This window comes from Pocillopora verrucosa, chromosome 1 (genome assembly GCF_036669915.1).
Source record: "Pocillopora verrucosa isolate sample1 chromosome 1, ASM3666991v2, whole genome shotgun sequence".
Taxonomy (NCBI): Eukaryota; Metazoa; Cnidaria; class Anthozoa; order Scleractinia; family Pocilloporidae; genus Pocillopora; species Pocillopora verrucosa.
The window spans coordinates 11,637,224-11,771,342 of record NC_089312.1 but is presented as its reverse complement, the minus strand read 5'-3'; the positions used below and the strand labels follow the sequence as shown (position 1 = coordinate 11,771,342).

The window sequence follows — 134,119 nt, the reverse complement described above, 5'->3', positions numbered from 1 at the left end:
GTAAAAGAATCTATATTGACAAGCGAGGTGATGTGCCAAATACCATAGCTTCAGTTTTGTAAACATTCAAAAACAAACTGTTCTTGACTCAATACACACACAGCGCCATGCTCAATTCTTTATTAAGTAACAACGCCACAGCCCACGTGCAACATAATGTATGCTAATTATGCTAGCTTAAACATGACATCTTCCTTTCCAACGAAAAAAAATAAGAATAAAAAAATTTTAAAAAAAACTAAACAAACAAACAACATAGGTGAACAATTTGCGTGACAACAATCTAGGAATATTACTAGAAATCAATGTCTGTTCCACACTGTTGTGACTTCCAAATGTACTTGAAAACCTGTCCATAACTAACTATAACATGGCCTCGTAGTAAGCAACTGTAAAAGGCCAACACAGTCAATACAGTCAAAACAACTCAATGCCTGGTTATTGAATATGAACAGTCAGTTCATAATATAGTCCTCCCTGAATCTTGCTGGTAGTCTGACAGTCCGGCCACTGGAAGTACACTTGGGGGGTGTTTGTTGAGGACTGCATTGGTTGGATAAGTCCAGGGAAGGCATGCCACCATCAGGTGGTGTAACACCAACCAGCAGGTCGGCCACTGCTAAGGGTGTGGCTGGCAGATCAATAGGTGGTCCCGCAATCACCGGGGGAGACTCATCTGTTGGGAGCAGGTGACGACGGTTTCGTCGGTAGGCAGTACCGTCAGGTGTTGTAACCATGAAGGACCTTGGGGCAGTATGCTGTGCAGTAACAATGGCAGGCTCCCAAGTCTTTCCTTTTCTTATTCTAGCTGTTTCGCCTTCCTTAATAATTGGCAACAGTTTTGGCATTCCGATCATAGTACATTTTCTGCTTATCACTCCGTTGTCGTAGCTTCTGCTGGGGGTTATCAACCACTTGAGGTTTCAAAAGAGACTCTACAGTAGGCAGTTTGGACTTCAACATGCGACTCATAAACAACTGAGCAGGCGACTCTTTCAGTCCAGAGATAGGTGTGTTTCTGTATCCTAAGAGAACTATGTAGGGGTCATTGCCATCTTCACAAGCCTTTCTAAGTAGGTTTTTGATGGTCTGAATTGCTCGCTCACTCATTCCATTAGACTGTGGGTATCTGGGACTAGATGTGGAGACTTCGAATTCCCACTCACTTGCAAAATTACGGAAGGCCTTGCTTTCGAAGGGCATATTGTCAGCAACAACTCCATCCGTAATACCATGTCGGGCATACATGGATTTCCTGCTAGTTATAACAGAGCTAGCTGTCTCGTCTTTCAAAAGACAAAGTTCAGGTTACTTAGAGTAGTAGTCAACCACAACTAAATAGGAGTTAGAGTTCAATTAAAAAATGTCTGTGCCAAGCTTCTGCCATGGTCTCTGAGGGACTTCATGAGGCAGGAGAGGCTCTTTCTGATTCTCCCTTTGATACTTGAGACATACTGGGCATTTGGCAACCATCCTCTCAATTGTAGTAGACATTCCTGGCCATTAGACTACAGCTCGGCCCTTGACTTGCATTTTTCAATACCAAGGTGACTCTCATGGATACAATTTAGGACATCTTGTCTCACCTCTAGTGGGATTATGAGCCTCTGGCCAAGGAACAACAGACCTCCTGCTTCATGAATCTCGCCACGAAGATTCCAGTAATGGGCAACTGATGTAGGTAATTGGCTTCTATGGAAAGGCCAACCACTCTTAACAACTTTACTTGACATCTGAAGGTCTTCATCTTGAGCTGTTGCAGACTTCATTTGTGCCAGTTTCTCTTGGGTCATGGGAAGATTTGTAATGAGGCTAAGGACCATCACCTCCATGTCATCGTTCAAATCAGTATCTGTATGCTGTTCATCCAGAAAGGCTCTTGAAAGGGTGTTGGCTACATACATGTACTTGCCAGGAACATAAGTGATGTTGACTTCATACTTCTGAAGTCTCAGAAGCAGGCGTTGAAGCCCTGGAGACGTACTAACAAGTGGCTTCTTTGAGATTTATACAAGTGGTTTGTGGTCTGACATAACATCTACTGGTCTACCATAAATGTAGTGATTGAATCTCTCGCAGCCAAATACCACTGCAAGAAGTTCCTTCTCTATTTGTGCATAATGCCCTTTTGCTTGGGTGAGAGATCTAACCAGATTTAATTTTTGGCAAGCTGAAAGTCCCAAAATTGGCGGTGACTTAACAGCGGCGACAAAAAATGACAGGTTTTCTTTCATACCACGAGCTTCACGGTTTAAGTTCAATGTTCCTTTAGGCTTCACCTTGAAGTCTCCATACGACGAGAGAACAACACTGGTCTCCAACAGCGGTGACTTGTTCATGAGTTTCGAATAAACACCGAGTGGCAATACATTCGCTTCGGCTCCTGTATCCAGTTTGAACTTGATTGGTGTTCCGCCGATACGTAGACTCGTAAACCAAGTCGACTCTTCGACTGGCGGTGCACGAGTCACTGTTCCAATAAATAATTCTTGGTCCCCATGATCTGACTGACCTTCGGGCTCGACTCCACCAATTGCGCCTTGATCGCTCGGAGTGACTGCGTGTGCGCAAGATTTCATCAGTTTAGCAAAGTGGTCCTTTCCTTTGCAGACGAAACAAAATCTTCCAAACGCAGGACAGGACTTTGGTTGGTGTTTAGTGCCACACTTCGAACAGTTGAACGAAAATTTTGAACGCGGCGGTTTTGGACGCTTTGAATTGAATTTGTTTCCGACTCACTGAACTGGAACGGTCTCGTCAGTATCTTCCAATTCCTTTATTTGAGTTGTACTTGCTTCACCCGTTCTGCAAATACTTGCTGCTTTTTCAAGTGTTAGCTCTGACGATTCACATAGCAGCCGTTCTTTCAGTCGGGTATCTCTCACGCCAAAAACAATTCGGTCTCGGATCATGCTGTCATGCTGCTCGCCAAATTCGCAGGATTTCGCACGTGTTTTCAGCTCGGTGATGAACTGGTCAATCGTCTCACCTTGCTGTTTGCACTCTCAAAATCGGTATCTTTCGAACACAGTGTTCTTTCTGGTGTTGACATAGCCCTCAAACTTCTTCTTTAGAACAGAAATCTTGTTTGGATCCTCACCAGTAGCGAATTTGAAGGTATTATAAATTTCCAGCGCTTCTTCACCGATCACGTGAAGAAGGATCGCGCACTGAACTTTTCATCCTCTTTAACGTTTCCATATGCCGTCAAATAAAGGTCGAACCGTTAAATCCATCTTCTCCAGTTTTCACTAGGGTTTCTTTGAAGCGACAAAGCTTCCGGGGGCTTGAACGAATCCATTTTTACTCCTGGTACCATGTAATGTTTGACTCAGTACACACACAGCGCCATGCTCAATTCTTTATTACGTAACAACGCCACAGCCCACATGCAACATAATGTATGCTAATTATGCTAGCTTAAACATGACAGTCCTGACGAAGCCAACATTCGATTGCTTTAAGTTCTTCGTTCAATCTTTCTTGTAATGCATCGACTTTGAAGGCGGCGTAAAACAAAACGGTGTCATCCGCATACATAAGCATACTGCAGCGATTCAAAACATTGGGAAGATCATTTACATGAAGTATGAATAGTAAAGGTCCCAAAATGGATCCTTGCAGGACTCCGATGGAAATGGGCTCTGGGTCAGATGATACACCCTGGAAGTCCAAAACCTGAGTTCGATGGTGGAGATAGTCTTTAAACCATGCAAGCTCTTTATCTAATACACTCATATAAAATAGCTTTTGTAGTAATAAGTCACGATTAACTGTATCGAAGGCTTTTCGAAAGTCAATGAAAACTGTACCCGTTAATATCCCTTGATCCATGTTCCTTCTTATGGTGTCTGCAAGTGAAAGAGCAGCAAATTCGGTGGAATGACATTTTCGAAAACCGCATTGAAATGGACTCAAAATATTATGTTCACGCAGATACTGATAAAGCTGATGATGAACAGCCCGCTCCAGTAATTTTGAGACAGTGGGTAGAATTGAGATGGGACGATAGTTATCCATTTCTACTACCTTGCCCTTCTTAAAGAGAGGAATAACTCTTGCGGACTTGAAATCCAATGGAACAAGTCCAGATTTTAAAGAACAATTAATTATCTCTGCCAAGGGTTTAGGCACATTATCAGCAGAACCAATCAAGAGACGAGCAGGAATATTGTCCAGTCCCATCGCTTTTCCTGTTTTCAAACCACGTAATTGAGCTTTGACAAAATCTTCCGAGACTATCAAATTTAAAAGCTGGATGCTGTACAATTATATGATGGATGTTTTGGGACCCAGTTGAAGACGAGGATGCAGATGGTAAGCATTCCAAGAGCCGAGTAGCTGCACCGACGAAAAACTTATTAAATGCTCTTGCAATAGTCCTTCTATCGGTGGTTATTGACTGTCCAGTGTTTATTTTTGGCGGAACAGCTGTTTTCTCGCCAGGTAATATTTTCTTCATTGTTTTCCAGAAAGCTTTATGATCTTTGCCACTGTCTTTAATAAGACGATGATTATATGAAGCTTTGGCTTTCCTTATACTGTTAGAAACTCCATTTCTGCAGCACCGGTAATTAGTCCAGTCCTCAGAGTTTATCGTCTTCCTTGCTTTCTTGAGAAGAAAATGACGTCGGCGCATGTTGATTTTAATGTTTTTATTTAGCCACGGACACACGTCTACACCTCGCACACGCTTATGAATGACTGAAGCATGCTTGTCGGCTGCAGATCTTTTAAAATGATTTTAATATGGTTATATCAGAAGAATAACTAAAAACGAAGCACATGATGTGAGATTTGTCGCTGCCAAATCGAGAGTGGCCCCTCTCAAGGAGCTCACAATCCCGCGGCTAGAACTACAATCTGCAGTTTTGGCTTCCAGATTTCAAGTCTAAATAAAGGAAGAGTGCCGTTTCTAGTTTGAAGAGACTTTCCTATTTACGGATAGTGCCATAAAGTTAGCGTGGATACGTAGTACAGCCAGACGGTATAAACCATTCGTGTCTAGTAGAGTGGGAGAAATCCAAAGCAACAGTGACCCGGCCCAATGGGAACATTCCTGGCGACCAAAACATGGCAGATGATGTTTCACAGGCCATAGCAGTTTAGAATTGTCAGGAAGATGGGTAACAGGACCAGAGTTCTTATGCTTGTCAAAAGAGCAGTGGCCCCAAACCAAACTAGAAGCAAACCAAGAAGAAGATGTAAGAGAGAGTAGGAGAACAAAAGAAGTAGGCGCAGTGGTAGTCACGCCGTGTCATTAACGTCGACGCGTATTCAAATTGGAAGAAGTTATTGCGCGTGATAGCATGGGTGCTCAGAGTGAAGAAAAGATTGCTTGCTAAAGGGAAACAGGAGGAGAATGAAGTCAAGGACTGCTCACAGATCAATGTCGCACAGAAGAGCCTGCATAGTTGCCTTAAGAAAGACGACTTCAAGATGCTGAGTCCTTTCATAGACGATGAGGGTATAATCCGAGTCGGAGGACGTATGGACAAGGCAATTGTGTTTTTCGAAACGAAGCATCCTGCCTTGCTACCACATGACCATAAGATATCCCGTCTAATCACACAGGAAGCCCATCAATGTGGACACTCAGGGGTGGCAACAACAGCAGCCAAAACGAGAACAAAGTACTGGATCTTGCAAGTTCATGACCTGGCCAAGACAGTTAAATTCAAGTGTGTCACTTGTAAAGAAATGGAGCCAAAGACAAAAACGTAGATTATGGCTGACTTACCTCATCACAGAACAGCACCAGATAGCCCGTCATTTTATTACACTTCGTGCGATTACTTTGGTGCTCTAACTGTGAAAGTTGGAAGAAATAAAACAACAAGTTAATTTTACTCGCCTGAAGACCAGAGTAGTGCATCTTGAAATAGCTACTGACTGCACCATGATGGAGTTCATTCAAACGCTGCGCAGATTCTTTTCCATTAGAGCGTACCCCGCTATGGGGATGAGCGACAATGGAACACAGATGATAGGCGCTCAAAGGGAATCACGCAAGATGATTGAAGGCTGGGACATCGAGAAACTTCGAGAGTACTGTGCTGATAAAGGCATGAAATGGAGATTCACAACCCCGGCAGCCCCACACCAGAATGGTTGTGCCGAAGCACTGGTGAAAAGCTGCAAGATCGTTCCTGAAAAGGCGACGAGAAATCACATCTTCACGCCGTTTGAATTGTACACATGCCTGTGGGAAATCGCTAATTTAGTCAATCAACTTTCAGTTGGTCATTTTCCAAATGATCCGGATGACGGAGCTTATCTGTGTCCTAATGATACGCTGTCGGGCAGAGCGTCCCTACAAGTTCCGCAAGGACCCTTTCGTGAGACTTCAAAAACTCATTAATAATTCATAAGCCCATTAACCTATCAAATGGTAGATAATACATCACGTGCAGTGACTTTATATCGATAAACCTCATCCTTATTAGTATGTGGTGTTTTATCAGATATAAAGACACTGCACGTGACTTATGAATATTAATTAATTATCAACACAGAAACTGACACAACAAATGGTGGGAACATATTTAATGTTCTTTCAACCAATTTCACACAGTAAATTTACTTTTGCACCAAATCAATAGTACAGTTGTGAAATACACATCTGGAAAAATTCTATATTCCATTAGTACAGTAATCTGGTAAAGGCATATTAGACAATACATCATCTGAAACTTCGAATTCGAGATCAGTTGGCAGAAGTGAATCCAACTCGTTTTCGCCAACCTCTAAAGTTTTTCTCGTATGCTAATTTCTTACGTTCACAAAAGCATAATTGTTATGAACTCTCTTGACACACGCTTTTCCAAGAATGTTTTTGAAGCCGTTCAAAAAACTCGCAGCACGTGTTTTATCGGGTCAAAAACCACTCGGCTACGCCTCGTGGTTTTAAACCCGATAAAACACTCCTGCCCGTTTTTTAAACATTACAAGAAACCCCAGGAGGAGAGTTAAATTTGTCAAGAGGATTGTAGATTTTTTTTGGACAAGAGACGTATTTCCGTTATTCGTACCACGTAAGAAGTGGAACACAAGCAGACGTAACATTCTAGTAGATGACTTCGTTATGGTAGCTGAACCAAATACAGTTAGAGGCGAATGGATCATCGGAAGAATAGTAGATGTGTACCCCGGACAGGATGGGACAGTGAGAAACGTGAAAGTAAAGACGCCTTCTGGCGAGTACTCAAAACCAATTACAAAGATTGCAGTGATACAGCCAGCCAAAGGCTTTGACCAGTAAAATGATGAAGAAACATAGTCCTTCATCGGGGCGGAGGAAATGTCACCGTGACAAAACATTGTTAATGATTGACAATGATCGCAAACAATTTGATTGACACTTTTAATTGTTTCGTAGATCAGATTCATAAGGTTTCAGTTCAGTTTTTACACGTGTTTCACTTGCCAACCAGTTTTTTAAGTTTTTAAGAGTTATATTAAGACCAGAGTCTAAAGTTAACGGGAAACCGGCTACAGCAGTAAGTCTTAATTAGTTTAGTTTGTACTGTTGGTTCATTACCCACTTTTTATAATCGGTGTTGTAAATACCCCAATTTTTCGTCGTTATATTGCATAATTGTGTTTCAGATCGAATAATTCCTTCAAATAAACTTGATGATTATACGATTGAAGGTTTCCCGGCGCTTCGTATTGTGTCAATTGTCCAACGGTCCATTTCGTTAGAGGGTTAGGTATTAACAAATACCATCTGATGAGATGATTTCCTCTTTGGTGATTGTAATACAATATAAACAGCTTCTTGTGCACTGATCTTTACATTGTCTAGAAATTTTTTACCTACAGTTCTGACTGATTGCTCAAGAGCAGCATCTTATTTTTCGGCTTCATTAGTAGTATAGTGGTTGTGGGTACAGGCTCAGTTCTTCAAACTGCACCCGAACCACGTAACTACTATTCTTCTGGCCCCATATAATATCCAAAAGTTTTGTAGTTATAGTGTAGCCAAGTTTTGATATGAGATATTGGATGAAGTCAGATTGTGTGAAGTCACATTTTGATGCTGGACATTGGATTAAGTCACATTATGTGAAGTCACGTTTTTGGATATAGTATGTCACCTTCTGGTTATAGCATACTAATTGCAACTTGTATTAAATTGCGCTCAGGTTTTTTTTTGTGGACATTTAAATTATATAATCCTACGTTATGAAGAATGGTTATGATTATACGGATCCTTTCATTGATAACTCAGAATTGAAAGATGCTGTAATGTTAGACCAATATATGAAGACACAAAACTAGAAGCTTGTGAATTATTTCAAGAAAGTTTAAAAGAATCGAGTAGACTGATTGGAAACTTGGTGAAAAAATTAAAAATAATACCTCGGTAATAATTATAGAATGGCTTGTGATTTTGAGAAATCATGACGCATTCAGAAATTTAGGAAATGTAGTTTGTTCTATTTGTGATAAGCAATTACAAGGACAAGTGGTGAAAAATGAACCATGTTATGTGATGATGGAAGAAGAAAATGTTGATGGTGCATATGTTTGTAAGAATTGTGGTAAGGATAATGGGTATGAAGTAGCAATTGAATTTGTTGATTATTATAATAATTGCTTTAGGATTGTACATAAATCAGTCTACCATAGAAGTTTTCATATTGACGATATCCTTATGGATTTGAGTTGCGAATTTAATATAAAAAATTAAAATTAAATCTGTTGACAATAAGAAAAAGATAATGAGAATTTTTGGTGAAAAAGAGTTTGTTATTCCTCAAATTTAGGACATTCCAGTAACTACATAAAAAAATCAGATTTTATAAACAATATTAGAATGAAATTAATTCAATAATTGGTGATAGAATAAAGGAGATCATTCAGAGATAAATTTCTGTGAATACTCCTTATCTCATTTTTCAACTAGAGGACACATATTGATGATGACATCATCAAGAACCCTCACCTGAGTTAAATAATCTTGATTGTCATGTGATTTGCCTCATAAAGGATCGCAAATCAACCAGTATTTTTAATATGATATAGAAGCAAAACGACATAGCTTGATTTTTTTCCTTATAATTTTTATTTCACTTTCAGTCTAGCTGTACACCTGATCTGGATATAGTCCCTAATACACTTGGATCGAGTGACAACCACCTGCTATAGTGCCTTATACAACAAGACATGCCGATGATAAGTTACATAATAAATTCAATTGTTTAAAATGTATGCTCTCCTGTATAGCCAAATTTTTTTATGATAAAATTGTTGTAAGGATTTGATTTCATCCATCTGATTTTATCAATACTGGGCCGATGGGTAATTGAAGTGCACGGTCGACAAGGCTTGGATTTTCAGTATTTATTAAGTGAATGTAATCTGTGGAAAAGCTGTAAATGTAAAGCTGTGGAAATTGTGAAATCACAAACATTACCTAGAGATCTTTCCGTGCAAATGACATATCTGGCAGTAAAACTTACATTCATCTAGCCTTGTGAGAACATAGAGTTATAAACTCGCCAGCAATAAAATATCCTTAGGCAAATCCTTGATCCTTAGACAAATCCTTTGTGAAAACATGCATTAAACATATTTTACTTTCGCTTGGTGCGACACGAGACAAAACTGCTGTTACATAATAACGAGACAGTCCATGAGGCCTTGCGGCCCTGAGATTAGTTTTAAGTCCAGTCCGTGCGGTTGAGGTAAAGCAACAAATACTGTTGTCTTTATGATTAAATTAAAAAATCGTTTTAGTTCCTTTCATACATATTTCTTTCGATTATTTTAATTGATCAGTTGAAAAACATAATTTTATAGTTTAATAATAAAAAATGATGAATATGTTCCTCTGTCTAGAATACCAGTGCTCTAAATCTAGTGTTATGGCTCCCTTTGGTCGACAACATGAGACGTAGATAATATCAATCCAATGACCCCATGTATTTCCAAAAGTAACAATTCTTGAAGGGTTTGTGTTATTTTGATTTGTTACCTTGGGATTTAAAGTAGTTGCAGATGACTTGAGGCAGTCTGAAAAAATCTGATAAAAACCTGTTTCTTGAATAATCAATTCACCTCCATTTTTAAACTGAAATGTGATGAATGCGACATTACTGTATTTGCATGGGATAAGTTTCTAAGTTTAACGGATTTTTCATTATTATGCTCAAGATTGTCATTTTATAGTATTTGTTACGATTTGTAATAGTTATTTAATCTATTTATGTCAATGTCATGTATCTTTTTAGACACAGGATTTTGATTATTGGCAGGATCAACTACATCCATTTTAACCTTCTCATTGAAATTGATGACACCATTCTTAACCGCGTATATCTTACCCTGAACACTTGTTGAGACATCATTGTGATACCCTATAACACCATAAACAACAACAAGTACCTGCAAATCTTGAGAATGCTATGTCGCACATGATGGTCTGCGGTTTTGTTACTATTATGCGCACGCATGCCATGTGCGCCTGTCGTTGAATGTAAACCGTCATGCTTGATTTAACCTTGTTGTGTTTTACTATGTTGATTCGACGAGGATTTAGATCCTACGCAGCAACCAGAGAAACTTCAAGCTTTCGCCACTATGCCGATTGGAAAGATTGAAACGTTTGACGAAACGAACGACGATTGGAACGCCTATGTGGAACGTATAAAGCAATACTTCATCGCCAACGAAATCAAGGACAACAAGCAAGTGGCCGTAATGCTAAGCTTAATGGGAAACAAAATGTATGGATTACTACGCAATTTGGCCGCCCCAGCCAAGCCATCCAGCCTGTCTTTCAAGACTATCGTAGAAACACTACAGAAGCATCTGTCACCGAGACCACTGCTCATAGCAGAATGATTCCGCTTTCAAATCAAAGTGCTCTGTGAGCAAACTCGTGAATTGACACATGATTTTTTAGATTATGTTTAATGTTATCTGGTTTAGGGAATTTTGTGGTTGATTGTCATATCTAGAGTACGAGCAGTAGTTCAGTGTTCGCTAATGTAGCAAAGAAACAAAGTAACGTTGGGATAAGAAGGCATTACAATTGAAATGATCATGCTATTACATTTGACAAGGTGGATGATGTCATGTGTTTTAAACGTCTATCATTTTTGTTTCTGGTTCAAAAGAAAAGGTTGGAAGTAAATGTGGGTGAAAAGTGAAATTTACTGTCTTTCGTTGTAAATATTAGAAAATCAAGGCAATACTGTCTTAATGAAAACATTAACGATTCCCTCTTTATCAAATGAGACAAACGGGAACGAGTTTTGAGTGATATAACTAAGCCAAGCCTGCCACCGTCATTTTGGATCTCCGCCTGGGTAGATTTAGGTCACGTGCTAGGCAACGTATGATCAATAACAAGATAGAATTTCATTTCAGGCCTATTTATCAATTTTGTGGTGTGTAACTTTCGCATTTTAGTACGTTGTTTGTATGTTGAATCTTCAAATTGTCTTGAAACTTAAAAGAAAATTGTTCTTTAAAAATTCACTGAAAATCGGCAGCTAAAATTGTTTGTTTAGGTGTTATCTGATTTTCGTGTTAACTTGTTATTTCGTCAGTCGCCGGCATCTTTTGTTGCTTCTCACAGGAAAAACACACGCGACGAAACGTAATGATCAATTTTGTCCTCAATCTCACGCTATAACAGAAAAAGCTTTTGAACATCTGTAAACTCCGAGCGCTTCGCAGTAAGTGATATTTTCAATGAATCTTCGGATTGTTTTCAAGTTCAAGGACTGTAAATTACAATTTTATGAAAAACGAAGGTTGTTCTGTTATTTCAGTGTGAATCCTTGCATGCCTGCCAGTCGCTGGCGCCGCTTGTTGAAACTAAAACGAAAAAAAAAACTCTTTTAAGATTATCATTGGCTTCTTTTTCACCCCACCACTATTCTTAGCAACAAAGGTCGCCATTTCGTCTGTTTATTGCTCGCCAAAAACTATAAAATGCACTCAAAAGCCTAAAATCTAAAAAAAGTTTACAGGAATCGACCAATCGAGCGAGCGAATGCTATTCCCCACATCGTATCTATAACTCGCTCTTGCGCATGCGCGCAATTCACGAGTTAAAAAGGAACCAACTCGAAGGTGAAACCGTAAGTTCTTACCTTGCTGAATTCAAGAAATTGTCGCTGTATTGTGAATTCGGAACTAACTTGAATGACGCGTTAAGAGATAGACTAGTGTGTGGACTACACAATGAACTTATCCAGAAACGGCTACTCTCCGAGCCAGATTTGTCATCGGCTAAAGCGTCAGAAATTGCCTCAGCAATGGAAGCGGCAGCAAAAGGCACACTAGAATTGAAGGGTATTATTAATAAAGAGTCTGAAGTCAACAAAATAAACAAGGATAGCGAAAGAGTTCCTAAAGGGAAAGATGATGTCAAATCAAAATCTCAGTGTTATCGATGTGGGGGTAGTACACACGGGTCAGCCGAGTGTTACTTCAGGAATGAAACATGCGGAAAATGCGGGAAATTAGGCCATATCCAAAGAGTATGCCGCACAGAAAGAGTCAAAACTCTATCCGACGACGAAGGGACGAGAACCCCAATCTTCACTCGTTCGAGGTAGATGATGAGCGCGATGATGATAGCTTGGTGGCATCCCTAAAAGTCAACAATGTTAACCATGGGGTAGTTGGTGACGTCATCTGGGTGAAACCAAAAGTTAATGGCCACACACTGAAGATGGAGCTAGACACAGGTTCAGCGATATCTACACTCCCCTTGGAGACGTATAAGGAAACCTTCCCAAACAGACCTCTGGTTGACACTACCGCTATTTTGAAAACCTACTCAGGAGATATTAATTGATTAGTGAAAAAGCCCCATTCTCTGCTGCGTAATTGGTGTTATCTAATAACAACAACAATAATAATAATAATAATAGCAGTCTTTATACAAGGGGCTCACGTCACTGGAAAGTGGTGTTCTGTGAGGCCCTGTAAAATAAAATAATAGTCATCATAAATAGATAACAAGTTAAAAACATAAAAACTATGAAATACACTTAAATATGTTTACAAAAGGTACTTGGTTATTTAATCAAATAAAAAGTGGAATTATTAAAGAATTGTACAAGGTGACTCGCACTTCTGATAGTAAAAGATGTTTGGCAAGTCTCAGTGAGCCGATCCTTTGATTTATTTTGGCAATTAATGATTTGATGTGTTCATGCCATGTCATGCTGTTATGAATGACTACACCGAGATATTTGATTGAATCTGTTCTTTCAAGTTCTTCATTATCTATTTCCAGCTTGATACCTTGGTCGTTTGCAACTTGCAATTGTTACCAAACAATGAAATGAAAACTTTGATTTTTGAGTGTTCAATGTCAGATAGGTGCTGTTAAACCATTCAGCTAAATTGTAAGGTCGACATTTAGGTGGTATTGAATATATTGACTGTGTTTTCCACTAAAGTATATCACTATGTCGTTTACATACAAGATCGTTGACATATATGAAAAATAGCAGAGGGCCGAGAATGCTACCTTGAGGTATTCTAACGAGAACCTCACGAGGATGGGACTAGCAGCCTTCAACAGATGTTACGTGGTACCGACTATTAAGGTATGGGGCAAACCACTCTACGGCTTGGGGGTCAGTGCCAATAGCCTTGAGGTCTTCAACAAAAAGTGCATGGTCCACAATATCGAAGGCCTTGGAGAGGTCTAGGAAAACTGCTCCAGCAAAACAGCCGTTATCAAGACTGAAGTATGTTGTCAGCGAAATGGGCTAGAGCAGTAACTGTTGATAGCATGGGACGGAAAACAAACTGATTTGCCGTAAGCTGTTTGGAGTCTGATTAAAAAAACTGTACAGTTGCTGGTGTACAGCTCGTTCAAGATTCTTGCTGATGGTTGGGAGTACAGTTATTGGTCTGTAATTGTTACAGTCCATCCTTTCGCCCGTCTTAAATTAAGCAGACACCACCAATTTTCCAGATCAACGGGAATGTGCTTGCCTCAAGTGACCGGTTGAATAATTTGGTCATTATAGGTGCCATACACTGAGCCCAATCCGTTAATAATCGTGCACTGAGACAATCTAATCCTGTAGCTTTGTTAGTTCGTAAAGCTTTCAGTTGCTTGAGACCAAAGGATTCAGTGATAGCAGAAAAAGTGAACAAGTTTTCTTTGCCAAAAGAGTGAGAGTAGGCGGGTGCGAAAAACGTTTTACTTTTGTTAACTGCAGATTTAAGTTTTTCTTCAATTTTCATCGCTAGCTTGTCTCCAATAAGAGAGAAATGCACATTTAGAACCCGGGCTATAGCGCTTTTTTCAGTGTGCAAAACGCCATCTGCCTCGTCGAGTTGGACTTCTTCGAGGAAGTCTTCTTCTGTCTCACTGTCTTCCAAAGCTCCCTGGGATTACTATTGTTCTTGCTAATGAAATGCGAGTAAATTCCGATTTGCATTTTTTCACCTGTTTGTTTACAAAGCCCTTGATCTTTTTAAACATTTCCCAGTGGTATCTTGAGTTCGTTTTTCTTGCCTTTCTATGATGAAAATCTCAGTCACGCATGGCATTTGACAGGTCAGATGTCATCCAAGGTGTTTTTGTTCCTTTTATGCAAGTTTTCTTGTTTGGCGCAAGTCTGTTAGCAACATCAGTAAAAAGAATGTTCCACATTTCCACAGCAGGATCTACATCTCCATTTACAGCAATAATGTCCCAGTTAGTTTCAGCTAAGTCCTTGATGAAGGTTCCTTTATCATACTTGTATAGCAAGCTAAATGGTGAAAAATTCAAGAAGAGATCTTTCAGTCATATTCAACAAGCTAAATCACAATCAACGATGTGAATGAATAAAATTCAAAAGAAAAGTATTTCAGCCATATTCAACAAGTCAAATTGCACTTAAGGATGTTTAAAATTGATAAAATTTAACAATGGAAGAAGAAAAACAATCACATTCATCTGTATACGATCACAAGCAAGAGAAGTGCGGAAAATCGATCTACAAATCCCATGAATCTTTGCATGGTATATTGCCGGGGATTGGGAATGACGAGAGACAGTTAAAGGTGGCTGACAGTATTTCCTCCTTCACGGATGATTGGGAAGGGTTCTTTCGGTCGCTTGTGGATCTCCTAAACGATTGTGAGACGTCCTCAGTTTCAACTAGAAACTATCACAGTACGTTTGGAACATGCTGTTCTTTCTTCACAGTAAATCCTACCTCTAGTTCCTGGAGGGTCTGAGTGTGGAACCTTTTTGCGAGAGCTCTAAAACAACTTCACTTTGTTATCCATAGAATGGACTAGACGACAAGAAAACTCACACAGTGTACTAATTTGGCAATTTCCTCTCTGGAAACTCCTCCAGTAATTCACACAGGTTCTTTCGGCCGGCCAAGATTGCAAATAAGCAGAGATGCATTAACCCAGTAAAGGTCCTTGGGATTTAAATGGAAGCACCAAGCAAACATGTTAGTAGTTTCGAGGTGGACCATAAAGAGAAGAGTTGTAGAGTTTGGCCTGGAGAAAATCATGGGGTTTACTGACATGGCAAATGAACAATTTGATGGCGTAGTGCGACAGTTTATACAAGAACATGGGTTTGTAGTTGGAAGCCTCATTATAAATGGCTACCTAAGATCGTTTGGGATTCAAATACAACGGCATCGACTAAGGTCAAGTATTGGCCGTGTTGACCCAGTAAATGTTACAAGAGAGTGTACTCTGTTTCAGGACCCAACAGTTTGTGGCATATAGATGGGCATCACAATTTAGTCAAATGGGGGATTCGTCGTTCGTGGGGCAACTGATGGGTTTTCGAGGTGCATAGTATACTCTAAGTGTTTCACTAACAATAGGAGTGAGACCGTGGGGATCTATTTCTTTCTGCAACACGCATTTTTGGTTGGCCATCATGTGTGAGAACAGACCACGGTGGGGAGAATATTAAGGTGTGGGAGCTGATAGAAGAGGCAAGAGGTTCAATTGACGATTGAACGTCTATAGAGAGACGTTTTTTGCATGTTGTGTCACATTTTCTACTACACTTTCAAGGCAATGGAGGAATCAGGTGTCCTTAACCGTGGCAATGACATTCACCTCTTTGTACTTCATTTTGTTTTCTGCCAATAACAAATAGAGGACTTGAGAGGCTTACCTCTGCCTAGAATAATCATCCGATTTGTACTGAGCGCATTTGGTCCCCTCTTCAAATCTGGACAAATGGCATAGTTGACATGCGAAATAACAGTATTGCTGCAGTATCAGATTTCCACCATGGTACTGCCATGGACGACCTTGAGTGGTTTGGTTATGATTCTGAACCTGTACCTGGTGATGACGGTGTTCGCGAAGTTGATCCACTGGAGTATTCTGACAGCTTTGGCATTGACGTGTACCTGAAGGCATTATCAACAATTTTGACTTCCATTAGTAAGTGACCCTGCTCATCCACTCACAGGTAGCTGAAATCTACAACTTCAGGAGTTATATAAGTACGCTGTTGTTTTTAGACAGTGCAACAGCCACTAAACATTCACCCTTTTGTGTTATTAATTTGTTCTTAGATGTTACGAATTGCAATTTTTTAATAACACCTTTTTTATGTTAATTGCCCGGTCAATGTTATCTGATCATTAGCACCCAAAGGTGGCCATGGCCTTAATGACCTAGTCCTGTTGAAATTTTAAGTCAGTTAAGTCCTAAAGTTACCTCTGGACAAATGTCATTTCAGAAATGGCACAAGTTTTTTACAGTTTGCGTAAAAATTGCCTAGTTGGGTGACTTGGTGAAGCTAGAGAACAGAAACTCAATATAAAATTAACTATGTTTTAATCAAAATAATCTCGATCTTAATAAGGTTTTACAATTGTTTTACTCTACAACTACGAGTTTACTCTCTACTTTATTAATCTAAATCCATCCTCCATCCACAAACATTTGAAAGAAAATTAACTTGACAAGTAAAAGATCTCAATATCAAACTGGACCATTAGGAACTGTGGACGCAGGCCAAATGACAACAAAATCTTTCTTTTTTCAAGTGGACGTTTTTGTTGAGGATGTTTTTCTCTTCTGTTCACCATGTACTATGTACGTTTCAACTTTGTCACAAGTTCCCCTCTCCCATCATTGCTAATGGTCCACTATATACAAGTGCTCAATCTTAAACAAAGGTCTTTGAAGAAGCCTCAAGATAGGCAGTCCTGTACTGTAACCTTCAAAACATACTCTGGAGAGATAAAGTGATATTTTAAATAAAAAAAATATTTCAGTATCATTACTAGCTTTAACACAACTCCTAACATGACCTACATTTACTAACAAGGCATAACCTGATTGCTAACATTTCCTTCATGTTCGAGTTGTGTTCTGCTATGGTGAAAAAGAAATTAACAAAAGCGAGAACAGATAGCAAACTCTTCATATTTAATCATGGTATTCGAGCAACAAGTCGATCACCAGGTACATTATGTACAAACAATGAGCTGTCCATAACAAACTTAAGCTAGAACGATTAATACAACATGCCTCTTTTAAAGAAGGTTTTCGAACCGAAAATCAGCCTACAAATATAAGCACATAAGTCTTAAAAATTAAGATCAAAGCTCCACTGTGTTCTCACTCAGCAGACTTACTAATAAAGTCACAATACTTGAAAGTCACCGTCCTTTGAGAAACAAAATCCTTTGAAATACACAATCTATTGAAAATAAGAGTCCTTTAAAGGTGATCTCAGTTTTATACAAAGTCTGGGTTTCTAGGCAGCTTAATTATACGTCTAGAACGTGTTCTTGGCAGTGGTGATGGTGAAACGGCTGTTTGGCTCCGGTTGTTGTTGCTGTTTGGCCTTCTTTGGTGTCTCTTTCTCACTGCTACTGACAGGTGGTGATTTTCCTACAGCGCGTGGAGTGTCTGCCGGAGGTTTCTCTGAAGGTGTTGGCGGAACAAGCGGTGTTAGATTCTCGTCTGACAAGTTTACTGGACACCTTACCGGGATCTGTGCATGGGGTCGCTGCTGTACAACAGTAGCAAAACGCGGATTGAGGTCACGCTTATTTCGTCTAATCCTTCTGTTGGTCTTGTCATTGGCGATCCAGTATGAATTTGGCGAGGTATTTTTTGACTCAGTATACCCAGGTTTCCATTCATTAATTCGTGAACCAGATGGGTTGGTTCGGCAGGTAGGTGTAATTGTCCCGCTTCATAGGCTTAAGATGTGCTGGAGCCATGCTGAGACGGATGCTGGTTCGCCTGCTGTAGAATAGCTCGGCAGATGATGTTAGAATGTTGCTCACTGAAGTATCAAGGTATGTTGTCTGGGCTTTGGTGATATCAATGTACTTTAGTGCTGCAGTGACAGCGTCGATTGTCTTATCCACAAGGGTGTCATAGGTGAGAAAACCAGAGTAGTAATCAACCTTGATTAGGGCATGTTGGCCTCGGAAATTCACCAAATCCATTCCAAGGATTTCCATTGGATGAGTTGCTGAGATCTGTCGTTCTGGAGGTCTGGGCTTCTTGTTGCTGTGCCTTTGGCACTCATTGCATTTTTGGACCATCTTACTGATGTCATCTTGTATCTTTGGCCAATACACAGTGTGTCTTGCACGTTGGAGCATTGTGGTGAGAACTTTGTTGTGTATTCCGAATAAAAAGGCCAGGAACACAGTAACTAGATCAAGATGGCGGAAGAACTATTTTTAATCTAAACAGAAAACCTCGTGTACAATACCAAATATGGAAAACAGGTCTCGTGACACTAACTTCTACGTAGAACAGGGAAACCAAAATTAGGAAAAATCTAACAATTTCCTCCCTTTTAAGATTAAATAGTACACTAATGAAAAGAAAGAATAAAACAAAATCCAAGAAACAAATTTCAAAGTATCTTAGATAACATGTTGGTACTGTGACCACAGAAAGAAAACACCACAGTTCCCTCTAGCCGCAAACATAGTCCTTCAACTTAGGAGGTGGTTTAACCAAACGACCGGCACGGGTGGTAATCAATTCAGGTTTCGGATCTAGTTGATGACCTTGTGGTTCTGGAGGGGAAAACTCCCCAATAGGCGTCACAGCCAAAGGTGGTGCATCCTTCCACTCAGTCTCCGTAGCTACAGGCAGTGTGTCATGTTCGACCTCCTCCGGAACAGCACAATCATCAATCGTTTCCGCTTCAGGTGGGCAAAGATTGCTATCCCGTAGCTGCTCAACATGACGTTTCCAGGTTTGGTCGTTTACCTTGACTTTGTACAGGACTGGACCCGTTTGTTCAATGATGGTGCCACGCACCCATTTTGGACCTCTGCGGTAGTTGCGGACCCATACGTTCTGGTCTTGGTCAAAAGACTTTAAAGTGCGGTCATTGGGCTGGAGCAACTTCTTGTTAACTTTTCTTGAAACATCCGGCTTAATCAGGTCCAACCTTGTCTTAACATTCCGACCCAGGAGAAGCTGTGCAGGGCTAAGCTCAGTAGTGGCGTGTGGCGCTGATCGATAAGCTAACAGGAACCTATCAAGCTTGTGTTGCAGGGTTCTACTGGACTTGTCAGCCTTAACTCCTTTCTTGAAACTCTGTACTAATCTTTCCGCCTGACCATTGGTTGATGGATGGTAAGGTGCACCAGTGACATGCTTTATACCGTTCGCAGTTGTAAATTTCCTAAAGGTTTCAGACGTGAACTGTGGACCATTATCTGACACCATCTGGTCAGGGAGTCCCATGCGGGCAAACAGAGAGCGCAGCGTGCTAACGGTTTCTTCAGCAGTGGTGATCTCCATCACGAAAATCTCCGGCCACTTGCTGTGGGCATCGATCACTACCATGAGCATCTTTCCCTCGACTGGTCCGGCAAAGTCAATATGCAGTCTTTGCCAGGGAAGGGAAGGGTACTCCCATCGATGCAGGGGTGCACGGGCTGGATTATTTGCCAACTCTTGACATCCCTCACAGTTTCGGACGGCCCCTTCTATGTCCTTGTCAATGTTTGGCCACCAAACAAAACCCCGGGACAAACCCTTCATCTTGACCATACCAATGTGACCCTCGTGAAGCGTTTCCAAAACTCTCTCTCTCAGTTTGGCTGGGACGACTACTCTACTACCCCACATTAGAACTCCATGATGAATCGTGATTTCGTTACCGCGATGGGCATAGTGGATGAGCTCTGGGTGAAGTTCGGTCCCTTGCCATCCTGACTGCACAAGCTCCAGAACACGGGAAAGTACTGGAACCCTACGGGTCTGCATTCTCAAGTCGTGCTCTGTAATGGGGAGGGCCTCGACAACGGTGGTATGGAATATTTCAACTTCATCGGGCTTGTCAGCGGGCGCTGATGGTTGGGGTAGGCGAGATAAACCATCACAATTGGCATGTTGCTTGGTACCTCGGAACTCGATATTGTATGAAAAAGCTCCTAGGAAGAGACACCAACGTTGAATCCTCGCTGCTGCTGTGACTGGCACAGCCTTCCCGGGGTCCATTATGTACTTCAAAGGCTGATGGTCGGTGACCAAGGTGAAGTGGCGACCCTCCAGGTACATTTGGAACTTCTTCACACCCCAGACCAAAGATAATGCTTCTTTCTCGATTTGTGAGAACTTCTTCTCTGTTTCGGACAGGGACCCGGAACGCATAAGCGATAGGACGCTCTACTCCCTCAGCAGTACGGTGTGACAAGACCGCTCCGAGACCATACGAGGAGCTGTCTGTGGCAAGAACTAGTGGTGAGTCAGGGTCATAGCGCATCAGAACCCTATCCTGTAGCAACATTTCTTTCACCACAAGAAAACTAGTTTGTTCCGCAGCTCCCCACAACCACGTCACATCTTTCTGTAACAGCCGATGAAGTGGAGCAAGATGAGTGGCCAGATCGGGCAAGAATTTGGCGTAATACTGGACCATGCCAAGAAAAGCACGCAGTTGAGTAACATCCTGAGGTTTCGGCATCTCAGTGATAGCCTTTACTTTCTTTGGGGATTGGTGCAGTCCTTCTGCAGAGATGACGTGTCCTAGGTACTCCACAAAACTTCTAAGGAATTTACACTTTTCTCGGTTGGCTTTCAAACCATACTCTTCCAACCTCTTCAATACTGCGACTAACCGCTCCAGGTGTTCCTCTATGGTATGGCCGGTTATAATGATATCATCCAGGTAACAGAAGACCCCTGGTAGTCCTTGCAGGATCTGATCCATAGCTCGCTGCCAGATGGCTGGCGCCGAAGCTACACCATACGGAAGGCGCTGGTACTGGAACAAACCACGGGTTGTGTTAATGGTGAGGAAAGGCCTGGAGTGCTCCTCAACCTCCATTTGTAAGTAAGCCTGACGAAGGTCAATGACGCTGAACAACGTTCCCCCACCTAGGCTGGCGTAAATATCATCAATGCGGGGAAGTGGGTACTCGTCTACCTCCAGCTGTGAATTGATGGTCACTTTGAAGTCACCACACACTCTTACACTGCCATCCTTCTTCACAGGTGTCACAATTGGAGCAGCCCACTCACTAGTAGCTACCTTCTTTATAACTCCTTCAGCTTCCAGCTCTCTCAATGCTTCGTCCACTGCTGGTTTACGAGCCAGCGCTACTGGGCGGGCTTTCCAGAATCGAGGCCGGGCATCCTCCTTAACTTGGATCCGTGCTTGGATATTCTTCATTTTGCCCAAACCTTCAGAGAAAACATCTCCATGCTTAATCAGGACATCTTCCAGGGCTGGAATGGTGTCGGATGTTTCCAGACGAAGTAAGGGCCAGTCCAGATGGATAGATTCCAGCCATTCTCTGCCAAAAAGGGTGGGTCCCTCATTCTTCACTACATATACGGGAAGTTTCTTTGACTGTCCCTGATACTGCACAGTCACATGGCAAAACCCCATAGGCTTCACTGACTCTCCTGTGTATGTGCGCAACTTCAAGGAGGTGTCCTTTAAAGGAATGTGGCGGAGGTAATCCAAATACACCCTCTCACTCATGACTGACACCACTGAACCTGTATCCAGCTCCATAGTCACTGGGCGGCCTTCAAGGTAGATCTTAAGTGAAATGGGCTTTGTGTTTTTAATGTCTGAGACATGGTACAGGTTCCCAAATTCTCCATCACTTTCTTCGGAATCATCACCCTCCATGACATTTATTCCAGCCTCAGTCATCTGTGAGGTGGCCTGTCTCTTCCTACATGCTCTCTGTGTATGTCCAATGATGCCACAATGAAAACAGCGTTCTTTCATGAAGGGACACTTTTGTGAGTTATGTGACCCTGAACAGTGGTAACAAGGTTTAGACTTCTTACTGTCCTTACCTCGGGGACCCTCGGCCCTAGGTGGTGGCTTGGATATGGCTTGTTCTTCCCCAGTTTTGACAGTGTCAAGTTTATTGACTGGGGTGCCTGGCCCTTGTTCTCCCTGAAGCACCTGAACATCTTTATTAGCCTGCTCAATGGCCAAACACTTTTGAACCGCGAGATCAAATGAAAGGTCGGCGAGTTTTACTTTCAACAATTCCGTAATCATCTTCGAGTCGCGGATACCTGAAACTAATCGGTCACGAAGGCGCTCGGTTCGCATGGCCTCTCCAAACTTACATTCTGTGGCCAAGTGCTTCAGCGTGGCTACATAATGACTAACTGACTCACCGGAATTCCTGGCTCGGTTGTCGAACTCATACCTCGCAACCAGCGCTGATCTTTCAGGTTTCAGTTGTTCCCGCATTCGCTCCACGATGATCTCATAGGTAATGGCGTCATCTTTCAGTTGTGTGGGGGCCACAAAATCCTTCGCCAATTGGTAAGTTTCCACCGGAAGGTTCGTCAAAAGTACGGCCTTCATTGTTTTAGGTTCCTTGATTCCATTTGCAAGAAAGTAAAAATCCAGTTGTTCGGTGTAGGACTCCCAATCCGCTCCCACCACAAACTTTGTCACTTTGCCGATGGCTTGACTCGTGTTAGCGCTCGGTGCTTCGTCCGGCATAATTTTATTTTCGTCGTCTCTGTCCCTTTTTGAACGTGATTTGTACGACCCACTCCTGTTAACCGCTTTTGCTTGATCAAAGGAATCCCATCCTCGTCGCCAATTGTTGTGTATTCCGAATAAAAAGGCCAGGAACACAGTAACTAGATCAAGATGGCGGAAGAACTATTTTTAATCTAAACAGAAAACCTCGTGTACAATACCAAATATGGAAAACAGGTCTCGTGACACTAACTTCTACGTAGAACAGGGAAACCAAAATTAGGAAAAATCTAACAAACTTGATGTGCATCATTCAGGCGACTGGAGTTCCTGGTCTCATGCTTTTAGGGATTTGATAAACTGCTCTATAGCTGATCAAGAATGGCCTTGTGCTTCAATATGGAGTCATTCAACACAGGGCATTGAACGACCTCACACTTGTTCTGTTCCTGTAAAACAGAAAAAAAGAATCATTTCATTCAACTGCCTGCAGAAATGTGCTCCAACTATTATTACAATGTAACTATGCTGCTGTCAGATGAAAAGTTTCCTCTGTTTACTAGAGTACTTGAAGAATCTACTGCATTTAAAAGTGATTGTAAGGAAAATGCAGGATTTTGTGGACAAATAAACCTACAAGTGTAAAACACTAGTGCAGCAGAATACAAGAAATTGAACTCACTTTTAGGTTTCTACTTTGCCCACACTCTTGCATGAAAGTCTCTTGCTCCTCCAAAAGCTGTCATCTTTAGAGATTTGCCAAAGGTCATCTGTAGACCCATCTTTGATGTAAATTCAGAATAAAAATGATGTTAATTACGAATTCTGGACTGTGTTGTCTTGTATTGTTGTTAGTAAATAAAAAGTAAAAGATGATGATAACTTACTATGGATAAGAAACTTTGGACATAGCTCTGATATCATTGTTGTAACATGCATGCATGAGTTGGAGTGAAACAAAGCAGACAAAATTTGTACACATTAAACAAGAATTAGCAACTTGATGTCAGAAAGCAATTTTAGCCTTAGCTGTGTATAAATATAGAGAAAAGAATTTCATATAGAAATATGATGTTAAATAATAGTATTATGATATTGAGGTTTTCACCTCAAATAAACTGAATTGTTTTAACTGCATTGTTAGCTGAAGGTGAAAATTTTAGGCCCTTACCCTTTCAACAAGGCCAGCAAGTTCACTATCACCAAAATCCACAAAACAGGACCTTCCAACTGCTTCTGAAAAATCCCCAGAGGCTATGTACTATTAGATCCCAGGGGTAAGATAAGGGAAGCCAGGTCCACCTTGAATTATACTGTGTGCTATCATCCTCCCCAAACTTCAATGAAAAGTGCTCGTTGATACTGTGGGGATTAAGTGTGCCAATCTGGAAGATAAATTTTTGTTCTAGTGTTTTGCGGCTTTCCAAACTGCCTAGATGTAAGGAAAGGCCGCAAACTGCCATATGTTGTTCTGAGTGATTAGGGAGATTAAAGTGTTTAGCGACTGGTTTGGATGTGTCCTTGTCATTTCTTTCCACGTCGCAAAGGTGTTCTGGGAATCGGTCACCTAGTCGTCTTCCTGTTTCGCCAATATATAACTTATTGCAATAAGTGCAAGTTATGTAGTAAATGACATTGGTGGAGGTTCACGTAAAGGGCTAACGCTCGAAACGTCAGTTTTTTTACTCATTTACGGTGGCCAATTTACGTTTTCAACCCAGTTGTTATACTCTCCTACCGATGCAGCACCACAGTTTCTTTAGAAACTTACCCCTTTATATATAAAATTTACATGTCAATCAATTTATTAAACTCTTGTGATACCAAAAAATGTTTATTTGGAGGCTCTTTTGATTGTGTCATTTTCTTGTTCTGTGTCTGTGTATGTAAAAGTTTGATGATTTTTTCTCCTTTATCCTCTTGGAGATTGACATAAGGACCAGTGTCTTGTTTGTGCTGTTTAACACCTTTCGTGTCCTGTCTCTGGTGTTTTCGTTGTTTATGATTATTGAATTTGTCATAAATTTTCTCTCCGATTACCTGGCCTGTTTATCTCTCACATGTTCTGCACCTTTTTCAATGGCCTTTGTTTCTGCCTTAGTAGCGATATCTTTGGCAGCTTTTCCTGTCAGTTGGAGGCAACCTTGCCTGCGACTTGTTTTAAAATATCAAAAATACCTTCACCATTTTGAATCATTTCGGTATTGTGCCTCATGGTGTCCACATTGTAATATTTATCACGACCATTTTTGTCTCTGATAAGTCGTACTCTTGACATGTACATTATTGTTACATATTTCACTCTTCTTTCAAAATCAAAATCAATGAAATTGGAATGTTGTTGAAATAAAGAGGCCTGTCAAGTGCATCTGTAAGATGTATATGCATCTCTTTTATAATGTTTGAATTGATTTTATCGTACGATGCTCTTAGGCTCAATATGCAATGGAAAACTCGAAGGTAGATTATTGACAGATTAACAATACAGAATATTGGAACTAACACTAGAAACAACACTATCACAATGATGTTCGTGTGAATGAAAATGTTATCTACCGATGTTGTGATGTCTGGAAGTTTTGTTCCACATGATGTTGCTGTGACAATATCCTTGTAAAATCCAAGAAGGTCTGCAAAGTTACCAGTTTGCAAATCCTCTTGGTAATTTGTTTCAAGCAGTATCAATACTCTGAAAAATGATGGAAGTATTTTCACCTTAATACCTGGTTTTGAATGCCTCTTTGATTCAAGTGACTGTTGTATGAAGTAGCTGATATCACCATACGAAAGTTTCCCATTCTGTAATGTCACGGTTGTCCAAGTAGTTCCACTATCATGATTATTTCGATGTAATGTTGTTGCAGTTTGCTGAAACATTGTAGGAGCTCTGACTCGTGATAACAGAGTTGATGGCAAGATAATTTTAGTTTTCGTCAAGTGTCAATTGTGGAGTGAAAGTGTTGGTGAAATCATGGCTTTTGGACTTTCTTACTCCATGAACTGAATTCAGAAATAATGGTATATTCATATATTATCAGCCTATATTAAGTGTTGCCGGATGTATGCATCATGTTATGTTTTAGTTATTACAGACAGTTTCAACAATTCATCAAGTATCTGCCATACCTCAATTCTCAGTTGTAAGTTATTGTTACCTGCACGACGTGAGTAATATAGTACTTGGAGCTTTCTAAGCACATTCACCAGTTGTTAGTAATTCCGTGTTACAATTATTGGGCGGTAATTTTGCGCTGGTGTTTTTGCATACATTACATTATGGATCCATAAAGATGAGAGATTATAAAATATTAAGATCAAACAATTTCTATAGTATAAGTGCAAACAGATAAAGATATTAAAATGTGATAAATGAAAGAAATAATATTGACATACTGCCCTGGAAATGGCGGCATTGAAACAGAAAGTCGATCAGGGACTTTCCCTAGGATATGGGTCATAGATGGTCTGATTTTTTTGACCAGTCATTAGCTTCACATTTTGTCTACGCAATTACATAACTCTTCACAAAAATTTTATAAAGTTTACTCGAAAAGTTTAGTTCTGTGTTTGGTAATGTCTGTATGCATATGATATCATGCCACCTTTGTGAATGTATGCATATGGTCAAAGCAGGATGGTGATACTTTGTTTAGCTTGTAACTACCAAGTTGATGATTATTGCCTTTAATCGTTTTCATTTTATGATATATCTGTTCGTTGTTGAATAATGTATTTTCATAGTCAGTGTGTTTGATATCTTTTCTCATTACATTCCTTTTGATTCCTTTTGCTGTTTTGTCTCCTTTGTTTTTGTCTTTTACGTAGCTGTACACTTCTGATTGTAGTGAATTCAGTAACTGGTATACCTGCCACCTCATCTTCGAATTTTCCAATGACTCTCTTATATGTTTTGTCAAAATATTTGGAATCTTTTGGATATTCATAGTTGTTGAGTCTGTCTTGCCATTCCATAAATCTTTGTAAACATTCTTTGTTTCTATATGATATGTTCTTTTATGCCTAATTTAATGCATAAATTTGTTTAATGTATTTTCTACCCACAGTTTAACACTTTTGAGCTATTTGCCATGAAAGGTTTTTGCGCTGTTCTCGGAAAATGGCGGCTGTGGAGGACTTGGATATGTGCTCTTCTTGTTTCAAGGAGACGAAATACCGTCGCCTAAAGTGCCATAATCCTTTCTACAACAACTGCTCTGTTTTTTAAAGTGACGAAGATTGCCTAGGCTGGGTCATAAGAAAGTCAGTTGTCTACTGCCATGTATATTTCCAGGAGAAAAATTCTGCAGCAACAGTTACAAAATTCCTGTGGCATTTCGGACAGTTTACCTACAGCTTCTTCCAAAAAGTGAGGAAGACACTGACAATAGTACAGAAGAGTTCCGCTACCTTTGTAGACTGTTGAACACAATTCCTCGCGGGAATGTTTATTCAAATATATACCGTTGTACGGATCTCTGAGACTATTATGTTTTAGTTGATATATATGATATATTTCTATGGCATATGAAACTAGATAATTATAAGCTACTGCTGGAATTTCTTTACATAGAACTTGGAGTGATTCAGAAGACCGAGGTTTTCTTTCTTGCGTGTCTGGGTTAATGGTCAAATCAAGCTCCTTTGGTATAGTGACTCCTCGCTCTATCACACATTATGTAGGACAATATATGCAAGAGTTGCTGCGCAGACCCGATCAGTTGGCTTTCAAACTTTCTTAATTATAAACACCATCGTCCTTTTAACTAGTCATAAGCCCCCCTTAGTGACCATGCGTGCTCAACTTCACCTATAATTAAAGTAGTTCTACTGAGGAGATGGCACGGCATTTGTAAATGGCTTCATGAGCCACTGGCACAAGAGAAATGCTGAATCACCAGTAGTTAGTGGTGACATCATCAATGGTTTTCCCCATCTTTGGTATGTAACCCTCTTGGATTCTTGTCTATAGATTTGTAGTCTTAAATATTATGTCATCATGTGAATTGCTGGGAAATCTGCTATTGGCCCAAACCAATCTATAGTGGGTATCAACCATGGCTAATAAGACTAGTAGTTTTTAAAGTTATGATTTTCTTTGCAAGACTCAAGCCCACCTTGCTCCAGACAGTCTCCCACCACCCAGTGTTCCTTGTCAATCGACGACAGGAGCGGACAGGAGTAATGACATTTGACAGTTCTCTGTTTTGTTGCATCAAGGAAATCACCAAAGTAGACAAACGCTTAAAATGCGCCTCATTTTTAGGAGGATGATGGTTTTCCTTCGTAGAAAAACACGGCAACGCCTTCGCATTTCCCTAAGCATTTTAAACAGACTTATTCCTGTAAACGTTGAGTCGTTGTCCGCCATGTTGGACAGAAGGAACTTGTGACGAGGATTATATCACATTTTATTTGAGAGAAATTCATTTCGACATGTTTAATTGAACATGTGAATCAAAGTAGAATTCAATTAATTTGGGTCGACCCAAATAACTATTAAATTCAGCACATGAGAAGTTCGACTTATAGATATTGACTCATTGCCTGGCCATACAGATTGTTAGCATCAAGGTACATGATAAATTATGATGGTTCATCTTTGTTATAGTTTTTCATATATTTATTATTATTATCTTTGTTATAGTATTCCATATATTTGTTATTAGCCTTTCCATATCTGTTAGCAATTTAACTGATACCATAACATGTGCCTTTTTCAATGAACTGAAATATATCTATATCAGTCATCAATTCCAGTTTTATGTCGGTCATCTTCAGCATAGCATCTCATGACAGTCCAGGAGAAGTGAAATAATGACATGGCTTAAGTTTGAAGCACTGCAAACAAGTGCTTCTGATGATTTCAAATACATTAGCCAGAAGCAAAACATCATATCCAAGATACAGGTCATGATAATCACCCATTGTCTTGAGATTGGATGTTTATCACACTTTCTGTGCATGTTCATACTCTTTTTCAGGCAATTGTGTGTCATTTAACTTATCAAAACTGCACATATAATCATATGGATAGACTCACTTCTTTTTCACGGGATGTAATGTGTATTTCAAAAGCCTCATTTGGGAGATTACTCACACGCTTGTCCAAACTGCTTGACACAAATTGGAAACTGTCAAGGAAAACCAACTGATCACCAAGCATGAAAGCCACATATTTTTTTCCATATTGTTTGGAATAACATTGAGTTTCATCTGTTTTTCAACTGTACAGTTTTTTTTTTAACAATTTGACCGATTTCTTGCATAATAAAATGGTTATCATAACCTCTCAGATTACGGAAAATAACAGGAATATTCATATTTCTGACATCATTACGATCTAATTCGCTTCGCTCAGATGAACGTAAATTATTTACCGCTTAAATAACCGCAAAAACCAGGCGAAATCAGATATGGGTGGATCGCATGCGAACCCTAACACAGGAAATATTTACAAGTGATAATCGAGTGCTTGGTTTTCTCTGCTATGCAAAATATTGCTGTAAGAGGCCATGAAGAAAGTCGAAACGATATCTGGGAAGTGTCAGATATAAACAGTGGAAACTTTCTCGAGTTACTCCATTTACGATGCAAAGACTTGCCATAGCTGCAGTCAAAACTCCAGGCGCAGCTCCAGTTGCATGCTCAGTGGACATCACCCACCATCCAAAATGAGCTACTTGCAACAATGTCAGACCTTGTCAGACCACTGCTTCTACGGAGGGGGAAGTTCTGTACGAGCTCGCAAAAACAGCCATAAATAAGCTGGATTTAAGGTTGGAATACATTATTGCCGAATGCTTTGATGGCGCTGCGAACATGAGTGGGATTCGCAAGGGCCTTGCTACGCGTATGAAGGAATGTTCACCTCTCGGAATTTATGTACATTGTTATGGTCATCTTTTAATTTGGCTCTTCAGGACACCATGACTGAAATTGAAACTCTCCGTAATGCCCAGAGTCTTTACAATTTCTTACACGGGATTACCAAGCGCCATGCGTTATTCAAGGACATTGAAGTCCATGAAGTTCTTTGAGTACCACTAGATGGTCCTGTCGCTGGGCGGCGGTGAGGGCCGTGCTAGAGCAAGTGCCGAGGATAATGGAAGCCCTGGTCACTTCATCAAAGGATCGCGATCCCAAGACCTACAACGAAAGTAATTCGCTTCTCCACTCAATTTGTGACTTTGAGTTTGTTTATGGCTTGATGGTTTTGAAGCTCATCTTATCCAACACTGATAATTCGAGTAGATATCAACGGGGAGAACAGATGGATGTCATCACTGCCAAGAAGACTGCTGATGCTGTCGTTAAGACACTGCGCAATTGTCGCAATGAAGAGAGCTTCACTCAGATGTGGTCACATGCTGATGTTATAGCGCAAAAAAATCAGAATAGGAATCGAGGGTACGAAATTTACCTTCAGAGATGCCAAGGTGCCTCGAACCAGACCATCACGCCGACTTCAGGACCTTACTGGCGAGGCACCTGCTGCAGTGAACGACAGCTCACAACAGACGGCGAAAGACCACTTTCGTATCACAGTTTACACAAGTATTGACAAAGTCGTCAGTGAACTTCAATCAAGGTTTGAAGGCAATGACCAGGAGGTTTTGTGCGCATTGGGCGAAATCGTATTCATCCATTCTCCAAGCATCAACAACATCCAAACTGTATCAAATTTCTATGGCGTGGATAGTGAAATGCTATCAGGTGAGAAGTCAATCTTTGAAAACTACGACTGCGGGGACCCATGCCAGAGAAAAAACGCAGCCGTGATGGTAAAGACCATGCATCAAAATGGTCTCCATGACATTTTACCCGTTTTATAAAAAGTTGCCTCCATCCTGGCCGTAATTCCTGCAACCTCGTGCACTGCTGAAAGGTCTTTCAGCGCCCGTCGCCGCATCAAGACATTTTTAAGATCCACAATGGGACAAGACAGACTTAGCAGTATTGCCGTAATTAACATTAAAAGAAAGTATGCGAACAAAACAATGCAGAATGACATGTAAAGGATTATTGACATATTTGGGTCTCGAAGTAATCGTTCTTCATACTTCTTTTTTTAATTATCAGTAACGAAACCCGCCTTAGAGAGGTAGGTTTTAACGGCATCCGCGACAATACTGCACGGTTGAGAATCCTTTTTAAGAGCGCTTGTCGCTAAAAATCAGACATATCGCGACAAGGGTGGAAAATTCGATTTCTTTCTTATTTTAATGTTAGATAGGCTAGGTTATAACTAAAATCACTGGACACTTTTTTTGGCAAAATATTTTTTTTATTTCAGAGAAAAATACAAGTAACGAAATTCCGTTAAAATCGTCATTTTTAGCAGCAAATTAGCACGAGTTTGAGGTTTTCGCGTGCAAAAACGAATCACTATCTCGTCTTTTAAACACTCGAATCTTCTTTTTCGATCTTACAAGACCTCACAAAATGATTTTTGGAAACATTGCGCTCTTCTTTGCGCTTAAAATAATTTAATTTCGAAAGCAAACATTTCTCTTCAGTAAAAATACTTCGTGAATAAAATTAATTTCACCATGTGCTAAACCTTCAAATGGATTAAGCTTTTGGTGGTTGAATTTCGAAAAGATGTTCTCAATATAACTGTAAAAATTTGTTTGGGCAAATGATTGAGAGCGATACAAAAGCTTTTCAAATTCCGTTAAAATGCAGTTATTTGACCTTTTGCGGTCAACATTCCAGTCGCGAGTCACACATATTATTATAGGTTTCAACCCATATGAGGCCGAAAAATGTACATAGAAAGATATTTCCAAATGCTCTAACCTCATTTGCCGCAGAAGACCGATCCAGAGACCAGAGTTTTAGGGCTTGGCTCTGACGAAGGGCTAACACTTGAAACGTCAGCTTTTTTACCCTTTAAGGCGGCTAATTTACGTTTTCAACCTAGTTGTTAACACTAAATTACCTGCTATACTCTCCCACCGACGCAGCACCACAGTTTCTTTAGAAACTTACCCCTTTATTCATAAGTCTTAAAAGGCCTCCTCAACAAACTCGACATGTGAAAGAGAGGAGCTGCTGTTTTTGAAAACTGCTTGTTCCGGAAAACTAACGAAAGGTAAACGAATATCCCCTTGCTATAACTTTAAAAATAAAACTAGGGGTTTCAGTACACTTCCAAAATTCGATGTTTCTACGAAGATTTCTCTTGACGTTGACACACGGCAGACTAGTACTTTACTAAAACTCAAAAAATTCGCTATCGCAATGTACCTGAACGATACCAGCAGCTTCCTCATCAAAAATATTACTGCTTTGCATTGGGTTCAGTGTGGGCTCCATGACTGGGTCTGCAGGGGCTGTATGAGTATCCTGGAATGAATGTGGTTCGGCGATAAATGCTTCATGGGCTATCCCAGGAGGCAGTGCATTATCTTGCCCAGTGGCCGAGTTTGTGGCATTTAAAGCACCTTGTGCGGTCAATGTAAGCATCTCTACCGCCTAAAAACAAATGAAATAGAAGCAGTATCAAAAGCAGATAAAATGAAAAACCACTCGTAGAACCTGAACAAACCCGAAATACAACATTTGTCGGAAAACACTCTCTCAGCACAATTTGACAGACTATCGAATAATTAACACGTATGTATTTTGATCTTAGCTTATTAAATAGATGAGGTTTAGATTGTTCGAATATTGTAAAAGATATAAAAATGTCTCTTGATTTACAGAACCCAATAGTTACACCTGCTGATAATGCAACCCCCCAAAAATGAGGCTTATCCTTTTGTTTTGTAAAGGGGCTTTCTTTCTACCAATTCACTCACATTCAAGAAGGAATCATTGGAGCACATGGCATGACCATATTGGGAAGTGTCAATCACACATCCCCCTTTCTCCAAACAAGATAGTACTCTGATACTAGTTGAAGTGTTCTGAGATAGTTTCCTATGACCTTATAGAATGTCACTGTCCAGTTAACGAAAATAAAAGAAACAAAACACGTAATGTCTATCCATGAAGTATCTATTAATGTCTATCCATGAGTGTTTGAAAGTTGGACAAGTCCAACTGAGTCGGCAGGTTAACAATTCTGCTTGAACATGTTTTGATGACGGTGGACTGAGGGCTTGCTAAGTTTGATGTTTTGGGGTTTTTATGAGTGGGACTGATTCCTTCTAGTTGAGTGTTCGAAGTTCCTTCCACGTTCGCTCTTGGACTTGAGACAAGGTCACGCCTGTTTCTTGTTATCAGAGATTTTTCTGTCTTGATGATGAATGATTGTGGTTCTTGTGATCTGCGAACAATGACTGCAGGGGTTTTCGTGTCTAGTATCCAAACTTTGTCGCCTATGTTCAAGTCGGGGAGGACTGACGCTCGATGATGTTTGTTGTGGTTCTCAGCTTGTTGAAGCGTGTACTTGCGTTCTGTCTCCTGTGTTTCAACTTCGGCAGTTTGGGAATTAGCTTGTCTGGTAACATTGGAAGGGTAGAGCGTATTTTCCTTCCCATGTGTAGTTCTGCAGAGGTGTATCCATTCTCCAGTAGTGTCGCTTTGTATAACAAGAGAGCTAAATATGGATCTTCTGTCCACTTTGGAGATGACTCCAAGGCTTTCCATCCGCTCCAATTCTTGTTTGACTTCTTTCACGAGATGTAACGCTACTCGTCTTGGTGTTGACAATGCTTATGGTTCTGAACCAGGTTTTAGTTTGATGCTTAATTCTCCCTTCAATTCTCCAAGACCTTTAACAAATTTGGGAATTTGTTTTTGAAAGCTTGTTTAATTCTTTCGCTATCATCGGAGTGAATTGTTTCCACTTTTTCCACCAAGTTGAGGGCATCGATTGCTGCTCGTCCTAGAAACAGCTCTTTGAGGTTTTTCACGGTGTAAATTTCTTGCTTAGTTTCTTTGGAATTTGCAGTCGTTAAATTTCCTTTGACAATTCTTCTAACTGAAAGTTTTTCATGACCCGGACCAAATAATTCTTGTGAGGCCTTTTGAAGTTTGCCTAATCCCGTTTGTAAGTACGTGGACTCAGGAATAATAGTAACGTTGGCGCCAGTATCGATTTTGAACTTTACGTTTGCTTGTCTGAGTAATGAATTTACAGACCATTTCGTTTGGCTTTTGTTGCCACTGATCGATTCGGGAAAATGGCAATCATCTGAATCACTGGTTTTACCCTATATTTCCTCTTCAACTGAATGAACAACCTTGCATTTACACACTGTAGCGTAATTTCCTTGTTTTGAACACTTTGGGCATGTCGCTTTAGCTGCTGAGTATTTATCGTGCTTGTGTAAGGGCGATTTACCACAACAATAACATGTTTTGGCAGAAAATTTTCTGTGTGGTTTTTGTTCCTTCAAGCGCTCAATTTCTTTCATGTTTCTGGGTTTTGGGCGGCTTTTCATTCTACTATAATGCGATTTACTTTTTTCTCTTAGTTTTCCGTTTTCATCTGCTTTTAAGATTTTTTGCTGCTCTTTGACAAGCTCAGAGGACCAGGCTTCTTTGACAGCTTCATTTCAACAACAATACAATCACGTATCAAATCTTCTATAAGTGAACCAAACTGACAATTCTCTTTGAGTTCATAGAGGTTTTCAATAAATCAATCTTATTCTTTCACACCTTGTACTCGTTTGTTGAATCGTGCTTGTTCAAAAATAATACTCGTATGGCCCACAAAGTGTGTTTAATAGCATGATTTTACTTTGTCGTCTGAGAGATAAAACCTTTTCAGAATCTCATTAGCATTTCCACCCACCGCGCAGACCATCGCATTAATTTGGGCCAGGGCTCACCAGGTTTTTTGGAATCCAAGCCATGACTTGTAGTCGTTGAGAACAGATAATCCCACTCCTGACACCATGTAAGGTTTTGTAAAGGTTTATTTTCGGGCTTCCTTTTTATCGATTCAATCACATTCAAGAAGCGTTCATTGAAGCATATAGTATGACCATATTGGGAAGTGTCATTCACACAGGTATAATGCGTTCTTTGATATTGATTTATACCTCAGTAAAACAGCAGATAATATCAGATATGATCAAGCAAATGCCATTGCTACAATTAATGGCAGTCATTCAATTATCGATCAATTGTAAACTTAAACAAGACCTACCTGTAAGTTGAAGTTTGATTAAGATTCTATGAGTCGCCGGTCGGGAACAAGGGAGTCACATGAGATATGCGTGCGCACCTCCGCATTTAGAAATGACATACCGGTCACACAACCAGGGTAGGGCAATGGAAAAAAATCATTTCCCTACTAGCAAACATGCATAAGATAAAATACATAACCATAAAGGTGGGCACGTGACTCCCTTGTTCCCGACCGGTGACTCGTAGAATCCTAATCAAACTTCAACTTACAGGCAAGTCTCGTTTAATTTTACAATTCTATTTCGTCGCCAGTCTATGTCACAAGGAAATAACGTGAGACTTGAAAGCATGTGACCAGAAGAAATCGATCATAACAAAAGATCATGTAATACAGATCAACCTGGTTTAACATTAACCATAACTCTCTGTAACCGTCACAATCATATGATAATTGTAGTTAAAGTTTGTAGCATCTTTACAGCTGTTTATTTCTGGAAAGCATTTAGCAGCTGTTTCCCAAAGTTATCTTTCGGTTTGGAAATAGCTTTGTTGTAGTATTTTGTGAAGGTATTCTCTGAGGATCACCCAGCTGAGTTTGACGCAGCTCTTGTGCTGTGGGCACTGAAGGTAGAAGTATATATGCCTGCAAGCTTCAATTCGTGTTTCAACCATCTACCGACGGTGTCTGAGACTTGCATGTCCCTAGTAGATAAGGCATGAATGGTCCGGCAACGTTGGTCTGACAATATGACCATTATCATAACTAATTTTAATGTCAAAAGCTTTGAAGATAAACTCTCAGCAAGTTGTAAAGGTTCTAAATGTTCAAGAACTACGTTCACATCCCTTACTTCTTTTTATTTTGGCAGGGCTGGTCTCGTCATAAATGTTCCTTTCAAAAACCGAGAAACAAGTGGGTGGTTACCGAAGGACTTGTTTCTCTGTAGTACAATGACACTTGACAATGCACTCCTTGCAGTGTTTAAAGCACTGTAAATGAGTCCCTCGTGATAAATGCTGTATCTTTTGAAGGGTTCTCATAATCCCACTAATGGGTGGAAAAGCATAAAAAACATGTTGTGACCATTGTACCGTAAAAGCATCTACAGCCACAGTGCCTGGGTCAGGCTTGTATGATACATAGGGTTTAAGCCTATAGTTAAGCCTAGAGACAAACAGGTCAATATTAGGTACCATATAACTCATGATTAAGAGTCCACTCAAGTTCTCTGCGTTGTTGCCTAGATTCCTTGTCAGCGACTACGTTGTTTTTTCCAGGAATACGGGCTAAAGTCAGCCATATTCCTCTGTGAATACACCAAGCCCATTAAGCTCCCAGGAGTGACTAGTTCCCATGTTGTTAAGGATAGTGACTGCTGTCGTATTGTCCACCACGAGCTTCACATGACGTTGTCTGATCTTCTCCTCAAATCATGTTAGCCGTTATTTAATAGCTAACATCTCAAGGTAATTAATATGGTGCTTTGCTTCATCTGAGGTCCATAACTCCCCTGTGCGAGTTACCTGAAATTGTACGGATTTGCATAATGGTGGGTGAAACCTTGCTCGCTCTCTCGATTTGTATATATGGATTCTACGTTTTACTCTCGCCCAATTTTACAAACCCAGTTGACAACGATTTGGATAAAACGACGATGTTTAGGCATAAAGATCGTCAAACTTCCTCTGACGTCTAGAACACCGAAAACAGCCACTCGTTTTCTGCTTAAGCCAACAGACTCGCCAAAGCTTCGAGCGTGAATTGCTGATACATTATCCAAACTATGGAAGTGAAATTGATTTTGAAAGAGAAGTATCTTCGAAGGAGACTTGCTTTTTCTCCTACTTCTATTGCTACCATTTGGAACTGTCACTACAGCCCTTAACTGGAAATCACGCTGTTCATTGCCACTTTAGAAACACTACAAATGGCTCCTGAGCGAGTACAACGTTAGCAATGGACGATGATTTCGATCCGATCACAGCGTTCAATCTCCCAAAAAAAGGACTGAAAATTGTACAGCTTAACACAAGATCAATCACAAACAAATTAGACCAGACCAGATTGATGATGATGATGCACATATACATGCAAATCCGTAGGTCCCGAGTGTATTAAATCACGTGCATTCATTTCCACACGTGGGCATCACTATACACTACATTTCCATCTTTCCTCGGTAAAAGGAAAAGAAACTCGAGACATCTAGTTCAAAGTCCCTATATGGCTTTATAACGATCAGGCGGTCTTACAGTGCGGTCGACCTCTGAACAGGCCTTCCCGCTCCGGTATCCTTCCTATCAGGGAAATGCCTAGGTTGTACTTGAGAATTTTCAGATACTTCAGACGTTCCTGGAACTTCTTTTGGCATCGTCTCCGGGATTTTTCTTGCCCCTGGCTAATCCACCTGTACCACAGAACCTGCCTGTACCACTTGGTCTTCGTCTCCATTGGTTACATCTCTGCGCTCATTGTACTTCTTTTAAACAGTGTTCCTTTTCAATACCAGCCTTGTTCCTAAGCGTTACCTCTGACCCTGTCTTATGAACAACCTTAAAGGGATCAGGGTTGAAATTGGTAGACAACTTGTTAGTTTTTTCTGCTTTCAAAAGAACTGTGTTGCCAACACGTAAGCTCTTAGGCATGGCACCCCTCTTGAGATCTACATAAGCTTTTCCCTTTAATTTACTTGACCAATCACGCTCTCGCACTTCTTTACCTGGCACACCAACTGTTTCTCTTTTTAGCTCTGGCAGTTTGGATCTAACTTCGCGGCCAAACATATAACAGGGTGTAGTCCCCGTCGTCGTTTGCAGAGTGGATCTGTGCGTCATCAACCATACAAGCAACTCAGTTCTCCTGTTCTTTCCCTCCAAATGTGCTATCTGTAAACACTTCAGCAATGAGCGATTTTGTCGCTCCACTTCTCTTTTGGCCTGAGGCCACAACGGTGTCGATTTCTGGTGCTGGATACCATTCGTACGTAAAAAGGCTTCAAACTCTTCGGATACGAATTGGGGGCCATTATCTGTCCTTAAAGAAAATGGAAAACCGAACCTGGCAAACATGGGCGTCAGTGCCTCAATGATCTTGGCACTTATCGTGGATTTCATAAAAGCTACCTCGAGGAATCTAATGTAGTTATTGATCACCACCAAAATACTCTCTCTCCTGTGGGTAGGGGTCCTAGTAGATCTGCTCCAGAGTCCGCCAAGGAGCACTTGGAGGAAAAACGCGGGACATCGGCTCTGGGGGGTCAAATCCAGAAGTGACCTGGAAGCCATGACAAACTCAACGAAACTTCTCAACGTCCTTGTCCATTTCCGGCCACCAAACTTTACCGCGAATACGATACTTCGTTTTGACGATACCTTGGTGCTCTTCGTGGGCTAACCGCACATAACTCATCCTTAGCCTGTGCATACGATGGGAGTATTCACCGGTCCAAGTTCCCTGTCTTAACACATTCCTTCACCCGGGTCAATTCCTATTCATTATAGGAAGCCTTTTCAATTTCTCTAGGTGATATAGCAATGGGTACACTGTTCACAACAACTGCTCTAACAAAGTAGTACTCCTCTACATGGTCCACGTGATCCGAGTTCAAGTGGGACAACGTGTTGGCTATATTAGTCTTTCCTAGGCAGAACAATACTTTAATCTCGTACCCTTGACGCCTTTAAGACCCATCTCTCTATCCTGGTGCAAGGTTTCGAAGTACTGGAGTAGATATGCTCGAGCGGCTTGTAATCGGTCTCCAACTCCTGTCCGGAAACATACATGTTGAATCGTTCACATGCCCAAACCAAGGCCAGTGCCTCCTTTTCCGTTTGGCTGTAGCGCCGTTCCACGTCAGTTAAGCTTCTTGATGCGCACGAGACAACTCTCCACTCTCCCTGCTGCTGGGTGAAAACTGCCCCTAAGCCAACTGGAGATGCATCAGTAATGATTCGCATTCTGCAGCCGATCTTTAAATAAGCCAGTGTCTCTACCTGGGTGATTGGGCGCTTTAGTTCCTCAAAAGCTGTTTGCTGCTTTTTACCCCAGTGAAACACGACGCCCTTTCTGGTCAACTCTTGAACAGGCTTGGCCACAAACGCTACGTCTAGCATGAACTTGGAGGAGTACTGGACAAGACCCATAAACGATCGTACTTCACTTGCGTCTTTGGGAGGTCTTGCATCTCTAATAGCAGCTATCTTCTCTTTGCATGGATTTATGCCGTCACCAGTCAACTGATGGCCAAGGAACACAAGCTTCGACAACCTAAACTCGCACTCGTCTCCATTCACCGTCAACCCCACTTCATCCAGCCTGTCCAACATAGCAAAAAGACGCTCGTCATATTCCCCCACACCACACTCGTGAATAGTAAGATCGTCCGCTATATTGGCAACCCAAGCACAATCCCTTAACAAGTCTCTGATAATCTGCTGATATTTCTCTGGTGCCGATGTCACTCCAAACATCAACCGCTTATACTGATGCAGCCCTCTGTGCTTGACAAAAGAAGAGATGTGGCGACTTTCCTCACTTAGTAGAATCTGGTGAAAACCCCATTTGAAATCTATCTTGCTAAATATGGTACTTCCATTCAAGTCGTGTAACAGCTCCTCTACGGTTGGAATTGGATGCCGCTCCCTTGCGATTGCTCCATTCGCTTGGCGCATGTTAACACAGACCCTTACTTCACCGTCACCTTTGGAAGCAACCACCAACGGCGAAATCCATGCCGACAGCCTTTCCGACACTTCTTCTATAATGTCGAGTTTCAAAAGTTCATCAAGCTTTGCATCTACCTTCTTTTGCAACCTGTGTACATGTTGCGCCACAGGCTTCATCGACTCATCAACATGCAGTTTTAATTTGTAACCCTTCAAAAGACCAACACCACTTATCAAGTGCTTGTATTTCTCTCTAATATCACCGTCCGGTCGTCCACCGTCAACACTGTTTGCCTGAAAAGGACCAACAGGTTAAACTCCTCGGCAGTTTCGCGACCCAACAGCGTACGATCATCTCCTTCAACCATTACGAAATCAGCCTTGCATCCATCTTTAAACCCAGCTTGTGTGACATCTGCCGTAAAGTTCCTAGGGTCATTGAAGGTTCTACACCACCATAAGCAAAAGTTCTTTTGCATACTTGCGAGATTCACACTTGATCCTCTTCTGCTTTAGTCATTCCCAGGTCCGCTGTCCCATAACACGAAGCTCCCGAATCAATAAGAACATTAGGTACGTCCACACCACCGATGACCAGCGTTACCAACACACTTCTTTCTTCCTTGTGATCATCCAACTTTTCCACTGAAAAAGCATAACGGGTCTTAGCTGATAACCTGGTGTTGCAAAATCTCCACTGTCTTCTTCTCCAGGGCCAGGTCCACCAGTCACAAGGTTTGCCGCTCGCCCTAGTCCTCCGCGTCCATGTCCACGTCCATCTCGACAAAATCCACCAGCGCCTCTGCTATCCCTACCATGTACACCTCTGCTATTCCTTGTTCCTTTGAATCCCAACTGAGCACTGCCTCGTAGATAGAGTTGAGAGCATTTCACTTTGAAATGGCCTATCGTACCACAGTTCCTGCAAGCCTGACCTGGTGCCGGGTACCTCCTATCCTGACTAAAGAGTCCTTCCTGTCCACAACTAAAGTCTTCAACTTCTTGGGATTTTTGTTCACATCCACTTTTCCACTCACTGCATTGACCTGATCTGCCTGGTCCGTATTCTATTGCTTCAGTTGTCGATCAACTGCTTCTTGGGATTTTGCAACAAATCATCCAATGTAACGGTCCCTCCCTTTTCCAGGAACTTCCGGCACAAATGGCTGGAGTAACACTTGTCTATGAGTTGATCGCGGATATAGTTGTCCTCGTTAACGCCAAACTTACAAGTCGCTGCTTGCTGACATAATCTATACACAAACTGGTCCACAGAGTCTGCGCTCTCTTGTGAAATTTGTCTAAACAAATGTCTCTCAAGAGGAATGTTCGACTTGGGAACAAAATAATTATCAAGCACCTCAAGTGTCCCCTCAAAACTCACCCCGGCTATTGAGAAATAAATTTATTGAACGTCCATACCAATAACATCCGACAGAAGAGCTCGCTTTTGAGCGTTGTTCGAAACGCCTTTTCCTGTCATGTACAAATTAAACGCCCACTTCCATCTCTTCCACCGCTGACTTAAATTATGTGCCTCTCACTTCCGATTGAATAGTTCCAATCCACTGACATCTAAAACAACTGAAGCCACTCCAGAACCACCAAGAGAACCGCCAACATCACTGCTTGTCGTGTCAGTTTCGCCTGATCCATCGCGTCCCGGCATCTCTGAAATAAATAAATCCCTAGCGAAACCACCTATGAAATCCTGGACAAAACTCCTGAAACCCTCGACGAAACCTTGAAATCCTCAAAATTCTCGTCGCCAATGTAGTACACTGTGGTTGAGTTAAAACCGTTTATTCACGTCCGTTACACACTTACTCTTAATCGAAAAAGAACTCTCAGAATAAATTGAATAAATTATGTATACATGCAAATCCGTAGGTCTTGAGCGTATTACAACACTTGCATTCATTTCCACACATGGGCATCACTGTACACTACAATCAGGGAAACATGTAAATTTACAGTATTCCCCTCCATTCAAACATAAGATATTTTTGGCCAGTATCAGCAATAGGAACTGACTAATAAGCATCTTTGATGTCAATAAATGCCATGTAACAGACTTGTTTCATCATTCTAATCATTGTCCAGACTGTATCCATTTTAAAGTTCACACTTCACTAACGTATTAAGTTTTTTCAAGTTTAGGATCATGCGGTGTGTGCCATCTAGCTTTGGCGTAAGAGATATGGTAGTTATAAATTACCCTTGTTCATAATCAGTTGAATGGGTAACTTCCTTCTGAAGTACTTTGTTTATCTCACACTGGATAATATTGCTTTCTTCTGCACTGAATTTCTTTTCTGCAAGGACTTGGCATCGATAAGAAGTTGTAGTAAACTCAATAAACTGGCCTTTAACAGTGTTAAGGACCTTAGGGTCTGAGGTTAATTCTAGCTATTTGGAATAAAATTTACTTTTACAAAATTTACTTTTGCCACCAGCCTTAAAGCATAGAATCTTAAATGACAATAACTGTTTAATTCTCTCAACACTAGACTCAAAATTACTGATCTGCACGGTTTCCAGATTTGCCAGTCCATTAACAATGGTAGATAGTTCTTTCCCCCTTCCTTTTTGTAGAGGGGGAATTTTGAGTTTTTTGACTTGTCCCCATGATTTCGCTGGTAGCTCTGTGAATGTAAGGGCCTTTTGTAATACTGGTCTGAGGGCCTATTCTTTCCACTGTCACTTTTGGTTCCTTTGTAGCCACTCCTCTGTGATTTGTTTGCATTTGCGAGATTTTATTCGAAGCTTTGATATTGTTAAGCTGTTGATGGAGATCATCTCGTGTGTCTTTGTTGCGTTTTCGAGCAGCGAGTCGCTGTCCTCATCTGCAGATGCAAAAGATTCGTTATTTGATTCATTGCTTGAGTCAGAGAAGTCGTCAATTCCCTCCCTTTTTGGCAGTCTCTGGCTACCAGCAAGCCGTACTATGGCTTGTTGTATAGAGTTCATCGATTGCGTAACTCACAACATGTTGTCGTTCAGCTTCAGAAGCGTTGATGCCAACGTGTCGTTGGGTTTTGCTGAAGTGGCTAGGGAAGTTAGCAAGCAACTGAATGCGGAGGTGCGCACGCATATCTCACGTGATTTCCTTGTGACATAGACCGGTGACGAAATAGAATTAAAGGTACAGTTTGATGGTACTAACTGTATTGACACTTCTAGTATGAATCATGCTATTAATGTGAAAAACCTTTTGGAGTTTTCAAAGGATTACAGTGATAAAGTTGAACCAACCATGTTGCATTATGTGGATGCAAGTACTAACGCTGAGTTACATAAATATACAAATGCTGCCACTCCAGCTCAAGGTAATGATATAAGGGCTGTAGACAATGTAAATTACAATGAAGGATTTGCTAAAAGACAGAAGATATTACAGCCATCAACTGCCGCTGCTCTTGTTAATTTTATCATAGCACTCAATAGATTTGGTTTTTTCAGAATAAATAGCCCCTAATGGTAAAGTCAGTATTGATATCACATTGGATAGATAATGTTATTTTCGGAGCTGGTGCTGATCCTGGAAGGTACATTGTTACCAAGTTTGTCTTGTGGGTACCAAAGATGATGTTCAATGCAATAGGTGAACAGATGTTTTAACAGAACTACTTGAAACTACATGCTTGGTCTTATTTGAGGGACAGTGTTGAAATCAGTCCAACTACACAACAGCATGCAGGTACTTTCAAACTGACATCTAGTATAAGAAAACCAAGACGTGTTTATCTGGGCACTTAACATTGGTTAACTATCTTCTCAGACAAAGAATATGTTTTTGTTCAGTACATATGATCTAACTGGCTCCAATGCAAAATCACCAGTGCACAGTTAGAATTGAGTAATGGTACCTTTTATCCACAGGAATGAATGGAACCTGATAAGGAGGTTGCAATGATATATCGTGCATTCATGAGATACAGCCGAATGTTACAGAAATGCCACGGAAACCTGGGTGCTGTACCAAAAGCACATACAGCTGCTGGAATGCTTCCACCAGAGGTGCCTGCGCTTCATCATGAGAATACACTGGCAAGACTACGTCACCAACGTCGAGGTTCTAGAAGGCTGAACTGGCAACTATAAAGGCTATGCTGCTACATCAACATCTCCGGTGGGCTGGCAATGTCTTGCACATGAAGGACAACAGGATGCCCAAAGCTATGTTCTTTGGTGAACTCAGCAAAGGCAAGCATGACAGAGGTGCTCCATGCAGGCGCTACAAAGACCAGCTGAAGCAACAGCTGGCACAGGCTGATGTTGACCACAAAGACTGGCAGACACTCACATCAGACAGGGTTGAATGGAGGTGAACCACCAAACACGCAGCTCAGCAGTTTGAGGACTTGAGATTGAACACTGTTAAGGAGAGACACAAGCATTAAAGGAATTGGCCAATCAAGCAACGTCCTGCAGTGATATGGATGGATAGATAGTTTATTATCAAGAACCTTGCAGCCACAGGCTGAATTACGTTTGATTTACAATAAAATATATACTACAAAAAAATACATGGCTAAGAACTAATTAAAAAGACAAAAATATATAATTAAGAGAAAAACAATATTACATCATTGCTTTATGGACATAGTGATGGAAAAAAACTATTTCGAGTACGAATGGTGTGGAGGCGCCGTGTAGTAAAAGAGTGCTGACTCCTTAAATTGACTTCGCACTCATTCTTGGGAGGTAGTAAGCTATAGAGCTTGTGCGAGGGATTAGACAGGATGGAATTAAAAAGCTTATCACATAAGAACTCGCGGCGGTTGTGTAAGGGAACTAGATCAGTCAAAAGAAGCGCCTCATTGTACGAACAATCTGGATAGATAATACGTAAAGCTCGCCTTTGACATCTCTCAAGATCTACTGAAAGGTATTGCGGGAGGCTATGATGATAAACAGGGCATGCATGTTCAGTGACAGGCCTAATACAAGTCAAATAGAAGAGCAAAAGTTCCTCCGACTTGACTTGTGCACGCTTAAGCTGACGCAAAAAATACAGGCGCTTGTTTACTTTCTTTACAACTTCGGATACGTGATTATTCCACGTAAGATCGCAAGATATCTGCAAACCTAAGATCTTTGCTTGCTCTACACACTCTAAGTCCTGATCATTAACCTTAATTGGATCAAAGTTCTTTCTAGAGTGACTGAATGTTATGCGCAGTTCCTTGCACTTGGTTTCATTTAATTGGAACTTGTCAGCAGAAGCTTGCGTCGCGAGTTCGTCAACCGCTTGTTGGACTTTGCTGACCTCAGACTTCATGACTGTTTCAGAAATAGTGGAGTCATCGACATATTTCCACATGTCTGTACCCGGGATGATGAGGTCGTTTATCATAATAGTAAATAACCAGGGGCCAAGTTTTGTGCCCTGTGGGACCCCTGATGGGATGGCCCCCCACTCCGAGTAACAGTCCTGACTAAGTTTAACACGCTGTCGGCGACAGGACAGAAAGTCCACTATCCAGTCAATTATTCCGCTTGGAAGATCGTATGAAATGAGCTTCTGAACTAGGATCTGATGGTCAATAAGGTCAAACGCCTTGCGGAAGTCAAAGAGGATGGTTCTGACAGTTGCACCGTTCCCATCCGTAGCACTAAGCCATGAGTGGACCATGCTTATTAGTGCTTGTGTCGTACTGGAACCTGGCACAGTCCCAAACTGCCGTACATCCACTTTCGCCAACACAACAGGCTTGAGGAAACTCTCCACGACGAAATCTTCAGCAACCTTAGAAAGCACGGGAGTTAGGGATATTGGACGTAGATGTTTGTTTACATCGTGTATTGGATTCTGCTTTGGTACTGGAGTGATGTTAGCGTCCTTCCAAGACTGAGGCAACCGTGCTTCCTTAAACGAACAGTTAAGGATATCAGTCACAGGCAGTGCTAGTAAATCTGCATTCTCTTTAAGAAGCCAACCAGGGATTCCGTCCGGACCGGTTGCCTTAGTTGGATTTAAGGCGGATAGCTTCTTTAAAACAGAGAATTCTGATACCTGGAAAGCACTCTCCTGGTCAGAGTTGGTTGAGGTGTTAGGTGAAAGGGGGGTGAAGACGCGCATAGGAGCCAAGAACGCCTGGTTGATGGTGTTAGCAATGTCTATCGTGCTTGGAGGCGAACCTCTCTGACCACAATCAATATGTTGGTAGAGGGTAGCTGGATTAACGCCTCTAGAAGCTGCGTCTGACGTACCACTGAGCTTCTTTACCTCACGCCACCAAACTGCGGGTTTACAGTCCTTCAGATGTTCAACCTTGGAGTTATAGAACTTTGCACGGCATGCTTTCCTCTCACGACTAACGCGATTTCGTAGGGTGCGGTACTGCTCCTGGTCGCCTTGAGCGAGGGCCTTTTGGCGGCTGTGAATGAGACCCTTCAATTGTTGATTGACCCAGGGCGGCTCGTTGGTTTGTACCGACTTAGACTTCAGGGGGAGGAGAATGTCCATTCCGGTCTTAACTATGGTCTCCAGCATTTCCACTTTGCCCTTGCAAGAATCTTTACTATCGATAAGTGTCTTAACGTCCACATTTCCAAGATACGTGCGCATAGCCATACGCGTTGTAGGCCGTAAGTCCCTCGATTTCACGATAAGTTTAGTTCTTGGTTGTTGGGAACGCACGAGCGGCTGAACTTCCACAGAGAAATGATCGGACAAACCGAGAGCAGGGCGCTGGATCGGAGGGGCATAGAACTCCTTCACATTTGTTAACACCAGATCTAAGGTATTTCTGCCGCGAGTTGGAAAGGTAACGATTTGCTTCAAATTAAAGCTGTTACTAAGGCGCGAAGATTTCTTTAACAGAGTTTTATTGAAGTCACCAAGTAAAATTATCCCGCAGCCAGGAAAGCGAGCCTCAACCAAAGATAAACAGTTATACAAATAATCCAGCATAGGCGAATCCGCGGCGCTCGGAGAATGATAAACAACTCCAACAATAATGCTGGTAATGCCCCTTGGGAGACGCGAAGGCCGTATTTGAGTCCAAACAACTTCAAACTTCCTATCCATAATGTCCTCAATGATCTTGAATTGGATAGACTCTTTAATGTACAGACACACTCCCCCATGCACTGCTTCAGTTCGATCTCGGCGGATCACGTTATAGCCAGAAATAGCGACAATATTATTGTCAATGTGGTCTTTGAGCCAAGTCTCTGTTATGCATACAAGGTCGAAATCTGCATAATGGACGACTTCACGGACTTCATCTATTTTCGGCGCCAGTGACATGACGTTGGAGAGAAAGAACGACGGCATGAATAGCTTTGATGACTTTGCAGGTTCGGCTTTAGATGGTGTAGGTGGAATAGCGAGAAGGTTGGCGTTATTACAGTATTTGTGACTGGACTTCAAACGGTAGGGGCCATGGTTGGCTGACCTTGGTGAAATAACTGCAATATGGCGGTGACGATAAACTTCTCGCTCCTTCACTTGTCGTCCAGCTCTGGTACCGCGATAAGATGGCCATTTCCCACCATGAAATCGAAGAAAACCAAAAGAGGGGCGAACCTGGACCATTTTGCGGCAGCAAATATAACATTTAAGGCAATAAAATTCAAAAATTACGGAAGCAGATGAGACCTCGTGCTGCCTTGAAAGGCGCATACATTTACCAATCGAGGCGCATACATTTACCAATGATGAGACCCTCCCCTGCCCCACTTGCTCAAGAATATGTAAATCCAGAGTTGGACTCATCAGTCATCGGAGGGCATGCTGCCCCTAGTAAGGACTTTCTTCCCACTGATATTCAGACTTCAAAGAATCTGCCACTGTATACGACTAATAGATATCTTTCTTATGGAGTCACATTGGGGACCATCAAAAAGTGAAATTAGCAAAAGCATACAGGACAAGTCAGGCATACTCTATGTTTGTCAAAAGGTGAACCAACTGGCAATGATGAACTGATGTTAACAAAAACACAACCCAAACAGATACTAAAAGCAATGGCATTAGGTGTTGGTGTTAACATAAAAATAAGCAAAACACATCAGACATGTCATACAGCATGGGGGTTCTTTATTCAGTACACTCCTTATTTTGGGTACTAGATTACTACTAGTGGTGGCTGTAACGATAGCTAAACAGGCGGTCAGGTACCAAAACATCAACTTATATTTAACCCAAGAACAGAGCTACAATTTACTATGCTAACAACATCGCCGACACACGAGGAAGCTGTTCCCAAGATGCCATGCGGCCGCAGGAAGCTCAATCCTTCATGTAAGCGTACTCGTTACAGTGGCAAAGAAGATATTGCCTGGTCTTGCAACTGATGCTCTCGGTAGTTTGGGTGGTTTTGCTATAGTTAAGATGTTAAAGAGAGGTAGAGAACAAACAGGTGGTTATATGATACCCATTGATAAAATAGTACAACTTGTACCCTATCAGAATATGCTTACCACGTATAATAAACTAGCAGAAGCTATTAGGTTAGGAATTCCTTTTATTATCAAAGAAACAAAGAAACAAAGTGTTGGTTTCCTTGGTACATTGCTTTCAAGTCTTGGTGCTCCTCTTTCATTCAAAGCATCAACAGGCAATGACATTCAGAGTTATAGCAGATATCAACCACCACCTCTGCCACCACAACCAAAAGTAACATCACAAGGGTGAGAAATATATCCTCAAGCACCACCATCATTTATTGGTTGCTAGCCTAATAACACAGGTGCCATAGGTGCTGGTACTAATGAAAGCTCGTAAAAAAAGACTACCAAAGGGAAAGCACTATTGTTGGGCAAAAACTCACCATTCAACAGCATCTCTCTAGTAGGTGCAATTTTGTAAATAAAGCGTTGTCCAATTATCATATAATTAACTGGGTTAAGTGTACAGGGATAAAGCAGTTTATGGGTGTATTTTCCAGGGATAAAATAAGTGACAAACATAAGACAGGGTCCTATGTTATTTATTTTGATGATAGTGTGGGTAGTGGTACACATTTGGTGGTTATGAATATCAGAAAAGATATCATTGAATGTTTTGAAAGTTTTGGTCTCAATTGCCCGGAACAGGTTATAAATGTATCCAATAGATTGAATGTCAACTATGTGTATAACAGCACACAGTATCAGGATTTGTTAAGCGTATTACGTGGCTACATTTGTTTGTACTATATGGATTAGTGCAGCAGGAGAAAGACATATTATGTTGTAAGAGTGTTTTCCCGTGCTGATTATGCTTATAATGAAAAATTCATAAAACAGTACTTTATATAAGCATATATTATAATGGTTATATTTACTGGAACTCATGGCAAGATAGTTACAACTGTGGAAGGTGTTGAAGGACCAACAGTGCCACCAGGACCAAAAGGTGATTAGGGTGATAATGGTCTAAAGGGAGACAAGGGTTATAGAGGTCTAAAAGGAGATACTGGTGCACAGGGAGTTAAAGGAGACAAGGCCAATAAAGGAGATACTGGTGCATAAGGGCCACCTGGTAGTGGTGGTACTGGGTCTCAGAGTCCTAAGGGTGATAAAGGAGAAACTGGAGCACAAAACTGGAGCTGGTCCTCAGGGTCCAAAAGGTGACAAAGGAGATACAGGCCTCGAGGTCCTAGGGGTGATAAAGGTAACATTGGTGTTAGCGGTCTGAAAGATGATAAAGGTAATACTGCAGCACAGGGACCTAAGGGTGATACTGGTCCACAGGGTCCACAAGGACCATTTGGTAGTGGTCCTGTAGACCGTTCTACTGTGTTGTTATTAGATGGAAGTCCGAAAATGACAGTTAGTTTGGATATGAACAGTAGAAAGGTGCTTAACCTGGGAGACCCATCAGGTACAGATGTAGGTAAGGAAAAGTATGTTGACACCATTGCAAATAACGTAGTGAGTGGCTCCGAGACTTTTCAAGGTGATACAAACATGAATACCAACTGTATTAAGAACTTGCTTACACCTACTTCAAATGATGATGCTGTTAATAAATCATTTTGTGAGACAACAATAGAAGATGATAACTAATTCAAATTAGGAAGTGGTGGTAGATGGGATGCTTATGGTAAGACCATTTATGACCTCAGTAGAGCACAATATAATGATGAGGCTGTAACCTTGAGGCAGATGAAAGACACCTGTTACAGGAAAATTTACTAAATTTTCCGTGTGGTTGTTATTCGGAACATATTTAGTCGTAAACTTTTCACATTTAACCATTTCCAGTCCATTCATTTCAGTTAATCAAAAAAATGTATAAAAACCACAGTAACTTTTGGAATAGATTTTTGTTTGTTACTCGCTTTCATTATATGCACCTGTTTGTCGGTACTTTTGTTATTTATTTCTGTTTTTTTTACGTAAATATAAGTGTTAGTGGTCTTTCTGGAAAAATTAGTTTTCACGGCAGTAAGCAGTTGAGTTTATACTCGTAACCTTAATTTCCTTTCATACGACAGTTTCCACACCAACCTTGCATAGATCAGCATCTGTTGACATATCAGCTACCAGTAGTGTTGAGACATTTTCAGGAATATCGAGTAATTTGTTTAGTGATCACAGCAGAAGTATACTTCATATTCATAAATACAATAATTTAACACCTAACTATCTAATGATGGATTTGGTATTAAAGAACAAGTCGGGTCTGGGCTATGCACAGGATTTAGTTGTTCATATTGTAGTCTATGGGATCTCAGTGTATCACATTGTGTATGATGTTCCACTCAGTGTGTGGGATAAAAAATATGAAATAACTAGTGATACTCTCAATTTCATCACACATGTTGAAATGACCAAAGAGTTGAAAATACCAGATGCGTTTAATGATGACAATTCTGTTACAAAGAATGTATTTGATGATAAAACTGAAAGTGTATATTATTACTGTAATAACCTTGGTAAATGGTATAATAATAATAATGGTAAAACAGTAGGATTTGTCTCAAGTGGAGCTAATGTTTTAATATCAAATAGTGCCCATTTCTCTTTCAAAACGTCAACTGGACATATAACTTTTGATATATCTGGTATTTATGAAATCTATTTTAAAGACGGATACAAAGGCCCAGCCAGTAACATACGTATGCATCCTGGGAGCTTCAATCCTAATATTGTGTTCGTCAATATTGAGGGCAGACAATAAATGGATGGACATCAACATTTTTCATCTCATTTGTGCAACTGCTAGATTTGAAGTAAGGATTCAAAGAACTCATGGAATATTGGATGATGGTCCATGCAGTCAGATTCTTATTACAAAAATCGGTTAAATTAGTATAGTGATAAGTTATATATGGGTATGTTTGCTGGTAACGATACAAGACAAAACAGAGTAATCAGTATACGTGGTCCACCAGGTTTGCAAGGTCTTAGAGTGTTAAAGGAAGATACTGGTCCATAGGGTCCAAAAAGTGACTGGTGATAAAGGAAATTTTGGGTGTGATGGAAAGACTGCAATGGCTGCTTATTTGAATATGGCTAATAATAAAATAATCTATCTAGCCACACCAATTGATGCTAACTTTACTGTAAATAAATCACATGTGGACACAGAAACAAACAATTTATTGAAAACTGGTGGAACAAAACCAATGTCCGCAAATCATATGTTGATGGTGTTAAACAAGCAGCAACATTGGAATTTGTAATTCACAGTACTATATCATTATTACATGAAAAAGCCAGCGCATAACTACCATGCAATAATATTGATGCAGAATTACTAATATCTAGTGAATAAGCGTTGAAAGCCTCGATTGCTATACTACTGACGTGCGCCAGTCAAAAGAATAAATCATATCAAACTTCCGGAGTTGTGTAATAAACCATGCTACCTGTCAGTTTTTATTTGCCTGAAAATGTGTGTTTTGGTATGCCTGACAACCTATTCAGATTATTGAATATTTGAACGGCTTTGCTTGAATATCTCTTTTTGGGATTGAAACGTTTTGTAAACAAATCAATCAAACTCTTCTGACCACGGTCTTAACATGCAACCTTTCCCCCTTTGTGAGCTTCCACAATCATCTCATTCATCGACGTTGCCACATTGATCAAAAGACCACCATACACTTTTTGGTTGCTCGCATTTTCTGATTCCCTCGCCTGATTTTGGTTTTCTCCTTTTTCAAAACCCTTCTCAGCTTCCAAATATTTACTAAGACTTTGTTGCTCTTTTGTACAATCATCTTTTTAAAATCTTAGAGTTGGTGTATTTTCCATAGTCGGATCGAAACCATAATTTTTTATGACTTCTGTGTCATTGTTTGTAGAAATGTCATCATTTTTATTTCCATTTTGGATCAAAACTCGATGGCAAGTCTAATAACTATCTATTCACCCCGTAAACTGATCCCTGATGAGACCCTTGTTGAGACATTATGTCAGAAAGTACATGAAGTGAATTAGTAATATTTTCTTGGTTTTCCTGTACTTTTTCAATTAACTTATCCTGTTTCCTATCAATAGTCTCTTTTACCTCTTTTTGTGTGTCGATAACTGGTTTGAATGTTTCTCTGGTATCGTAACTCTTCCATTATGGTAATACTTAATTTCTTTTGATATCCTATATCTCGGAGGATCAGCTTTCATGCGCCTTTCAGTACTCTTTCTCGGTCTGTTTATGTCCATATATAAAAGATTACCTAATTAAGTGTTAAATGACAGTTATTCCATAAGATTAAGATGTTTGGTCAAGGCAAGAAGACACATCCCTTGTAATAAGCAAAGATTGAACCCATTACCCTCAAAACAAATAAAAACCTCACTTGTCCCAGAGCGAGAGGTTTTGATTACTGAGAAGGAAATAGAAATTAAAGTGAAACAGAAGTCTATTCAAGAGGATTGGGGATTGTCGATGATGAGAATGATGATCGAGCAACAAGAGAACGAGTAAGAGAAAGGATAACAGAAAATTAAGAGCGGATTAATACTCTTGTCAATGAGAGAGAGGAACTTGATGAAGGCACTTCACTAAGAAAGAGAGTGAGAAATATGATTCCACAGTCTCAGATATTGTCCTGGCAGTCGGAACAGTGATTGGAGTTATTGTGAACGCATTGACAAGAGGCCTGAAGTCTGTTGCCAAAGGAATTGGAGATGGTTTAAGGCCCTTGGAGGTAAAATAGCTGCTATTCTACCCGGTCGTATCGGTTCAATAGTCGGCTTCATTTTCAAGACTGCTGAATCAGTGATGAGCTTCCTCGCTCAAAATGCATGGCCTCTGACGATGGGAGTGGCCATATTCATGGTTGAGCGCTTTCAGAAGAACAGGCGATCAATCAAGAATGCTGATACCAGTCCAGCTGAAATCAATCCGACCTCTATCATGTCATAATTTGTCTCAGTGTCGCTCGAGCGTAGGCTGCGAAGCTCTTCATGATGTCATCTCCAATTGACTGATTTGTTGACTCCGAACTTCATGTCAGAACTTGCCTTGTTGAGGCTGTTATTATACTGTACTCTGAGTGTTCACAAGAAGATTTAAGTGCGTAAGCCAAGTGCCTGGTGAGAGTGCAAGATCAAGTGTGACCTCAGCTTCATTAATCGCGAGCTGAAACCTCTGAACGCTCTTCGAAACTTCTTGCTTTCTGATTGCATCCTCAACCAACACGAGGAACTCGCGTTGAGCGCTTCCTGATGAACCCAAGGTTGATGATCTAACATTGACTTGTGCACCGAGGATGCAATAGACGAATGCCTCAATGGACAGATTTGGTCTCGCCATCCCAGCTTGTGTCAGACCTTCTGACTTGTCTGCCATGAAGAGGTCGAATTGCCTCTCAACTTTCGCATTATAATTCCTTATAAAATAAATAAGATTTCCCTTGATGGCTTTTCCGCCCTCATCGCTGAACTGTAGGATAAGCTATTGAATGATTTGCTTCTGGACCAACATATGACACATAAATAAAAACAGATCCAAGACCGGTTTAATTTGAAGCGAACAGGAGAAATCTCTGAATTCAATGTGCAAGGCACTTCAACTGTAAAGAGAATTTCAGAAGGTTATTATTTACTCAAAAGCCTTGGCCGAGCTCCTCAAAATACATTGAAGAGTGAAGGAGTGAAGGTTTAAATGAATACTCCAAAGGAGTTTTGGAAATCTGCAATCCTCAAAATATGCATATCCTTCTTGGCAAGGATATGGCTGGAAATATACGACTTCTGAAAACCATCAACTTAATCAAAAGATTTACATCATTAACCTACTACCTTCGGATCTTTGGGCCACTAAGCAACTCATGCAAGAGACCACGAAGCGGCCCAAGCGTCCCAAAGGATCCCAGGAAGATGATTTGTGTATGTTAGAAGGACCTTGAGAATGAAATTACTCATTACCGACATGTCCTTGACAAATAAAAGAAAATTAGATCCGTTTGTCACACATCATGCACTGTGACAGGAGGGACGTCGGCTGAATTGTCAACAAGTGGTATGGCAGTTCCTCTGAGTGGAATTAGGTTGATAGCTGGAGTACCCATGGCTGGTTCAGCCGGCTTTCTGGGATTTATATCAACAGCATTTAGTGTTGGGAAGTTCCCTGAAAAAAGTAGTTGAGAAATAATGCAAGACGCTCATCTGAGGTTGACTGAGGTTATAAAGTAACAAATCAAACAAGATTACCGACAGAAACTCGGATCAATCGTAAACATAACGAAATAGGATTTGAATTTGAAAGGAAAACGAGTGGGTTGAATATTATTTTTACAAAGGATATGCAAATTCAACACAGCTAAGTGTTTAATAGCCAACAAACGGTTATTAAATATTTAGGGTATCGGCTGATTATTTCAAAGGCTACGATTGGTTTATTTTGTGTTAATAATAAAACCATTTGGTCGAAAAGTTGGCTTTTTTTGTTGTTTTGGTTTTCACACAACAAAAAACGGCTTCCTCAGAGAGTTGTATTTTCAGTTATAAAAAATTGGATCTTGTTGTTTCACTCTGTCGTTTTTATGCTTTCTCCGCCACAATGTATGAGAAATTCAAGAAGTCGTTTTTAAGGTAGTTCAAGCTTTATGAGAGGCAAATGTTCTATTGAAAATGAAATTCTTAAACCCGATATGTAAATTCACTTCACACCTGCTTCATTCAAGGATCAAACTTGTCTGATGCATCAGAGAAGTTTTTCTTGATGGCTGAAAAAATTAATTTGAAAGATTTCTGAAGCATCAGAAACAAGACTCAAATTAAATGTTTCTTTCTCAGTTAATGCCTTATGTAATCTTCAAGATTCTGAACGTCATATTTCATTCTTATGAGAGTCATTCCATATATTGTACACTTATAACTCTTCATCTATTCTCCCCCCACTGCCTTTGGAATTGCTTGTATGTTTAATGAAATGGTTTTGGATATTCATAATGTTGAATCCCGTCCGATTCAAAAGCTAATATAAGTGTATCACAAAAATCATCTATTTCAAGCAAAAATCCTGTCTGATGATTCATAAGCCACGAGGGCTTGACATTAGGAAATTTCTCACTAAGAATATTCTCAAAGATTTTACGACATACAGCTTCACGGCCTGGCCGAAGGCTTCTTTCCTCATAAATAAATTTTTTTATCATTTTTTTATTAAAATGAAAAAGATGGCAGACGTTTTCCAAATGTCAGAAGAACAGATGAAAAGCATGAAAATGTTTGAAATAAGAAACATGGTAATAGAAACAGGCATCAGAATTTTAGAATTTTAATTATAGAGGAAGCAAGTGGACATATCAAAGAGTCAACCTCGATTAAAAAATTCAGGCACTTAGTTTCTGTATGCTGGTGTGCTGGTCAGGCTTGACGTGTGAAGACCTACCAAGAGTCCGGCCGCCAAGCTCCAACGGCAGAACAGGCGAATGAGGACGTAATTTTCCAACGGCTGTGAAGGCGGAGGAGAGTGACACTCCGTGCCTCCGAGGAAGGTTTTTGAGCCAGAGGCTAGGAGAAGGACACTCTGTTGTAAAACCTACAGCCCCGTGGTCGGCACAGCCGTCTCAGCCCGCTGAGCTTCTGAGGAGTGTCCCTGGGCCTAAGAGGTGCGCGTCCTGACCTCCAATTTAAAGCTACTAAGCGCAGGCGGGAAGAAAAGTCCTTCAGTGATGAAGAAAGGGCGAAACAACAAGTATTGGGATATGCCATCCCCAATAAGGATTTTCTCCCCACTGATCTTTGGACTACGAAGAATCTACCATCATCATCTCTTGACGTCCATTTTACGAAATACAGACCGTTAAACGGCAGTTCTTACATCGAACTCCCAAAATTCATTGAAAGTAAGAAAGCAGTCGTGAACATAAAACATGCGGATGATCAGTGTTTCAAGTGGTGCATAACAAGAGCGCGTAATCCGGTTGAGAAGACCCTTAAAGAATAACAAAGATTCTCAAAGCACAATCTGAGCAGCTCGACTGGAGCGGTATCAACTTTCTTATGAGTCTGAGTGATATAAGCAAGTCTGAAAAGCAGAATGAAAACATTGCGGTAAACGTACTTGGTTATGAACGAGCCTCTTCGAGGCCCGGCCAAGGGCTCGATTTTTATCACATAAGAATTGATAGCAAAGCTAAAGAGTGAGAAATATTCCTATCTCATGATCTCACTTCGCCATCCCTTCAGTATAAATTTTGAAATTTAACATAAAATATGGATATGAATGAAAAGAAAAACCATTTGCCAGCCAGCGAAGCTGCAGAAATCACAGATGCTATGAGTCTTCTCGAAGCTGAACCAGCAAGGGATTCAGAACATCGAGAGAAACTAGCTTTTCTCGTTGCAAGTGGTAAAACGAAGGAAATGATTGGTGCAAAGCAATCCGAAGATCTGAAGGACTCGAGCCCCAGAGGGGCAGGATTACAACCAGAACCACAACCATCATTATCACTCACTCAAATTCTTTCAATAGTATGTGTCGTTCTCTCACTGGCTGGACTGTACTATAAAAGAAAAGAGTGGCCAAGCCGCGGAGCGGCAGGTCTCGAGGGGGCAAGCATTGAAGAGGCAGAACATCGTCAAAAGTTTCATGATGAATACTTGTTGTCAATTTTCAAAAATAATGTTTCAGATAAATAAAATGGCAAGCAATAGCAATAATGATTGGAGGAACGCCCAACAATACGACCTCCTTTGTTAGTGGATAGTATTTGAGCGGAGACCAGAATAGTGCTGAAAAATAGAAAATGAGGCATGATCTCACTGTGGAGAAGTACCAAGCGGCCTATGAAAAGTATCAAGAAAATCGAGCAAAGCTTCTCGATTGGATCGCAACTCCTGAATCAAAACAGATTTGCCCTTGAAACTAGCAAATGACAAAGTGAGATACTCTTTGATCGGAAATGGGACCTGGTGATTTCTCTGCTAAGAGAAACAGATCAGTCAATGATTGGTGGAGCAAAACCAGAACACAAAAAGAGAGGAGTCTTAGATTTATCATGTTGAAGGAGTAGTAAGTTGTGATTTAAAAATAATAGACATTGATCAAAAAAAATACCCGACAGCTCCTGGGAGATGGAAAATGATCAGCCATCATTGGGTAAAAGAAATTGACAGCGATTCAAGCGTCAATGCTTATTCTTTATGGTTCAATGGTAAAAAACGTATTAACTTCTCTGCAACTCCTGCAACAGAAGGAGAATTCGTGTGTAGGGGAATTACACAGAAATATTTGGAGATCGTTTCCATGGAGGACTGAACTCAGACTATCATTCTCTTCTCATTAACAAAGACACTCTTATGACAGGAGACAAATCAAGGCACACCACAACTTCTTTGAGAGAAGATACCACATTAAAAACTTCGCACAAACAATCAACACCCTGATAGCGCGACAAGAGAATCGTTTAAGAAGATCGTTTAAGAGAATCGTTAAAAAGGACAATATGCACACCCTATTCAGAACTCACGAGTGAGACATTGTGAATATTATTCACCTGTAAAAAATTCAAGTTGCCTTGTAATCAAGATTAAATTTCATGAATAGCTTTAAAACTGAGAAAACTGTGAGGTTGTGTCAGTGGTGAGCGAAGATGTAGACTGTTGTTATTGTTAATCAGACCACTCCAAAAGGGCCACTACCATTCGTTCAAGAGCCATTCAACAAGATTCATGGTTGATTGTGTTGGGCTATTATCATAGACGGGGTCAGGGGACCAGTATTTGCCAACCTTCATGTGTGGATTTACCAGATTTCTTGAAGCCGTACCCTTGAGAAACATCGAAGTTAAGGTTATCGTCAAAGAGTTAAACAAGTTTTTTACACGAGTGGGTCTTCCAAGCTCTATCCAGTCTGACCAAGGTTCCAATTGTATGTCTGGCGTATTTCAGCAAGTGATGCACTAGCTTGGGAGAAGGCAGTGTGGGTCATTTGCATACCACCCTTAAAGTCAAGGAGCTCTCGAGAGATGGCTTCAAACACCAAAGAACATGATGAGTATCTACTGCTTGGAAACTGAGAAAGACTAGACAAGGGTATCCATCTACTGTTGTTTGCTGCACACGAGTTGTTCCAGGAGTCTCTGAGATTCAGTCCGTCTGAGCTTGTCTTTGGGCACACTCTGAAAGGACTTCTTAGGCGGACTTCAGCAATACTCAGCCTGATTTTCACATAAATCTTTATAGCTTGTAAGTTAGATAGAGTTAATCTTAATTAGTCTCAGAAGTCCATGAAAGAGAAGTATGATGTAGATGCTCTAGAACATGACTTATAGTCAGTTCAAAGGGATCTTGCTTTGTTGCCGGTGCCCGGTAACACACTGCATTCTAGATGTTCGGGACCTTGTGTCATTGAGAAGTTAAACGACCTTAATTATATAATAGTCACTAACAGACGCAGTTATGCCACGTTAATATGTTGGAGCCTTATGTAGAGAGAAGTAATATTTTAGTTAGAGCCTGCAAATGTTAACGCAGTTGTTTTTGAGACCAAAAAATTAAGTAATGAGCTTAATTGTAGTCATCTTAGTCCCACCGACGGAACGTAGACTCTGTGCTGTAACACCTGGAAGAGGGTCAACTCCAGAACCTGGAGATGCTACTGCAAGAGCATAAAGACCTGTTTCTTGATATCCCTACCAGGACAAATCGGATTTACAATGATGTGAATGTGGGTGATGTTGTTCCTGTAGAACAACTCTTGTACAGGCTAAATTCAAGTAAACAACAATACCTCAAAGAGGATATAATTTGCGAATGTGTTCACTGAACCAAGTAGCAGTAGTCGGAGTTCTCCATGTATACTTGTCACTAAGCCGGATGGAAGTTACTGCACGTGTAAAAATTATACAAAAGTGAATAGCGTGCTCAAGGCAGACACCTTGAAATCTTGAAAATCAACCTTGATTTCAACCTTGATTTCAAAAAAAAAAAATTCTGGCATATTTGAAAGGCAACTTGAATTATTCACAGGTGAGTAATTTCACACCGTCTTCACAATGTCTCACTCGCGAGTTTCGAAGAGGATGAATATTATCATCTTGAACGATCTTCTTGTAACGCCATCGGCGTCGCTGAAATGGTGTTGATCTTTTGTGTGAATGTTGTATCTTTTTCTGCAAAGAAGTCGTGGTGTACCTTAATTTGTTCTGTCAAAATCGTGTTTTTGTAAATGATACATACCTCATTAATAAGTCACGCATTCAAGCTCACGGTTGATGATGTTGAGCTGTGACATTCAGTCAACAAGAGGTCCTCATAGAGGTTGAATAGATTATAACCATCAGTGTCCAGCCCGATCTCTCCTGCGAATTTTACAGTCAATCTGTCAAAAAGAGCTCTTGGGACATTGTTCACAATATAATAATTATTGTTTGCGTGACCACTAACTGCCAAGTTAAAGATGAGTGAAAGAGATCCTGGCACAAGGACAACTCCGTCATCAAGCATTGGAACTAGGACTCTAAGGACTTCACATGGAGATGACCTATTAAGGTTAAATCTTAATTGTTAGTTACGCGGTCAGCCTTGAGGGCGTGTGACGTCTTTTTTCAACATTTGAATTGGTTTTTTCACTGAATGCCATTTAAAAAAGAAAAAAAATGGATGATTTTGGAGATTTTGATCCTCTTTTTGAACACAATGACGGTGATGATGATGATGAAGAAATGAAGGAAATACAACAACACCTTTTCAACCTGATTATAATTCAACCTCAGGGCCATCAGGTGAAGTAACTCCAATGACGACAATGAACAGGGACAAGAGAAAGGGTAAAAAACAGCTGACATATCTTTCATTGGAGGTCATACTACTTATTCGCGAGTCGTCACTTCAAATGAGAAGGCTGGGAATCGCTTTCCAGAATTTATCCCAGCAAAAGTTTCAGACTTTGAGGTTTCCTATAGTAAAATAGGAAGGTTGCAGGTTAAGATGTTTTGTCAGGGCAAGAAGGCGCATCCCTTGTATAGAAAGGAAAGGTGTCCAAAAAAGCAAATGTTGAATCCATCACTCCCAAAACAAATAAAAACCTTAGGGGAGGATCGGGAGATTGCCAATGATGAGAATGAAGAACAAGCTTTAAGAGGAGGAGCACGAGAAAGGTTAATAGAAAATTAAGAGCGGATTGATGCTCTTGAGAACGAGACAGGAGAACTTTAAGAGGACACTTTACTAAGAGAAAGAGTGAGAAACATTTTCAAAGAGTATGGTTCACAGTCTCAGCTGTTGTCCTGGCAGTTGGAACAACGATTGGAGTGATTGTGAGCGCATTGACAAGACGCCTGAAGTGTGCTGCCAAAGGAATTGGAAATGGTTTCAAGACTCTTGGAAATAAGATCAGGGGAATTCTCCCACGTCTGATCAGTTCAATAGCCGGCTTCATTTTCAAGACTGCTGGATCAGTGACCAGCTTCCTCGGTCATGGCTTCTGATAATGGGAGTCGCCATATTCTTGGTTGAGCGCTTTTAGAGGAAGAATCAATGAATCAAGAAAACCGAGACCAGACCTGCAGAAATCAATCTGACCATTGCTGTTAAGGACATTAGCCAGAAGGCTCATTTTTCTTTAATTGCTTATTGATTAGTCTAATTATTTCAGAATGTTTCCTCATACGAACATAGTTACAATGGTTATCTGTTTGTTTATATTTCTATTGTTTTTGTAATCAGACATTTCAGTGTTACCACGCGCATATAAAAGCGAGTTTAGCGTCCCTGTAATCAGTTCTCCGAGAGTTTTTTAGTAGTCATAGGGAACTTTCGTCTTTTCGTTTCTTAAACCTTTGACACAAGCGGGACCGATATGCGAGTACCTTTGTAACTTTGTTTTTCTAATTTAGTTTTCCAACATTGGGTGAAAGTATAAAAACATATATTTCTTGTAATGATGTATTTCAATTGATTCGAGATTTAAAGGCCAAAATTGCTTCAAATGCAAGTGAACGCCCACCATTTAGATAAGGACGATAGGCTGTTAACCAGCTACCAAATTCTTTTTGGTACTTTAACGTAGTTTGTATTGGTTTATTTGTATTGTTCATTGCCATTTTATCTCGTTATTGGCGTTAAGGCCCAGTTTTTCATTAGATTGATAGAACTTCGTTGTGTTATTGTTTCAGCTTACGATCGATTGATCGATCGATCGATGAATTGATTGTGAGATTGATCGTGATTTTGATTATTTTTTGTGGATTGCGTGCAAGATTAAAGATTCGTGTAAACGGTCAACTTTGGTCTTTATATTTCAGTCTCGATCTGTAAAATAGCCCAAACACCTCGTTAACCGCGTCTTGGAGCGACACCGCTTGGAATCCTATGACTTAGATTTTTTGGTCGCCGCAAGCGCTACACTTACCACGCTATGACTTGTCTCATCTGTTGATGATTTTGTCTTCACCTGCACTTCAGCTGAAGTAGCATTAAATTTATTCAACAGATAAGAGGTCCGTCTGTTGATTTTTGATGAGCCCCCATTCGTGTGCCTTACTCCGACTGATTTCATCTCCAAATTCGCTCATTTGTTGATTCCGAGCTTCACGTCAGAACTTGCCTTCTTCGTGCTTTCAATATACCCAGCTGTACTCTGAGTGTTCGGAAGATTTGAGGGCACGAGCCAAGTGCCTGGTGAGACTGCAAGATCAAGCCTGACGTTTGCCTCATCAATCGCGAGCTTAAATCTCTGAACGCTCTTTGAGATGTCTGGCTTTCTGATTGCATTCTCAACCAATACGAGGAACTCACATTGGGCTTCCTTAGCGCTTCCTGATGAACCCAAGATTGATGATCTGACATTAACTTGTGCACCGAGAATGCAGTAAACGAATGCTTCAATCGACTGATTCAGTCTCGCTGTCCCAGCTTGCGTGAAGCCTTCTGACTTGTATGCCATGACGAAGTCGAATTGTCTCTCGCAAAAAGTTCTTCAGGTTGATCCTGGGCGTGAATTCATGGGTGTTGTAACCAAAGAGATGGCAAAGCGTAATGTAAGGATAAGAAGAGGAAATGTGAACGTTCATAGGCATACGGGACTTGTTGAGTGATTCAATCGAACTTTAGGTGAGCGTCTCTTGACTTTCCAATACAGTCAAGAAATGAACTTCAAAGAGGGAAAGAGATCAAACGAGAGGGTGAAGAGGCCTCTGGAAGTTGAATTGGCTTTGAATGGTGAAATGAAAGATTAACACGAAAGAAATCTGTTGATATAAACGAAGAGAAGGTGGTTGACGTGAAGAGTTCAACCACTTATTCAAGACCTGTTGGCTTGAAGAAAAAGAGACTGGACTCTTCAAAGAATGTGAGATATCTCTATGCCGCTGGTGAGCTAGAAGGTGGCAAAAGAAGAGTAATAGATCCAATCTGATCTCTAAAGGTCTATAATATCGATAGCATACTTGTGAATGAAGGTGAGCTTGTTCTTTACTATCTGAAAGATAGACCAAAGCGTGATTTCGTTCCAGAAGAGCTTCAGATTGTTCCTCCTGGAATTGAGTTGCCCCCTAATGTAATTTGTTGATTTTGAGAAAAAAAAACTAATAAAAATGAGTTTTCCAATAGACCCAAGCAATCCTGGTGAATCAGTTCAAGGAATGACGAAGATATGAACAATGAAAAGATTGTCAATCCTGCCAATTTAACTGAACACGAAGACGCAGGGACTAAGAAGTATGTGGATAAAAAATAGAAACAATTGATTTATTCATTTATTTGTCAAAATATACCTCCATAACTCTCATCATTAAGACATTCATCAGAGAAAAAGCATCATGCTGGTATCACACAGACCATAGCTCAAACAGTGAATTATGTCATCAAAATAAATTTTGTGTTTCTGCTTTCGATCAATCAGGATTGAACAATCAAGCAACACAAAACAGGAAAATTTCACTCAGACTAAAATATCCACGAATCATTCAAGATGATACTACTCAAAACCTCTTCAGAACTCACAAGTGAGACGTTTTGAAGACGGTGTGAAATAATTCACCGCGAAAATTTTAAGTTGCCTTTAAAATTTGCCAGAACAATTTCTTTTTTAAATCAAGGGTGAGTTGAAATCAAGGTTTATTTTAAGGTTGATTTCACGAGTAGCCTTAAAAATCAAGGTTGATTTCAAAATGCGCCAGAAACCCCATTTTATAACAACTCAGCGCCTGATCAACAAAGTCGTCACAGATCTTGAGGATTATGAGGCGCATAAGGGTGATGTGATTATCTACGGTGACACATGAGACAAACACTTAAGGACTATCCGTGAATTCTTCAAGAAGTTGAGCAGACCTACACTGACCATCAATCTTTCCAAAATTGTGTTTGGCTAAGCGCAAGTCACATTTGAGGCATGTAGTTGAACATGGTCAAGTAAAACTGGGTAATGCGAAGGTTAAAGCTATAGTAAACTTGCCACTTCCGCTGAACAAGAAACAGCTCATGCGTTTTCTTGGTATGGCTAGTTATTACAGACGGTTTTGTTCTAATTTCGCAACTGTTGTAGATTTGACACAGTTACTCAGTAAGAAAGAAAAATCTATTTGAAGTGGCCGCTGTGAAAAGGCGTTCAAGGAATTGAAAGCCATGTTACAGAGTGCTCCTCTATGAAGAGGATAATGAAGGTGTGTTGTAAGCACTACAACATTTCGAAGTTTATGTTAGTTCTTCATTCTTGATCAAAAACCCCTTGTCTTCACTCATGTTTTTTATTGGTGTTGTAAGCTTCTGGTAAGTGCTATAATATTTTGTAAATGTATATGAGGACTGAACCGTGTACTAGCAGTTGTTGCTACCGGGAGTGACCTACTGTTTGGTAAGCTATACCGAGAGGGAGCCACTGTGGAAGATTGTCCATTTAAGGAACTTTGAAGAAAACTGTAGATTATGTCAGTGGTGAGCTACAATATAGACTGTGGTGGAGTTAAGTAAGTTTATTGAGGATAACTATTGTACTGCCTTAAGGAATCGCCTCTTATTTAAAATATTACACGTTGCTTAGTAAAGTAGTTGTCTAAGTTTGTAGGATTGTAATCTTCTTTCTGACTGTCTGACCAATTGTCAGCTACTTTGTGCATTTTGTTCAGTTTAACCGTTTTAGCCAACTTGACCAATATAACCAGTTGAAACAATCGAGCTTCTTTGTTCATTTTGTTTACTTTAACCGCTTAAACTAGTTTGATTATTTTCACCAATTCCACTAGTTTGTGCCTATGTTAATTTTAACTGTTTTAGCAAGACTGACTATTTTAACCAATTAACCCAATTGACGAAGATGTGGATTTTGGCCAGCTAAAACATATCAGCTAGTTTTGGCCATTTTAATGAGTTGAAACAATTCAGCTAGTTTCTGCATTTCGTTTATTTTCACCGCTAACTACTTCTCCTCATTCAACTAGTGTATGCATTTTGTCCAGTTCAATGCTTTAGCTAAGTTGACTACTGACCAGCTTCTTTGTGTATTTTGTTCCGTCTGGCCGTTTAAATTAGTTTTATTATTTTAACAACTCGAATCAATTCAGCCACTTCGTGCATTTTCTTCACTCTAACCGTTTGTTCAGTTTATTTATTTTCGCTAGTGTGACCGTTTGAAGAAGTTGAACCAAGTCAGGTCGTTTCTGCATTTTGTTTAGTTTAACCGTTTTAGTTAGTTTCACCATTTAAACCAGTTGAATCAATCCAGTAAACTTGTTTAATTTAGTTTGATTTTAATAAATTAAACCAACTCAGCTAGTTTGTGCATTTTATGCAGTTTACCCCTTTTTAGCTAGTTTGGCCCGTTTAACGAGTTAAACCAATGAGGTAGATTTTGCTTTTTCTGCAGGTTAACCATTTTAGTTAGTTTGACCATTTCAACAAGTTAAACTAATTCAATTAGTCTGTGCATTTTTTTCCGGTTTAACCGTTTTAATTGAAGTGACCATTTTAACCAATTGAACCAATTTAAGAATTTTGTCCAGCTTCACTGTTTTAAACGGTGGCCCATAGGGTACACGATATCCATTTTTTTAAATTCAAATTTAAAAAAAATTACGAAACTGTCGTCTCGCCCACAGAAACAATGTGCATGACAGCCGATCACGTAGGACGTAGTAAGTTTCCCATTAATCGCACGATAATTTATCATTTATCGCGCGATAATTTCAATTAATCGCGTGACATTTTGAGTTCATTGCGCGATAAAATTGAATTTGAAAAGTGGATAGGGTGTCCCCTAAGGGCTGCCATATCTATGGGCCACCATAATTTCAGCTAGTTTTACCATTTGACCCAGTTTAACCAATTCGGTAAGTTTGTGCATTTTACTCAGTATAACCGTTTCAGCTAGATTGGTTGTCTTAACCAGTTCAGCTAGTCTGCGCATTTTGTGCAGTTCATTTGGTTTACGTAGTTTGACCTTTTAACCAGTTGAACCTAATAAGCTTCTTCAGTCTAACCGTTTTCGCTAGTTTGACCATTTTAACTAATTGATCAATTCAGTTAGTTAGTGCTTATTGTTTATTTCGACTTTTTTGTGCTAGTCTGAACATATTAGCCAGGTAATTCAGTTTGTGCATTTTGTTCAGTTCAACCGTTTAAGCTGGTTTGATTATTTTAACCAGTTGAAAGAATTCAGCTAGTTTTTCATTCCATGCGGTTTAACCGTTTTAGCTAGTTCGACCATTGGAGCCGAATGAACCGATTGTGCTATTGTGTCCAGCCTCGCACCTTTTTAGCTAGTTTGAACCAATTCGGTTTGTTTGTGCATTCTGTTCACTTTAACCATTATAGCTTGTTTTACCATTTCAACAAGTTGAACCAACTCTGCTAGTTTGTGCATTTTGTGCAATTTACCCGTTTTATCTAGTTTAGCCATTTTAAACAGTTGAACAATTCAGTTAGCTATTGAATGATGTTCAGTTCAACTGTTTTATCCAGTTGAATCAGTTAATTAAACACATTTATAAAAAACTTTTGTGCAATCAAACTTTAGTGCTTCAAATTGGCCCGCAAGGTCTATGCAGCAAGAAACTCTACTTATTGTTAATTGTAAAAGTTCTGTAAGTATCTTCTTAAAGCGTGTTTTTTTTGTGAATTTGAATTATCGTAATTATTGCTACTACTGCAAATAAAAAACAAATACTTATGATGACAATAATTATATTAGCAGCAATATGGTTATGATACTCGTGAATATAATACTAGTAATAGTGAAAGTGATGATGATGATGATGATTGGACTAAGACTTTATAGGGTAGAAGTTGAGAAACACTTAGAGGAAGAGTCTGAGGTGAACAAAATTCGATTAAAAAAATCATTAAAAAATGTTTCCATCAGGCGTTGCAAATCGATAGTCAATGAATTTTTAAAATCACTAAAACCTGTTTCCATGAGGTGTTATAAATCGAAAGCAGGCGAATTTTTAACTCCCACAAATCAGTGCAAGCACCCAGAAAGTAATGATCGTAAACTCGTAATCTTGAATCCGCTGGATCGACAGCTAACGAATTAATTTTTAACCCCCACAAATCATTGTTAGTAAGCAGATAGTAATTATTGTACACTTGTAGTCTCGAGTTGCTTTACACAGTGGCTCATTATAATTATTCCTTCTCTGACCTGGTTTTGTCATTTGTAGAGAAGCAAAAATCTACCCTCACCAGCTGAAGCACTGGTTTTCTTTACGGGCCATCAGCCTTGTTCTAATTATTTCTGAAGAAGAGGAATGAAAGAGAAACTGAAGGAGTTTTCCCGATGATCGGGTGAGTGAATTTTTTTCCCTACTTTTTATCCTCTTGCTCAAAAATACTTTTGAATTGTTGTTGGCAAATATTTCCATGACCCTCTTCGAATAATTGTCAAGTGTCAGACGGTGACTCAGATGGAGCACTTAGACGTGGCGAAAGATGAGCTAATTTGGACAAGTCACTTGGAAAAGAAAAAGGAAAAATTGACAAAAAGTAAAATTTACCGATAAGGCTTTCCTTTACCACGCGCACTCGTTAATTATTGATCCATAACCATTGCGAAGTTCTGGTAATTAATTCCAATGTGTACTCTCAGTGCAGATCCCCATATCTTTAAGGTGTAGAAAGAGCTTTTAGTAGTTTCATGAACTTGTATATTTTCGAAATTGTTTAAATGTTTAGGTCAATAACTTTTACTTTTAGTCAAGGGAGATTGTCAAATAATACTACTAGAGAAATCCATTTGCTGAAGAAAGAAGTCTTTACCAAGCATTTAACTTAAATTCCTTAAGGTAATATTCAGTTTTGCTTGGTAAAACGCTTTGCATATGATATCGTTTTATCTCATAGAAGGACAACTGAATTATGTTTTAACATCACGTCCTAAACTCATAAAAAAATCATGTTTTACAATATTTGCAAAATTTAACATCTAAAGCAATGATTTCAAGGTGAACAGGAGTTTGCATATGCAGATCAACTTTTTAGATTTGGAAAACTCTTTCACTGTCATTCAGGCAATCATTGTTTTGCAAAAAAGGCAACCCAGTGTTAAATATTCGTAAGGCCGCAAAGTCGTCTTAAGCTGCAGTTCACCAATCATTTTTAAATTTGATGTGTCGAAATACAAATTAACTTCCCACCGCCAACAGCCAACAACGCCCAACGCCATAATAAGTTATTTTAAAATATCGAACCAAGTCGTTTATTGCACTGAAACATGGTTTTATCCTCAAATATTAAACATTTCTGACTTAGACAATACAGTTGGTCGCATTTCGAAGACACCAAAATGATGGGACTCGTATATTTTTCATAAGATGTTATGATTCGTATGTTAATAGCCCTAACGATTTTCTTTTCAGTAAAATTTGCGGAAATTTATCATTTTAGAGGTGAGTTATAATTTCTTCCTGACTGGGTTTTTCTGTTATTGCTAATAGATTCTCCTTTCCAAGCTTAAGATGGCGGAAAGTTCATCCTGACACGCATGTGTCAGCTACAGCAGTGTTTAATAGAAAAGTAACAACACGTTAACTAAATATACAAGTTGCCGTCACTTTATTCAAAAAGAAACGAGTCAGCTGTGTAAGGCCAAGGTTCTGTACATCCCATTGTGTGAGGTGAACAAACCGATAAATGGGAATTCATATATAGCTTGCGAACGGTCTTTCTGTAGTGCACGATCGCTGAATCAATTCGGCATTTCATGCAGTAACTAGAGTCGTTTTCATCACCGGAAACGACATTATGACAAAAATGATATATTTTGCAGGTGTAATAATCAGAGGTGGGAAATGAACGAGTCTGTTTACCCTAGCAACCAATCAGATGCAGCCGTGCAGCCCAGTTATGGAAATATTTTGGCTGCTATCTTGGGAAGTCTTCTAATAATCAGCACGTTAATTAGGAATTCTCTCTTGTGCATAAACTTTTACTTGTTTAAGGAACTCAGGACTGTGTGCCACTATTTCGTCATAAGTCTCAGTGCAGCGGACATCTTGGTTACTTTGGTAGCTATGCCTTTCTGGTGTGCTCCGCAGGTCACTGCAAATCAATGGTTATTTAGTCAGGAGTTGAGAATTTTATGGAACTGTATGGATATTTTGTGCGAGAGCGCTTCAATTATGAACCTTACAGCTGTTTCAATCGACCGACATGCAGCTATTTGAGATCCCTTTTCCTACCAAAATGTTATGACTTCCGTGCAAGCAATCGGCATGATTGTTTTTGTTTGGCTATACTCCTTACTAGTCTCAGGACTGCGGTTAGCGAGTTGGCCTACTTAGTCAAGCTATATGCTTTTCATCGCCCTTTCTAGCTTCTTCTTGCCCTTGTTTATAATGATCGTCATGTATGTAAAGATTTACCTCGTTGCGAGAAAGCAAGTCCTCCTTTTAAGAAGAGGCAGGAGCTATGCAAGAGATGTGAAAGTCGCCAAGAAAATCGCTCTTTTGATTGGTTTGTTTGTCATTTGTGGGGGACCATTTTTCGCCATCATTCTTTGCTTTGCTTACGATCAGTCATGTCCAGTACCAAGCTCGCTGTTTAACGTTATCAAGTGGATGGAGTACAGAAGCTCATGTCTGAATCCAGTTATTTACACTTTCTTTAATCGCTGTTATAGAAGAGCCTTTCGTAAACCTTGCAAGCTTGTACGCAAAGGTCGTCACAAACCCGAGTCTAATGCAGGATCTCAGCTAAGAGACTGTTCGTTTACTGGTAGCCATCAGGCCTCGGGCAGTGTTGTGGATCAAAGGTGTGAACGACTGGGCCAATAATTGGTGTTTGTTTGGGACCCAGCAAAGATTCAGCAATCTGGTCAAAATTATTTACTCAAAAAGAGAACAATTGATGTGTACAACATCATTCTCTTGTGTAATAAACCGATGGCCAGCAATAGTATGGTACAAAAATACCTGTCATGAGAACTCCGTCACTACCCACTTATTCTTTAATTTTGCTTTTGGAGTACATTTTTGCTTTTTGATGAAAAGTATTTTCCTTGAGAAAAGTGGACGAGTTGTTTTCCAGGTCTATTTTTTACTCTTGATACCGCTATAAAGGGCTTCAATTCCTCTTATACCAGGTCACCAGAACGGTGATAAATTTTTCCATGCAGCATAACAACGAGAAACTGTCCGTATAGGATAAAAATATCCGACTGACGTTAGCCTTTTTCAATCACGGAAATTCAAAGCTCTATAGAGAGTGTAAGTATACATTTGATATTAATAAAATGCAGGGCAGAGGACCTCTTTTTTCCGGCCTACATTATTTTTTCGGCCACTACTTTTTTAAAGGCCAAATTAGCTGGTAGCAGAGCAAAGTTTAAGATTAGGAAAATTATATATTCTTCAGTGCAGTCACGTGCATTAAGAGGACTCCTGTTTAACATTAGGGTTGTGCTCAAATTCAAAGTAACTGACACAAAAAGTCTATAGCCTCAGCTTACGGCTTCAAGATCATTGAGAATTTGAAAATTATAGAGAATGAATACCTCTGTCTATCTGAGTGACCTCAGCTTGGTCGTCTTCCAGAAAATGAGAAAGTGCCATTTCAGATGTAAAAGATGGTCTTAATTGGTTCCCAATTTGGAAAGCACAAAGTAAAAACGATAAAAATAACAGTGAGAGTAGTCGCTTACTCATTAAGTTTTTGGTTTTCAGAAAAAACCTTTCTAATCTAAACTGAGTTCTGGAATATCTAAACTACCAAATTCAGTCTGTGTTTCACTGGGATCGAAGCCCTTTACATTGAAGAGGACGTCTTTCCACTTTCTAAAGGAGAACGTTTTCGTACCACCATCTTCTTCCTCAAATTCAAATCCAAAGCAGGATGCTTTGATACAAGGTAATTCTTTACTTTTATACTTGAGCATCACACCCCACTCTGCATCACAGTCTTGGCAGTGCAAAGGCCCTAAGGAAACCATAGGTTCGTTAGAAAGGTATGACTGGAGCATACTTTATACTGGAAGACTCGGTGCTGCTCTTTAAGCGTATTATCATGTATGGCTCTCCAGCAGGGCTGTATCGCAAGTATGTTACATTGGCTAGAAAATGGTAAAAATATCACCCTGATAGCCTCAAAGCCTTTCTTTACTGAGGTCCCTTATTGTTCAGTGGAGAATAAATATTTGCTTGGGCTCAGTGGAGATTTTGGATGATGAATTGGGACAGGAGTCGAGATAAGGTGTCAGTCATACTCAAACTGAATTCAAACGTTGGAATTGTAAAGCTTTAAATTCTGATAAATCAGTCTCAATTTATCTCAATTTATCAGCGATAGAGTTATCATTCAAGGGGTCTCGGCCTAAGGATCCCACTTTTTTTACCTTGTTTGTTCCTTCTATCTATGAATACAAATGGTCTGTCCTTTTCCTTTTCAAAGGAAAAGGACAGAACAGCTTCTCAGATACAAAGTTTACCAACCTGTTAGTTCAATGTCATTGATCTTCCGGGGAGACTTGGATTTCTTAAAATAAAACTTCGAAGGAAAGTCTTGGTCAATAACCACATGGTGGGCTTCCTTTATACATCGGATACTAATTCCACTGCAAGCAAACACTTGACACTTCCGGCAAAATAATTTTACTTTTTCTTGATGCCTCTTGCCTTTCTCATATTTCTTGATCGTTTCTTTTCTTTGTCGTTGGCTGATGGTTCTCCTTTGAAGATCTAAAATCTTTGAAAGGGCAGAAGAATATCTTTCCTAATCCAGCAGTAAACTTCAAAGGGGAGACGTTTTTTACGACTTTCTTAGTAAAGCATCTCACTTACCTACAAAGATCCGAGTTATCGAACGATTACGATTCTTCTCTTGGAGAAATATCGTAAGAAATGTGACGAGCGAGACACGGACCATGCACGCCCATAACAAAATCAGGTTTCTTTTCTTCCCTAATTTATAAATATTTTTCATTACCTATTTGTTTCATCCTGACTTCCTTTTACAAGGGACAGCTCCTTTCAATTAAGCAACATTTACTGATGTTAAGACCGTTTTTCATTGATATTTTAGAAGGGATGTACCTTTTCCTTGTATTCGTCAACATTCATTGCCTTGACCTCCCTAATTGCATCCTCCATCATCTCCTCTCTGATCACATTTAGATTTTCCTTCTCGATAACACCAGTTTCTTTTCCTGCCACTACTTCATATTGTCCTTCTCTGTCACGCACGCGCCCACGGGACTGAACGCTTGCTATTTCGTTACCTCTGACGTCATAACGTATGACGAATTTGCAGTCAGGTATATCGATTCCCTCCTCACCGACTGTAGTAGATACTAAAAGGTTTACCCGGCCGCTGCGGAAATTTGCGATGACTTCCTCCTGTTGACACTGGGTCATTCCATCTGTACGGGAAAGAAACAATTTGTATAAATGAAAGTTTTATTTCCATTGACCTCAATGTAAGTAATCTGAGATAGTTATTTTTTCATGGGGTGCTTACCACAGTCAGAACTAGGTGCTCAGACTGGTCCATTTTAAAGGAGAACTCTATTGTCTGTTAGACCTGTCTAACCATCCCTAAACCAATCCCTAAACTGGTTCCTAAGTTGTAATGATTCTGCAAACATCAAGGAAAACTGTTCATCCAATGAGCCAATGAGTGGTTTCACTTCATATTTGGTTCCATTTACCTTATATTTATTTTGCTCGTGGAAAATCATTAATGACTGTGAATATATGAAAATCGTACATGTGAACTGCGGTTTAAGAGCTAATATGAAAGCGATCTTCACAATACTGAAAACTCACAAAGCAGTAGTGAAAATGGGGCCCGAAAAAATTCAGGTCTGTGCGAGATTTGAACCCATGACCTTTGCAATACCAATGCAGCGCTCTACCAACTGAGCTGACAAGCCAACTGGGAGTAGGTCATTGTGCTGGTTTGTAATAAATCCGTGAAGTCATGAATCAATATATGCAAATCATATAAAAGAACTGCGATTTAAAAAAATTGAATATGAAAGCGATGTTCGCAGTGATGAACACTACTTAAGCAGTTGTGAATATAAGACCTGAAAGGCCTCCCATTTAGCTTGTTAACTCAGTTGGTAGAGCACTGCTCTAGTATCGTAGAGGTTATGGGTTCAAATCTCGTACAGGTTTCGTATAGTGCATGTGCCATAATTATCTCATTCTCGAATAGATGTTAAGCATAATTGTTTAGGTACATTCCTCGATCGAGAGTTATTAATACAATGTCCGCTTGGTTAATTTACCGAAAACTGATAAATAAAAGATAAATGTATGGGAAGAGTTACGGACCCTCTCCTTTCCCAGTACCAACAAGGCGTTCAGCCCTAATAAATCTTAGATCGGGGTTCTCATCAAGCCAGGCCTTCAGTGCTTTGGTACTTTCACGGGTTTTAGTGAAGAGCATTCCTTTGGCTGTTTGTTGACCTCCTTCCTCCACGCATGCTTGGTACTTTTGTTTCAATAATGAGGCAACAGCCTCAAGTTTTGGGTTTCTAAGTTCTCCTTTCTCTTTTATCTTGAGGTCGAGATCCTCCCTGGCCTAAACAGGAATTTGGAAACATTTGTCAAATTCACCTTTTCAAGGACATCATAACTTAATTTTATAAACGAGTTGATCCAAAATTGTACCATGGGTAGGCAATAATTCAATCGCACCAGTTTCGATACGACACACCCATAACAAGCAATACCAATACTCGTAAGAACAATTAAAGAAATTGTTTGGTTAGGAAAGTGGGGAACAGCTTCTTACTAGAAAAAAGATTTAGCTGTTATGAAGTTTAGGTGATCATTACAATTCTTTTGATGTTAGATTAAAAAGAAGAAATATTCATACAAAGCAGCGTTTCCTAGCAAGCCGAAGTGAGAGTAAAGTAACGTGTAGTCCAAGCCAACTAAAGGTTCTTAATGAAACAGCAGTAGCTTTCTTTGCGATTTTCACAAAAGTGCAAGTTGTTTGCCATGAAAATGAACCGTAGCTACAGGTAAAGCAATAGAATCTTACCTTTTGGTACAAAGCCCTTAAATTTCGATCAATATCTTTAAATTTGTCTTCCCTTTGTCTGTCATGAAATTCCGTAACGTATTTCAGTGCATCTTTGACACGGCAGCATTTCTTGATAGCCAGAGCAGTATTATACACCTGTAAGTGTTGAACCAAAGTACACTGTTCACGGCTTTTGTGGGTGACAGAGTCTCGATCTAGTTCCTTTAGCCATTGCTGATACTGCTGCCCTCCCCTGTCGTTAGGAGTACCATTTCGTCGAGATAACCTTGGCAACATTTGTTCGATGTTTACCATGACGGCGTTCATGATTTCATCGAAGTAATCCGTTTCACCATTCGCTATTTCGTGGCAAGTACGTATGCACCTCCCGGTAAATCCTGGAACAGAATATACAGTCAAGCAATTAGAATCGCAGTATTCGTGATACAGATAAAACGTGACTAAGAGGCTATTTACTATGCTGACTCTGAAGCTAAAGGAAGAATCCCTTGTCAATCGTTTTTAGAATCAAACACTATGGTTACCATGTCACAACAAAACTAAGTAGCAGACCAACCTCGCCTCAAGATTTTCGACGTGACTAAGCTGTGGAGGAGAGTAGTATGCCGTCATAGATTTCGGTGGAGACACATAGGTATTTAAAAATTATTCGAAACTGGTGACTAACACTGTGGATTTTGGGGAAATAAAATACTAAACCCCGTAAAAGACATCAATTAGGTAAACTAAGGCGTGCGTATCGGTGCTGTTATTTGAATGGTATCATAACATATCACGATTGAAACCCTTATGCATGTCTTGTATTATCCCTCATCAAGTCAATAGAAGACCCATTTTCTACCGCTCAGGTAAAAGAGTTCGGACATCATTTGATTCTCTTCAAGTACTGCATGGTGTTATGGCCTTACACTGATGATAACTCTTTCATTATATTAGTAACTTTTCGTCCATTACGGTGGACAAACCTTGGAGATCTTTCTTATGTTTCTCTACAGTAACAATTGCGGAGCAGTCAAGGTTTGAACACAACTGGAGAATGTGATCTTGGGCCTCAATCCTGCTCTTTGCTTTTCCAACACCTAAGGAAGCCGTCAGCCCAATGATCTGTGGAAGGTTTTGTCTCTCTTGAGTCAGTTCCTGACCACCTCGAGAACCATACTTGATCCCCAGGTATTTGAGCATGATGTCGTTGTACGGATGGCCCTTATCTGTGTGATGACACTCGTCAAATATGAGTAAAGAGTAATCGGTGATACTGACTCTTCTGGATTTAAGAGCATCAACCAGGATCTGGGCGGTAAGAACTATGACGTCATTTTCCTCAGTGATCTCGTCAAGTTGTTTGTCCTGAGCATTAGCTCCTGATATGTCTGTGACATCATGGCCGTCAACTCTAGGAAAATGAATAACATGTGTGACTTTTAAAATTTACTCTCAAAATCAACCTGTCTATGACAAATACTATCAACTAACCACGAGAATATGCCCTAAGTTATTGCAAGGGAATAATCTTGTGATGGTTCCTCGTCAAGAGAGAAATGCCAAGGGAAAGGGACCTAAGCTTTTATATCGTTTGCGTTGTAGGTAATTTAATCTTTAAAGTCTTTCCACCAGGCAATAGATTGAGGAACTAGTTATAGGTTGGAATGCATTGAAATTCTAAACACTTACACACTCAGTGACGGACAATCTGTCTGCCTGTCTGTCTGTCTGTCTGACTGACTAACAGACTGATTGACTCAATGACTGATTGACAGACTGCCTGCCTTTCTATCTGATGACATATTGCTCCCCACTCCTTCCTAGTTCAAACGTAACGTAACAAAAATTACTACACAGCATGAAGACGTGTTACCTGTTGGACAAGTAGTAGTCAAATCGCTGCCTCTGTTGTAGAACCAGATTAACTTTGTTCACAATGAACAAAACCTTTTTGCGAGGTATAGAAGTAGATGCCGGTGTCCTACACTTGTTCTCTGCGGCTTTGGCTCTCAGCTTTGCCAAGTGTGCTATAGCTATTGCAAGTGCTACGTAAGTCTTTCCACTGTTTGTTGGCGCGCAAATGATGCAGTTGTTCCCTTTCAACGCAGGGATTGAAAGTTCTTGTTGGTATGAACGTAGTTCAAGTTTCCGACTTGCGCTTTTGTCGAGAAAAACTGTAAGGGAAATGTCAAACTGAGAAAATTTTATCTTTGAGTCGTGAGATGAAAACAAAAGGAAACGTTGAATGTGAAGGGTAATCAGAAACTTAACATTAGATTAACATATTCAGGCGAAAAAAAAAACAAAAACAATCAGAGATTAGAATACAGGAGTATCGCCATACCTGGAGGAATGCGTACTTTTTTCATTTTTTGCGTTTCGTCTGAAAGCTCAGTTGAATTACTACCTGAAAAAAAGAAATTTGACCAACTTGAACGAGTGATCACATAATGCAAATTTAAACGCCTCTCTTTGGCGCGATAAAGAAACTCTGCTGGTGTAATGCGCTTTGCTTGATCTCGCGTCTCGATAGTTTACAGACAGTATTTCATACCACTGCTAACAACTTCAATGAATTCTGAGATTACTGTCGTGTCCAAGTGTTATCAACTTAATATATGACACCTTCTTCAAGTTCCAGAAAGCAAGCAGAAGTTTCAAAAATCACATTGAAATGACCAAAGAAATGGAAAAAAGATTCTACCTGCCAAAGTTTTACACGCCCATTCATATTCCTCCTCCATGATATGAATACTCATTTTAAGATGATTGTTATCAGCACCTATTCCATGAAGCAATTTTTCTTTCAAAATTGCCCTCAGCTTTCCATTGCCATAATCTTCCCAAATTTGATCAGCGGCTGACTTCTGAGACACTCGAAGTTTGCAAGCTGGCAACTTATCTTTCGTTTCTTGAATTACTGCTGAGAAAGCTGCGCCTTCTGGTAAATCCTGGAATAAGGAAATTGAGAGTGCGTTGGTAAGATACATCACATGGGTAAAATAGTGGTGCTTATCTGTGTAAACAAATTTGATACGGATCATCTGTTGTATCAATGAAATTAATGAAGTTAATTAATCTTGAACTGTGGTGAGTCCCGTAAGTCTGTTAGGTAGATAAGCAGGTGAAGTTTTTCCCAATTAAAAAAAAGGAACACATCATATGATGAATCAAAATAAATATTGATTTAAAATCAATAGATATCGATTAGACAATTCTGAGCAACGTCAATGTCGTGGTTACACTATAACACGTGGGGCTTTACATTAAGCCAAAAGTTTCGTGATTTATGGTCTGAAATGGAAAGGAACCGAGAAGAAGTTCCGGAACAGTTTGTCAGATAGTCCGAGATATTAAAACCGGCGATGATTTTTGTCGAATGGAAGGCACCCGTGGTGAGGAAACAAGCCTGGGCTTACCAAAGGAAACTCATGAAGGAAGGAAAAATTCATCATAATCCCCAGTACCGATTTTCATTTTGATTCACGCTAAAGCAGTGACACTTTCCGCGTTTTACGTACAAATCAATTTACGTTCACTCAAAAAATATGGGGCGTTCGCGTCAGAAACCAAAGCTTTAGATTGATATTTTCATGTTCTACAACAACGTGTAACGGTTTCGAACATGTTTAACAGTCGATTCTGTGCCCATTTCCCCAAAAGCTATTAAACGGTAAGGCTCAAATCACGTCTCCAATCTATATCTCCGTTTCGATTTAGCAAAGGAAATTACTAGAAGCTGAGGTTCTAATGAACAGTAGATCAGCTCGGGCGTGGACTGAGAACAGAAACCCCGACGGTAGATTCTTTGAATTTACACCTGGAGCTAAACGCTTCTAACATACGTTGTGTTGAAGTTGAGGTGTGGCGTTGTGAGGGACGGTAAACACATCCAATCATTCGCGGAATTCTAACCAAAAATATGAATACCTCTTCATCGACGTCTTCCTCAGCGTTGCCGCCAGGACCGCTAAAGGTCACTTTAGGGCCTCCACGCATTACACTCAGTGTGGTCCAAGTGAATTCGCCAGTCTTTGTTTAAAAACAACTCGCGAGTGCAAAGCAACTCCTTAGTAATAAACATTTTATACCTAGTTTGCCTAAAAATTATTTCAGAAACTTTTTGAACTCGAGGAACATTTGTAAGGGCGCCTTATTTAAGTAATGTGTCAGATTCAACGGCAGCGTAAAATACTTCGATGATATCAAACTCCTGAACAACTGTCATGTACCTTGTCATCTTTCAAATATTCTTTTTACAATTATGAACGTTTCCTACCGCATGCAACTGATTACGCAGTTGAAGGGTGCTTTCCGATCGGATGTCTTGAAACTTTCTCCAGATTTCGTTCTCCAGTTTCTCGCAATACTTTTTTGTTTCTTCGTTCATTAGACGGATTCTGACGCCAATTTCTGTATTGTTGAAAAATGGAATAAAAAGTCCTCGTCTGAGTATTTTAAAACAGATTACCATGTCTACTATGGAAGCTTAGCACAACGGCGTGTTCTCTTTGTGTGAGTTTCCCACAGAGCGGCTAACTGAAAGTTTTATACCAATAAAAGGGCTAACTGTAACTTGGCTTATTACATCTTTTACATACCTGCTGCTGTACCCAAAATTCCGAGTCGAGAGCAATTTTCACCTTCGATTTCCTCTAAAGCAGAAGGAACTAGAAGGATAATTTGTATATTGCAATTTAGTTGGAATACCTTGAGCTGGCGTCATTTAAAGGTGATTTGATAAGCAACTTTTTACTTCAAAGATGATTACCTTTTAATTTCCACATAGTATATTTATTACCTTTAAAGTGTGGGTCAAGCAGTAGTGCTGATTGTTGATTTCCGATATTTCTAAGAGCTCTAACGAGCGCGTCAAATGTTTTTTGGCCCTCTGGTCCATTCTGTTTCTTTAATTTGTCGAGAAGAGTCGCTGTCGCGTAAGCGGGTCCTTCATTCCGTTCCTCGCAAGTGATTTTCTCTTTATCCCATTTTGGTAAATTCAAATAGTATAGCAGCTTAGTTGGTGCGACTTCCTCGATTAAATGTGGTGTTCTTTCATCAAGGAGATCGATCCAAGTTGCTTCTGGAATTGTCATGATCAGCTTACTTACTGACGGTCGACAATTAAGTAAGTGTTGGGGTTGACTTAAGCGCACCATATAAATGCTCCTGAAAGGGGATTAATATGGAAATTACGTTCGATTTGTTCCAAAATTAATTTTTGCTTTTGAAGGCAACTTTCGCTTTCCCAACTTTCACTTTCAAAAGTTAGCGTTAACATAAACACACCATATAAATACTCCTAAAAGGGAATTTATATGGAAATTAAGTTCGATTTGTTCCAAAATTAATTTTTGCCTTTGAAGGCAACTTTCACCTTCCTAACTTTCACTTTTAAAAAAGCCCCCCCTATATAATACTACTGGGTAACTCCCGGCAAAGGCTCTAAGAGTGAATAGTTTTCCATCTCAAAGCTTTCTTTTTCTCTCTCAAATGTATGAGTTCGTCCCCGAGGAGACTTAAGCCAAAACTGTAGTGGGGAGTTCAGTGTGTTATAAAAATAAGCTTCAGTCATCTCTAAAGATAACTTTCACCTTCTTGACTCTCTAAAGAAAAAGAAAATCATCTTTCAGTACGGCCGGTTATTCCTGGCAAAAACTCTAAAGGATAACATTTTTTATTTCATTGCCGTAAAATGCACGACAAGAGACCACTTAAGGAGAGCCTCGAGCAAAACTGTTAATTTCAGACAATATATGCAGAGAGCTTGAAAACGGAATATGTTTTGACTTGACTTCCCCCAGCAAAAGACAAAAATGACTTGTATCTTAGAAGGGGAATGACCTGTTCTTTCTTTCAGTTTCAAATATGCGAGTTCTATCAGCTGGAAACCAAAACCGCCTCCAACTGAATTACGGATGAGAACTGATGTCATCCGTTTGGTAACTAAGTGAATTTCTACAGTTACGGAAGAGGTCCAACTTTTTTAACCCCAGGTTGGCTTGACGGGCACTTCTTGCTTCCCATTTAAAGAGACTAGTCTTTTGATAGCATAACCAGTTTTCAGAGCCTTACATCGCACTCAATGTCCACCTTAAAAGTTATTGTTGAATTTCGTCGTTGGTTATTCCCCGTTCTTCTTAGCTCTCCCTGTTTTATTTCCCGTAGTGAAGGTGCTAGACGGTACAAAATGTCAAAAATACATTTATATCCGGTATGAGACCTTGAGACTACGATATGTATCTTATGTCGTAATTTTGACTTCCCGTTTATTAAATTACTTTTCGTTCATGACAAGGGATACGACAACACTCAATGTCTGTTTATGGCGGCTTTAAAACGACTTAAAACCACTTCTCCTGTGAAAGATAGGAAAAAAACTGCAGACGACTTCTATATGATAAAATTTGTAACAACATGAAGTCGGATGAGAGTAACAGGAAAGCAAGAGAATGTATTTGACCATGGCTGGTACTTGCTTCTATAACGTGTAACTTCCTGACACAAAACTGTGATTCTCGTTTAGTCGTTCTTCACAGGACGGTCACTGTACAGTCAAAATAGCGATGGATAGGTTGATACGAAAAATCGAGAGTTACTCGTAAGACAAATTATTTTAATCGTTTGTCTCACGAGTAACGTTTAAAAACGTTGTCATCACAAGCGCGATAAAAACACTTTTTTATCAGTGTTATTCGTTTGTTCGTTCTCGTTCGTCCGATCTCATTTTTGGCAAAAAAACCAATGGATCTCAAAGAAGCTGTAGGCCGAGTTATTACCCACGATATGTCGTTTTTAAATGTCCGCCATTACCAGACCGTGTTCTAGTCGTGTTCTATTGAGGGAGTTGGATCGAGAGCGAGAGTGACTTCATATACGTAGGAGTTTTTTAAAATCTAAGTTTGGTCAGCAATAAATGACTTTACTTTCTCTCACTACCCTGCTCTAAGAAACAAACTTGAAAATAAGTTTAAAAAAAGGCACAGAATTCCACCTCGGGCTCATAATCTTTCAAGACTTTGTAACAAAAATCTTTATTATCTGATTGGTCACAAAAAGTAAAAAAAATTATAGCTTGGATTGTCATGTAACTTAACGTTTTTTCATTGGTACCAGTAAAGCTGCCATCATTTCCCACGTAACGAGCGGCCAAACTCCACCATCAAGTTAGTTGATGTCCAGTCAGAGAAACATTCAGCCAATTTTTTTAACCATTTAAATATATATATTTTATATAATTAAGTTTACATTTATATTCAAATCCAAAAACAATTATCTCCATTACACTAAGCTACTTTTATACAAATAACCAGAACACAATATGGTTCATTTCTTTGTTGATAAAACAACATACATTGTTAACGAAAAGAACAAAAGGCAGCACTCAGGAGCTCAATCATGAATCTTCCAAGCTGTAATATTTTTAAAATTTCATTCCTGAGCGCTGCAAATATTCTCAGCTAATAATAACAAAGAAAGTAAAACAGGTGGGTTGAAGCCGCGGGTTCTTTTGATCCACGAAACAATCAGGAGTTTTTACGTCCAGCAGAGGTCTTCAGATTCAAATTGTGGTTTCATAGTTCAACACATTCTCGTCCACACCTTTTTTCTTTCCCTTTCTGAAGCTTCTATTTTCAGGGACTCTTCTTTGCCAGATGTCATACGTACATTCGATGCTTGGTGAATCCGCTGGTACTGATTTCAGTTCCTCTAGAGGGACTCGTTTGTCAACTGCTTTCCAAGGTTCTGTTGAGGGAAACATTGATGACAAACGCAGTCTATTACAGTGCAAAACAAATTTTCTATGGCTGTCTGGTCGCGATTGGTGCATAAAATCGTATAATATTCACCGAAATTTTCTTTTTTTGTTTCAGAAAAATAATTTTTATGAAGGCTAACGAGCACTACGTATTCTAAGCGAAAAATTAGTAAGAGCTCTACTCATCAAGAAGAACGTTAATACATGGAAAATAACTGACCATGTTTTCAAACAACCGAGTGCAAGCTGAGAAAAGATATAGCAACAATTTGGACTAAATTTCAGCCATACAAACTGTGTACATTGACAAAACCAAGAGGCCTCATGCAAATTTGAATGCACTTAGCGCGGGATGTGTTTCGACTGAAACCTTGATCGAATGTTTTGTCCCGTTGACGTTTTCCTGATTAAACCTTTAACTCTTAAGATGTCATTGGTATTTCTCCTTACTGTCTATCATACAATTCTCGTGATGTTGGTTTGGAGAATTTGGTATTGGATCAACTGGTAATCCCTTAATTAATATTTTTATTTTTTCTCATCACTTTTCTGCCTTATATTGTTTTGATATTGGAAGGAGAAATTCTGTCTTGGTCACTCATGGGAGTTAAAGGGTTAAACTTATTAAATTTTCCATAATCATTGATTATTCACAGTCGCATACGTACCAGGAAGTTACCAAATAGAACTAAAATAATTAAATTTCCGTCTAAAGAGAATCTTCTCACAAGTAAAACTAACCAACAGTTGATGACAGTGTGACCTGTATCGAGTCGTACAAAGTTTTTGTCTCCACAGGAGGAAGTTTATGCACTGAGGGGTAAACAATAGTCATGTCTTGTTTGCAGGAAACTTTCCAAGCTGTCACATCCAGAATAGCCTGCTGTAAGGCATCTCTCCAGCGGACATACTCTTCGTCCGAATTACACGCCAACACTGGCTCCTTCTCGGGTGTTTGACTTGTAAGTATTAGGATGTGGCGACGATGGAAGGTGGGACTCACTGTGTCTGTAATATCCATTTTCTGAATAAAAACAACAAACAAATCAATAAATAGCATTTAGAGAACTTTACTCTACAAAAATAACTCTGGCGACGGACATTGACATAAATGATTATTAAAACGACAGATATATTTTCAGTTTTCTTGTACGTTTGAATTCACTGCCGTTTTATCATTTTTATGTATAATTTTGTCTTGTCGTGGGTAACCTTGTAATGTTAGCCTAAAAAATTTGCAATCACTGAAATGTCCGCTGTATTGATGGTTTAGTTTCGGAGGTTGATTGTGTGAAAACGCACGATCAGCAAAAAATAGCTTGCAAGCTGACGCCTCCTGACGTGTTTCACGTTTTTGAAGGATCAGACAGTTTCTTCCACTCCATATCATAAAAATAGGTTCAGTTTCTTGATTAGCATTTTGAGAACCAAGCAAAATGCAGAGCTTGCTTTTATTTCTATGCGCTAAACGGAAGATGAGAAGACGAGATATGTCTTGGCGTAAGACACCTGAGGGTATCCGGTAACCTACATCCACAAGTATAAGTCTAGGGCTCGATAAATACAGTCACTGATGAGACGTACAGAATCGTTTACTAAATATGTATATGTAGCGATACCGCATCTTACAGGTTTTATTTCTATGCATTCTACGGGATCTCTGTGATTGGAGTCTTCTTTACAGTCCCAGCACTTGATTGTCGCATGTCTCAAAACACACCAGAGCCGACACCATGAAAACTGACTGCAAGTCATTCTCTGAAAATAATCAACATAGAATTGTGGTGTTTATCTAAACAGAACCTGCCACAAGTAAAATTTCTTTTAATGTACTAGCAGGGGTTTTTCAACTAAACTTGTGGTGAGGCTTTTATACTTACAACGTATTTGCACCGATAATCAAGAAGAATTACTCTCATTCATGAAGATATACATGTAGATTGGATTAATTTCTTTGGTTCTTTTGAAACCCTAATTACAGCGACAGCAGCTTTATATTTGACTGAGTACTAAGGTGTCAGGCTCTAATTACTCGACCGTACCTGTAGTTCAAGAAAACCATCCATACGGACTTGTTCAACACAAGCAGGTCTAGCAGCAAGACGACAACAAATCTGGCCCCATAAAGCTAGTCTTGGCATGTTTGAATCCTCAGTAGATACAGTGGATGCTAAAGGGCTTGCTCCAACCAAACCTTAAAGCGAAATAGAACGTCAGTCTGGTATTACCTATTACCTAAACCTTTATTGGATTCAGATGTGTATATGGCAACACAACATCTCGGCTAAGTATTTGAAAATCGCTGCACCCCACATTAGTGGAACTTTAACCAAGATATTTAAGCAATCGTACAATTGTGGCCGATACCCATCTGCATGGAAGATCGCAAAAGTAAGTCCTGTTTTTAAGGGGGGGTCAAAGGCAGAATGCGATAATTACAGACCAATATCTGTGCTTCCGTGTATTTCTAAGATACATGAATCTCTTACAAATAAGGCCCTTGTTAATTATGCACAAGAAGCTGGTCTGATAAAACAGAAACATTCATCAACTATGGTTGCCCTAATTCGAGCTGTAGATTCATGGAAAATGGCTATTGACAGATCAGAAAAAGTAGTATGTGCGTTTTGGATTTAAAGAAAGCCTTCGACGTTGTAGACCATAATGTCTTGCTACAGAAGCTTGCTCAACATGGTGTGACTGGCAAGGAACATGAGTGGTTTGAAAGCTATCTGTCTGGAAGACTCCAGTTTGTCTCATGTGATGGAACTGATTCCGAACAATTGACGATTACCTATGGAATACCGCAGGGTTCTGTGCTAGGCCCGACTCTATTTAATATTCATATAGATAGCATTTCAGACGTTTGTGATAGCTGTGATATTGTATTGTACGCCGACGATACAGGAATTCACACCAGCTCTAAAGAGGTTAAAATTGCTGAACAGTATGTAAATGAAGATCTTGGAAGAGTTACCGATCGGCTCAGTACTGATGGTCTTATCTGCAATCACAAGAAATCCGAAGCAATCCTGATTGGATCAAAAGACGCAGTGAAAAATGCTCCAGACTTACAAATCATTATGGATGGGAGGCTACTGAAACAGTGTGAAGACTTCAAATATTTAGGTGTTTATATAGATAATACTCTTAGCTGGAACAAGAATATTACATATTTAGCCTCTAGGATATATCCCAAGCTTAAGATATTAAATAGAATTGCACCCTTTCTTAGTCAAAGGGTGCTTTTAAATATCTATAAACAAACGATATTACCCATAGTAGACTATGGCTGTATCGTATGGGGGGACTGTGGAAAGAACAACTCACAGCGTTTAGAAAGGTTACAAAATCAGGCCATGCGTACTATCCTCTCTACAAATCGTAATACATGTTCTCAAGAAATGCGTAGTAAGCTTTCCTTATTATCATTGGAGAGTAGACGTAGATTCCTAAGACTTAATTAGCACAGCAATTAGAGAACTATCTCCTTAAGAGATCAGCCTTTCATACCAGAGATTTTAGAGACTCTACCTTATTGAACATTGTTGCTACAAAGACCAAAATGGGTCAAACGTCATTTAAATGTACTGCTGCTAGGGAGTGGAATCTTTTACCAAAGGACATTCGAGAGATACAGTCTTTATCTAAATTTAAGGCGATAGTTTTTGAATATTTTTTAGAACACGATAAATCTAATCATTTATGTAGTTTAAAATAAGTATTAGCTTTTCTATATATTTTATGTTATTTTAATTCATACTTTAGTTCTTTATAGGGTTTCTCCTTTGATTTTGATTGATAATATTTATCATGCTGATCAATAGTTCATACCAGCCAATCTATTAGATTGCTGATTAGTCTTATCAGTTGAAATAAAGCTTATTATTATTATTGTTATTAATCATTGAAACACGAGCTGATAGTTTTTGAAGAGAGTAGAAGGCCAAAACTGCCACGCTTAACTCGCGTAACATTACGGCATGAACCAAATCACCCAATCGCTCATCACAGTTATATTATCTGCAACACACACACACTCAGTGTAAATCTAGGAAATTCACCAAACATTGATTTTTGGGTGTCCAGTCTGGGTCAGGGATGTGTTACAAAAACCGCTACTGCCAAAATTTCTTACAAAACTATATGGTAGCTGTGCAAGCCTGACAATAATGCTAACCATACTACTGTATAAAGGGGTAAGTTTCTCAAGAAACTGTGGTGCTGCGTCGGTGGGAGAGTATGACAGGTAATTCAGAGTTAACAACTAAGTTCAAAACGTAGATTGACCACCGTAAAGAGTTTAAAGGCTGACGTTTCGAGCGTTAGCTCTTCATCAGAGCGATTGTCAATCGCTCTGACGAAGGGCTAACGCTTGAAACGTCAGCGTTTAAACTCTTTACGGTGGTCAACGTACGTTTTGAACTTAGTTGTTAACACTAAATTACCTACATATACACTGTACCTGTTTTGAGGTCATGTGATTTGATCCTCTGATGAAGGTGATCCACTGTCAGTTGTGTATGCCCTGCAAGTATAAATTTGGGGACCTCGTGGCCCGCTTGAGTTCTTCGTAATGGCCTTTTCACTCCTGAAGCTCTGTTTGCTGCATTATCTGATGAAACAGTGTAGTAAATTTCTATATCCAGCTTGAAGTCATGGCTCACATTTTCACTAAGATTGGACAAAAAAAATTACAATTCAGACACTGGTTTTAATCTGATACCATCATCACACATAGCTCAAGGAACAGGTAGACCACCACTTAAAAAAGGTGAATTAAACACTAAATAAAGTGGAGGGTGATCAAATTTTACTGTACAACATTCAACTTTAAGAAGTAAAATAGAGATATTGCAATGCATCAAGATGACTGCATGTAATTAAAAATATTCCTCCATGAGAATACAAAGATTCTTGTCTTCCTTAATTGTGAGACTTTGGTTTGAGGAAGTGAAGAGGTAAAAGTTGACAGGTTGAGTGCAGTGTACATGCGAGTCATGGCCCACTCAGTATGCTTAATCTATTAACTGTATTAATCTAAGTAAGTAATCTATTAACTTAATCTATTAACTGTGACAAACAACTCATTTGTTCAAACTCTGGCAGGTAGTCAGACAGCTTAATTTTGAAGACAGGGTCAGGATAATTGTCTGAAAACTCTGGTAAAATCTGCAAGGCAGAGTCAAAGAGGAGGGATTATAATAAAACAGAACTTACAAGACAATAATGTTGTCAAATGGAATGTCTGTCTCTGACTCATCTGTTTCCATAAGAGCTGTGTCCAAAACTTGACCATCAAGCTTCAGTAGGCAGAACACATAATAGAGATGTTGTTCTAAGGATTATAAATATATAATCATTGACCAAAACATCATGATCACTTTAGGAAAGAAAATGTTGAAATTCAGGAAACTTCAGAGATAATCTTGCACAAAAATAGTAGGAAATGATGAACCATTTGAGTTAATTTACATACCCATTCCATTTTATGGTCTTTGAAAGAATGATTTACACATTTTAAAACTTAAAGCAGTTTTTTTCCTTGCCCTTACTCAGGGAGGTTGAGCAATTTCTACTTCCTTCACTTTTGAAGATTTTGATTTCCCTCATAGTGAAGAAAGTTTTCTTCAGTGCTCATGAAAACTTTTTTTTTGCTGCGGGACTAAGTGCAACTCAGTCTAAGATGATATGTATGTAAAAGTATCTAAAGTGATAAAATGTGACAAATTGAAACTTCAATCATACCAGAAAAACTGTAGAAACGATTTGAGAATAATAGCAAAAATAATAATAATCAAAATAATTATACCTGCTTTTGTTTTATTGTGATCTTCTTGAGTCCACATGAGAGGCACACGAATGTCTGAGGAATCAAACAAGTAAATGTACTCAAAATTACAAAATTGATTCCCTGGGAGCCCACTATTTAGATCAAACAAACACAATGGACAATGGGAATAGGACACTACCAATACAGCTGTACATGTTATGCTTTTCACTAGAACTAATTTATTCTTGTTTTTCATGTTTCAGTGTTCCCACCAAAAACATAGCTCAATTTTCTGCATACAAACACACTCCCCACCCACATTCCTCCACTTGCTTTGATGAAGGGCTAGCACTTGAAATGTCAGCTTAGAAACTCTGTGCGGTGGCTAATTTACATCATCAACTCAGTTGAAAAAACCTAATTATCTAGCTGTACATGCAGCTTAGCTTGTCATTATTATAGTCATCACATATTGTTAACTGACTCTGATTTGCTAAGTACTGCCGCCATCATTTGTTAGTATCAATGATCCATGATACCGAGAGAGAAAGATACCACATTGTATTAGCATATAAATACATAACGTGTGGAGAATTGGTTCAGGCTCAGGTCCAGGTAACATTTCCAAAATCCAGCTTAAATCCAGATTAAATACTCATACATTTTAGGCAAGAGCCAGGTCTATAGTGTATCCCTCTCAAGATCACTAACACATGAATTTAAAAAAAATATTACCTGAGAGAGAAAGTATTCCTTTGCAAGGTGATGCATTATCATCCAAGTCAAAAGGAAATGATGAACTAGAGATCACAAACAGGTAAAATTAGCCACTGCTTACATATCCATTGCAAACTCAGTAGGACACAAAAGGCACAGTCCACATGCCCAGGGCATTTATATTTTTCCACTTAACAACCAACCTCATCACTTTCTCATAAAATCTGTGAAAAGTCCCCAGACAAGGAAGACTTTGGTTAGCTTTTCTAGGTTCACTCAACCATTAATGCAAGGTCCCATACACCTCTCTGAAACCATATCTATATCCAAACTATTATGTGTGGAAGGCATATTCCTAGTCTGAGGTCTCAAGTTACAGCTAGTTCCAAAGTGATCCTCAATGGTAAGAGTACATGGTTTGCAGAATTGGGAATTAAATTTAAGGTAGCATTTATGCCCCTGAAATTTTTTGTTTTCAGTAGTTATTATACTGTGGCAATAACCCTTAAAAATCTAAGAAAATTATAATCTGAAATATGGATTTTGAACGTAATCTTAAATCGTGACATACTTATCAAAATGTACTTTTAACTTGAAGGTTTGCCAATCTATATGGAAGACTGAAAGATTCACTCAAGGTCTGGGAGATCAGATCAGGCAAAGAAATAAGCCTGGATGAAAACCCAGTCACAGACAATCAAAGAGAGGAACATCTTTGTTTTTATGGTGCAACTAAATGGTACACTGTTTGTTATATTAATTGTTCCAAATTTTATTGAAGGTACCTGGATCCTTTTCTCAGCATCACAGATTTTGCTCTGTGTCTTTGCAGCAGTCCCATCAGTGCCAGGATACGAGCATTTATTGTAAGAAGATTTTTTGATGTTTCCAGTGCTTGAACCTCTTCATGGCAGGCAGCCAACAACCTGACAATACCATCTCGTATGCGTGCCTCGTGGTCAATCTTTTCCTGAATTGCTGAGTCATCTAATTCCTTGGAGAAGAAAGTTAAAGCTCTAAAGATATTTATATATTTGAAGCACTTCCCATAATCTTTAAATGGAGCAAAATCATCACTGACAACAATTAAATATATAAGAATTAGTGAAAACAATTCTACTGGGTAAACACAACTAGGGCATGTAAGGTAAGGTGTGGATGAACAGAATCAGCTTTATGAATCAGCCAGAAGACCAATACTGCCAGAGCACTGGGACATTTGCTGGCTTCAGCAGCATGAAGAAAATAACAAGGGGTAGTGGCACTCCAAACAAATAGAGTGCTAGTCCATCACAGGGTTAACCCTTAGCATTTTCTCAGGACTTTCCCAGACAGTCTGCTAGTATCCATCTTTACTCCTTGGTGGAAAGAGGCTTTGTGAGAATCAAGTGTCTTAATTACTGTGGCAATCATTTGTTTAGGAATCCAGCACAATTTCACATAATGAGATTAAGTAAGTAACCTCATTTCTGACATTTACTATGAAATGGCCAAATACCAAATTGGTGCATGCAATACAGCGTTGAAATTTGGGTAAACAATATCTTTTTATTCAAATTCTTCTCTTCCTATATTTCTTACCAATAAGGAGAACTCCTATAGGCAATAGTTTCAATTCTCTATGTAACACCTCTCCATTTACAGACAATTCTTAAGCTTTGGAATCTTGTTGAAAACATGTTGTTGAACATCAAGTGCTTTTATCTTAACTCTTAATTCAAAGTTCTGAACACGCTATGCAACCAAGGCATTGTATGTGATATTTAACCACAAAACCTGGGGTTAGAAACAATAACTTGCCATTTTGTTATTTTCTAGATGGCAGTTTATTTATTAATTCTCTTTCCGGTAACTGAGGTGATACAGGACACCATTTCGATTGTAGCTCCTCAGTTGCATTTTTGGGTAAACAGTAATTTGCTATTCTTATCCAAGTTGGCTGATCTGAATACACAAAAAGTGCTTTTAGAACATGTGTGTGGTGGGTATACTCAAATGCAAATGTAATTTCCTTAACCACAGGACAGCTTTTATATTGAACATATGCATTATCAACTTTAAATAGTCTTTTTTCCACATGACTTAAAAAATTCACTTGTTCCTTAATAAGGAATATGTACATGACATCTTTATCTGACAATTTAGATAATTTAGGCACACAAACCACCCAAAGTAAACCTACCCTTGAAATAATTAGGAAATGATTTATCAAAATATTGTTACGCTGGAGGACATGTAAAATTAACAGATTATAAATAATTATAGCTAAATTGATAATGTTGGTTGCAAAAGCTAAAAATTTATGTGATTCAGTAGTTTATAAGTGAATCAGAACAAACAACTCAAATATGTTTACAACCCTGCACTGGTCACCACAGGCAATCAAAACTTACACTTTCTTTTTTTTTCAATCAAAGCAACTTCACTAAGTTGGCCAAATAAGGAAAAAACGCTCAACGACAACTCGACGAAACCGGAAGGTTTCCAATATAAGCTGAAACACGCACTGTCTTACTATTCGGCAAAGTTTTAGTTTCAACAGTAACATCATTTACAGAAAAGATATCAAAAAAAAAGCTGAAAGCTACATGTAAACTAATTTTGTTTTGCTTTGGAACGAGGAACCGTAACACGGAAGCTAAGTAGTTTGTGGAATAAAACAAGCTTGATATATTTAACAACAATCTTAGAGAGCTGTATTGCCGCTGGGTGTATTAGTTGAATTATTTACCTCACGAATTCGTTTTAATGCCTAGAAAAGGGTATCGAAAGCAAAACGATTTGCCTAGAGCTGATAGACTATAAATTAGAGGGTCTGAACGAGAAGCAATGGTGAACCTGTCATGCCTTTAACGTGGAGCAGCGCACTCAGACCAACAATACAACAGCTGAAGATGACATGACAATACATAAACAAGTCAGAGCGAGGCAGAAACGTCTTCTTTTTTTAAGCCGTTTCGACTTCCTTCAAATTACTCTACTTTAGTAATTTTGACATCAATGACAAAGAAAGAAACGATGGGTCTGCCAGAAGAACCTAATCGCGAACAGTACCAATTCTGCTTTAAGTCTAATTGATACCGTGAGCATTTCAGTTGATGCTATAATATATACGAAGTCGATGAGAGTTTTAATTACACAGGAAATTGGGTGAAAATGTTTTAATTTACAGTGCGATTTTATTAACCACCAACATGCCTTAAATCCAAATATCTTAACTTGTGGCAAGAAAGACGTGTGTATGTATTTCTCTGTACACATACAACCTCAAACATTACATCGTCCAATTGTTTGTAAAGAGCTTGCACAATGTATTTCAAGTGTTAAAAGCTAAGAAGAAATCGCTGCCAGATTCTAAATCAATTCACCTTGATAAAGAAGAAAAAAAAAATTAACAAGTTCCCGATGAGGTAGGTTATCACTTTCGATACGTTGTGATAAGACATGTTCCTTTTGTGAAGGCGAATGTTTAGCCGTCCCTTGAGACCTGAAATAGTGTCACGCGAGTTTGAAGCCGTGATTATTCTGATGTGTTTATTCGACCTGAACGGGCAACAGTCCGCTTACAAGCTTGAATTTGACAAATCCACCATGCAACAATCTTGGTTAATCACCTCACCACTACTCTTTTTATAACACATTTCATGATTATAAGAGAATAACAAGATTCCTGCTTACGCTTACATGGTGCCGATAAAATATGGGGTTCAGTTAAACTTCTAACTTTTTCATTTGCCACAGTCCGCGCAAAACTGTCTAAAACAACTCTTCTGTTACATTACCTTTAAGGCAGCAGCGTCCCATTTCTCCACAAAATCAGGGTTCATTCTTCTTTTCTTTCTTACCGAAGAACAATGCTCTCTCGCATCGCGGTCGTGTCGGCCGCGGTCTTTGCGATACTGCCTCAGCTCATCTAATTTATTACGTATCTCTCGGGTGGCCATTTTTTTATGCATAAATTACCATTTAGAGCCCGCGATAAATCAGAGGAGATGTAAGGAGAGGATGAAAGCTAACTGGGACTTAACTTGTAGGGAAACGTCGAGCAACAGTCTGTAATTGGCTGACCTTTTTTATTTCAAGAAGGATACTTCTGGGAATCCTAGAGCTCAAAGTTTTCGTCGTCGTTTTCATCGAGCGCACGAGAAATTGCCAGCTAAGCGGGCTAATATAGACTGAACTCACACGTAGAAAAAAAATATTGGTAGCAACTAAAATTAATTCCCATGACAGTTCCACCCGGTTTCGGACGCTCACTCCTTTTCCGGACCATACCATCTGATTTCGTCATAGACGAAAAAAAGCCTATTCATTCGAAGGAGAGTCAGTCGGCTCGGGGAGTCTGTAAGTGATTTTCCAGCTGACGAACTATTGGCCTATCCAGGACTCAAGATCCCACAAATACGCGCCAAGGCCGAGTGAGGGAGTGTGTCCGGGGTTCTTACTGAGTTTGGACTGTTCTGTCCAATTTTGACCGTACGCCATTCGACCTTGACGACTTAATTAGAATTCCAAGGGATTCCAGTCAGTGATGGAAACAGGACTAAGTGGAGTCCAATTCGGTCTGAAATCATACGCCGAGTGATATCCAAATCGGACGACCACGCAGTGGGAGTCCGATTTGTTTATCACGAGTTTAGAAGAACAGCCAAGTTATGAAAGAAATAGAAAATTTGCTTTAAACTACAACTTCGAATGCGATTGGTTGATTTAAGCCACAACTTTGAATGTGATTGGCTTATTGAACTGACCGGTAACAACTTGGCAAGTGAGTTCGCTTAATCTTCCCCAAAAAGAAAATTTTGAATATGATTTCTGTTTAAAGACAAATGTATTTCGGTAATTTTTGTTCTTGGCCTTGAAGATTTTCCCTTCTGGTTTGGGGACAAGGGACGCAAAACTGAGTACAGGCGTTTTTGCGTTCCTGGAAAAAAAAAATTTGCGCCCCTTTTCATTCCCAGCCTTCTCTTTTTTCTTTCGTTCGCCTTCCATTTCAGCCTGGCACGGGCTACGATTATGCAAGACCGAAACCCAGCTACTTGCCCCATCAAGCACCCATGAAATTATGTCTCCCCTAATATAACCGACACTGTTCACGGTGAGAGGCTTTTACGCTCGTCATGTCGGTAACCGGTCAAATCGCCCAAAGTCATGTCACCCAAACGTTTAGTCAAGTCGCCGGAAATAAAAGGTCAAGTCACCTGAAGAAACAAATACCTCAAAGGTCAGACTTAAATAGGTTGTAAATAGGTTGTTAGGCTGAGAAATTTTTATCACTAAGACGTTATTTGTTTTCAAAAACACCATGGGGATGATGATCGAAGTATGTTCGGGTGACGACTCCAAAAGCGTTGTTCGTTTCTAACCACGAAATCAAAGGTTGTTTGTTTGGTATTCACCCCTTTTGTACCCACGGACGTTTCGTAAACTTGAGAAACTTTACCACTAAATCAAACTAAAGCGGTGTTGCTTTCCAACAACACCATGAAGACTTTTAAAAACGATCATATACCAGTAGTCAGAATTGAAATACGTTTGAGTAACGACTCTAAAGCAGTGTTTGTTTCCAAAAACACAGTGAGCATTGTTCTTTCTATAACAAAAAAATGCAGCGTTGCACTGTCTGCTTGGTAATCATTCGTTTCGTACCCACGGACGGTTCGTAGCCTGTCTATTCGTACCCGCTGTGAATCGGTTTGTTCTCAAGCGAGTAACATTCAATTAAAGTTCCGTTGAGTCTATTTGTGACCTTCCTAACAATAACAAATAAAAAAAACCGGTAAAGAGATGTCGATTGTCGCGTTCGACAAGTTTGTCAATAGTCAAGCGAGTAACATACAAAAAAAGGTCATGTTTTATCTTTATCTGAACTTTTTAACAATAACAATAGCGCGGAATCCGAAGGTCTGAGGTTCGATTCCTCAAGGGGACTCAGAATCTTTTCTTTGTCCCACGCTCGTGACAAGACGAAAAACATCTTTCTCAATAACAAATACTTAGCGCCTTGTCCAAGGTAAGTGTGATATTTTAAAGATAACAGTGTACTGTTTACGCTCGTGACTTTTTTAACGATAGTGGTCTGATATCATCATTTTCCTTAGGGTCAGAATAGGCATGAATTATGTAGTCGTGCTCCGTTCCGTCTAGCGGTCGCATGTATGTCTTGATCAGATTAAAGAACATATAGAGAAGATATCATTCTAAAAAGCTAGCTAAAATATAAAATCAATGAACTAATCAAAATGAGCAATCATCCTTGTGTCGAGTGTGACAATGAAGTTAGATCGCGCCAACAAGTCCTCCAATTGGACGATTGTGGTCTTTGGCAGAATCGTACCTGAGAGGCTGGTATGGACCGAACAACATACCGTTTGGCCTCCATAAGAGGACGAGTAGAATAGCGATGTGTTACTTATTCGGTCGCGGCCTGAAACCCATCGGACCAAATTCTTGCGGCTGAGAGCTCTTGTAATGACTAGTTAAACGCTTTCGAAAGGCTATTTCAGATCGTACGTTGAATTAAATAAACATCGTTTGTGTTGGTTGAGAATATTTGAATCAGGTCGCATTTATAGTGACATTTCAATACTGAAGGATTGACGGAAGTAAATACACCTGGAGGGTGTTTCGATGGATCGGTGCCCTCAGCGGTTTCTAAAATTTCGGGCGATGTGACTTAGGTTCCGGGCGACATGACTTTCGGCGACACTCACCGTAGACCATCACGCCATCTCACAGTGATGATCGAGGGATAGGGGTACACAAAAGGGTAAACGAAGGTTACAGGTTACCGCTGTTCATAATGCGAGTAGGTGTTTAGATAAACACCAAACGACAGCCCATATAGCAAACCACATCGTAAATGTCTACGGGCCACTAAGAGTGCCATGAAAATATAGAATTCTTCATGGAAGCCTGCATGGAAGAACCCATGGAGGAAGAGAGAAGCGTAGAGCATTTCGATATAGGTACTTTTGTCCTTAACCACAGAAAACTGTGTCAGCTGGTGATACCATTGATAAAGTGGTATGAAAGTTTACTATTTGTGATCAGGTGAGTGCGATGTATATAACATCGAAGACTTTATTGCATTCGACTCTTGCACACCGCATACGTGTGCTCTGTGTGCTTTTGCATGATGTACCGGCTTACTTAAATATGCGTACACCCGATGGAACTTACAATTATCACGTGCTATGTTACATCCCCTTCTCTTAAATTATGTTAATTGAACCGGAAACAAACGAAAACAACAAAAAAACATATGTTCGAGCCAATGTATAAGATATAAGTATCTCTTATACATTTAAAAGATACTAATCATACTACTATGACTATATAATATAAAAATCATACTACTAGTGCGAGAGTCAGAGGTTAAGTCTTTCCGGTGCTCGAATTTCACGTCTCGAGTGAGATTTTCTTGGACCCTTCTTGGATCCGGTTTCTGTTAAGGTGGAACATTGTGGATTGGCACTTGAGGAGTTTGAGGTTATACTTCCTTGAGAAATGTAACTCAACAAATTGTTTACTAGGTTTTTGGAAGCATTGTTTGGTCTAAGATGGATCCTATTTCTTTGTAGCTGAGCACCAGTTTCTGTTTCTATAATATATGAGCGGGGCGTATCTCCCTGATCTACAACTCTAGCAGGATTCCATGTCTTTCTCATGGGATCTTGTGCATACATGGCTTGGTTCCTGTGTAGTTCAGGGAGTTCCTTAGTGTGCTTGGCACTGGTTATCTTGTCTCACTTTGAGCTGATTTCTAACTTCTTCTTGGTTCTTTGATGGCTGAATCTTACCAGGAAGTGTGGATTTAAACATTCAGCAATTCAGATGGTGATGGTATATTGGAGCTGAGGGGTGTTGTTTGTAGAGCCAACAGAGCTAAATCTATGTCTTCTTTATTCTCTCTGCATTTCAGGATCATTTTCTTAACCATCTGGACTTGGTGTTCAATGAACCCATGGCCACACGGGTAGTGGGGGGATGATATCACAATTTCAAAACCATATTGGCTTGCCAGTTGTTGGAACACGCCGCATGTAAATTGAGTACTGTTGTCACATTGAAGAGATTTTGGGATTCCATTTTCTGCGAATAGCATTTTTCTCTCATTAGCTCTAATGGGAACTTGAGTAGCAGTCGACAACTATGAGGAACCACAACTGTTGTTCATAGAACAGATCTGCACTCACTGTTTTCCATTGTCTTGAAGGGATCTCTGGTGGCATCATGGGCTCCTTTTGTTGGGAATTGTGATATTTCTGGCAAGTGCTACATGAGTTCATGAGATTTTCTATTTCTTTGTATATGCCTGGCCAGTGAACACAGGATTTGGCTCGTAGCTTGCATTTTTCTATACCAAAGTGCCCTCTGTGGATTTGCTCTCAAGGACTCAGGTTCTAAAACACGGCTTCCAAGAAGTATCAGCCCATCTTCTACTGAAATGTCATCTCATAGGGGGCCAGTACGGTTTTAGTGCGGGTCAATTTTCCTCATTCTATTGGGCCAACCTTGTATATCCTGATGGGATAGAAGCTGTAAGGTTTCATCTTTTGCAGTTTCTTCTTTGAACTCTTCCATTTTAGCTGGGGTGATTCTAATTAGGTGGTGAATTTTCACATTCATATCTGGTACTTCAAATTCATCTAATGGTGAAAGGTGTGACAGGGTGTCAGCTGTGACCATTTCTCTTCCTGGAAGATATTTAACAATGCAGTCATAGGGTTGTAGATGTAACATCATTCTTTGAAGATGTGGAGGTGCTTGCATCAGATTCTTTTTGTGGATCTGTTCTATCTGTTCTGTTCTATGGCTCTGACCTTGTCTGGGCTGGGCTTGACACCGTCTGGTGTGTAAAGCATACCAAAGGAATTGCACTCCTTTGTTGTGATAATGCACTTCTTGTCATTGAGCCTGATGCCAGCTTTTCTGGTATGTTCTATGGTGTCATGTTGGTGTATATCATGCTCTTTGTCATTTTTTCCGTAAATTGTAACGTCATCTGCAATGCCAATGGCTCCCTGGCAATCACGATATGTCTCATTGATCTTGAATTAAACGATATCTTGGCTCATTTGTAAGCCAAACAGCATCCTAAGGAAACGGTATCAACCAAATGGTGTATTAAAAGTTGTTAGGTATGAAGATTCTTCTTCTAATTTGACATTCCAATAGCCATTGTGAGCATCAGGCTTGCTTAAGAGCTTTGCTCCTTCTAATTTGGGTGTTATTTCCTCTAAACTGGTTATAGGATGATGCTCTCTTTTGATCACCTTATTCAGGTCCTTAGGATCAAGGCATAAACGAAGTCACCCATTTCCTTTTTCTCTAATAACCAAGGAGTTTACCCAATCTGTGGGTTATGTTACTTTTGCAATGATATTTTGGCTTTCCATCTCACTTAGTTTGACTTGTAGTTTGTCTTTCAACTCTATGGGCACCTTGTGGGGTGCGTGGACCGCTGATGATACTTAGGGATCTAATGTGATGTGATACATATAGTCGTCAAAGCATCCAACAATGCCATTGAAACATTCTGGGTATATCTCTATCAGTTCTTGTTTATTTCTGATTGGTGGCCGTTCTTTCAGTGGTGCATGGCTTCCAATGTAATTTGGGCTTTTCTTGCTAGTATCTCAATTTTGAGCTGAAACATTGAAGCTGTTAGTTGGATAGGCCTGGTCTAGTTGATTTGCTCTGAGTGTACAGTGTAGGGAGACTAGTCTTCAGTGCAGTGCATGCTTTTAGACTGAGAATTGCTAGCCCTGAAGGGTCTGTGACATAGAAAATGCAGTTGATCCTCTTCTCTTTGTACTTGCAAGGAATATTTATGGTGCCAAGCTGCTTGATTATAGAGCTGCCATATGCTGAAAGGACAGCTTCATTCTTTTCCAGTGTTTCTGGTTTGGGATTTCCTTTGTTGTTAAACTTCTGTAAGGGGATTATGTAAAGTAGTCTGATAGGCAAAACATTGCTGTGTGTACCTGTGTCTACCTTTCTCTGGGGATTAATTTTCTGCTTCTTGTCTGGCTGAGTTATCTCAAGTGTTGCAAAGGCTTCATCACATGTATTGTGTATCGAGTGTTGTGTGTCTTCCATGGCATTGACCTTGATGGTACTGATTATCAGGATTTCATTGTCATCATCATCGCCCTGTCCTTGATTGTGTGAATCACTTTCTTGAAGACTGGCTTTGTTCTTTGGTTGAATTGTTTCCATTTGCTAGTCCAGCAGACAGATTGCCAATGATTAGCTTTGCCACATTTTTAAACATGACGTACTGTAAGCTGGACATTTGTTCCTTGGGTGTTGTTTTCTGCAGTTGTCGCAGAATTCCCTTTCTTTTTCTGTATGAATGGCATCAATACTCCTGTCCTCTTGATAGCTTTTACTACTTCCTGCTAGTTTTTTCATGTGTTTACTTGTCACCTTGTAGCTCCTTGCAATCTCAATAGCGGCTGCACAGGTCAGTGATTTATCTTGGCTTATAAGAGATTTTTGAATATCAGGATTTCTAGACCCCCAAATAAGGTGATCTAAAACTCTATCTTTGACTGCAGCATTATCACGAAATTGACATTTTGCCGCTAGAATTTTATGTTTTGAAATAAAATCGTCCAGTGGCTCACCTTGTTCTTGTCATATTCTTTGTATTATATATCTGTGAATTTGATGACCTGTCTTTGATTCCAGTTGATTCTTGAACTATTCGAAGATAATGACAGGCTTTTTTCTGTCCTCCTTCTTTGTGAATGTCCAGCTGTTGTATATATCCAGGTCTTCTTCTCCCAACCAGAGTAGAATATAGCTTACTTTTTCTTTGTCGTCGGTGTCTTTGAGAACGCTTGAAAATATAAGCTGACATTTTTGTTTGAACCTTGAGAATGCATTTTTTGGATCAGGAGTGTCCCAGTCAATCTGTGGCATTATGCAAGAGGTAATGCTGCTGTCATGATTCGCTTTTGTTGGCCTCTCTAGTTCTTGATTTAACTTTAGAAATTATCCTTGTAAACTGCTGCTACCATGCAATGTATATAACATTGAAGACTTTCTTGCATTCAACTCTTGCACACCACGTGTGTGTGTTCTGTGTGCTTTTGCATAATGTGCTGACTTACTTGAATATGCATGTACACAATATAACTTACAATAGGTGATAATTATCATGTGCTAATATGTTACAGTGGGTAACTGTCGTAACCACAGAAACGATATCAATGCCTGTTTTCCATGTTCCCAAACTTAACTGAGAATATTCCCCAAGATTCACTTTTCCATCTATCGCTGTACCCAAAAATTATGTTTGTTACTGTGATTCTCAAAACTATCATTTTCTAAAGCTCTCTGTATTTCTACTGTTAGTAACAATATACATGAAAAAATAATGCAAGTCTGATTGGTTGTAAACAAGTGCATTTTCATGTAATAATGTACATGAAAAAATTATGTGTCTGGATGGCTGAAAACAGGTGCAAATAAAGTTGTGTTGTATACTCTCCCATCAGTGGGAGAGCATAACAGGGTAATTTAGTTTTATCAACTGGGTTGATAACATAAATTTGCCACCATAAAGGGTTAAAAAGGAGACCTTAGAGCATTAGTGTTTGTTCTGACATTAAGGGCTTGAACGCTCAAAACACATCCAAACCACTGAGTCGCTAGACATTTTAATCTCCCTAGTAATTGTTCCAAGCAGCGTATGGCAGTTTGTGGCCTTTCCATTTATTTAGGTAGCTACGAAAGCTGCAAAACTCTAGAACAAAATATATCTTTCATATCAGCACTAAAGAGTGCTTTCCATTTAACTGATTTATCATTTTTTTCTTGTCACCATGTTCCCACCAATGGTGTAGCTCCATTTTCTGCATATCAACACACACACAACCCACAATTCCTCCATTTCCTCTGAAAAGGGGCTAACACTAGAAATGTCAGCTTTGAAACTCTTTAGGGTAGCCAATTTATGTGAGCAACTCATGTTGTTACCTAGATACTAATAATACACTGGAAAAAAGCACTCGATTCTGATTGGCTCAAAAGGAAAGCATTTTTTATGTAACATGTCAGAGCAAAGTTGTAACATATAAGTGCAAATTACAAATAGCATGCCTAAGTTGTCAAAATTTTGTCTGCCTTGACGTTCTGTAATGGTTTTTTCATGCTAATTATTAATAAGTAACAATGTAATTTTGAGTGCAATTTGGTGTTAGTAGGCACTTGTGAATTTTTCAGACTACAAATTGCTTTGGCTCTATGGGATTTATTCATGCTTATTAAGACTAAATTGCAATTAAAATTATGTTATTACTTAATACACTACATATAAACTCAAATCAGACAATGTCTTGTTATAACTCCCACAAAAATATCACCTGCATAGCTCTTATAATAGAAGAATGTAGAATGATTACTTGCTCAATAAGTGATATTGTTTAGGTGAGGGCTGACCTTAAAACACCACAAGAAGAGTTGTGGGTGATATTGACAATATAAAGTTTAACAGCCTGAGTGCAATCCTCTTCACCCTCCTTTTCACTTTTCTCTTTTGATGTTGTGAATCAGTCACTTAAGGATCTGGGTTTTCACAGCTGAGTTATGTTAGCTTGTACTGGAAGGGTTTCATATAGACAAGATGATTCTTCATCTCCTGAGTGGATTTAGCCTTAATCCCTTCTGTATTTTATAAGAAACATACTGCTTGTAGGACTTACTGGCCAAAGGAATTCCAAAGATGTGAGTTTTTTCAGCATGTGGTCATGCTTGTAGCTTCATATGGTTAAAGTGGCACTAATGTTTAATGCCTTTAAAAATGGAGTCAATGCCATTCTCTGAATTGGTAACTCCTCAATTAGTTTAAAACTAATTTTTTAAAGATTATTGCTTATCAATGACATTATTATTACACTTTCATGTATAATTCTCCAAGAGCTCTATTACTGTCCAACTTCTATAAATAGCATCTTCTCTGAACTCATGATCTCTTGATGGGAAATTATTTCAGGGAATTTGATTGGTAACTGGCTGATAAAGGGTGACCTCTTAAAATATGATGGTTTAATTGAGGTTGAACTAATCTTAATAACAGAAATAATAATAATATTTGTATAGGTAGGGCAAGTGCAACTTGTAGTCTTTGAAAAATTTACAACTGCCTATTAACACCAAATGGTATTCCAAATCATGTTTAACTTATTACTTGTTAATAATATACATGAAAATACATCACAGAAAGTCAAGACAGATGAAATTTTTAGAGGGTGTGCATGCTATTTGTAATTTGCACTCATGTTACAACTTTGCACCCTTGTTACAACTTTGCACTTGTGTTACAGCTTTGCACTTGTGTTACATGGGAATGCACATGTTGTCAGCCAATCAGAAGTGTGCAATTTTGTAATGTACATTTTTACACAAGATAACCTCACCAGTGTAATGACACTAGTATCAAAAAGGGTCCTGTAAGTTAGTTATACAATGTTTACATTTCAACAGGTATAATTATATGGTATTACAGAGTAAAATACCATATAAAATCATTAATAATATCATTATTTATACCATATAAAAATTTTATTGATATTTTTTAGGTGGCAGTCTTGGCGAATTACTTTTGTCATCATGTTGGTTACAATTTACTTGTCTATCAGTTATCCAGGTAAACTTAGTTAAAATGTAAATGAATTAACCATTTAAGTCTGTCTAGATATTTTAACCCTTTAACTCCCAGATCAAATTTTTAGTTCTCCTTACTGTAAATCATACAATTCTTCTAATTTTAGTTCAGAGAATTTAGTAGCAGATCAACCAATTATCCCCAAATTGATATTTTTCTTTATTCTCATCACTTACCTGGTTTATATTGCATTGATAATTTGTAAGGAGAAATTCTGTCTTGGTCACTCATGGAGTTAAAGGGTTGACTCAACCCTTTAACTCCATGAGTGGAGAATTAACAGTGGTCAGCTCCTGCTGATAGATAGACATGTGATAGTACTCAGTGATTTAACTTCATTTAGTATTAAATTTCACATTTCTATAGTGTATGTGTCTATATATTGCATTAAATTTTGATATCTTTATTTTTTCATTCAGCTGTGCTAAGTGCACAAAAGCTGAGTCACTTTTCTCATAGAGGGAGAGGAATGTTAGATTATTTATAGAGCTCTTTTATTCATCAGATTTTTGCCTTTTATGGGGCAGACCTGTATAGATAATTGTTCAAAGAAAGTTCTCTGAATGGTTAATTACACTTAAGAGCTTATGTCAGCATGCATCAAACAAACGGTGGCAAGTCACCCAAAATTTCCTTTCACTCCTACTTTCATATTTTGTAGCCCAATATGTTCTAATAATTGTGGTGTAATTTTTTTGTGAAAATACATTTTAGTTTTCATATTTAGTGTTCATATTTGAGCAGTCGAACAAAAAGAGTCATTTCTCAAAAACTAAAATATATTTTCACAAAAAAAACTACACCACAACTATTAGAACATATTGGGCTACAAAATATTAAAGTAGAAGTGAAAACGAATTTTGGCCGACTTGCCACAATATTTCAAATTTGTTTGATGGATGCTGACATCCTCTCTTCATGTAGAATTGATTCACCAGCTTGTTTGATCACCTCAGTCCTTACAAGTATTCTCCTATCAGTTAGCTTCTGTAAAATTTCTTGTCTTTTCTGATCTTTACATGTTAAGTCTGTTGGTACTATCTTGGGAATCTTTTTTTCACTTTGACAGTGACTTATGAGAATTCATGTGAATCATAGTCAGCTTAATAAGAGGGGCTGTGACAATCATATGACCATTTAGAAAATATAATTTCTGTAGATAAATGGGGATGGTTTTTAGGTACAGTACACTGAAGACAGAAATATACAGTAGAGTTACTCTAATAGATGTAAAGGTATCTTGCAGGATGAGAACAAGACAAAAAAAATGCTAAAATAGAAAAGTTAAATTTAATCCAGGATGTGCGATGGCATTTAAGACCCTAATTAACTGTTTTCTTTAGATGGGCATGTGCACCCTGAACTTGCAATCCTTTGGAGAAGGACATTTTGTAACTCATGCATAGATTACACCCATGTAATGCTATACATATAGAGGTTTCAGTAACTTTTTCCATGAGCAACTAATGATGGTGCAATAGCTGGGCAGCTGTGCCCCAAAGTGAAGCCAAACATGAGAGACTGTGCACAGGCTCAACTGACAGCTGGCAGTGAGAAGACCTACAGGTGGTGGTAGACTGCTGGTGACTGGCTTTTATTGAAACCCCTGTACATATAAATGTCTCAAAAAAAGTCAGCACCCCCTGAGTGTCTCAAAGGAGAAATTACACTCTTGTTCATTTAAGTTGTCTGAGTAAACAACTACATGACAATTCTTACGTTTATAATCACACAGTATTTTGCTTGCAGCATATGTCGTCCATATACCACTGGTGTATGCGTCAGTTATATTTGGCTTATCTGGGATAAGAAGGCTGGGAAGAAAAACTTCAAAAGTCAGTAATCTCTTGCAAAGAAAAAAAGTTTGCAGGAAAGATGATGATGATTTGAATTTAGTAAGTACATGAACAAATTTAATGCTAGATATACAAATCCCCTCTATTTGTACAATATAGAAAAGGGAACATTTCAGTTGCTGTCACATTAACCCATTAATCTCAGCATTGGCACCTTTTGGTAACTTCTCAGAAGAGGTAAAGATCAGTTCAGTGAAGTAAAGGGGTAATATCATATATGCTATACTCTGTGGCTGCTTTAGTAACCATGAAGGCCCTGCTGGAATCCTGAAATAGAGCAGTGGATTGTGCTCTGATGGAGTAAAAGTGGAGTGAAAGACCTGTGGTTCTGTCTTTTACTTGCATCATTTTGCTTTTGGGTGGATTTCCTCTGTTCATGATAGATGGATTATTAAGTGATGGATCATCTCCTTGAGGAAGACAGTTCAAATGTACATCTGCAAGTGGCAGTGAATGTGGTGGTATTGATAATGATTCTTTGAAATTGGCTCTGTAACATTTCTTTATTCTATGCTGTATTATATGTTAAAGGAACATGAGTCATACTGTTGGAAATACCTAAATTTATGCTATAATAATATCTTTCAGGTACATTTTTACAGTCAGCACAAAATGTAGACTGAGAACAATAAAGAATGAATTCTAAGCCTGATAACATTTAACTTTATTAATAACCATTAATTGAGGTTGATCAAGACCAAAAAAGCAGACTCCAGACTCCATTTTTTACATAGACAGTATTTTGCACTGACAGCTTTTGATCTCTCAGCATACTTAAATTACTCACAGGACAGACTACAACTCTTGGTTTCATAGGTCTTGGTTTGCAGTCATGTGTTTTGGAATTTCAATTAATCACTTTGCTTACATATGGCTAACTGTGCCCTGTCCCCTCAAAAATTAATGTGGAAAAGGCAATCAAATGTAATGTAATTTGAAGACCTGTTGGGCCCTCTGATTTCTTATCAGAGATTATAACTTATTTCATTTGTTTTCTTAGGATGTTAAACTGGCAGCCATTAAGGAAGCACATGATCATCTAAAAGAGTACATTAAGATGTATGTATGCTGAGTTAACATTGTGTATTACATTTGCTTTGTATATTTAATAAAGACATATCTTCAGAAATTAATTTCATTGCAAAATTTAAGAATAAGTTGACCCACTGTTAGCAGATTTGTTAGTTGAAGCGGGTCAATCAACTGCCCAAGATCCGCTTAATTATTGCATTGTAGATGAAGAAACAAAAGAAACTAAATAACAGAAGTTAAGGAAATTAAAGGAAATAATTAAAGAAATAAATGAATAGAAAAGTTTTTTAGTTAAGATTGGTGGGAAACATACAGTTTGATCAATTTGATTTAGTTTTATATTCTTTGAGTTTTAGAATAATATTTTCAACATTGAGTGTAGGAATCTCAATTTTCCAGAATATCAAATATACTAGTGCAAAAATTTCTCGTGTTTTAAGTCTTTTACAGACACTTTTTTTCCTTGGGAGAATGCCTAGTTCTTATCACATTATGAAATAGAGTTGACTCACTAGTTTTTTTTTAAAAATGTTTTTCCAGCTCTGTGCAAATACAGATGGTAGAGGAAACCTTGTGTGAATGCCTCGAACAGTTTTACAGGTAACAATTGTGACAGCTGTACATTCTTGTAAATCCAACTGAGATACATCATATTTTTTATTGTGCCGAAACAGTCAAACTTCCAATGGAGAGTACAGCCTGCCAGTAACTGTGTTATTTCCAAAATGCTGCTCTGGAAATGATAAGTGGGAACCTTTTCAGCTGACTGAAATCATCTCTCTTTTATGAATTTGTATTGTTTAACACCAGCACTATCTGAGTGGGAAGTTTTCTCACCACTGTACAATGACTATTACCGGTATGTTCTTCAATTAGTACATGAACCTTGGTTCTCCTCCCATCAGGCATTACACTATCCCAACTTTTAATTTGCCATAGAATTGTGAAAGTACATGTACATTTAGTTATGAGATCAGTATAAGATTTATAAGAGAGGATGATTTGGGAAAAGGTGTCAGGTGTAAATCAAAATAAAGACTTCCCTGTCAGTACCCTCAGAGACTTGAAAATATGGTTTGCTGCTTACAGGTAAACCTAGTAGGAATGACATCCAAAAGACCTTTAACAAAAATCCAACTGCTATATTTGTTTGCCAGTATCAGAGATACTCTGTTTGTTGCATCTTTTCCACTGACTCTTTTGATATTCGTTTCATCTTTTATTTATTCATTTATTTAAATTCTTATTTTGCTTTTGAATTGTTATAAACAGCATTGCCAGATGGGAAGATCCCTCTGTTTCAAAGAGGTATGTTGTCGTTTTCTTTCTTTCTTTCTTTCTTTCTTTCTTTTTCAGAGATAAAGAATTAATTAATTAATTAAATAATTACATGTAAGTACATAACAAAGATAAAGAACTTGAACCATACAAGGAGTACAGTGAAAAAACTTCAAGTCAAATGATACTGCATAGGATAGGAATAAGAAATGTCTGTATGTTGAAGCATTATTTTACTATGATCACATTTTCAACACATACTTTCCTAAGATATTTATTTTGAAACCTTTTTCAGAAAGTTGTAGAAATTCTTGTTTGCTCCAATCTTCACTGTAGGTATTGTGAATTTTGGATGCACTCTATACTGTCTGTCTGAATAGTCCAGTTAATTATTATCTTAGTGGTGTTTGTGTCTAATAATACAGGCCCTTCAACCCTTAAAATCTGACTCAAGTTTTGAACTTGCTTAAGTCAGTGCTGGTGAATTTCCCCTCCTGTTTTGTGTATCTTACTTCAAATCAAGCCGTAAAGGCAGTCAACAATATTCTGAGACAGACTTTCCTTTCTGGTGATAAACATCATTGTTAAAAGAACATTTTTATCTTTACCTTTAGGTGCTTTCTTTCTCTCTTGTTGTCAGCATGCATTTTATTTTTTCTCCCTGGAAGATACCTGGTGACTTTTGGCCTCATACTCACATTTCTAGGCAACTCAGGCTTTAAAGAAGGTAGTCTTTATAAAACACACACTTATGCATGACTTTGATTCATGGTTAATAAAAGTCTTCTTGGGATAAGTTAAACAAGTTGGATAAAGTGCAGATTGCACATTTTTACCTGAACACAGTCATCATTGCACAATTTTTGTCACTGATTTTTTCCTTTACATTCGTAAAAACCTTAATTTTATGGATGATTGAGATAAACTTAGAGTGGACCTTGCCAGTTATGACCTTTGGCATTTAGAGTGAAGCCAAGAAGTGTATGAAAAATTCGAAAAGGTGTGACATGATATGCTTTTGGCTTAGATTTCTTTGTTTTCATGAAATGTAAAGGTTTGCAAATCACTTGCGCACCTTAATCTTTGGATGAGGTGTCTCTTCCACTGTTTTTGTTAACGCAGGACTTAAAAGAAATAATGAACAATTTTATACTTATTGTGGTTTGCATGATTGGTTAATCTTTTCTTGATTGATAGAGGGAGAGATCCTCTATTTCATTATCTTTTAATCTTCATTTAATTTTATTTTTCATCTTTTATCCATGTCGTGTGACAGAACCAGTTATTGCATTGTTATAGTAGTGGGTGAAACAGTGATAAAAGGGCTATGCAATAAATGTCTCACTTGTTGGTGGATGCACTGTGAACTCTCATCAATATAGTTTTATAACTTGATAGTTTTCAGAGAGGCTCAAGGGAAATTCTGGCTTAGACTACAGCGAGTGAAGAAGAATATTTTATCACAGAACTTTTGGATTGGTCTGGTAAATCCTTGGTTGGAAATCCCTTCAAAAACTCAAACTAACCAAGAAGTAACAGAAAATGATTACGATGATGAATGGGTGAGGAGTGGATTTTCTATTGTATTGCTGTTTCATATTCTTGTTTCCAAGATTTTGTACGTGATTTAACCTTGTAAGGGAAAGGATGCACCTTTTTTAACCCAGAAACACGCATCTAGATGTATACGAGAGCTGGGGTGGTTACCAGTCGTTTCGTACTCAGCTAGGTCGATTCGTAGGCCTTTGTTCGCTCGGACAAAGAGCTTACACTCGAAACGATAGCTTTGAAAATCTTTACGGTGGCCAATTTACATTATCAACGCAGTTGATAAAACCAACTTATCTCGACCTTGAACAACGTATCGGTCCTCAAATTGCTAGTGACTCATCACCTGGAAACCTCAAAACCGTAGTTACCATTCTAGAAAATTTTCCACTTTCCTACTCCGAGAAATCAGCTCTCAGTAGGGGCTTAAATGTTTTCCCATTTCCAAAAACCCGACGAATTTTCAGTTAAGCAAGACGTTGAAAAATTCCTTCGCCGTGTTTAACGGAAGGCCTTTTTCCACGACAAAGAAGATGATTCTAACACCTCGAACAAAGATGCTTTCGAAACACCTCAGATTCGAAAGTCTAAACGCTCATGTAAAATGGTTTTATGGCCAATCAGAGCGCGCGTACTATTTGAATTATTTAATAAACAACAATCGAACTCTCTTGACACGCTCGCGCTTGCAGCGCTCGAGGTATTTTGAGGGAATGTATATTGGGACGGGTACGATTAGACCAGGGGTTTACATACGAACTGACTCAAAATGAGTACGAATTGATTGACATTGGGTACGAAACGAGTGGATACCAAATTTCTTGGAATTTTCTTTCAGTCTCGCTTCAGAATAATTACCGTAACTTACCAAACGTTTCCCGGTCAATAAAGATTTTGACTTAAAATTTGGTTCTTGTGGGTTTCACGGCCTCTTAGGTAATCGACTGTGAGTTTTTATGAAGGAAACACTGCTTGAACCTCGAATCCCATATTTGGGCAAAAATGCAACGTTGCTTCTGATTGTTCGGCTAATAACCCAACGTGTTTTTAAACAACCTGACGGAATTTAGACATTGCAAGGTGATATGCTTCTGTTGTAAGTTATTTTGATTTTCTCCTCTTTCTTTTCAGTATGATGCACAAGAACAGGAGATATCTCTCTCCGAGGATGAGAATTACGAGCAAGAGGTACAAGACACAACGAAACGAACAATATTTTTCAATGCTGTATTCATTTAAAATCTCAGGCAATCACTGTTTTAGTTTGAAAATCGTCATGTGCTTGTGGGCCTCTTGAGTTTTGTATACTGCTTCTGAAGCTTGCATAATATTGTATCTGCGGGAACCTGTGATAGTTGAAGTCATTTCAATTCGTATCCTTGTAGCGTTTCCCTCAAAGCTGTTTCGGAAGATCACTGTAACTATGACTAAGCAGGAACTAATCAGTAACATAACCCGAACTTTCCGCTGGACTACCCGAAAATTAGATCAATGTTTATGGTAAAATGTAAAACTTGGTCATCGCCAGTGCCCACAGGAGTCTTGCCCATCCTAGTTCTTATCATGATGTATAATTAAACCGAATTGTAAGTGTTCGGTGTGAAATTAAACGTGAGGAAACCGTTTTGTATATTTTAGTATACAACTTTTGGCTCATGGCTGTAAGTAAGACGTAAAAGTATATGATTCATGACTGATATTTTTTGGTAATTCACAGGATACCCCGTTAACAAGGAGAAGTGCAAGTAAGTTAGTGATTTAACTTGAAAGAAATGTATTCGTCGCCTTTGCCATCAATTGAGAATGAGGAGTGAAGAATTTTACATTCTTTCTCTAATTCTATTAATTGTTTTCTCAGAGCGTTTCTCTGGATTGTCTGTGGTGACCCATTTCAGCGACTACCGCAGGAAAAAAAAGCGCGTAAATAGTGGTAATATGGATGTGAAGATTTCTTCTGATTATTATGTTTGTAAACAAACAGTGAAACTTAACCAAACGTCATTTATTAATGAGATCAAGAACTTGACAGTGTATTCGTTAACTTCTTCTAATTGCTGCTGGCTTGAATAATAACAATCACGGAAAGTTTATTTTGCTTCTTTCGTGTCGCTTTCGCTTTGTTAGATCGGCAGTTTTCTCGAACGCATTACTCTTTATTAGTTGGTGTAAAAAAAGAATTAAATTATTTATACTAGTACTTCCCGTTTTTATTAGTTACTGTAATTTTCCGGTCATGTTGCTTATTATTCTTCTCTTAGTAAACTGTGCTTCATGCGATGTTACATTTTCTTCTCTGCTAAAGAAAAGGGTAAGTAAAGAAAGCTTTTTGGTAGCAAATTTATTACATTGTGTCAGTCAGTGTGCTGTTGAAATGTACTTTGTACAATGTGTGACACGCCTGGCTGAACGGCTTGCTCACACTGTATCATAGTAGCCTGCATCAGGTATCAAGTATAGAAATCGAGAGCATATAATGTAATTATTTTGGAATAAATCAAGTAAGTATTTCAAAACTAAAGAAGAAGATCAGCTCATGTTTTTTATACTATTAAGTTTACTCCCTCACTCTGTTAGGCACTCGCTGTCTATCACGGAATCGATTGCGAGTAGCAATAGCCAATCAGATTACAGCATATTTGAAAGAAAGCTAGTGGATATATGTTTATAACTCTTAGTTATCTATACTTCAAAATTCAGTGAATTTTTGTGCTTTCATGTTTTATCATTGCGACATCTAGTTACTGTTGTGTCTTTTTGTAGCAATACTGCCGGCATTGCGGAGATAGCTTTTGCTCTCGCTGTTGCTGTAAGCGTGTAAAAAGAGCTGTATTTGGAGCAACTGGTGAGCGAAAAAAATCTTTCTCGAAATTACCCTTTGTCGTTCCTCATGGAGAAAACAGCCATGAAATACCAATGGAAGTCAGAACTTCTCCTCCTCCTCCACTCCCTCCCCCCCTCCTCTCCACACACCTGTCAGTTCTTTAAACTTGTTGTTGTTGTCGTTGAACAAGACTTTTCATTGTCAAGTTTTTTGTACGTGCATTTCAACTGTGTAACTGATGGTCCTAAGTGGTTGAAACAATAAATGTAGAATTGAAGAGGCATTAAGAGAATAAAAAAAAAATTATATCTAGGACCCCTGGTTTTGTGCAAACCTGATGTGTTGCATAAAGCGGGCCCTGACTTTCGTTTGCCATCATTTATTTTATTACGCGAAAATTAGGTTTATAATGTTTCCAGGAATAACAAACTTTGAAGGGAATAAAGTTACGTGTGTTGTATGATGATAAGAACAGCTTATTGGTTAACTCAGCTGATTTGTATTTTTTCGATCTTCATGAATAGCACCGGCAGCTTATGAAGAGACAGTACTAGTTTGTAACAGTTGCCATGGCTACCTCATGAACAAAGAAGATGAAAATAAGGCGGACATTTGGTGAAGGACAATGGATTGTTAGAAAATCTGTTCAGGTGGTCGGTCGATTGTAAGGGTATGAAGCTGTTGCGCCTAGTGACTCGAGTAAAGCAGGGAACGGCTGCTTGCTGTTTAAAGCTTTCTGTGTTAGCGACGTGGAAGGTTTTGCAAAAATGTAATACTGGCAAAGGAAGGCCTGGATGGTAACTCCTGAGGAACACTTGTTGATTGCACTGCAAATTTGATGGAGCCGTGGTTCTCCATTTGAAATAAGATTCTTCATGATAAATTATGGTAAAAGTGTATTTTACTGTATGTTTAATTCACATAGCTAATACCCATTAATTAAATGCCCTCTGATTGGAGGAGTGAGAATTCAGATCTTTGTTTGTTTGTTATGTTTTAGGATTCATTACATATTCGGACAAGTGTAGAAACTTTCTTTGTGTGCCGTCCGATAAAGGAGGAGAAACTTTCACATCCGATATTAAGCAAGTAAAAAGGTGAAGGCTTCTTGTTCAATTAGGTTGCCTGAATGGATAATGTCGAAAATGAAACACAAGGTTTGATCAAACTACTGTGACAGTAGTATCTGTAGAACTGTAGCCTTCTGTTGCGGGACGCTTCAATTTTTCACACATTTTGTCGAGTTTGTCAGAAACCTCTGCAGTTTCTACTGTAGATCAATTACCCTTGCTTGTTATTAATATCGAGTTTAAAATAATAAAGAAAAGAGACAAAAACTCGTAAAAGCTTCTTGTTCTTCCTGCGCGTATGAAAGCAAAATTTAATGAAAGATTTGATGGCAAAGTAGGGGGTATCTCGCACCAGGAGGTTTTCAACGAAACATGATTAGTGGTTTTGTTTCTTTTGTATTGCCTTGATTTCTGAAGGTAAACTGAACACTGACGTGGAATAAAAAGGGAGAACTTTTCCTACATTGTATATCAGAATAGACTATTAATTGAAAGTGAAGACAAGCACGAATGAACCTCTGCCATCATGACGCCAGTGTAGACGTGTTGCAAGAACTCGAACTTTCATCTTGTATGTGTTAAGACAATTTGAAATTTGTGAACGAGTAACGGAGAATTATTACGATGACTGCATGTTCCCTTGAAATATTTATTCTCAACTATTTACACTGTATTGAGTTGGTTTAACATGTTAGAGTGATAAACGCGCTATAATTGGAGTTTGCTTTATTGAGTTGGAACACTGTTTGTGGATTCCATATTTCAGGCAATTTATGTCTTCATGATTTAATCTAAAGTTATGTGAAAGTACGCTATTTTTAGTGCGTCTGATGTTCCAAAATTTTCTTTAATTTCACGAAATATTCGAGGTTAGTGATCATAATGAAAGGTACTCGATGACGAGAATGTTTTTTTCGACTCACCAAACACCTCTGATCTTTTCTTGTCGGTAAAGGTGTTTTGCAATATGTTTTTATTGCTTACAAGCTCCCCACCTCTGATCGCAGTAACAAGTAAATTGATAATTGCTTGCTTTTGTTATGCTTGGCCGTGAGCATGGTATGATAGCTTTGTTCGTGTTTTTTATAGAGGCTCCTTTGAGTCCATGCCATTCAATGCAAAACATTCGCGGCCTTGACTGTGAGGACGTTTGAGCCGTAATGATTAGAATAAAGAGACAAATTTTGAACAGTGTAATTGAAGCATTTAGCAGCATTAAGTCGAACACAATGGGACATTCTTGCAAAAGAAATGCTTCTCCAGGGCAACCGTCATCCTGTCTGTTTATCTTAGGTCAGAGAAGCGCTTCTTGTTTCTCTTCTTTCTATCCTTTTCACTTACTTCAAAAGCCATTTAACTCATGAGAGGTATGTAGATATGGTACTACATTTACAGCGCTTTAAGACAAGTGTATCTCTCGATTTTGGAATAAGACTACATTTTTAATTTGTTTGCCAATTACCCATTCTTTATGTTCAATATTAGGAATAATAAAAGAAATCTCCAATTCGTTTTGAACATTTAGCCACCAAAGAGGGAATTTATAACAATGTGAAAAAAAAATTATTTTTAGGTAAACTAAAAGAATTAATAAAGTATGTTAGTTGCATGAAATAAGCGGGATCAAAAATAAAAAAAGTACAATTTTCTGTTATCAATGAAACTTTTTTTGTTTATTCATTTGGGACTCAAAGAAAAGTTGACACATGTAGTGCGTACGAAATGTGCAAATACAATTTAGATTAACAACATGTGCCTCTCCTCCAAACAGGACCAGTCATACTAATTTCAACAAAAATGTTCATTTCTTCACTGAAAACAAACCAGTTCAAACGTTTACGATCCGTGCGTTTTCAAATAGGAGGAGAACTTTACTTTTGTCGCCCCAGATGTATTTTCTGAACGGAGTGATCGTTCTTTTAAAGAGGAGAACAAAAGGGAACGTAATTAAGCCGTCATAAGACCAGAAATACCACTCATGTCAGGTGACATCATGAACATGTGAATCCTGAACGTGATCTCGTTGCGAGAATCGTCAAATTCGTGATTGCTGAATTATTTGTTGATCCTTTTTTCTTAATTATTACAGTTTCCTGAGTTAAAATCAATGTTTCGACAATATGGAGCCCTTTCCCAGAACTGGGAAACACAGGTTACGGTTTCTTAAACTACAGGAATAGGAAAATCTCGTGAAAGAGTTAGATTTCGTATCATTCCATATTAAATTTTGGTTTGGTGTTCAGATGAAATGATGTCCTTATCAGAGGAGGTTACACGTTTATGGATCATTAAAAAAAGATTAAATAAGTTACAAATGCATGGACAACTATTAAAATAAGAACGAACCTGGCGAGAGAACTGCAGGCAAACGGGACTACGAATTGGCCCTGCTCAAAGCCACAGATCATCATTCCAAAACACTGAAGTACTTTGAAAGCGCCTAGATAAATGCAGATGTACTTTTAAGGATGCATTCTTGGTTTTCATCATACATCTTTCATCAAGTAAATGCTCTATAATAATGTTATTTGGCGCATTTCCTTCATTGCTGGATTTAGTTGCTAACGTGTTTGCAAGAGGTTTTGAGTTGTCTGGCAACAGTTTGTCATAAATACAGCTACTGAATTACTTTCCGCTTAGATCTTCATAGACGCATTGGCTGGCGGTAATCAAGCAAGTATTAATTTTCTCGGACATTGAGGTTGAAAGTATTCGTCCATGTTCAAGAAGCAGCCACTCAGTATGTATCAGTCTTCGTATCGTTCGTTTTGCTCTTGTCCACACCCAAGCTGCCTAGAGGAGCGGGACAGTGGCCATGGGTGCCAAGTACCTCTTTCGTGCCAAAACTCAAGCGAATCTCACCTGCGATTACAAGCCAGTTCACTACAACTACAGATGGAACGGGACTCAGGCGTTTACTCCAAAGCAGATCCCTCGGCCTTCATTCCATCTGCATTCGGCATTATTTCGAGACCCTCTCGATTTTATGTTCCCTCGGCTCACTGTAATCTCTCCAGCCAACAGATAATTTTTCCATTCAGTCAAACATCTCACAGCAGACAGCATGGTAAGTAACTTTATTTAAAACATTCTTTTTCTTGAATTCTTCGTTTCTTTATTCTGAATTTACATGTACCTCTTTTATTAACGTAAGTATTGTTGTTTTCATTATCATCTTTACGATGTACAATGTTGAAACTTCAAGCTCAGATTTATTGATATTGTACTGTTGCGTGGCGCGGTAAATAAACAATGAATTTGCGATTCCCCGAACAGTTTGAATTCTGTGTTGGTCCTTTTTGTTCTTGGCGTACACTTTTCAAAAACTATCATAGCAATTATTTTGTAATGTATTCATATTTAGACAAAAGAAGTCATAATAAGTTGTTTTAGACAGAAACAAAAGCACAATACTGAGGAAGAGAAAGTAGAATAACAAACTCGAATCCAGACCTATTAACACAGTTTTTAGGGGGCTTTTCTGTTCATAAGTACAAGACCCTATGCTTTCTCTGGATTGACTCAGTTCCAGTTGCTTCTTAGGCGGGCGATCTTCGAATTGGTTGTGCCTTGAGCCTGGTCCATAAAAACTCAACAACGTTTTTTTTAAACCACGTGCACCGTCACGTTCCTGGGTGTTTTGATGGAAAATCAGCTCAAGAGAAAGTGCAAAAGCAGTAAAGGACCTAAGGACCTTAGGGAAGGCTTGGAACATCATTTTGGACAATCTATCACACATAAGATGATAATTTTCAGGTCAATTGTGGTGAAAAGCTAATATACATTTACAAGTTTTTTTTTATCAAAGACAAAAAAAGGTCTGTAATTTGAAAGAATTACAGACCAATTGCAAATTGTGTATATGGCAAATAGATGGAACAAAACGTTTTCGCTTAATTGAAGTCATTATTCAAGAGATTTTAAGGTCAAATTGATAAACCATAGACAAAACCGAGAGCATAATTATTATTAAAGCTTCCATCTTCAGTCTGCAACTGGGTATGCACTTATGTACTTGAATCTTTTCTGTCTTCGCTTCTGTTCGTTAGCAATATTATCAAAAAAAAAAACAAAAATTCAACAGTTAACCAAAATTAGAGCTATTATTTTTAAGTATATTTCAATAGAGCTGTTGACGTCCTCTTTTTGTCAGGTAACCTGGTTATTGGACTAAGAGACAAACCGGAGATAAAGAAGCGTCGTAAACGAACCATTTTCACTTCAGATCAGTTAAACCGGCTAGAATCAGCTTTTGACCGTCAGCAGTATCTTGTCGGTACAGAGAGAGAGCGTCTTGCCAGGGAGTTAAATCTCTCCCAGACTCAGGTCAAGATTTGGTTCCAGAACAGAAGAATTAAATGGAGGAAGGAACATTTGTATGCTGGACATGAAGATGGTCAAGGGGAAAATAACATTATGAGCCAAAGACTCTAGTTCCTTTTTGATCAGTTTCGTTTCACAACCAGCAACTTGTTCAAGATTAGAATGGTTGCCAGTGAATCGTGATCTGAAGTATAAAATTACAAACTCTTGTACATGATTCTTGTAGACTAAGTAGCCTTTTAGTTAAAATAAGTTAACCTGATAACTTGTGCATATATTGAATTACCGTCTAAATATTTAGACGTTTTCACGACTACACTGCTATTACCAAATTGATTTATTCTCTATTCATGTACCAAATACCTCAATCAGATGCAAAACTGACGTAGATTTACGGAAAATTTGAGAATCGGTCAATTACCAAAAGAGCTCTTGTCCACTCGATTTAACTACACAGATGGTGCTTTACAAAACATGACATTCAGCTACTAGCTTTTTTAAATCAATTATACTATGAATGCTAAAGTGATTTGAAGGCGGGGATTTCACGATTAAAAGCAGACACCCTCTAGGCTTTTGTAGGTTTAGTATCATTCATTACAGGTTCTAGTTATGGCTGGAGAAAAAATTTGTGATAGGACATGGCTCAAAAAAATTTTAAACATGTAAATTTTTACGGGCTTACGACTGAAAAGAAAAATGTATATACCCCCTTGATGTGTCCCCTCAGAGCGGGGTTTGTGTCACAAAAGTGTTTATTGTATGAACTGCTTGAATTATGTAGCAAATTACTAAGGGATAGAATTATATGTGGCAGGTTCTCTTACAGAGGCTCATATTTTGTTTCCGTGCTATTTTTTTTCCCAATAAATTAAAGGATACACGTGTAACTTATTGGTATCCGCGGGTTTCGCCCATAACGAGTTTCGCCCAAGAAGCGTTTCGCCCATAACGAGAATGGTTTCGCCCAGGCATAAATAGGTGAGATTTTTTTTGCAAGAGTGAAAATCTATTGATAAGCGAACAGGTGAGATATTTTTGCAAGAGTAAGCTTTTCAAATTCTATTGATAAGGTTTGATTGAGATTTTTTGTGCAAGACGGTAATTTCCTTTAAGTTAAAGCTTTCGTACCGCACGCTTCGTCGGAGTAGTAAAGCTATTCCACGCGCGCGCACTCATGAACTTGACTAGTTTCTATCTCTTTTCCAATTATATGTTGCCGTTACCTATGTCAGAAATACAATCTTTAACTCTCGATTCCTTTGTTTTAGTATTCACGAAGCCGTATTTACATATATTCATAAGCTGGCGTGCGGAACTTATCTTCCGTGTACAAAAGATTTGCAACGATGATATGTTCCACGCGCAAGTGTTTTCAAAAGCGTTTAATTTAATTCTCGAGAAGAAAAGTGATGCAAAAAAATCATAGCAATGCTTTTACGACAAACGGACGTCCCTGCAGTATTTCGTGCGCGAATTACCTTAACAATCCCCGCTCCACAGTGAAAGCTATAATTGACTTGTTCGTTTCAACAGTAACTTGTTCGTTTCAAAATTTCATGATCTCAGGTCAAGTCACTTTTCTTCATTCTGTGCATACAAACGTTTATAAGGTTGACGTTTTCCGAGTGAGAGTGTAGAAGTTTTACCTATGGGCGAAACCTTTATTGTTCTGGGCGAAACCATTCTCGTTCTGGGCGAAACGATATGTGCGAAACTCGTTATGGGCGAAACCCGCTATAACCAACTTATTAGACTTGATTACTTTTATTTCTCATGTAAAATTTATTTGAATTAGATTTAGGTCTAGTGTAAATATCAAGTTTATGATATATAAACAATAGCCTCCGTTTGGCGCGAAGAGATGCTTGGATATTTGTCCGCAGACATTATCTGTTCCGTGATTCTTAGGAGCTTCGGTAAATTGTTGTTAGGCCCTGTACATTTTCTGGTATTGAGCGCCAATTGAACATAAAATTGGAGGTCACTTTTTTCAAAATATTCTCACCACAATGATCTTTTTAACGAACGTCACATATGTACTTTTACAGTGTTTTGCATGGCAAAAAGGTTAGTTGCAATGCTAAAATCTCTTTGTGGAGTGTTAACTACTAGGTGGTTGCATCCGAGTGTTTGTCAATCGCCGCAGGGTACTTTTAATAGCACTTCGAAACTCTTTTACTCGCCAAAAATATACGAACGGGTTCAGAGAAGAATTTACGAAGATTATCGTTCCAGAAACTTCCAAAGATATCTTCTTGGCCGTACTGAGTCCACCAAGTTGTATGACAGCTGCTGTACAAAGATAAGGGAAATAACAGAGAAAGAGAAGGACACAAACAATGAACGTATTTACCACCGATCTAGTGTAACTCGGAAAGCTGATTCTGCTGGCAATTGAGTGAGAACTTTGTTTGAGGTTTTCTTGATTGTTGATTTGTCGACGATGTCGTCTGATTACTTGATAAATCTTGTAATACATTAAAAGTATGATAGAGAAACATGTCGTTGAGGAACCAAACCCAAGAAAGTAAAATAATCGAATGTCTTGCGTCCAGATGAATCCCCATGTCCCTGACAACAACCAAGAGCCGAGGATAAACACACAAATTCTTCTGTTTGTTACCAGGCATCTATATCTCAAGTGTAATAAAAGTACAAGGTACCTGTCCACGCTAATTAAAGTTGCGGTGATAAATGACACTCCCGACAGACTGCCTGAAATGACATCAAAAGCAGACATCAGAGCCAGTGGCCCATCTTTGCCGGTGACAAGAAAGTACACCCGTGTTATAATGTACAGTGGTTGTGTCACGGTTCCAACTAATAAATCAGTTAATGAAAGAGCGAACAACAAAGTGTTGGACGGTGAATGCAGAGACTTGGTCCGCCAAATAGAAAGAAGGATGACGGCGTTTCCAAAACTTGCAATAAACAGACCGATAGCATTAACAACGCAGTTGGCAAGCAAACAGGTCCTTAACCTCGCGACTGTATTTGTTTGATTATCCCAATGATGTAAAATGAAATTTTCCATTGTGATATGTCACTGAAATTGAAGAAGCTGTCTTTGTCGACACCAACACACTCACTCGCTCTCTAGAGAATGAATAAAAGCATAACGTATTCAGTTTAAAATTACATTTCACGACCCTCTTCGGAGCATAATAAATGGCTCACGGGAGATGTTTGTTGGAATACCTTTTGATATGATAATGGCCTAGACGATTAGACTTCTTTACAGTGGTTATCTACATGAACTCTGAGCAAGTTGTCTTTGCGTGGGATTCTGCTTATAACAACGCAGTGATGCAGTAAAATGGTATCTAATGAAGAGTAGCAGTTTTGTTGAGGAAGAGGTCTAGTTCATCATAATTAGCGTCGATTTTTTAAGGGTTGAGATGCATGCTTAATATGTAAAGCCGTCGAAACAGATCCGTCCTAAAAGATTACTGTTTTCACCAGCCAAGTAAAGTAATGAAGATACTCCCATGGTTTTCTTTTCTTTTCCTTTGTTTTTGTTACTGTGTAAATTTCCTGTATGCCCTTAAGTTTCCCCTTTCATTTTCGAGGTAATTCTGCCCATCAACATAATGCTCTCAGCAGGGAATTGTGTAACTGGACTAATCATAAAAATTACAAATTTTCCCGATTGTGATTGGTTCAAAACAGCTCCTGTTTTTCCTTTAATTTACTTTCCAAGTTTGTTATCAGCTGGTCCAATAAGCCAATCGCATCCAAAATTGTTGTTTAAATTAACCAATCACATTCAAAGTTGTAGTTTAAGTCAACCAATCACAACCTTGGTTTTCCCTTTCTTTCATAACTTGGCAATTCTTCTTTTCTCGGAATTTTAAGATTTCGTGTCGTCCAGTTCGTATAGGTAATCACATGATTTCGAGTGCAATTTGGAATAAATAAGCAAGAGTAAATTTTTTTAAAGACTAACAAAATTGCACGAGCCCGTAGGGCGAGTGCAATTTGAGGTCTTTGAAAAAATTAACAAGTGCTTGTTTATTCCAAATTGCACGAGAAAATTCATGTGATTACGTGTTAATAATATACATGAAAAAATAAGAGATGGCCTATCATAATTAAATATAAGCAAAGCGCGCGCATCAAGTGCAAAAAATAATTTATTCAGACCGTGCGTTCGGTCAAAACAACCGCGTAGGATCAAAACAATAATAGGCAATGATATCTTCACATCTTTAAGGTGCAAGAAAGTTCAAAGTCCGACTAAACAGTTCAAGGAATAGTTCAGTTAGGAATCGTCGTTTCCGAGGTTTAACTATGACTGTTTTTAATTTCGGCGTTGGATCGCTCGAGCAAAGTGTTAAGCTGGGTCGGCTCGTAATTTTCGATTTCCTTGGCAATTCCCCTCTCTAAACACCACTTTTTCCAAACTGACAACCAAAAAGCAGTGCTTTTTAGAGTGTTTTCGTTGTTTAAGCTGTTTTTCAGCTGCGGTGGCGAAGGAAAACCTACTTAAAACGCCGGCCATTGTTTCGCTCCCAAATTTTCAAATTTTGTTGCGCCATCCAAGGCTCGCATTTGATTGGCTATCTATGAGTTTCTTTGATTATTGACCAATCAGAATGTCTGATTTGTTTCTTTCTTTGCACTGAATTAACCCTCTTCTGCACTGAATTAACTCTCTTCTGCACTGAATTACCTGAAAACTGCATTTATCTTAACCAATCAGAACTGAGTAATTTTTCCATGTATATTATTAGTATAGGTAATCACATGAGGCCAAGTACTATTAAGGATTAACTGCACGAGAGTTTTCAAAATTTTCCAAAATTGCCCGAGTCGCGAAGCGACGAGGGCAATTTGGAAAATTTTGAAAACTCAAGTGCAATTGATCCTTAATATTACGAGGTCTCATGGGATTACTTGTTTATCAATAAAGGGCAAAATTATGCAACGGATTAGCCAATCATTAACAGGTAATCATGCCCTCTCTTGATTACTAAAAATGCCCTCGATTAAGAAAAAATGCCCTCTCTCTCAACCAATCAGCGCTCAGTAATTTTGCCCTTTATTGATAAGTTCTGTAATCATACTTGTGATAGACAAATCGGACTCCCGCTGCGCAGTCGTCCTATTTTGTTATCACTCAGACCGAGTAATTGTCCCATTATCATAACTAATATGGACTTGCACACAGCTTACAATTATTTGCATGAGATCTTATAAAATCATATCAAGCATATCTGGCAAACGACAGAGTCGACCACATTCAATCTTAGATAAAACTTCCTTAGGCGGACGATTACTCTAAAGGATGAAATATCGGATTTAAATTAAGTTCCAAAACTAATCTATAGCTGATAAATACGTTTCTTTTTAAATGCCAATCTTCGGTCAAACTTTTGTTTTTTTGAAAATTTGAAGATATTTGAATATATCATTTTGCCAGAAGAGCTTTATTCAAAGTGGCGGCGGTTTATGAACTTTTCATCTTCAGAATCTTACAGGCCCAGTGGGAGTACCTTCGTAATCAGCCAATGGGGATTATTTTCACTTTGTCGGGCATTGTGGCGCATTTTGCGCTAAGCAGCTTGGGCTAGTCGCTTTTTCCGTGAGATACCTGTGGCAGGTCCACGGTAAGGTTTGTCCGGCGTTTCCTATTCGTCGTCGACGCAAGTCGACAAACTCTTAAAATGCTTGGAATGTTTAACATTTTCCGTATCACTTAACCATGATTGAGTTGCTAGTAACCGGATCATTGTGTTGGCGCAAAGTTGTTTCGACGTAAAAATACACGATTTTGATGAGAGATCGTCGCTTTTCCGCCACCATATTATTCCAGATGGATTTATGTCATGATGATGAGGGGGAAGCATGCGTTTTTGCGTGATTAACCATGAAATATGTAATATATGTAAAATCTACCGATAAACCTCTCATCTTGCGTAAGGTTTAAATTAGAATTAAAAAATCGCCAGGAAAGAGACCATCAATCAAAAGACCATTACAGTCTTATAACAAAAACCATCTGTTCCTTGGAAAATTTTAGCTCTCCTTCCCTGCTTCCGAGCATAAAGTTTCCTTGGTGGCTCCAAAAACTTTCATTATGTGTTTTAGGGTGACTGTACATTAACGCGTGTCTTGAGCTGTAAACAAAGAAGTTCAAGTTAGCCTTGCGTAGCTATGACAGTTCAATACAATATTCCGAGACTCACAACATGATATGGCACCTGTTTGTGTAGGGGAAAACAAAATTTGAATATACAGAGATTGAATTGCGATGAGCTTACTGACGACACACAGTTATTGCGTCAAAGTGACGCCGTCATTTTGCATGGAAGAGACATGCCAAGTGAATTACCTAGACAACGATCAACCAATCAGCGCTGGGTTTATGTTATTCAGGAAAATTCTCATTATACAACACCCGAGCCCTCTAAGTATAACGGAGTGTTCAACTGGACAATGACATACAAACGATCATCAGATATATGGGCTCCTTATGGCAGCTACCGAAAGAAAAACATCGATGACCGAAAAAATTATAACTCAGGTATAACAGATGAGCAACAAAAGACGTTCTTACGGGTTGTTCGAAACGCAGCAAACAATTGATTTCTCGATTGAATGTTTTGAAAACTCCCTTAAACTAAAGGTTCACTAAAGTTGGACCGAGTGCTGGCCGGGAAGAGAAGGTCTTTTGGCTAGTCTCCTCTCCTGCGCATTAAGTAAGGTCTACTAAGCTTGGCAGACTCGCAGTCTTCGCCCCAAAGCTCAGTGTTTATTGTAAGTTTGGTGGTTGTTCACCTAATTAACAGCTGGTAACATGACATGAGTTTTATAAACTAGTTTGATCTCCCACTAACTAAAGCTAAATTCTATCATTGATTATAATAAAGCTCGGATATAACACGTACTGTCATTGGTTGAAAGAGCGTGCTCTATGAGAGTATAGAGCATAGAACTGAGCTAAAGCTGTCACGCCATCTGCCAAATCGTACTATGTCCGACCTTTTCCGGGACTTCTTTCTAGCTTTTCTTTAGTTAATTAAAAGTGAAATTTTGGAACAAGCGAGCAAAGGTTTGCAAAAATGCCAGGCGCAGTAATTTACGTTACTGTAATGTGAGCAGAGACAAAAATCTTCAAAGATAAAACAAGATAGACAGTCCGAGTTTTTTTAACGGTTTTCACGCTCAGTTAGATTGCGAGTTTACGTACGGTAATAAAAATTAAATACAGCTAACACTTGTATAGTATATTAAGTTTCGATTTCAAATAGAAAAAAACAGGAATGATGAAAAATATAACCTGGCATAACTGTTAAAATTCATACTAATCATGACGGTGTCAGAGCGACTTAAGGTCTATCGCGGCTAGCTAATCATGGCGATCTTCGGTCATCGCAGTGGAGCAAGCCTCAGGAACTAAATCGACTACCCTTCAAGTGAAAAAATAAGAGCTTGCCCTGATTACCTTTCCGATGCGTTGAGTGGAAGGCCAGATCAGTCACTGCAACCGAGTTTTACGGCGCTGTCATTCCGAGCGATCTTTTTGTCTTAGTGAATTCGGCTGTTGTTCATTCATAATACACTCGCCTTGAACAGTTTGTTTTCTACTTGTCATGTGAAATAACTTACGTATTTTTGTGAGCCACGACTGAGCCGAATTTCACTGAACATTTCACTTTCAGATCCTGTATTAGAAACTAAAAAACTTCAGGCAAAAGTGTTAAATTCGACATGCCGAGCTATTTTAGTTTGTAAACTATTGCAGAATATGAACTTTGATGGTTTGACATTTTTGACAGCTTTAGTCTTGTACAGCTAATCAGTTTATTTGAACCATTCTAACAGGGATTCTGATTGGCTTATTGTAGCGTGCTTCATGAGAGTTTATATAATAAGTTCAGTTATGCATGCATTCTGATTGGTTCTCATTTATGATCTATTGGAGGACAGACGTATACATGACGTCATCATTAAAACTTTTTAAATTCTTTATTATATAAAACAAATAGATTCCAAGTTGCCGTGCGTCTGTTCAGTAATAGATCACAGATGACGTCAAAATGTAATAAGAACAAAAAAGTGGCACACGAGGCGCAGCCAAAAATATTTTTCTAACCGTAACGCCATCTTTAACAAAAGAGTTATTAATGTTAACCCTGTTCCAATTTGAGTTAAACTGATAAGAAGTCAATAATTCGGCAAAATTTTAAAAAGAGAAAGCATTATGTCACCAGTTTATTTCAAACCCACACCGACATACTAATAGGATCTCTTAATGAGAAGAAATGATCTAATAGTATGAAAAAGCCACTGTTTCACCCCTCACTAGTTTAACGCCAACAGGTAAGTCAGCTCCCTTTGCTTAAGGGAGTCAGAAACAGTTTCCAAACTTCTTCGAATATTTTTTGATTCCCAACTTTCCCGATGCGGGTCTAATGAAAATTCGCGTCCACACGTACCACATTCGAATCGTTTTAGTCCGTTCACATGAATTCGATACGCATCCGGATATCTCAACGCTTTCTCCAACAGAGCATGTGCTCTATCAAGAGACTTGAGGCTGCGATTAATATTAGCAGCCTATTTTTTTATACTTGAAGTTTCAACACGTGTCGCTTGGAAGACTGGCTAAGTACGAGAAAAGATGTCACAATCAAACAAAAGATATGTAAAGGAGAGTCCTTTATTTGGAAAAATCATGAGGTCGAGTTATTGGTTAAAATCACGATGAGCAGAGCGGCCAAAACCATCAAAAATGTCGACAACGTTAGCCCTCCTTATTCGCTCGGACGAAGGGCAAACGCTCGAAACGCGAGCTTTGAAACTCTTCATGGTGGCCAATTTACGTTATCAACTCAGTTGATAATACTAAATTACCCTGTATTCTAAAATAGACGGATTCAATCGTTAACGCGTATTGCACTCTGAGAAGTGTTTCAAAAAGTTGCAGATTCATCAACCGTCACCAGGTAAGTGTGGACGAAAGACCAATCCGCAACGAAAAAGTTGCAGAATCAAAAATATCCGGATGCGTGTGGACGGGGCCCTAATGCTGCCTGAGAAATTAAGAAGTCCTTCAACCTTGGCTGTTACTCATTTTTGAATCATTCTTACTCTGAATTCAGTTCATTCCAAAGGTTTCAAAAAATTTGATGGCGCCCAACCGGACTTTCCTCCAATCGTAACTAACCACCAACCTCCCTCATCCATTTCAAGCACTTCCATGCGATCACCTTTTTTAAAGCTGATACAATCTTGATCCCCTTCGTCAGCGTATTCTGCCATAGCTACATAAACAGTTTTCGTATCTTGGTGTTGCACCTTCTTTGGAGGGTCTGGTTTTGCTGGTCTTTTGGGCGCTACTGGTTTAATATTCACCCTCTCTAAGTATGATGCTGGTACCCAACCTTCCTTTCCACCCTTTGTCTTGACCAACCACCACCCATTATTGGAGTCTTCTACAAACTCAAATTCGTCTCCAGTACAAAACGATAAACCTTCACCATTTTCAGAGGAGAAAGACTCTAAGGCTTTGCAGAAGATGTTCTGTTTCACAGGAACACGAGTTGGTTTCGTAATCGATGATTTCACTGACACTTCTGGAGGCCAGATCTTCGAACGTGGTTTTACTTGAGGTTTGGCCGGAAGATCAGGTTTCTTAGGAACTGAATTCAGTGAAGAGACAGCCATTTTGGTGGTATTCTTTGCAGGAACTGGTAACGGCTTCCTTTGCTGCGACTGAGCATAACTTACACCTTTTCCAGACTGAGATGACGCGATGTTCGGCATTTGTTTTGCAATCGGCTTTGCGCTTACAGGGGCGACTGGTCGAGGAGGAGCTGCAGACTTTTTTTCCGTGCTTGAAACAAGATAGCTTGTTGGCGCCCAGCCCTCTTTGCCTTGGATTCTAACATATGACCATCCATCCGGATTTTGTTCGATTAACTGCGCTGTTTGCCCTTCTTTGAAGGAAATGCCACCTTCAAAAGTGTCATTATAATCTGCTAACGTGAAAAATGTAGCGTTACCCTCTGGAATTTTTTCTGGAATACGAGGGGAGGGTTTAGGAATGTTTATTGAGGCATTTGAAGATTCTGCTCTATTGGCTTGTTGTTTCTCCAGCAATCTTTTACCCAGGTATGAGGATGGTATCCAACCCTCTACTCCACCGATTTTTCCTAGCCACCATCCATTTGGAGCTTTCTCGACAACTTCCACAGACATTCCTTCTGTAAAGTTTAACGCTCCCTCTACACCCAATGAACGAAAGTCGCCAACGGTAAAATATTCTACTTCAGGAGACTTTGGAGTAGGTGAATCGCGTATAGCCATAGTTTTCTCGTACGACATGTTTGTGATGTGAACTGGCAACTTTTTGGACCTTTTGACCTGGAGATCAAGCACAATGTATGTGTGTTAGTTTACTTATCTCAGTATAATTACTCCCAGATAAGAGTGTCCTAATAGCGTGTGAACAATCATGACGGCCAAGAAAACGCACGTAACAGGAGAAAGGCCCTGGAAACGAAGGTGACCGAGTCACCTACATAAGATGCAAGTCTTGCAAGGAATGAAAAGAACCCAGTGAATCGAAACTGAACAACTTTTTTTGGAACGTGAAAAAAGATGAAGGACTGGCTTTAAGACTTCGGCCTTCGGACACTCAGAGACTAAATCGAAGGAGTTTTATCGGTCAGGCTAAGTCAACTCTTCAAAAAAAAAAAGAAATTTATCTGTAACAAATTTACTCCCAGAAATTCTTCTTGTAAATTATTCGAACTCAATGAGAAAACAGAGATAGACATGGAAATTTCGTTTCGCCGCACACTAAAGTCTACAATAGATTGTGTTCTCTAATATTATTAAAAGAGTCTTTATGCTAAAGACTTACCGAAGCCTTCCTTGGAGGCACTTTCCGACCTTTCGTTCCAGTTTTGTTGGAGCCTGTTTAGAGGATGCAAAATTACAAAAAAGCAAACACGCGAAATGAAGCTTGGTAACGATGCACGTCAAAGAACGAATTGGAAAATTCCAACACTTGAAAAGGATGAATGAAAAAAATTCAAGCCTGCACAGGATTTGAACCCATGACCTCTGCGATACCGGTGCAATGCTCTGCCAATTGAAATAACAAGCCTGGCATCTGGGAGCTGGTCATTATATTAATTCTTACCAAATAAACCCGTGAAGTTATGATTTAGTGACTGTGAATATACTAAAATCATATTTGTGAACTTCGGTTTAAGAAATGAAGTTGAAAGCGATCTTCGCAGAAATTAACACAACTGAAGCAGTAGTGACAATAAGGCCTGAGCCAACCATAAACCCACAAAGGCCTGAATTTTTTTCAGGCCTTACTTTCACTACTGCTTAAGTAGTGTTTATTACTGCAAAGATCGCTGTCATATTCATTTCTTAAACTGCAGTTCACATATAATGATATTCATTTTTCTTTTAACAGGACGGTTGTTGAAGTTGAAAAGCAATCCATACCATGAAGTCTAGAAGCACTCTGTACACCACTCGCCACGCTTGCCGTTTTCTCTCTCGCTAAAGACTCTGAACCATGTCGTATGGCTTCAAGCTGAGAGGGATCAGCTTTCTTGAGGTACATGGCTGGCGCCCAACCCTCGCGATTCTGATACCTTAAAGAGTGTTAAGAAAAAGCATAAGAGGGCGTTATGAAAATTGTGCCTTGACCATTCACATATTATCACTCCTACAAACAGAGCACACCTTTCTTTAATTTTCCTCTGTACCGTTTAATAACTAACAGTTACAACGTATATTGCTTGATCCATTTCAGGCTTTGACGACAATTCAATTGATGTAAATATTATGGAGAGTACTCATGGAGAGTACTCACCGAATAAGCCACCATCCATCAAAATTCTTCTCTATCACGGTCACTAAAACGCCAACCTCAAATGAAATTTCATCATCGAGTTCTGCTTTGTAGGTTGTTGTTGTAATCATTCTCTCTTAAAAAAAAAATAAAGATAAGTAGCGAAGAAGGGAAGACTCAAATAGGATCGAACAAGTCTCATGGGTACGATGGGCACGGAGATCATAACTGATATTGAGGGTATCTGGTACTGTGATTGTGGTTGTTGCTAAAGATGACACAGTAAAGGCTATGAAAGCTGTTGTTATTATTGAGGAGGTGTTTGTTATTGTTGAAAGAAAGACGTTCAGACCTGCAGACATATATCTAATGTTCCATCAAAGAGTTTTGTTCGAGCGTGATTGTCTCGGGTGCGTCCCGTAGCCCTAAATGCTTCAACTTAAACTGGTAAAATCCAGTGATAATCCTCACATGTTGCACCCCAATTTTCGAACTTTACGTTGTTATTTAAGTCGCTCTGAGATGTCAACATCTGTTGTTAGTGGTATCCAGTTTTCTCTATCCGTTCCAAAACAATTTGAAGAATAATAAACACGTAAGTCTCCATACGGCTCGAAAATATGTTCGTAAATTTACATTACATGTACCTGTTTCTTTGAGCTTCACTCACAGAAATTCTCACTGACAGGTAGATAGTCTTGGCGGACAAATATCCGAGCATAATTTCCAGCCGAAAGTGGCTGGTGTTTATAAAATACCATTATACACCATTAGAATCGAGGTTGATCACTTGCTTGGTACAACAAGGTAACTTACCTCCTGATTCAGTCACTAATTGACTGGCAGACTCATCTAAGCTGCCATCCTCACGCTCAAGATAAGCTGCTGGAACCCAACCCTGCTCTTCATCTACATTAACAAACCACCAACCTGATAAATAATCACATTAAATTGAGGTAAATCTCACAAAAGCCAAAAGTATTCCAGCTTTGAAAAAAAAATAGACCTTTATAGCTGCTTTTACTTTGGTTTAAGGCAATTTATGGACCACTTGTTATGAGTTAAAAGCAATGATCAACTTCCCAAGTTTAAAGCTACCATAGCAATGTATAGCCTGCTGAAAAACCCCTTAATGTTAATTTTGACAGCTTGACTGTACAGAAGGTTACACAGACAAGAGAGAAATGAAAGTTATAAAGAGAAGAGAGAAGTGTGCCATTTAATTGGTTGAAGCTTAAACTTTATCTTGCCACAATCGTCTGCATGGTTATTATAATGCAATCAAACCTCTATCAAGCAGTTACCTAGATAATTGTTGGGTGGTACTTTCAATTGAGCTTTGATCAAGATGAATTTTGGGACCCCTGCAAATTGCTTTTTGACTTTCCAAAATTCGCCATTACAAACCAAAAACATATCTCCCTAAACAACAGCAAAAGCATCTAATTTCTTAGAGTAAAATTTAAACAAAGAATATCATCTTACTGGAATTTTAAATTAGGGAATATCACCTGGCAGCTATTACCCAGCTTATCAAAGAATGATTAGGTCACAAGAGTGGGTATATTGTTAGAAATATACAATTGAAATTTTTTTACTGGCCAACAAGTAACCTGTCAGTGGCCCCTTAGTTATCTGTCAGCCAACAGTTGGCTGAAAGTTGGTGGACAGGTCTTTTCAGAGAGCTGTTCTCCACAATAACCAGAGAGTGAGAGTAATGGTAAAATTAATATTTCCTAGATTTAAAACATGACAAACAATACTCCTACCCTAGGATTAGGATTGTTAGCTAATATTCATTCCTCTTCTAGCACAAAATTGTTAACCAAGAGGTGTTTTCAACAGGTTTAGACAAGTATCACTATTATTTTATGACAAGCATTGTAGAAATGTTATGTAGCTATTGGTCACTTGACAAGCAGATATTTACTCTACCTCATTTGGAACAGCTATCTCAGACCGTAAAACAACTAAAAAAAGCACCAGCTTTGAAAAACTAATGATAAAGGTCAACTGTCAGTCAAGCACAAAAAAACAGATATCACAATGACTCATCATAATTTTTCCAAGAAATAATTTCAAATAAGATAAAGTTGGAATGGAGAGTTGTTTGAAGATTCCATGTGTAAAGATTTCGTGTGTACAGCCTCAAATCACATCTCCCCTTTACACTGCAATTTAAGGGTTACTATAGTTCCATACCATTTTCATTCTTGTCAATAACTTCCACAATATCTCCCGCAACCATGTTAACTTCATTTCTATTCTGCTTTTTGTAATCTGCAATGGCCACATACTGTTCCAACATAACTGGCCCACTTATGTGGTCAGCTGTTTATGAAAAGAAAACAAACAATTTTAATCATGACCTCTGCTTTTAAGAGGATCTTACACTGAGTAAGTCTGTGGTGTATTTATAAGTACCACTCAGATCTCATGTCTGGTGTGCAAGATTTCTTTCCAGATAAAAGCTGGGTTGTATATGACAATTTTCAATGCAGAGTTTCTTGCATTTTTGTTATTGATAGAATTAATTGGTAATTGCACTTTATATCATACAATTCAGGGGTAATTTTGCAAGTAATTTCCAAATGACCTCACACTATGTTCTCGGCCAATTTAAAATAACTCACCCAATTACTCCCTGAATTTTACTCCACTCAGTCCTCATACAATTACTAGTCTTAATGTCATCAAGAAAAATGAAAACTTGCACTCTCATAACCAAGTTTGCATTCAAACAAAAATGCTTGAACTAGAAAAGTACCTGAATCCTTTTCCTTTCTTTTCTTGTCTTTCCTATAAGAGGAAATAGTTTAAAATTACTTTAAATGAAATAGCTTTTACCACTTTTTCAAAAAGTATCCATACCTATTTGACAGGGGATTATTGGTTCCAATCTCCAAATCTCTTGATAAATTTTGCTTGAAAAACCATCTACCCATTCCCCTTCTTAAACTTAGTATATGTGTTAAGTCTAATCTCATTACTGGTCAATATAAAATTTTCAAATTTCATTATAATCTTCCTGCAATTTTCTTTGACTAAAAAGCTGTCCATTGAAAATAAATACTATATTAGGAAATTTCTTCCTTTTTCATCTAAAATATATTTAAAAAACAAATGGCAATGAAATTACTGGACTTAAGTAACCAACATAAAACAAACTTACTCCTTAGATGGAAGGTCTATGTCCTCTGGTTGTGGCTCAAAGAACTTCAATACAGTGCCACTAGTGGATATCTTGGGTGGTAGCGAGATTAGCTCCTGAAATATGTTAACATTATAATAATCAATTAATGACAAGCTTCATGCCAAGTGTTCCAAGGAAAAAAAGGCCCACATACTGCACAAGGTTGACAAAGTACATGTACAGATAAAAAAGACTGCATGGTGACACAAACTAAACATTGTATACCTTTGCCAGAGGTATTTAACAATAAGTAAGAGAATAATAGTGAAAACAGGAGGCTGGGAATTCATAGGTTAAAACAGAAGGTTTCTAAAGAGAACTCAGATCACTCCTGAAATTTGTCCCACCTTACAATATTCACCAATGGGTTCCTTTCTACGTAATGCTACATCTCGCACATGACTTCTTCCAAATATAATTTTACCTGCATACAAATCACACAATTCATCACACACATTTGGATAGTCCATAATTAACCCGAAGTTCATACAAATACAAGAGCTTAGGGAAACTCCCTTCTTACAAATATATACATGTATAATCATTATAATATATAATAACATGTATAATTGTTATAATATATAATGATATACATCATTATAATAATAATATGTATATGAAAATTATTCATAGGTTTTGCACACTGTCATTCCAAACCACCAAAAACTCTGATTGGCACACATTGTTTCAAATCTTATTTCCAATAGTGCAGGTGCATTTTAGTAGTTTGGAGAGCATTTGAAATTTACCAGTGTCTTTCAATTAAACATCCTGTAACTGATACACTTTTCCCATATTCTCATAACTTCCTGTTTGCTATAAGAACCACATAAAAGCATGGAGACTATTGACCAATTCCTGAACATCAACAACAAAATGACAGATTAAAATATGGTGATAACTTCTTTACTGGCATCATCCAAACTACATGAATGCTGTAGCAAACCTGGCAAAAATGGCAAAATCCTCTTCGAAGGATCTTTTACACCACTTTCATGAGGAAACTCCTCCAAAAGTTTAGTCTGTTAAGCAATAGCAACTAAAAAATTTATTATCCAAATATTTCAAATTAGGATAACATAACTGGGAGAATTCAAGGGCAAAGGATTTTGAAAGCATTGTTACCATTATGTGATAAAGCAAGGCTGACCAATATTGCATCTATCAGCAGCTTTATATAAGGAGACCTAACATAGTAGTTTACAGAAAGAAAACAATCACTAAAGGAAGATGATTAAATCAAAAGGAACAAGAAGGGTTAATGTTGCAGGAGTATTAAACATGGATCTACAACAATAACAAAAACAAGGTACACTGTAAGTTATGGGGAAACAAACTGCAATGTAACCTCTCAGAAATTGAAGCATGTTGGGAATGGTTTCCATTATTTACCCTATAAAATTACCATAATTATTGACTAGGTGGAGGAGAGAACTAAATAAAATTCTAGACTTAAAACTACTGTGTGCATTCACTCACAATATTATTTTCATTTTTAAAAGAGGAATATTTAGCCAAAAAGAAGGGTCTGTGGAAAAGAATGAGCTTACCAAAGACAAGAAAAAAATATTCATAGGAAGAATTATTAAATTCAAGTCAAGAGGCATTTACATTTCTGTCTTCATATAATAGAAAATTAACATACCTGAAGGTCAAAGAATTTGCTATATCTCCTGTAGACAACATTAACACTACCATCTGACCAAGTGACATTTATCACATAAACCTGTAAAAAGGTATGCTTATCATGAGACAGAATTTTTTAAATACTGTATTTTTTTTTCAATGTAGAATGGTTAAACAGACACTTTCATCAGTGACCAATGCTATCTCCTGGTTACAAGTTTCTGAAGGATCCACATCAATAGAGATTACTAGTCAAGAGTAACTGCTATTAGCACTGCAGAATGATATAGGACAACAAGCCCAGTCTCAAGCCGTGAATTGGTAATTACACCATAGTCTTGGACAGGACACAGGTTATTGAGATTTTTAATGTTTCAAACAATGCACTTGGCTAGCTATAATGTCATAATTAATGAAACATTTCCCCCCTCTCCACCCTCCTTTGTCATTGTTGATACCACATGAAAAAGACTCAACCATGAGAGGGAACAAGCGTGTTCAATAAACTTCACAAGGGAATGTAGTGGTCATTTCTATGGCAAACAGCCCCATTTTTGTTACAACAGCTGTAAATCAGAAGCATATGTACCCAGCTGAGTTTTCGAAACTGAGAATTATCTTTACACTTTAAGCACACAACACCAGTAAGTTGATTCAATCAATAGGAAATCCCATGATACTGGAGAGCGACTTTACAGATATCAAAACAATACAATATCGTGTTTGTCCGATCATTCCTTTGACTAACTCACTCAGCTTCTGTTTGAAAGTTAGTAGCGGATTCACTTGTCATTTGCACAACAACAGAATTAGTGTTGTATTTTATGAGTTGACTGCGTGAATATTGAGGATAATAGTTTGTATATCGGTGGTCTTATATCAGATCACGAGTTACTAGCTGATAAACGACCCACAGTTAGATGCAATCATAAATATATCACTGTTAACTTACATAATGTTTGCTCGGGACCTTTCGTTTCTGGATATCGACAACTTTTACATCTGTTAAAACCCTTGGCGACATAACGCAAATTTAGCCCTGCATAGGCGCTGAGTCTTCGATCGAACGACCGGTTAAGCGACATCAACCTGAGCCTGCGCATAGCCGGAAATGAACCTCGCCTACCTGAGTATCATCGTCACTCGTTGCCAGTGGGACGAATAAATGTCACCATCTTTGTTTTTCCTTGGGCATGACATCTTATTTTGAAGCTTTGGATGCGTTTTGGTGCGGCATTTTGTGGATATTCGTTAGCAAAAAGTATTTGGCACAGTGATAATGGACGAAAATAGTCACGCAACCGCTGACTGAAATTCCACCGAACATGAAACAATCTCGAATCAAACGTCTCTTCTTTTCATTTCACTTTCGTTTAGCTTGAAATTCCGCGCAACAATTACTCTGCGCGAAATATTGCAAAACGAAGCAATATAAGCTTGTCATTTTCTTCATATAAGTTATATTAGTTTTATTTGTTCGCTTTTCCCACGCTTTGACCTTACGATGTGACGTTCAGTCACATGACAAGGGCTGAAGGGTGTAAGACTCGAAGCACTGAGTATTTGAGGTTATTCACTCCACAAGCTTAATTCCTCGCATGGACTCTGTGAAACTGAACTCTATGCGAACGCTTCATGCATGAAAACGACTAAATTAAACATCACTACAAAGCTACAATCAGAGCATTGCTCAGAAATTTATTAAAACTAGACTTTCAACTGAGCAAGAAAAAACAGTTTAAGATAGCTTGGTAACATGTAGCTTAGAAAAATTATAAATATTCTTAAAGACAGCTTCATTTCTATGTTTTCACGTTTTTTCTCTAAAATAATAAACTTAACTGAAAAATTAGCTTATCAAGTAATTTAGTCTCCAACACACATTGCAATTGTTACAGCCAAGCTGAACTTCATTAGTTTAAATTATCGCAAAGGAGTTACTCGAACCATGCAACTCTTATTCTATTAATGTGATGGAAATATCTGCATGATTAAAAAATTGAAACTGAAAATTAAACTTGAACGACGTGAAGAGCTTCAGCAGGAGTTACACCAACAGCCTTTGATCTGCATGGATTAAATTAAATCGATTATGTCAGAAACTGTGTCTAAAAGATTTTTAAAGGCTCTTGCAAAAC

General features: G+C 38.9%; 6 protein-coding genes and 3 pseudogenes across 9 annotated transcripts; 4 read left to right on the top strand and 5 right to left on the bottom strand.

Annotated features, from left to right (window-relative positions):
• The first annotated feature begins 5,727 nt into the window (after nt 1-5,727).
• On the top strand, nt 5,728-7,261 carry LOC136281835 (uncharacterized; annotated as a pseudogene).
• A 61,034-nt stretch (nt 7,262-68,295) lies between these two features.
• Nucleotides 68,296-69,353, top strand: LOC131772574 (alpha-1A adrenergic receptor-like; annotated as a pseudogene).
• Nucleotides 68,407-78,609, bottom strand: LOC131772591 (ATP-dependent RNA helicase DHX58). 3 transcript variants are annotated; one of them, XR_010718877.1, is made up of 14 exons: nt 78,279-78,609; nt 78,079-78,147; nt 77,757-77,890; nt 77,408-77,509; nt 76,182-76,428; nt 75,822-75,884; nt 75,351-75,651; nt 74,461-74,888; nt 73,493-73,872; nt 72,778-73,027; nt 71,533-71,858; nt 70,933-71,185; nt 68,869-70,420; nt 68,407-68,545 (listed from the first exon to the last, which is right to left on the bottom strand). XR_010718877.1 is itself a non-coding variant. In XM_066172717.1 (13 exons), the coding sequence occupies exons 1-13, from the start codon at nt 78,571-78,573 to the stop codon at nt 70,179-70,181; spliced, it is 3,090 nt and encodes a 1,029-aa protein (XP_066028814.1). In that variant the 5' UTR covers nt 78,574-78,609; the 3' UTR covers nt 68,823-70,178. The 3 variants fall into 3 exon arrangements, 1 of the variants encoding a protein (XP_066028814.1); XR_010718878.1 differs by lacking the exon at nt 77,408-77,509; XM_066172717.1 differs by lacking the exon at nt 68,407-68,545 and having other exon boundaries at nt 68,823-70,420.
• A 1,892-nt stretch (nt 78,610-80,501) lies between these two features.
• LOC131772581 (rhotekin-like) lies at nt 80,502-91,670 on the bottom strand. Its single transcript, XM_059088519.2, has 10 exons — nt 91,509-91,670; nt 88,512-88,720; nt 87,745-87,809; nt 87,049-87,102; nt 86,457-86,574; nt 85,702-85,910; nt 83,279-83,430; nt 82,866-82,994; nt 81,978-82,260; nt 80,502-81,223 (listed from the first exon to the last, which is right to left on the bottom strand). Exons 1-10 carry the CDS (start codon nt 91,668-91,670, stop codon nt 81,039-81,041), a joined length of 1,566 nt encoding a protein of 521 aa, XP_058944502.2. The 3' UTR covers nt 80,502-81,038.
• Nucleotides 91,671-94,518: 2,848 nt separating this feature from the next.
• LOC131772582 (protrudin-like) lies at nt 94,519-111,285 on the top strand. 2 transcript variants are annotated; one of them, XR_009339264.2, is made up of 15 exons: nt 94,519-94,779; nt 101,319-101,386; nt 103,154-103,299; nt 104,261-104,319; nt 104,833-104,892; nt 105,565-105,600; nt 106,185-106,297; nt 106,969-107,132; nt 108,250-108,306; nt 108,836-108,863; nt 108,977-109,048; nt 109,377-109,426; nt 109,879-109,960; nt 110,464-110,827; nt 110,940-111,285. XR_009339264.2 is itself a non-coding variant. In XM_059088520.2 (14 exons), the coding sequence occupies exons 1-14, from the start codon at nt 94,634-94,636 to the stop codon at nt 110,556-110,558; spliced, it is 1,176 nt and encodes a 391-aa protein (XP_058944503.2). In that variant the 5' UTR covers nt 94,519-94,633; the 3' UTR covers nt 110,559-111,285. The 2 variants fall into 2 exon arrangements, 1 of the variants encoding a protein (XP_058944503.2); XM_059088520.2 differs by having other exon boundaries at nt 110,464-111,285.
• Nucleotides 95,097-95,963, bottom strand: LOC136283963 (uncharacterized; annotated as a pseudogene).
• Nucleotides 111,286-113,673: 2,388 nt separating the features above from the next.
• On the top strand, nt 113,674-116,177 carry LOC131772606 (homeobox protein DBX2-like). The gene is made up of 2 exons (XM_059088565.2): nt 113,674-114,076; nt 115,163-116,177. Exons 1-2 carry the CDS (start codon nt 113,728-113,730, stop codon nt 115,441-115,443), a joined length of 630 nt encoding a protein of 209 aa, XP_058944548.1. The 5' UTR covers nt 113,674-113,727; the 3' UTR covers nt 115,444-116,177.
• Nucleotides 116,178-117,436: 1,259 nt separating this feature from the next.
• Nucleotides 117,437-118,369, bottom strand: LOC131772573 (histamine H2 receptor-like). Its single transcript, XM_059088508.1, has one exon. The coding sequence runs from the start codon at nt 118,367-118,369 to the stop codon at nt 117,437-117,439; it is 933 nt and encodes a 310-aa protein (XP_058944491.1).
• Nucleotides 118,370-123,521: 5,152 nt separating this feature from the next.
• On the bottom strand, nt 123,522-133,069 carry LOC131772587 (SH3 and PX domain-containing protein 2A-like). Its single transcript, XM_059088531.2, has 12 exons — nt 132,934-133,069; nt 132,001-132,081; nt 131,302-131,377; nt 130,703-130,779; nt 130,335-130,429; nt 129,930-129,961; nt 129,365-129,493; nt 127,979-128,092; nt 127,184-127,298; nt 126,811-126,962; nt 126,209-126,261; nt 123,522-125,706 (listed from the first exon to the last, which is right to left on the bottom strand). Exons 1-12 carry the CDS (start codon nt 133,003-133,005, stop codon nt 124,444-124,446), a joined length of 2,259 nt encoding a protein of 752 aa, XP_058944514.1. The 5' UTR covers nt 133,006-133,069; the 3' UTR covers nt 123,522-124,443.
• Nucleotides 133,070-134,119: the final 1,050 nt, after the last annotated feature.

What these genes read in the sequence shown, in the direction of transcription:
- LOC131772591 (XM_066172717.1), bottom strand. Translation starts at nt 78,573, where the DNA reads ATGACAATTCCAGAAGCAACTTGGATCGATCTCCTTGATGAAAGAACA. An exon ending in TGGTACTGGGAAAGGAGAGG is followed by an intron (nt 71,859 to 72,777) that starts GTCCGTAACTCT and finishes TTTCCCGTACAG; the next exon opens with ATGGAATGACCCAGTGTCAA. An exon ending in TTGACGAATACAAGGAAAAG is followed by an intron (nt 71,186 to 71,532) that starts GTACATCCCTTC and finishes GCCCTTTCAAAG; the next exon opens with ATTTTAGATCTTCAAAGGAG.
- LOC131772581 (XM_059088519.2), bottom strand. Translation starts at nt 91,670, where the DNA reads ATGGCCACCCGAGAGATACGTAATAAATTAGATGAGCTGAGGCAGTAT. An exon ending in GGGACGCTGCTGCCTTAAAG is followed by an intron (nt 88,721 to 91,508) that starts GTAATGTAACAG and finishes TTCTTCTCCAAG; the next exon opens with GAATTAGATGACTCAGCAAT. An exon ending in TCACAATAAAACAAAAGCAG is followed by an intron (nt 86,575 to 87,048) that starts GTATAATTATTT and finishes TATAATCCTTAG; the next exon opens with AACAACATCTCTATTATGTG.
- LOC131772582 (XM_059088520.2), top strand. Translation starts at nt 94,634, where the DNA reads ATGGAAGCCTGCATGGAAGAACCCATGGAGGAAGAGAGAAGCGTAGAG. An exon ending in TGCCTCGAACAGTTTTACAG is followed by an intron (nt 104,893 to 105,564) that starts GTAACAATTGTG and finishes TGTTATAAACAG; the next exon opens with CATTGCCAGATGGGAAGATC. An exon ending in ATGATTACGATGATGAATGG is followed by an intron (nt 107,133 to 108,249) that starts GTGAGGAGTGGA and finishes CTTTCTTTTCAG; the next exon opens with TATGATGCACAAGAACAGGA.
- LOC131772606 (XM_059088565.2), top strand. Translation starts at nt 113,728, where the DNA reads ATGTTCAAGAAGCAGCCACTCAGTATGTATCAGTCTTCGTATCGTTCG. An exon ending in ATCTCACAGCAGACAGCATG is followed by an intron (nt 114,077 to 115,162) that starts GTAAGTAACTTT and finishes TCTTTTTGTCAG; the next exon opens with GTAACCTGGTTATTGGACTA.
- LOC131772573 (XM_059088508.1), bottom strand. Translation starts at nt 118,369, where the DNA reads ATGGAAAATTTCATTTTACATCATTGGGATAATCAAACAAATACAGTC.
- LOC131772587 (XM_059088531.2), bottom strand. Translation starts at nt 133,005, where the DNA reads ATGTCGCCAAGGGTTTTAACAGATGTAAAAGTTGTCGATATCCAGAAA. An exon ending in GATTTTGCCATTTTTGCCAG is followed by an intron (nt 130,780 to 131,301) that starts GTTTGCTACAGC and finishes ATTTGTATGCAG; the next exon opens with GTAAAATTATATTTGGAAGA. An exon ending in TGCCTCCAAGGAAGGCTTCG is followed by an intron (nt 125,707 to 126,208) that starts GTAAGTCTTTAG and finishes CTTGATCTCCAG; the next exon opens with GTCAAAAGGTCCAAAAAGTT.